This window comes from Sinohyriopsis cumingii, chromosome 2 (genome assembly GCF_028554795.1).
Source record: "Sinohyriopsis cumingii isolate HCF-2022 chromosome 2, ASM2855479v2, whole genome shotgun sequence".
Lineage (NCBI taxonomy): Eukaryota > Metazoa > Mollusca > Bivalvia > Unionida > Unionidae > Sinohyriopsis > Sinohyriopsis cumingii.
This window is the reverse complement of record NC_142962.1, coordinates 34,903,301-35,025,192: the sequence shown is the minus strand read 5'-3', so window position 1 is coordinate 35,025,192 and position 121,892 is coordinate 34,903,301. Positions and strand designations below refer to the sequence as shown.

At 40.0% G+C, this 121,892-nt stretch overlaps 1 protein-coding gene across 1 annotated transcript; it reads right to left on the bottom strand.

Annotated features, from left to right (window-relative positions):
• Positions 1–50,879: 50,879 nt before the first annotated feature.
• LOC149804608 (protein-glucosylgalactosylhydroxylysine glucosidase-like) lies at positions 50,880–119,676 on the bottom strand. Its single transcript, XM_089942385.1, has 11 exons — positions 119,342–119,676; positions 96,259–96,467; positions 92,545–92,758; positions 84,204–84,388; positions 82,927–83,147; positions 79,724–79,907; positions 77,894–78,103; positions 76,511–76,720; positions 75,182–75,282; positions 53,145–53,270; positions 50,880–52,807 (listed from the first exon to the last, which is right to left on the bottom strand). Exons 1-11 carry the CDS (start codon positions 119,524–119,526, stop codon positions 52,451–52,453), a joined length of 2,202 nt encoding a protein of 733 aa, XP_089798511.1. The 5' UTR covers positions 119,527–119,676; the 3' UTR covers positions 50,880–52,450.
• Positions 119,677–121,892: the final 2,216 nt, after the last annotated feature.

Sequence of the window (121,892 nt, the reverse complement as noted above, 5' to 3'; positions counted from 1 at the left end):
GCACCTGTCTGCGGTTGATGCTATTTAAGCCGACAGTTTAAGAAACCAGAACGTCCTGCCTTAACAGACATAAAACAATAATTTAGTGCTGCAACCGAATATTAGTGTCTCACTTCGGTCAGTGCCGGATTACCAAAATAGGCAGAACTGGCTCCGACCTAGGGACCCCGCGACAACAGATCCACACACACAAAAATTACCGATTAAACGTATTAGATTTAGACTGCTTAAGGGTCTCCACATGGTTTAATCCGGCACTGACTTCGGTTAATTAGTTGTCCTCTCTTAAATGAACTTCGAGTGCACAAATGAATATATTCCGAGCCTTGACGCCGAACAATAAGGCTGTACCTACAAACAGGCTTTAAACTTCTTTATGTGCAATTAATTTTATGAGCCAACATCATTCAAATTATGCGAAAAGGGGAGTTTCATAAAAAGATCAAGAAAATAAATTAACAGTACCTTAATAAAAACAATATCATGGCAAATGCAGGATTCGAATCGCTGCCCTTTCACCTCACACACGGCAGTCAAGAGTTACAAAATGCAGTCCTTCGAGCAACTTTTGTATCAATTTTATAATGAAGTTTTGAGCAAAGTTTAGAACGGATATGGAAGTAGTTAGATATCCTAATTTGAGCTGATATAATGTGTTAATTTCACAATAACGCTTGGCATTATTGTAATGGCAATGCTGCATATATCGTTCAGCTTGCTCCAGACCTAAATATATCATCAATAAGCAAGCAAATGTCTTCTAAATTTGACAGTTAACTGAAACACACGAAATTCAAATCGACGGAAACTAATATAGTATTTGGGTTATAGCTAAATAATTGAATAAGATCCTTCTCCGTTGCTCCTGGTCTAATTATGCGCATGAATACCAATCACCGCTTTTGTTTCTCGGTTTTAATACTCCTAACTGATATGATGTGGGTGGGGTGAGTGTGGACATTTTTGTTTTGCAATCAGTTGATGATGTCACGAACAGCTTGGAAGCAGTCTTGGACTTTTGGGGACCGGAAACCCAAGATAAAACAAGTAACTGGTAAATTACCCCTTCAAAGAGACCAGACTGTATCCAATCGAAACTGAGAGATCAAACTTGAGAGGAGTCTCAATAAACAATTTGTTCCGACTAAGTCCATTTTCCGGTCAGTACATCAGTACATGTGTGAACGTCGCCAGATGCTGAACATAGAGAATCTGGGAGGCATTAGACTGTATACCGAGTTTGCGCTCGTTAAACGGCGGGACGGAATTTTAGGGAAATTATGTCTGGATTTGTGGACAAAGTCGTCTGGAGGAAGCTTTCCGGGTTGGTGTGAGAGGCGACACCCGAGGATCAGAGAATACACGTTGAGAGTACGGAGGTGGGGGCGGGGTCTATTGTGACGTCAGCAGTTGTGTGGAGGCGCAGTACAGGAAGGAAACGTGGAAGAGAGTACGGGAAGTGTCAAAAGGACGAATCGGCAAGCGCCTCCTTGACAGGACATAGAACACAATTAATTTTACTATATATTCTCTACATTTGTTTCTCAGTACTGACCTTTCCACTGTGTGACAATCAATACAAATCATATGTTAATCTAAAATACCTTCAAAGATGACTTCACGGTGAAGTTCTCGTCAAAGGTTGACCTGCTCTTTTTTGAGATGCTGGACTGTCAACATAGCAGCATGTAAACAGAACACATATTTCACTTCCGGATCATCACCAAGGCCTTATTACTCACTGTGCATTGTCGCCGAAATACACACAGACAACAACGCCCTGAGCTCATATTCTCAACAATAAACAATTACCTTTAACTCCCTACCAAAAAAGCATAAATAAAACTCTTCTATCACCACCAAAATGAGAGAGGGAAAAATGTTCTAAAAATAGACTAGAACTACATTCGTGGGTACTGAACTGGAAGTATTAATTGTGACCCGATTCCAGGAGAGCATGTAGTCATCGGTACCGGAAGTACCAAAAGAGAGGAACAAGAGGCGGACAGGTGAGTAACAGACTTCACATTGAATGGAAACACTCTCATTTAAGACCTTAAATTCATATGATGAAATAGTAATTGGCAACTGTGCATAGGACATTGTTTATATTTGTTCGAAAGAAATTGTGGTGGAGAAATTTGTCGATGAAATAGTTAAATACATTTGATATATTTTTTTATAGTTATACCTTTCACATTGAGTTATTTATATACCTAGACAGTCGGCAGTGCTTACACTGGGCTCGGAGCTCTTTAAATTTAATTGTCCATCTTCTCTGGTATAAGACATAATACCGTAGGAGGGACATGACACTGAGTCAGAATATAACATTTGGACGGTGTGTTTGTGGGTGTGTGTGTGTTACGTAACTTCGTAAGTAATACTATTTGCATGTTGGGCACGGCATGTATGAAATAATTAGAATTTAGTGTGTGAGAAGGGCTCCTTAAAGCGTTAGCCATTTGTCTGATGAGTAGTCCGTGAGAGAATGGTGGATTACGGAACTCCCACGTGAGGGAAGGAGAAAGTACAAGTCCTAATACTTTAGAGGTGATGTCACACACACACACACACACACACACACACACACACACACACACATATATATATATATATATATATATATATATATATATATATATATATATATATATACGTACGTTTCCAGGCCTCTCTTGAATGGAATTAAATTATTCTCGGCTATATTTTCACCCGTGATGATGGATTTCGTGCTTATTTGACCCACTATTTCAGACTACATAAGTAGTTACAATTGACTTTATGTGTCCCAGTGAGAAATACAACAGAAAAAGGGTAGATGTGGAAATTTCGTTGTTTTGATGGATTTTAGGTCATTATTCAGCGCCTGAATGCTATACATGGTGGAGGAAGAATCCTGGGAAACCCTGGAAAGCACCACTGACCCATTGAAAGCTACTGGCAAGCTTTCTCACATACCCACATTGACTAAACCCGAGACTCGAACTCACGCGGACTGTGGTGAGATGACAGTGATCGGTATAAGGCGAGCGTTTTCTGTCCACTGGGCCAGATATGTTGATGTAATATTACGGATGTTACTCTTGGGGCCAATAGAAACTGTGAGATGACAGATGTCACTATGGAGTCGGTGACAATTAAGCACTGCATATGGCACTACAGACTAATTGAATTTAACTAGTTTTTCGTACTATGTACATGTATCACGGTTTATTCCTGCGCTGCAGGATATTTAATTGCTTCTGGGGGAAGGAATTAGTGCCTCATCCCCCAGGCATTTATGTGTTCACAGAACACTGTTTAATTCAGCCGTCAGGTCGTAGGACTATTTTAAGTCCCTAACGACCTGAAGATAAGGCTATACACGAGTGGGAATAGACACAAATTCAGTCTCCCATCAACTGTGCAGGATGTCAACCAAAGCAGTATGTGACAAAAGTAGCGATTGGTCGCCACTATGACGTCAGATCGGGACACCCAGGTTTAGACGGGTGGAAATGGTTCCACATCTCGACTGTGGTACAGTAGTCTGGGAGAGGCAAGGGAGGAGAGGTACCCGGAAACAGGCACAAACGACACAGAGCCCTCAAATGCCAGCCCGTACTTAACCAAATCTAGTCCAGTTATTTAAGTGGACAATACAAATATCAGTTGTGTGAACGCCACCTGTGCAATTAATCAAATAACTGAGTCAAAAAAATGTTGAAAATGAAGTTGGAATTTGGTGTACAATGTGTACATGTAATAACTAATTAAAAAACCCACAATCATTAAAGTCAGAATGACTTTATGTTGTTGTTGTTGTGGGGTTTAACGCCATTTTTCAGCACACGATAGGCTATGCATGGCGGCCAGTATTAATGGTGGAGGAAGAACCCGGGAAAACCCTGGAAAGAACCACCGACCCACGAGAAGCTACTGGCAAGCTTTCTCACATACCCACATTGGCTGAATCCGAGACTCGAACCGGCGCAGACAGAGGTGAGATGGCAGTGATCCGTAACGGAGAGCGCTTTAGACCACTCGGCCACTCGGGGCCCCTGAATGACTTTATGCATAATTTGTATCAAGCATAATTAAAATAGGAGGATAAAAATTGTGATGGCGGTAACGAAACAGATCAAATTAGGATATTAAAATAAAGATATTATCAAGCAAGGTTTTCTGTTGCCAAAAATGAAAACCTTATAGGCAATATTGATCATCACTCTTCTAGCCCATACAAAGGCTGTTATGATACATCAGATCTACTTCTGGTTGAAAGTAGTCTGGAAATGTCCATTCTCGTCTAATATGGATTATGTAAGCTCCAGGGTCAATCATGTCCCCAACACACCAATCATTGTATTATTTTGAGTAATGCAATGACCAAGTTTCTGCGTCCGGTATCTCATGGTGGAGTGCCAGGTCCTGTGCGAGAATGTAGGCTAGTTTGATTTGACCTAAGGGCGCTTGGTACTTTTTTCAGTTTAGCACTAGAGGGTTGAGGTGTAACGTGGTCAGTCTCATGGTTCCAGACTACTTTGTAATCTTCCAGGTGTTTATTGCTGCAGCTTTATCATAATAGAGATGTGCTAGTCCCATTGCAGTGGCTTCTTCTTGTATGATTTCACGGAATTTGTAGCAACGTATTTCTTCTGCAGTGAGTTTCTCAACATCTTCGTCCGTTGCTTCTGCTTGGTCTTTTATAACAGCTTCAGCTTGCTTCGGCCGGGCTAGTACTTGGCTAGGGGCCGGTGTTTCCTGGACAGAAGTAGGTGGTGGCGATGGTTGAGGTGGGGGAGGTGGCGTAGGGTGGCATCTTTCCCTCACCTCGATTTTCTTCTTTTGTGACTTCAGAGATTATTATTTTCTTGTATCGTGTGATGTTGATGAAGCATACGTGTGCAAGCTAAACGTACGACGTTATTGCTCATATGGGAGAAAGAAACAACAAATGGAGATGATTATAGAAATAATATAGGGCGACAAGATTATGACGGCAACAGATACCGTAAACGATCCCGTCAGAGGTCAACAAAAAGGTCATACCCCAATAGGCAGTCTCAACTTAGACGTAACTTAATCAGGAGACCTGCGCCCACTCAGCCTTCACAGCCGGCAAAATCATCAACAAATGATACAAGAAAAGATACAGAAGAATTTAACCTAACATTTGTCTCGGTATGGCGTCTATGTGAATGTAACTTTCGCGTTTTGATCTGTATGGTATCTAGGAGGATTTAACATTACGTTTGGTACATCAACATATAGAAATTTTAAGATAATGGATGCCTGCTGGGCCCTGTGTATATACGGCATATCGACCTAATTACAGACAAGAACTACATTTAACTTTGCTCATACTGTGTCGTCTGCTCATTCAGTTTTGATAAATGGATATCAGATATCAATTTGCTTCTCTTTTTTTGGTGTGATCCACTGTTACTGTTACCAACGTCCACTGACAGAGAGTTTAAAAAATGAAACGGGAAAAAAACACTGGAGTTTTGGCAGGTTGAAGGTGTTGCTGATGTTTGTTCTTTATTGTCTTTCTTCTAAAGCATCCCTTGAATCAGCCCCCTCAATAAACCAAGTATCCTGGAACACGAACATACACTGCAAGAGGCAATGTCGTGAACGATGCCTTCGGCTCTGAGTGTATGTGGTTCAAGACGGTCATAGCATTCCGTACACTATGGTAAATTAATATGTCACTTATATTATCCCCGCAGTGGCGGCTCGAGGGTTCGATGTGTCTGGGGGCAATCTTCTTGAATGGCGGCCCTACATTGCTACAGGAAACATTATCTCGGTTGCCAATCTCCACCCCAACCCCTCCTAAACATAAATTTTATGACGAATTGTCCCATTAACACTGAGATGACGTTGAAATATTATGAAAATTTCATCTGCAACAAGAAATTAAATAAACCAAGAAAAGAGCTCCAGATGGTACGTTCTTCGCCTGGTGCACGGGGCATACCATCCCTCGTGCCGCCACTTTATCAAACCCAACATCGTTGATGATATGCATCACATACAACAAGAGAAGGCGTTGTCAATAGTTTTCATCTTTCTGCTGGCATTAAGAGTGTCTACACTATGTATGGATATATGTCTATTTATACCATAATGAATGTAACCGCCAACCTTAGTCGAATTGATCTTGAAAACGGCACAGAGCTTGTTGGCACTGCAGTACTAAGCCTCTGGAAGGTACTAATTTAAGTATGTCATCATTGTAGATAATATAATTAATTAAATCTACACAATGACTGGCATTGATAAGATGGTTGCAGGGACAATTGTCAACGCCTTAGTATTATCTGGCTCAAACTAGCTTTCTTAATATGTTATACTTAAAAGAAGTTAACATTACGTGATCGATATGACAAGGCGACAGAATGCATCTAGGCTGCTCAGGATGAGTACTCCTTCAAGCTCACAGAGAGTTTCCGTTACCTCAGTCAGTGGTTTTGCACCGAACAACATGCCAAAAATTCCTAAAATAATGTAAATGCTGCGATGCGCGAGTACTATTTGGTAACTGGTGGAAAAACAGAACGTCACAGACACTGGCCTGATCCAAAAATCTCTTTTACACGCCCTCGTCCGAACATCAAAGAGACCAAATAATATGTGTCCTCGGTGGAATCGCCACCGTCGATAGTAGTGAATGGGGTCACTTTAGCGACAATGGGAATTAGCATTAAAAACCACCCTGGGTCACTTTGGTGACAATGGAAATTTAACATTAACCACCCTGGGTCACTTTGGCGACAATGGAAATTTAACATGGGCAAAAAACCCTGGGTAAGATTAGCGACAATGGGAATTTAACATGGGGAATAGAGTTTGGGTCTGTCTAGGGACAAGGGGAATTGAACATGGGGAATAGAGTTTGGGTCTGTCTAGGGACAAGGGGAATTGAACATGGGAATAGAGTTTGGGCTTGTCTAGGGACAATGGGAATTGAACATGGGAATAGAGTTTGGGTTTGTCTAGGGACAAGGGGAATTGAACATGTTAAAAAAAAACTACTTTAGGGACAAGGGGAATTGAACATGGGATTTTTTTTTTTAAATTTAAAAAAGGGTAAGCAATGGAAAGTCAGTCTCTTTTCGAGAAATGTGGGTGGCCCTAAAAAGGGCCTTTGGTTTTATGTTAATATTAACATAGACGGCATCTGTCACATCTTCTTCTTCTTAAACTCCTTCTAACTGCAGGTCCATACACAAGTACCCTCTTGAGGCATCCTTGTCTTTCTATGTAAACTCTTCTCATCCATAGACTAGTATCTGTCCTATCGACAACAGTCCACTTGGACCGGACATACATGGGTATGTCCGTCCTGAACATCATTGTTGACACAAGGGTGGAAGATTGAACGTCGGTCCACATCTTGAGGCTCCGAAAACAGGTGAGTGATTGCGCTGAACTGCGCTTATTTATAGGGAGAGGAAGGATTGAAACGGATTGAGTTCATTCACCAATCCAAACACGCGTGACAAAATTCAGTCAGCCCGCATCCAATCCGAAGAGAGCAGTCTGTGACGTCACGTGGTCTATATAGATTCGCTAGCGCCTGTGTGCAGTCAATCTATGCGACAGTGATTCAACATGACGGAAACTCAGAAAACGATTCACTGGGGTACACCAGCAGTGGAGACCGCACAAGGGTACCCGGACTTACTTTCAGAAGAGGTACATTGGGATTTTGTGGATTTTCTCTCCTCGCAAGAATTTGTTCCGGAACCTTCGTCTCATTCTTCATTACCGCAAGTGGAGAATTTTAGACAGAGACAGAAAGAAGAATTGGAGAAATTTATGCAACGACAAAAGGAAGCGGAACAAGCTTTTCTCCTACAGCAACAGCAACAGCAAGAAGAAGAGGTAAGAAAAAAAACAAGAAGAAGAAGAAGTAGCAGCAAAGAAACAAGAGGGTGAAAATCAAACGGTCACGGTACTGTTGGACATTTTAGCAGAGTTAAGAAGTCTGAAACAAACGTATCAGACTTCTTTATCACGACCGAAGAGAATACGACCTTCTCGAGCTAAACACGCCAACCCTGTGACTAAGCCTACCGTACCACCCTTAGTGATTTCAACCCAAACATCATCATCAGAAGTAGGCCTCGGCCGTGGCAAAGGCTTAAGGCAGTTAAAGTTGATTGCTTAAACTCACCCCTACACCAAAAAATGGCCCTTTCAGGGCCACCCACTTCTCTCGAAAAGAGATAGCCTTTCAATTTGCCAATAACTCAAAAATCAACAAAAAAAAAACATTTTACCCTTATAGTACGTGTCTGTGTATGAGTGCGTGAGTTTAGCTTCTTATTTAAAATCAAAACTCAAAGACACTTACCTTATATAATTAATGTATTCTTTTCTCCATAGTTACAATCCAATTCACAATTTACAACAGAACACTTTATAAAGTTCATACACTTCTTCTGTTTCTTTTTTTTTACTCTCTCTGTTTTTTCAATTTCTTCACCGTCACAGTCTTTTCCTCCTCTTCCTCCTCACTTTCTTCCCTTCTTCTTTTCTTCTCCTGTTTCTTTTTCTTCACCCGGCTGCTTTCTTCCTCTGAAGAATCTCTCTCTTCTTCTGAAGAATCCCTCTTTTCTTCTGACTTCTCTTGTTTTTTTTTTGGGCAATCTGGAGACCAATGTCCTTTTTCTTGACAATAATAATAGGTATCTTGACTTTTGTCTTTTCTAGTCCCTGTTTGTTTTCTTTTTTGACGGTCTGGACACTCTGAAGACCAATGCCCTTTCTTCTGACAGATATAGCAAGTATCTTGACTTTTATCTCGAAAGGAAGGAGAGTAGTCCGTCGGCTGGTCTGAAGAGAATTTTCTAATGACCCTTCGCAAAGCTCTGATGAAACGTTCGATTTGGTTAGTCTCTTCCATCGTTGTGCTCGGTTTGAGAGTGAAATGAATAGTGAAAGGACAAGACACACACCCTTTTATATACGCTGGTTTGCCATGACTATAAATTAGTCTATGGTGTTTAAACTTGAGTCATTTGACGTTTTGCACTCAAGATGAAACGATCCTATTCATTCGAGAAGAAAGAAGAAGAAGAAAGTAAGAGGCAGAAACGTGATCTATCGCCTCGTACCAGAGCTGAAGTCTTGGCACAAATTCATGCCAGTGATTTTGAAGAGGACATGAGTGAACCAGAATCCGAACCCTCTAAACAAAGTTCACCACCCTTAGTCAACCCTGAAAAGTACTATTCCATTCGAGAGACGGAAAAGCGCTCCTCTAGAAAATTTAGAACCACGGCTTACACCTACACAGTGAAGTTTAAAGATTTCAAGTCCGACGTACCATTGGAGAAAGCAGAAGGGTTTATCACCGAGATGTGGGATTCTTTGCTCACCGCACTCAAGCGACAATGTCAACCCAAAGAAGACGATCGCTTGACACTATCCATAGATCACGACAGCTTGAAATCCCCTGTTTGGATCGAGTTTAGCAGACCCGCAGAACTAACCCCTTCCAAAGTCATGGACAAGATTCAACACGTACAACAATCTAATGACCAGTTTGACATCACCGATGGTAAAGCCACACTGAAAATGGCCCACGTCTCTCTTCCTCAAGGGACAGGACGCAAAAGGGTCTTATTGGTGAACGACCTTCGCAGCACCAAAAAGAGTCTCGTCCAAATTAACAACCCTCAAGACCAGATGTGTTTAGCCCGAGCCATCGTGGTGGGACGAACCTATGCCAATAAGAACGACACGAGAGAATGGAAAAGAGCCTGGAAAACTATTCAACGATCCGACCGAGCCAAACAACGAAACGAAGCAGAACTCCTGTTGCAACAAGCCGACCTGTCCAAAGACACACCCTGTGGCATTCCTGAAATGCAAAAATTGCAAGATGTCCTAGCTCCAGGCTACACCTTGAAAGTGCACCCTAAAGAAGTGCGTGGGCCTCTGTTGTTTCGAGGGAAAGACTTTAAGGATGGAAAATACATTCATGTCTATTATCACGATGACCATTTCGATACCATTACCACTATCACTGGATTCGTGGGATATGTTTATTATTGTGAGAAATGTGACTATGGCTATAAAAATCGAGAACAACACAAACATTGTGGATGGAAATGCTCAGGATGTTTGGCCTCTCAACCCTGTCTGAGCGAAGAACAAGAATGAGTACATTGTCCTGCTTGTCTGCGTACGTTTGTCAGCGCTGCCTGTTACCAACAACATCTGAAGACGCAAGGTTCACAGCAGAAATGTGCTTGTCAACTCCTGAGATTGTGCCCTACGTGTGGACAAGGCATACGTACCAACAGTACCAAGACACACGTATGTTCAGGAAAAAAAAATGTCACATTTGTCATCACATCGTGGACTTGGAACACCAGTGCTACGTGCAAAAATACCAACCCCCACCAGAGAAAGAGGATGGACACAAGAAGAAAGGCAATTTCATCTTTTTCGATTTCGAATGCATGCAAGAGACTGGCATTCACGTTCCTAATTTCTGCGTGGCTCATCGAACGTACGAGAAGTGCATTCAAGAACCTATCTTCAGTCATTGCCCTCAATGCAGCAAGATTCCCGGAGGGCGTGAAAAAATCTTTCGAGGACCGAACACGTTAGCCGATTTTGCCCAATGGGTCTTAGACCCCATCGACAAGACGTGGAGCCAAGAGGACATCGAACGTTACGGAGATTGTCATCGTGATGATACGGTGATGGCTCACAATTTCTCCGGATACGATGGACAGTTTCTTTTGAGGTATTATACGGAACAAGGCATCGAACGTCCTAAAGTGACTTTGAACGGAGCCAAAATCATTTTCATGCAAGTGGGACAAGTGCAGTTTAAAGATTCGATGAGCTGCTTGGCCATGCCTTTGAGTCGAATGCCTAAAACGTTTGGAATGACAGAAATGGCTAAAGGGTACTTTCCACACTTTTTCAATACGGAAGCCAATCAACACACCGTTCTACCCCATTTGCCTGAGGCTCACTATTACGACCCTGACAACATGCGTACCGAACAACGAGAAGCTTTCTACGCTTGGTACCAGGCTCACGCCTCCGACCCTTTCGACTTTCAGGAAGAAATGTTAAAGTATTGTCGTTCCGACGTGGACATTTTACGACGTTGCTGTGGAAAATTTCGAGAACTGTTCATGGAACACGGAGGGGTCGATCCTTTGAAAGAAGCTTGCACCATTGCCAAAGCGTGTTCCTTAGTGTATCGACAACGATTCATGCCTGAAAACACCGTGGCTGTCATCAGCCCTCAAACGACCCACTATGTCAAACGTCAGTACTCGGTCAAAGCCCTACGTTGGTTACATTACTTGTGCGACAAGGAAGACAAATGGATTCAGCATGCCCGCAACGGAGGGGGTGAAAAGACCATCGGAACGTATTCGGTCGATGGCTGGGACTTAGAAAACCCCAAGATCGTGTACGAGTTTAACGGTTGCTTATTTCACGGATGTCCCGTCTGTTACCCTGACCGTGGCACTAAAAACCAGATTTTACAACGAACCATGGAAGACTTGTACCAGGACACTTGTCAGCGACGCCTGAAGTTAGAACAGCAAGGATACCAAGTGGTGGAAATGTGGGAACACGAGTACGATCACCGTATGAAAACCGATCCCGAGTTTAAACGTGTCGTGGAAAGTTACAAGCTGATGGACGCCCTGAACCCGAGGGATAGTTTGTACGGAGGAAGGACCAATGCCACCTGTTTGCTGTACCAAGCCGACGAAGAGAAAGGAGAAGAAATCAAATACTTGGACGTGTGTTCGCTGTATCCTTACGTGTGCAAATATTGTCGCTTTCCTGCAGGGCACCCACAATTGTTCACGGAACACATCGACCTGGCCAACATTCGACAATACGAAGGCTTGATCAACTGTAAAGTTTTGCCTCCCACGAACCTTTACCATCCCGTCTTACCTCACCATTGCCAAGGCAAACTGATGTTTCCTTTGTGCCGTACTTGTGCCGAAACGTGCAACCAAGACCAACCTTGTCAGCACACCCAGGAAGAACGGGCCTTGACGGGAACCTGGGTCAGCGTAGAATTGTTCAAAGCTCTGGACATAGGATACCAACTGTTAGAAGTGTACGAAATTTGCCACTTTCCCAAGACACAACAATACCACAAGGGTGACCCCAGTCAGAAAGGCATTTTCGCCGACTACGTGGATGCCTTTTTGAAAATGAAGCAAGAAGCCAGCGGCTATCCGTCCTGGTGTCACACTCCCGAAGACCAAATACAATTCAAAGAGAAATACTATGAACAAGAAGGCATCTCTTTAGACCACATCGAGAAAAACGAAGGCAGGCGATCGTTTGCCAAAGAGATGTTAAATTGCTTGTGGGGTAAAATGGCACAACGGCCGTGTTTACCCAAGACGGAATATTTGACAGAACCTTTCCGCTACTTCCAGATGATTCACGACAAAACCAAATACATGAAACACGTGGACGTCGTTCGCGAGGATTTGATCTTGGTCAATTACGAAAAAGATTTGGACTTTGTACAAGACGACCCTTTTGGAAATGTCATCATTGCGGCTTACGTGACAGCTCATGCTCGCTTAAAATTGTACGAAGCTTTAGAACTGTTAGGGGAACGTGTCCTTTACTTTGACACGGACAGTTGCATTTACATCGATCACCCGAGTCAACAGCACCCTGACATCGAAGGAGACCGTTTAGGAGCCTGGACAGACGAACATCCCGACGACAAGATTCTAAGTTTCGTCAGTGGCGGTCCCAAAAATTACGGCTACGAATACCGGGACCCACAAGGCGAAGTGCACACGACGTGCAAAGTGAAAGGATTGACTCTGAATTATCGTACCAGTCGTGTGGTCAACTTTGGGGTATTGAAAGAAGCCTTGCAATCCGGAGAGGATGAACACTTTAAAGTGACCACCTATCAACCGAACAAGATTGTACGTTTACCCACTCACCACATCGTCAGTCGACCCTTGGAAAAAGTCTATCAAATCGTGTACCAGAAGCGAGTGCGACTTCCCAATCATTTCACCTTATCGTATGGACACGTCGGTATTGGTCTGTACATAAAAAGGAACCCTAGGCAAGATCGATAGTTCATTGTGACTACCAAGCGAACAAGATGAATACTTTCAGAGAAACACAAAACAAGTTTAGAAAGGCACAATTCAAGTGTGGGGCTTCTGAAGTGGTATACGATTGTGAGCCTTGCGACTTTTTCAACCTGTGTTAGTGACAGTACCAGAAGAACCCGTCACCCAGGACAGGACTGTCGTGGACAGGCCTGAAAGACCCTTTCGGGAGGACACTTGTGTGACCTTACCCCCTATAGAACTGGTCAGAACTTTACCCAAAACATGTTGTACAGACACTTGTTTCTATTCCACGTTAATGGTTATCATGTGCCTTTTATCCTTGTACTTAAGCCTTTGGCTTTTATGTATTTTTGTCTTTCGTATTCATGTTTAAAACATTCAGTAAACGTGTTCTGAAATAAAGTATATAAACTCTCGTCTTGTTTGTTTTTGTGTCACAAATGACATTCCTAACACTATGGCTACCTCTGCTGTCTCTGCTCCCTCTTCCTCTACTGTCAAAGTCATCGACGAACACTTAGATCGTGCCAGTTGGGAGGCTTTGTATCTTCGCCATCCCTTTAACATGCTCATTGCTGGACCTAGCGGTTCAGGCAAAACCGAATTCGTCAAACGTTTGATCGAACATAAACATCATTTGATCGATCGACCACCTCAGCGGATCGTGTGGTGTTACAAAGAGTGGCAATCGGCGTACAGCCTCTTGCGAGAAAGTCAAGGCGATTCCGTCGTGTTTGTGGAAGGCATTCCTAAAGAAGACGACAGCATCGTCTCTGACTCCCGTCAAACCCATTTGGTCATTTTCGACGACATGTTAGGAGAAGACGAAGAAGAAATTAAACTGTGGTTCACGCGCAAAGGGCATCACCGTAATGCCAGTGTCATTTACATCACCCAAAATTTGTTTCAGTAAAGCCCATCGCACCATCAGTCTCAATGCGCATTACGTGGTCTTGTTTAAAAGCCCTCGAGATAAATCGCAAGTGCAAGTCTTTGCCAAACAGTTAGGGACACCTTGGCTGACTCAGGCGTACGACGATGCCACTCAAACGCCACACGCCTATTTACTCGTCGATTTGAAACCTACGACACCCGAGGATTTGCGATTTCGTACCCACTTGTTTCACCACTGGAGCCAAGACGGAGGGCCTGTCCTGTACACGTCTCCGTCCTCGACTTAATTTCACTCCACAAAAAAATCTATAAAAACCTCAGACACTTTTCGTCTGTCTCACACACATTTTGAACATGACGTCCCTTCAGTCGCATCTTCCCGTCAAATTGATTCGTGCCTTGTATGGCATCAGTCGAGAAAAAATCCACAAACACGAGCTCGTGTCTTAGAAGCTAGTCTCAAAGAAGTCTTACGATGGTTCACTGTGACGGCACGTCAATTACTCCAAGGAATCATTCAGATTCCTCATCAAACCAAACGCTTTTTTAATCGAAACAAAGTCGCTTTGACCCAACTGGCCGATCCCCGCATCGACACTCAAACCAAAAAACAAATCATTTTGAAACCTGGAGGGAGCGGTACTCTAGGAGGGGTCATCATTCGCTCTCTCTTAAGATGGGATCCTAATGCCCCCAAACTTCTCCCCAAGAAAAAAGTCAAACGAAGCTCCAAGAAGAAGAAAAAGACCAGGTCCCCAAGGAGAACTTCTCCAGTGGCGGGACTCTCCTCTTACCAGACACCACCCCGGAAAAAGAAAAGAAGCCCCCAGAAAAAGAAAAGTCCACAGAAGAAAACTAGTCGCAAGAGAGGCACTTCGGCCAGGACGCAACTTTACACTCGCAAACCACGACCTGCCACGGCGGTGACCGTGTCTCCAGCAGCCTCAAGTTCATCCGCTTCTCCGTTGATGACACCAAGAACTGAAGAGTACTTGGAGACGTTGATCACACCAAGAACTTCTCCGTTGATGACCCCAAGAAGAACTTCCCCAGTGGCAGGACCCTCCAATTTAGTGGCAGTGGCTGCTGCTCCCAAAGTACCTTCTCCCAAAATCAATGTCCAAGAAAGATCGGGCATGTTACAAAGTTTACTGGATTTGTCCAAGCAAGAACTGTCTCGATTTAGTCCGTTGCGTACCCCTGCACGACGTGTCATGCCTGTCATCAAACTGATACGACGTAAAGACAATCAGTGGCGACGTGTTCCAGTATAAAAAAGGTGTGTGACCATGTCGGGGTATCAGTGTTTTTGGTGCTGAAGACTCAAAGATGTCACCCCCCAGAAAACATCCCTCTTCTAAACAGCCCCAAGGAAAGAAAAGAAAAGGACTGCCTCCACGTTTAGTCAAACATGGGGACATGTTATCTGTCCTGTCCAAAGCTTCTCCACCCCTACGAAAAAAACTCATTCAATCAGCCTCCAAAGAGGTCATCGATACCGTGTGCGAATGCTGTTTGAACGTCTTGAAAGGCACGATCCCTTTGTCCAAACACCAGAAACAATGCTTAGGCAAACATCGTCACGTTCTTCGCCAAATGGTTCAAAAGAAAATTCCCATTCGTCAAAAGAAGAAGATGTTGGTCCAACGTGGAGGCATTTTACCCCTCTTGTTATGTCCCTTACTGAAAGGAGTCTTGGGAACCATGTTGGGAGGACTGGTGGGAGCAAGATAAAAAGGCCCTCGGAAGTCCCAAGATCTCAGAATCGACCCCTGACAACCCCAAGGAAGGACGAAAACTAGCTTTAGTGCCTTACAAACGATGGATGGAATACCATCGTTGGCAAGAACAACGCACCCCGCATTTACCTCCCAATCCCAATTTGAGCGAGATGTCCCAGTTACAACACGAATTGCAGTCCTTGATGGATCGCCAAGATTTGTCCGAAACAGAAAAATCGCAAAAGTACGGTCAACTCTTGCAACGACTGCAACTCTTTCACCAGAAAGCTTTAGACGAAACAGCTCTACCCACTCTGAAAGATTTTAAGACCTTGATGAAAAGTCCAGCACCATCATCACTACCACCACCACCACCACCACTACCACCATCCCCAGGGGTCACCAGAGATGCTTCCCCACGAAGACCTGAGGAAGAAGAGATGCGAGAAGTGTTTCAAACACCGTCAGCAGCACCCATTTCAAGTAAGATTGCAGCATCCTTGTTGACCCCGTCCCCCACACCCCAACGAGAAGAAATGAAACCTTGGGTTAAAAAGATGATGTCCACTCCTCCTCCGACAGAAGTGAAAAAGAAAGAAGGGAAACCAGAAGTGAAAAAAGAAAAGAAGACCAAAGCCATTCCATTGCCACCTCCACCACCCACCACTACCTTCGACTTCTACTCCCGTAGCCCATCGGACACGTAAATCCGTTTCCAAACCACCCTTTCGCCCCACCCAAAGTAGCATCACCGAAGAGTGGGTGACTTATTAACACACCAAAAAAATGGAGAAGGTGTTAGCCAGCATTTAGTACGATCCCTCCCATCCTGCAGGTTACGCAGGAGTTCAAAAATTGTATCGTGCTGTCAAAATTCGACTGAAAAGTCTCCGTTTACCTCAAGTGCAACGATGGTTACAAGAACAAGCCACCTACACTTTACACAAACCCATTCGACGCAAGTTTTCCAGAAGTCGCACCCGAGTGGAAGGCATCGATCATCAATGGCAAGCCGATTTAGCCGATGTCTCTCATTTGGCCAGCTACAATCGTGGCTACAAATATTTGTTTTGTGTCATCAACGTCTTTTCCAAATTTGCCTGGGTCGTGCCCTTGATTTCCAAATCGAGCAGGAGTTACTGCGAGCCCTGCAACGGGTGTTGAAACAAAGTGGTCGTCACCCTCTTCGATGGCAAACGGACAAAGGTACTGAATTTCTGAACCAAGCTTTCCAAAAAGAATTAAAGAAACGTGACATTCATTTTTTTACCACCGAGAATCCCGAAACCAAAGCCAGCATCGTGGAACGTTTACAACGCACTTTGAAAGAACGCATGTGGAAATATTTTACGCATAACCACACTCTGAAGTACATCGACATCTTACCGCACCTGGTGCAAGCGTACAACCAATCTTACCATCGAAGCATTGGACGTGCCCCGCAAGACGTGACTCCCGACAACGAAGTGCTGGTGTTTGAGCGCCTGTTTGGTACGTCCCCGACAAGGGCTGTCCCCAAGAAAAGTGGAGAGTTGGCCGTAGGAGATTGGGTACGCATTGGCAAAACCAAACGCACTTTCGACAAAGGTTACTTACCTAACTGGACGACCGAATTGTTTCATGTCACTGGACGAGTGCATGGTCGTCATCCTGCCGTCTATAAATTGGAAGACATGAACGGAGAAGTGCTCAAAGGAACGTTTTATATACCCGAGTTACAACGTGTCACCAAAAAAGAAGACGACGTGTACGACATCGAAAGCATTCTCGAACGCAGAACCCGTAAAGTAGGCAAACGACGTGTCAAAGAAGTCAAAGTACGTTGGAAAGGATATCCACCCAGTTTTGATTCTTGGATCGACGCTTCGCAAGTCATCGACTATAAAAAGAAGTGACCATCATGCCCTTTCACAGAGACGCAGCTACGTCGACCACTTCTTCACCTAGTTGTTCTCTGCAAGATTTACAAAAACAACCCTTGTGGGTGTGGTGTGGAGAACGTGTGCCTAAAACGCAAATCGTCTTTTTCTGCCAAATCTTCGTGGTGTATTGTGTCATCGGGGCAGCCATTGCCAATTTGAGTTTGCAACAAGGAGACAAACAATTGTGGACCATTTTATTGAGCAGTTGCATCAGTTACCTGCTTCCCAATCCCTCCCTGAAATTCTCCTCGAACGGGAACCACGGAAAACTTGTGTCCAGTGCCAGTGCCAGTCACCACTCCAACAACAACCAGAACCCCATTTTGGGCGGAGACACGCCTCTGACGTCCAGTAACCCCTCGGACAGCCACAGAACTCTGGAATTATGAGTCACCAAAACCAATTTTACTTAACCTTACCTAGTGACAGTTCCATGGAGGTGTTTCCCCACAACACGTTGTGCTGTTACACGGCCAGATTACCTCAGGGCATCCCATTAGATCACGAAGCACATTGGGAAGTGGCTTTAGTGGAAATGATTCACCCTACACAAATCCAAAACATCACCGAAAAGCAAAACTTTTTTGAGGTCGAAATCCTGAACCAACACTTGCATGAAGCCATGATTGACATCGGGTTTTCAGGGATCACAAGACCATCCAGCAATCCACCCTTCAATATCTACACCTTGAAAATTCCGTCAGGGTTTTATTTTAGTGGCCAACATTTGGTGGATACCATTGCTTCCAGGTTCGAGTTAGCCTTTGGCAAAGCCCCGAACAGAATAAAAAAAAGTGTCACCCTGGAGTACCATAAAGTGGCTCGTCGCTTAATGATGAAATTTCAGGATACCCAAACGTTGTCCCTCAGGTTCAATGGTAGTTTGTTTGAAATTTTGGGTGGACATGCAGGAATGGTCGCAAACAATTGGAGCCCCAAGATCAATAGTAATATGGATTTTTACAAAGCTTTTGGAAACCCGGTAGAACTGAACCAAGGACTGAATTTGATCTTTGTGTATTCCGATGTGGTGGAGTGCAACGTGGTGGGACACACCTCCGTGCCGTTACTGCGTGTCATTCCTTTCAAAGTGGATAGTACCACGACCAGTGACCAGGAAGGTGGGAACACTTATCACGTCCACCGCGAATTTGTACATCCTCATTATTTGCCTGTCAGTAAGTCATATTTGGACACGGTCAACATTGCTATAAAAGGAGATCTGGGACAAAATATTCCATTCACCAAAGGAAAAGTCACGGTGAAACTCCATTTTCGAAAACGGTTCTCTCACGACTCGTAAGTCATGTATCCAGTGTACCGAGGGGTTGCTCGACAGCGAGGACACGGTTTAGGAGATATGTTAAAATCGGCCTTTTGTTCGGTGGCCCCAGTCTTGAAATCCATGGCGACACGCGGATTGCACGCCTTGAAAGATGCGGCACTGACGCAAGGCAAAGAATTTCTCCAAAATGTCATCATCGACAAACAAAACCCTAAAGAAGCTTTCATGAGGGCAGGCAAAAATGTCTTGCTGCAAACGGGTAAAGACCTTTTGGACCGACGCGAAACACCTATAAATGCCCTGCACGCTACCGAGCCAGGCATTCAGCAAGGACAAGGCAGAAAGAGACGACGAAGAAAACACCCTTTCACCAGACTTCACACTTCTAAAGCGAGAAAGACAAAGAAAAGAAGAACCGTTCGAGACTTAGACGTTTTCGATTATGAGAAAGAACAAAAAAAAAATGATGCACCGAGAGTCTTGCGCTTGTTCCAAGTCGGAACTGGATCTGTTTGCCATGCCCCCCACCATGATGACAATGCAAGAATCCCAATGGGTGGAATTTCACCCCGTCTCCTCATTGACAGATTCCGCTCCCATCGAGTTTGAAATCAAAGGACAGCCCGAAGATTACATCGATCTGAATAGCAGTTACTTATACTTGAAAGTCAAAGTTCTAGATAAGGGAGGAGATTCTATAAGCGGCGAAGAGAAAGTAGCTCCCGTCAACAATTTCATGCATTCCTTGTTCAGCTCAGTGGATCTGTACTTGAACAACAAACTAGTCAGTAGCAGCATGGATACTTATCCTTACCGTGTCTACCTGGAAAATCTTTTGACGTACGGAATAGATGCCAAGAACACCCATCTCAATGCTTGCGTGCTATGGAAACCTGACGAAGCGGGCGATTTTGATGATGAAGGTCTTGGTGATGACCCCACCCCCCACCCCAAAAAAAAGCAGACACCAATGAGGGATTTGTAGAACGAAGAAACAAAATCAAAGATGGAAAGAGTTTAGAACTGATGGATCGTTTGCATTTGGACATGTGGTTGCAAGAGAAATATTTGCTGAACGGTGTAAATGTTCGCGTGAGACTGAATCCTAGCAGTGCTGCTTTCCATTTGTTGACTGATGCTGATGCTACTACTAGTGGCAATCCTAAAAGCAAACTCGAGGAGGCCAAACTCTACGTACGACGCGTGGAAGTGTTACCTAAAGTGGGAAACGACATCAGTCAGACGTTGAGCAGAACGACCGCCAAGTATCCCATCAGACGCGTGGAAGTGAAAACGTTCACTATTTCCCGTAACCATCAATCTGTGATCGAAGATCATCTGTTTCAAGGACAGTTACCCAAGCGTTTAATCCTTGGTATGGTCAACAATGAAGCCTTCAACGGAGCCTTCGAAAAAAATCCTTTCAACTTTCATCACTTCAAGGTGAAGAAAATAGAAGTCAGTCGCGATGGCAAGACCTTGTGTACCCGTCCTTTCGAACCTGACTTTGACAAGATGAATTACTTGAGATCGTACTTGTCCCTGTACGAAGCCACCGGTCAGATAGGAACCAACACCAGTCACGGCATTACGTACGACGATTACGCAGGAGGCTATGCTTTGTGGGCTTTCAATTTCACTCCAGACCAAGGCAGCGACGAGGGACATTTCGACCCTACAAAATCTGGCCAGATTCGTGTGGAACTTCAGTTTACAGAACCACTGGAGGAGACAGTGAACGTCATCCTGTATGCAGAATTCGATAACACCATAGAAATCAACAGTTTGAGAGAAGTCATTCTAGACTATTAGAAGCCATGGAAGACTGTTATCCCTCTTTACCTAGTGGAGAAACTTTAGACATGAAATGTGAGGAGACTGTGGAAGAAGAAGTTATCATGATGAAGTCGAGATGGCCAGAACAAGAAGCCCATTTAGTCTCCTGTTTTCCCAAACACTTGGTCGAAAAAATGACGAAATTGATCAAGAAAAATTGCTATGGATGTCAAAACGATCATCCCAGTCAAATTCAACACGATAAATGCCTAATGCTGAGTCAAGAAGAAAAATTGAACGAGTATCTGGACGAAGCTTGGAGTCTCATTTCGGACGAAGTCGTGTTGCATCAGTGGTATAAAGACTTGCGTGAACATTCTTGTCCACCATTAACCATTCAAGAGATCCATCGTATCGAAGCTCTCCTGAATCAGAGTGAGGAGACGAAACGAAGAAACGGTTATTTGTCAGACATTTTCAAGCAAAAAGTCAGGATCGAATTGACGACTTATCATTACCTGTGAAGAAGAAAAAAACACACAAAACATGGATACCTGGGAGCTTTATTACCTTTTGAACCACAGTTCGTACACGGCTTCTTGGAATCCTGTCGTCTGTGCTAAAGATGAACTCCCTCATTGCAAACCTCAAGACCATCAAGCTTATGTCATCAACACGGACGACAGTCATCTCCCAGGAACCCACTGGGTAGCCGTCTACGTTCCTCAAGAAGGATGTGTGGAATATTTCGATTCGTACGGATTGCCCCCTTTGGAAGACGATATCATTGACTTTATGAGAAGAAATGCTCAGACTACCCGATTCAATAATGTGAAATTACAAGGCACAGATTCCTTGGTGTGCGGACAGTACTGTGTGTATTTTCTGCATCATCGCAGCCTGGGCTATTCCTTAGAACATTTAGTGACTCATTTTGATCCTCGTTCTTCTTCTAGAAACGATGTGAAAGTAGATCGATGGTTTTGTGACCATTATGCTTATCTTTTGTCTCAAGCTAGGAAACGTAGTGTCCATCAATGGCCTAATGACTTCCAACAGTGGAAATCACAATTTCATTCACAACGTTGTCAGCCCTGTTTAAAGTAGAGTATGAATTTAAAAAAAATGTTTGTCATTTGAAAAAATGTTTGATGTTATATGGTTGGATTATTGTTAAAAAATGTTAGAGTTGTTGGTTAGTGTTAAGTGATTTTGAATAAAAAATGTTGTGTTTTGAAAAAAAATGCCTTTGTGGTTTGTTTGGCTATAAGAATGTTGATTTATGCTCTTTGACTTCTTACTATCCCTCTCATGACACTCATTGAACGTTGCGGCTCGAAAAAACCGTGGAGGGATGTTTTCCTTCACGTCCGCGCTTTGACTTTAAGAACCGGGGCAGTTTCCAGTCTAACCATCCATTGTCGACTCATCCTCCTACGAAAATGTGCTCCAAACTAGCTAAGCTAAACGAAGCCTACGTGAATTTGCATAGGGTCAGACACAGTCTGATACCGAAGCCAGAAGAGATAGAGAATGTGAGAATGCTAAAAGTCACTGAAGACCTGACAGAAGAGCTCTTCAGAGAAGAAGTGAACAGGGAGAAAGAAGAATGGACAGAGAAGTACAGACTTCAGAGACAGCAGCAACAGCAACAACAACAACAACAGCAGCAGCAGCAGCAGGAACCTGAACCTGAGAGAGGCTTTGTCGATTGCCGTATCGACACCAAAGAGTTCTTCTTCTCTTTCCGAAGAAGCAGACCTATCGTCAGAAAGTCTATCCTCAGAGGACGTCGCATTCTTAGAAACTAAAAGATTGCCATAGCAAACAAAAAAAAGCCAAAAAAAAAAAAATACAGCCCTTTTCAGGGCTACCCCAATACTCTAGAAAAGAAATAACAATCGATTTGCCAATGTGTGTAGGTAGAGTAGTGTGAATATAAACACTGACTCTTTTTTTATAGTGAGAGGGTATGTGTTTGTGTATAGGATTGTGTGTTTGTAAGTGCTCACGTACGTTGGTGTGGATAGTAGATTAAGATCATGTTTTTGGCTGTTTGAGGTGTGGGGAGAGTAGATTTGGGGGTTTGATTGGATTGCTTTGCGTATGTGGATAGTATATTGAAGTGATTAATGAAATTTTTTTAGAATAGTAATGGGTAGTATAAAAAAAGTGAGTGAGTGTTTCTTTTAGGTCCGCGCGTTGTTTTGGTCATGATTTAGGTAAGATCAATTTTATGTTTTAGGGGGATGTTTTCCTTCACGTCGGCGCTTTCAGTATAATTGAAACTCGCTGGGCAGTCTAGCTACCCTTGTTGATTGATGAAGAGAATGAATGCCAGAATTGTAAAGCTTCTAGAACTCCAGATGCACCTGGAATATGCCAGGCGCCTGTTGAATGAACTGGCCGCGGAGGCCATTGTCGAAGAGGGAAGGATGAGAGAGGAGGAGGAAAGAAGAAAAAAAGAAGAGGAGGAAAAGGAGAGAAGAAATTTCAGAATCCCAGAGACAGAAAATTGGGATTCTGAAGCCACATATCCCGCCTCTGCTCTCCCCCAAAAAAGAGTGAAAAGAGGCTGGGGAAGAAGATGTGTTTGTGGCGCCAGGCCAGGAAGGTGCCAGCATTAGATAGGTGCATCTGGAGTTAAAAACCAACAGCCCTTTTCAGGGCTACCCAATACTCTAGAAAAGAAATAACAATCGATTTGCCAATGTGTGTAGGTAGAGTAGTGTGAATATAAACACTGACTCTTTTTTCATAGTGTGAGTGTATGTGTTTGTGTTTGTGTTTGTGTGTTTGTGTTTGTAAGCGCTCACGTAAGTTTGTGTGAATAGTAGATTATGGGTTTGTTTATTATTTCTTAGCGTATGTGGAAAGTATAGTTTGGGTTTTGTAACCGTTCACGTACGATTGTGTGGATAGTAGATTATGGATTTGTTTATTGTTTCTTAGCGTATGTGGAGAGTATAGTTTGGGTTTTGTAACCGCTCACGTACGATTGTGTGGATAGTAGATTATGGGTTTGTTAAATGTTGCTTCACTTATGTGGATAGTATATTATATGAAATGAGAAAGTAGGGGGATGTTTTCCATCACGTCCGCGCTTTTCCTATAAGAACCCACAATGTTTGATGTTCAAACCATTCTAAAGAATAAAAAAAGAAGATGGAAGTGTCCCAACTGTTCAATGATTTAAGGCATGTTTATTTTTGGATGGTGGATGGTGAATATGGAGTTGAAAGGATTGAAAGAGATTGGAGGTTAAGAACCAGTATGCACTATGTGAACGAACTAAAATTAGCCAGGGAGATGATAGAAGGATTAATTGAAGAAGAAGTGAAGAGACTGAGAGGGCTAATAAATCCCCCTTATGTCAGAGTGGGAACATTAAAAGAGGCCCTGGAGAAGGTAGAAGAAGTAAGAAGGTTTTTGGAAGAGATAGAAAAAAGGTCAGAGTGGCCCTTTGTCAAAAGGAGTGTTGAAAGATTGAAAAAAGGGGAAGAAAAGATGAGAAAGGTGATAGATGAAGAAGTGAAGAAAATAAAGGACAGGTGGGAAAAAGATAGAAAAGAAGAAGAAAATAGAAAGAAAAAGGAAGAACTAGAGAAACTGAACGCTAACTGGATAAAAATCCAACAGAAGTTCCGAGCCATGGGTCACCCGGACTGGATACCAGAAACAGAAAAGAAGAAGAAGAAAGGAATGATGGAAAAAATAAGAGGATGGATAAAGAAGTTAAGGAGTTAGAAGAAGAAGAAGAAGAAACCCAAAGGCCCTTTTCAGGGCCACCCACATTTCTCGAAAAGAGACTGACTTTCCATTGCCTACCCTTTTTAAAAAAAAATTTTTAAAAAAAAATCCCATGTTCAATTCCCCTTGTCCCTAAAGTAGTTTTTTTTCTAACATGTTCAATTCCCCTTGTCCCTAGACAAACCCAAACTCTATTCCCATGTTCAATTCCCATTGTCCCTAGACAAGCCCAAACTCTATTCCCATGTTCAATTCCCCTTGTCCCTAGACAGACCCAAACTCTATTCCCCATGTTCAATTCCCCTTGTCCCTCTACAGACCCAAACTCTATTCTCCATGTTAAATTCCCATTGTCGCTAATCTTACCCAGGGTTTTTTGCCCATGTTAAATTTCCATTGTCGCCAAAGTGACCCAAGGTGGTTAATGTTAAATTTCCATTGTCGCCAAAGTGACCCAGGGTGGTTTTTAATGCTAATTCCCATTGTCGCTAAAGTGACCCCATTCACTACTGTCGATTATATTGCCTATAAATATCTTTAGCCTAACATGTGAGAACAGAATTTTGTGCTGCCGAGTTAGAGCTAAGGAAGTACCAACAACGACAAAGCAAAGCAAAATGCTAAACTTGTTAAAACCAGAGACCACAATGGATATTAGTTTGTGGCGATATATACATCCCGCGACATCACTGAAGGGGCGTGGCAGCGGTCACAATGCTGGCTGATGCCACTAGTCTCAAAGATTGTTGCCAGAGCGTTGCTAACAAAAAAGGCTATGTGTATGAGGCGCCGTAGCGGATAAATGATGGTCCAATGAGAACGTTACCGTTGAAATTTTAATGTCATCTGTCGATAATTCCAGTTTCACGTGTTGAATCAAACTGCGTATCGTTGAAGTTCCATTGTTCTATGTGGCAAATTCCCCAACAGCGGTTTGGTGTTTTAACTGATCACAAGGTTTCATCAGGCCGACATTTTGTTTCTGACGCACGACAATGTCGGGTGAAAAAAGTACAAGTACGCGGTGGCTGCGTTTGATGTCGTCAGTTGTCACAAGGATGCCGAAAAAGAGCCCATAGACAAAAATCTATATACCATTACAAAATGTGTTCCAGCCAGTCTGTCCCTGAAGGGAACAACGCATCTGAAATATGCAAAAGCTGACTGACATGAAATCCTTCGCAAGCAAATGGTCTGTAACCAGTGGCATCACTAGGGAGAGGGGGTGCGGTGGGTGCAGACCGCACCGGGTGACACCATCAGAGGGGGTGACAGCAAAACGACTGTCTATGAAATTTTTAATTTTTGTGCAGGAAGGAGGTCCATGGGGTGTCACCATGAGTTGCCGCACATTACTGTCTATACATTTTTGTACAGGAAGGAGGTCCATGGGGGTAACACCATGAGTTACCGCACTGGGTGACATCAACCCTAGTGACGCCACTGTCTGTAACGCTGATACAACCTTCTGATGCTACACACCAGAAAATAAAGTTCACCCGATTTTGCCAAATCCACATGAGTATGCAATCCAGCATGTCGTTTGTATTCGCATACATAGAACATGAAAGTGTATACTCAACGGTTATGTTTATAAACTTGGCTTGGAACGAAGCGGTCTCCCTACCAAACACCGTTGAGCTGATGATCAAGTTCTTGCATTTGTGCTCTATTCTCATCAGTGTTGTCAAAGACACTACTAGCGCCATGTTTCGCATTACTGTTAACGTAAAAGGACTGCAGTGGCACCTTTCTCGTACGAATGCAAAACAATTAATGTTGTATTTACCAATTCTCTGATTGGATCGGTGGTTCTAGGACAGGTGATAAATACTTGTCCTGGTATCGGTTTAGCGCTCTGATAGACTGCATTTAGATTATAATGGTTCAACGTTTCAGCTAACCTTAGTACTACATATTTATTATTAAACCGACCCCAACCAGTAATCCGTTAGACGCTGAATTTCCTGGAGAGTATTACAATGTGGACAAGTTCGAACAATACAGGTTGCATTTCCAAAAACGACCATCCAGCTCACAGGCCCAAACTATCAGCTCTAACTGGACACACTCGCCCCCATATTTGGATTCAAACTACCAGCGTGTTAAGAAGCTGGCATGCACACGACAGTCAATGCATCAGCTTTTATCAACGTCCCCCGGCTTTAGGCTCACCACTATCAAATAAACGCAACTGGTAATATTGTTAATGGCAAAAAGACCTTACTACAAGTAATTCTTCTTGATGATGAGTCCTACGGACAGACACATGCTGTATCATGTTGAAAACCACATTGGTGCAGACTACACGAAGGTGCCATCCAGAAGCTGTCAATACGTAACTGATGATAAAATAATTGTGGATTAATATGTTGACCTGCGCTCTCAGCCTAGAAATTAAAACTCCGCATTAGTGCGTGCCCACGGAAACCACTAAAGACAAGCACACTATGAGTTTACGTAGTCCTGCCTTCTTTACTAGCCGTGCTGAATGCGTTTTCGGATCATAGCCCCCGTTTAATGTCGCCCCAGATGCTACAACTTTTCCACCATTCAGCAGGCAGTGCTATCACAACTATCGCAAGCACAGGCACTGATGCATCCGTATAAAGGCCGCGTATTTAACTGCTAACATCATCTGCAGAATTACCGCAATAAATTCCGCTATCGCTGGTATTCAATGCAAAGCTTTCAAACTGTTGATGATTTTTCCCTCAGCAACAACAACGAGTGTGTGTGTATGTGTGTGTGATTTGAATTTTTTACGTAGCTTTAACAATTTTTCAGGCATATCGCTACGATGTCTGCAGTGTGACAGTTTATAGTGATGTTTAGCGTTGTAATTTCTTTGTTCATGTGTACAAAGGGATATCACTTTAAACTCTCAACATTATGGCAATTTACGGAATTACCCGGCTTTTACGAAATAGGATGAACTACAACACTCTTGTTGTTTGAGGACAACAGAAGCACCCCTAGTGTACGCAATATGGCGCCGTGTTTGTATGGAAAGTCCGTTAAGCATGAAAGACGCAGATGCCACTGTTTGGGCGAATTTGGTCACAGGTTGGAAATTATTAATCAGTGAATGAATTGACTAAGTTCTGTGCACATTTTATCATCATTAAAGATTTCCGTTTTTGAAATATGTAGAGGGGTACAAACGAACCGGGAAGTATATTCAGACTATAGTAGTAGTGAAGTGGGACAATTTAGGGACAATGGGACTTACCATTAAAAACCACCCTGGGACGATATAGGGACTATGTAAATTTAACATGGGGAAAACCAGCAAGGCATTATAGGGACAATGGGAATTTAACATGGTGGGATGGGACTGTCTAGGGACAATGGGAATTTAACATGGGAATATAGTGTGGGCCTGTCTAGGGACAAGGGGGATTTAACATGGGAATATAGTTTGGGCCTGTCTAGGGACAAGGGGAATTTAACATGGGAATACGGTGTGGGCTTGTTTAGCGTCAAGGGAAATTGAAAAGGGTGGGTCTATATTTTTAAAAACAAAATGGGGTAGGCAATGAAAGTCACGGTGTTTTCGAGACCTATGAAGGGGCCCTGAAAAGGGCCTTTGGTTTTATGTTAATATACCCTTAATATTAACATAGAGGGCATCTGTGAGATCTTCTTTTTCTCAAGCTTCGCCTGACTGCAGGGCCATATACTAAGACTCTCTTTAGGCATCCTTGCCTCTCCACATATATCCTTCTTATCCACAAGCTGGTGTCTGTCCTGTGGACAACTGACCACTTGGATCGGACATACATTGGTATATCCGTCCGGAACATCATAGAAGAAACAAGAGTTGATGATTCGACTGTGGTCCACATGTTGGGGTGCCGAGAACAGGTGAAGGAATGCAGTGAAGTGCGCTTATTTATAGGGAGAGGAAGGATTGAAACGGATTGAGTTGGTTAACCAATCCAAACACGCGTTACAAAATTCAGTCAGCCCACATCCAATCCGAAGAGAGCAGTCTGTGACGTCACGTGGTCTATATAGATTCGCTAGCGCCTGTGCGCAGTCAATTCATGCGTAAGTTTTTTCAACATGACGGAAACTCAGAAAACGATAAATTGGGGTGCACCAGCCGTGGAGACTACCCAAGGGAACCCGGACTTACTTTCAGAAGAGGTGAATTGGGATTTTGTGGATTTTCTAAACTCGCAAGAATTTGTTCCGGAACCTTCGTCACCTTCTCCTTCATTACCGCACGTGGAGAATTTTAGACAGAGACAGAAAGAAGAATTGGAGAAATTTATACAACAGCAAAAGGAAGCGGAACAAGCTTTTCTCCTACAGCAACAGCAGCAGCAAGAAGAAGAGGTAAGAAAAGAAAACAACAAGAAGAAGCAGCAAAGAAACAAGGGTGTGAAAGTCAAACGGTCACGGTACTGTTAGACATTTTAGCAGAGTCAAGAAGTCTGAAACAAATGTATCAGACTTCTTTATTACGACCGAAGAGAATACGACCTTCCCGAGCTAAACACTCCAACCCTGTGACTAAGCCTACCTTACCACCCTTAGTGATTTCAACCAAATCATCATCATCATCATCATCAACAGTACGCAGTCCAGAAGTAGGCCTTGGCCGTGGCAAAGGCTTAAGACAGTTAAAATTGATTGCTTAAACTCACCCCCTACCCCCAAAGGCCCTTTTCAGGGCCACCCATTTCTCTCGAAAAGAGATAGACTTTCAATTGACAATAACTAAAAAAAAACATTTTTACCCCTATAGTACATGTCTGTGTATGAGTGCGTGAATTTAGCTTCTTATTTTTAAAATCAAAACTCAAAGACACTTACCTTTATACCTAATTTATTCTTTTATAAATATTTACAATCCAATTCACAATTCACAACATAATATCACTTTAAAAAAGTTCATAGACTTCTTCTGTCTCTTTGTTCACTCTTTCTGTTTTTTTAATTTCTTCACCTTCACAGTCTTTTCCTCTTCTTCCTCCTCACTTTCTTCCCTTCTTCTTTTCTTCTCCTGTTTCTTTTTCTTCACTTGTCTGCTTTTTTCCTCTTAATCACTTCCCTCTTCTTCTTGCTCCTGTTGTTTCTTAGGGCAGTCTGGAGACCAATGTACTTTTTCTTGACAGTAATAACAGGTATCTTGACTTTTGTCTCTTTTAACCCCTGTTTTGCTTTTTGACGGTCTGGACACTCTGAAGACCAATGCCCTTTCTTCTGACAGATATAGCAAGTATCTTGACTTTTATTTCGAAAGGAAGGAGAGTAGTCCCTCGGCTGGTCTGAAGAAAATTTTCGGATGACCCCTCGCAAAGCTCTGATGAAACGTTCGATCTGTGTAGTCTCTTCCATCGTTGTGCTCGGTGTCAGAGTGAAATGGATAGTGAAAGGACAAGACACATACCCTTTATATACGTTGGTCTGCCATGACTATAAAGTAGCCGATGGTGTTTAAACTTTAGTCATTTGACTCTTTGCTATCAAGATGAAACGATCCAATTCATTTGAGAAGAAAGAAGAAAGTAAGAGACAGAAACGTGATCTATCGCCTCGTACAAGAGCTGAAGTCTTGGCACAAATTCATGCCAGTGATTTTGAAGAGGACATGAATGAACCAGAATCCAAACCCTCTAAACAAAGTTCACCATCCCTAGTCAACCCTGAAAAGTACTATTCCATTCAAGAGACGGAAAAGCGTCCCTCTAGAAAATTTAGAACCACCGCTTACAAATACACAATGAAGTTTAAAGATTTCAAGTTCGAAGTACTGTCAGAGAAAGCAGAAGGGTTCATCACCGAGATGTGGGATTCTTTGCTCACCACACTCAAGCGACAATGTCAACCCAAAGAAGACGATCGCTTGAGACTTTCCATACAACACGACGGTTTGAAATCCCCCTGTTTGGATCGAATTTAGCAGCCCTGCAGAATTGACCGCTTCCAAAGTCATGGACAAGATTCAACACGTACAACAATCTAATGACCAGTTTGACATCACCGATGGAAAAGCCACACTGGACATGACCGAAGTCTTTCCTCCTCAAGGGACCGGACAACGCAAAAAGGTGTTATTGGTGAACGATCTTCGCAGCATTAAGCGTAGCCTCGTCCAAATTCAGAATTCTCAAGACCAGATGTGTTTAGCCAGGGCTATCGTGGTGGGAGGAACCTACGTCGACAAAAACGACACGGCAGAATGGAAAAGGACCTGGGAGAACATTCGAAAATCGAACCGAGCCAAACAACGAAATGAAGCAGAACTCCTGTTACAAAAGCCGGTCTGTACAAGGACACACCCTGGCGCGGGCTTCTGTTGTTTCGAGGGCAAGACTTTAAGGATGGAAAATACATTCACTCTATCATCACGATGAACATTTCGATACCATTACCAGTATCACCGCATTCCTGGGATACCGTTATTACTGTGAGAAATGTGACTATGGCTATAACAATCCAGAGCAACACAAACATTGCGGATCGAAATGCTCAGGATGTTTGGCCTCTCAACCCTGTCTGAACGAAGGGCAAGAACGAGTGCATTGTTCTGCTTGTCTGAGCACGTTTGTCAGCCCTGCCTGTTACCAACAACATCTGAAGACGCAAGGTTCACAGCAGAAATGTGCTTGTCAACTCCTGAGATTGTGCCGTACCTGTGGACAAGGTCTATGTACCAATAATGTCAAGGCACACGTATGTCGAGGAAAGAAAAAATATCACATTTGTCACCACATCGTGGACTTGGAACACGAATGATACGTGCAAAAATACCAACCCCAACAAGAGAAAGAGGACGGTCACAAGAAGCGAAAATGCAATTTCATCTTTTTCGATTTTGAATGCATGCAAGAGACCGGCATTCACATTCCTAATTTCTGCGTGGCTCATCAAGCGTGTGAGAAGTGCATTCAAGAACCTATCTTCAGTCATTGCCCTCACTGCAGCAAGATTCCTGGAGGACGTGAAAAAATCTTTCGAGGGACGAACACGCTAACCGATTTTGCACAATGGGTCTTAGACCCCATCGACAAGACGTGGAGCCAAGAGGACATCGAACGTTACGGAGATTGTCATCGCCATGCCACGGTGATGGCTCACAATTTCTCCGGATACGATGGACAGTTTCTTTTGAGATACTATACGGAACATGGTATCGAGCGTCCTAAAGTCACTTTGAACAGAGCCAAAATCATTTTCATGCAAGTGGGACAAGTACAGTTTAAAGATTCTATGAGCTATTTGGCCATGCATTTGAGTCGAATGCCTAAAACGTTTGGAATGACAGAAATGGCTAAAGGGTACTTTCCATACTTCTTCAATACCGAAGCCAATCAACATGCCGTTCTACCCCATTTGCCTGAGGCTCACTATTACGACCCCGACAACATGCGTACCGAACAACGGAAAGCTTTCTACGCTTGGTACCAGGCTAACGCCTCAGACCCTTTCGACTTTCAGGAAGAAATGTTAAAGTATTGTCGTTCCGACGTGGACATTTTATGGCGATGCTGTGGAAAACTTCGAGAACTGTTCATGGAACACAGAGGGGTCGATCCTTTGAAAGAAGCTTGCACCATTGCCAAAGCGTGTTCCTTAGTGTACCGGCAACGATTCATGCCTGAAAACACTGTGGCTGTCATCAGTCCTCAAACGACCAACTATGTCAAACGTCAATACTCGGTCAAAGCCCTACGCTGGTTACATTACTTGTGCGACAAGGAAGACAAATGGATTCAGCATGACCGCAACGGAGGGGGCGAAAAGACCATTGGAACGCATTCGGTCGATGGCTCGGACTTAGAAAACCCCAAGATCGTGTACGAGTTTAACGGTTGCTTATTTCACGGATGCCCCGTCTGTTACCCTGATCGTGGCCCTAAAAATCAGTTTTTACATCGAACCATGGAAGACTTGTACCAGGACACTTGTCAGCGACGCCTAAAGTTAGAACAGGAAGGATACCAAGTGGTGGAAATGTGGGAACACGAGTACGATCACCGTTTGAAAACCGATTCCGAGTTTAAACGCATCGTGGAAAGTTACCAGTTCATGGACCCCCTGAACCCGAGGGATAGTTTGTACGGTGGAAGGACCAATGCCACCTGTTTGCTGTACCAAGCCGACGAAGAGAAAGGAGAAGAAATCAAATACTTGGACGTGTGTTCGCTGTATCCTTACGTGTGCAAATATTGTCACTTTCCTGCAGGGCACCCACAATTGTTCACGGAACACGTCGACCTGGCCAACATTCGACAATACGAAGGCTTGATCAACTGTAAAGTTTTGCCTCCCACGAACCTTTACCATCCCGTCTTACCTCACCATTGCCAAGGCAAACTGATGTTTCCTTTGTGCCGTACTTGTGCCGAAACGTGCAACCAAGACGAACCTTATCAGCACACCCAGGAAGAATGTGCCTTGACAGGGACGTGGGTCAGCGTGGAATTGTTCAAAGCTCTGGACATGGGATACCAATTGTTAGAAGTGTACGAAATTTGCCACTTTCCCAAGACACAACAATACTACAAGGAGACCCCAGTCAGAAAGGCATTTTCGCAGACTACATGGATGCCTTTTTGAAACTAAAGCAAGAAGCCAGTGGTTATCCTTCCCGGTGTCACACTCCCGAAGACCAAAATGCATTCAAAGAGAAATACTGGGCACAAGAAGGCATCACTTTAGATCACATCGAGAAAAACGAAGGCAGGCGATCGTTTGCCAAAGTGATGTTAAATTGCTTGTGGGGTAAAATGGCACAACGACCGTGTTTACCCAAGACGGAATATTTGACAGAACCTTCCCGCTACTTCCAGATGATTCACGACAAAGCTAAATTCATGAAACACGTGGACGTCGTTCGCGAGGATTTGATCTTAGTGAATTACAAAGAAGATCTGAACTTTGTAGAAGCCGACCCCTTTGGAAATGTCATCATTGCGTCTTAGGTGACAGCTCGTGCTCGCTTAAAATTGTACGAAGCTTTAGAACTGTTAGAGTAACGTGTCCTGTACTTTGACACGGACAGTTGCATTTACATCGATCACCCGAGTCAACAGCACCCTGACATCGAAGGAGACCGTTTAGGAGCCTGGACAGACGAGCACCCCGACGACAAGATTCTAAGTTTCGCCAGTGGCGGTCCTAAAAATTACGGCTACGAATACCGGGACAAACAAGGAGAAGTGCACACGAAGTGTAACGTGAAAGGATTGACTCTGAATTATCGTACCAGTCGAGTGGTGAACTTTGGCGTATTGAAAGAAGCCTTGCAGTCTAGAGAAGATGAACACTTTAAAGTGACCACCTATCAGCCCAACAAGACTGTACGTTTACCCACTCACCACATCGTCAGTCGACCCTTGGAAAAAATCTGTCAAATCGTGTACCAGAAGCGAGTTCGACTTCCCAATCATTTCACCTTACCGTATGGACATGTTGGTATTGGTCTGTATATAAAAATAAACCCTAGGCAAGATCGATAGTTCACTGTGACTACCAAGACCAAGCGAACAAGATGAATACTTTCAGAGAAACACAAAACAAGTTCAGACAGGCACAATTCACGTTTGGGGACTCTGAAGTAGAATGCGATTGTGAGCCTTGCGATAGGAATGATGCTGTACGCTGTGACCTTAGCGATGCCGTAAAGCATCATGGGAACTTTAGTCTCACTGCCCCTATCATGGAAAGTGATGCTGTGCGTGTCAAACCTGAGGGATGCGAAAGCGATGCCGCTCGTCCTCTTGGACACTTTACTGGGTTTCGTTTTAAATGTGGATGTCAACGTTCACGTCTACCCCCCTACACATGTCATCCAGCCCTGAGCAAACTCCTGTCCATGTCACCCAACCCTCATCGAAACGAACCTGTGAAAGACGAATATTCGTTTCCTGTGCGTTTGTCGAATACTGCGACTTTGAAAATCGTCTTCAATCGCTCAAAGGAAAATGGCCTAAGTATCTGGGAGGACCAACCCCCGAAGAATTAGCCAGAGCCGGATTTTTCTACTTGGGCGAAGGGGATAAAGTCAAGTGTTTCGGTTGCGGTGTGTCACTTCACCACTGGGAACCACAAGATTCGGCCTACCTAGAACATGCTCGTTGGTCACCGAATTGTCATTACTTACCATTAGTGGGACCGAGACATTGAAGTAACTTACCATGTCGTTGAAGAAGAAACCAGATTGGTTAGGAGTCAAATGTTGGACATCACCGAGACCAGTATTTAAACTTCATTTCAAAAACGATATTGAATCATTACCTAAAGAACTGCAAGAGAAGATTTACAAGGATGTTTGGCAGGGACTTGCCAGAGTGAAATCTCAATGGGTAACTGTAGAACTTTAGTACCGAGAAATTCACAAGAGAAAAGTGAAAAAAGTCAACCAGTGTGTTAGATTTCTCTGGGTCAAGTGTGCATTCATCCTATTATATCACTCTACACCGTTTACATCAAAAGAGTTCAATGAGATTCTTGGACGTTACCCTGAATGGCAGTGGTCAGAAATTACTTACTATGTGGATTACTTTTGCTCTAGGAGAAGATTGTGAATTGTACTGACTGACCTATTCATGGATACTTTACAAGAGAACATTCGTGCTTTGCCTGTGGAGTTAAGAAAGCCCATTTACCGAGAGCTGGTCAAAATACAAGTCAAACGTAAAGAACAATTGCATCCGTTACGTCACCAGATGTTTAACCACTGGTATCTGAATGGTATAAAAGAACTGATTTGTCAAAAATTGTTTCAGTGGTCAGACCTTGTTCAACACTTTGAGTTAGTGAATGAACGAAATGTTCATGATTTTGGTTACTTCGAGATTCACCTAGAGCAACGCATTGAGGAAGACGAGTTAAAGGATTACCAACATATTTTACGTGGAATCTGCTTAGCGGAAGAGGAAACTTCTAAACGAACTCTGAAGTGTAGGTTACAGTATGCAAGATTTAGATTCCCAACTGGAGAACGAAGATCTCTAGTTAGAAAGTACCTTTATTGCTTCCGAAATAAAGAGAGTATAAAAACAGGAATCCATCCCACGGCTTATGTCGCAAGTGATTGAACAGATTCCGTGGAAGGAACTCAATGACCATATTCAAACCGTGGATCATTACCATCAATTATTACAAGAACTGTATCGAATCAATTTGGGACGATGCATAGTGTGTGTCTTAGTGACTTGTTTTCTGGGATTTCGTTTACCAGCCGATTCCTTGTGGACTCTTTACGAACAGTATTTACCACCCCATTCAACATGAAAGTGGTGCCTTTAAATGGTCACGAAAGACTCCTTTTGCTCAAAGCCTTGCGTTTTCATCTGGATACTTCTCGACCTCTACGGGAAAAAAAGATTCGTCAACTTTTAGCTACCGAAGACGTGTATGACGATGTGTGTGTAGCTTGTGACTTACACCCCCATTGGACAGATGTACGTGCCTGGAAAAAAACAGGTTTTGAGGCTTGGACCCAAGAAGGGGCCCAGTATGCTCGAGAGTTGTGATCCTTCCTTTCAACGTCCAAAGAAAAAAGTCACTTTTCAACCTGTGTTAGTGACGGTGCCAGAAGAACCCGTCACCCAGTATAGGACTGTCGTGGACATGCCTGAAGGACCCTTTCGGGAGGACACTTGTGTGACCTTACCCCCTATAGAACTGGTCAGAACATTACACAAAACATGTTGTACAGAAACTTGTTTCTATTCCACATTGATGGTGTTCATGTGCCTTTTATCGTTGTACTTAAGCCTTTGGCTTTTATGTATTTTTGTCTTTCATGTTAATGTTTAAAACATTCGATAAACGTCTCCTGAAAAAAGTATATAAACTCTTGTCTTGTTTGTTTTCGTGTCATAAGTGACATTCCTAACACTATGGCTACCTCTGCTGTCTCTGCTCCCTCTTCCTCCACTGTCAAAGTCATCGACGAACACTTAGATCGTGCGAGTTGGGAGGCTTTGTATCTTCGCCATCCCTTTAACATGCTCACTGCTGGACCTAGCGGTTCAGGCAAAACCGAATTCGTCAAACGTTTGATCGAACATAAACATCATTTGATCGATCGACCACCTCAACGCATCGTGTGGTGTTACAAAGAGTGGCAATCGGCGTTCAGTCTCTTGCGAGAAAGTCAAGGCGATTCCATTGTGTTTGTGGAAGGCATTCCTAAAGAAGACGATGACATGGTCTCTGATTCCCTTCAAACCCATTTGGTCATTTTCGACGACATGTTAGGAGAAGACGAAGAAGAAATTGAACTGCTTCATGCGCAAAGGGCATCACGGTAATGCCAGTGTCATTTACATCACTCAAAATTTGTTTCAACAAAGTAAAGCCCATCGCACCATCAGTCTCAATGCGCATTACGTGGTCTTGTTTAAAAGCCCTCGAGATAAATCGCAAGTGCAAGTCTTAGCCAAACAGTTAGGAACGCCTTGGCTGACTCAGGCGTACGACGATGCCACTCAAACGCCACACGCTTATTTACTCGTCGATTTGAAACCTACTACCCCCGATGATTTGCGATTTCGTACCCAATTGTTTCACCCTGGTGTCAAGACGGAGGGCCTGTCCTGTACACGTCTCCGTCCTCGACTTAATTTCGCTCAAAAAAAATCTATAAAAACCTCAGACACTTTTCGTCTGTGTCACACACAGTTTGAACATGACGTCCCTTCAGTCGCATCTTCCCGTCAAATTCATTCGTGCCTTGTATGGCATCAGTCGAGAAAAATATCCACAAACACGAGCTCATGTCTTAAAAGCTAGTCTCAGAGAAGTCTTACGATGGTTCACGGTGACAGCACGTCAATTACTACAAGGGATCATTCAGATTCCTCATCAAACCAAACGCTTTTTTTTATCGAAACAAAGTCGCTTTGACCCAACTGGCCGATCCTCGCATCGACACTCAAACCAAAAAACAAATCATTTTGAAACCTGGAGGGAACGCTACTCTAGGACGGGTCATCATTCGCTCTCTCTTAAGATGGGATGCTAATGCTCCCAAAGTTCTCCCCAAGAAGAAAGTCAAACGAAGCTCCAAAGAAAAAGAAAAAGAGCCACGGTGGCAAGACCAGGTCCCCAAGGAGAGCCGTGTCTCCAAGAACTTCTCCAGTGGCGGGACCCTCCTCTTACCAGTCACCACCCCGGAAAAAGAAAAGCCCCCAGAAAAAGAAGCAGAGAAAAAGTCCCCAGAAAAAGAAAAGCCCACAGAAAACTAGTGTTAAGAGAGGCACTTCGGCCAGGATGCAACCTTACACTCGCAAATCACGACCTGCAACGGCAGTGACCGCGTCTCCGGTAGCCTCAGGTTCATTCACTTCTCCGTTGATGACACCAAGAACTGAAAAGTACTTGGAGACGTTGATTACACCAAGAACTTCTCCGTTGATGACCCCAAGAACTTCCCCAGTGGCAGGACCCTCCAATTTAGCGGCATTGGCCGCTGCACACAAAATACCTTCTCCCAAAATCAAAGTTCAAGAAAGATCGGGCATGTTACAAAGTTTACTGGATTTGTCCAAGCGAGAACTGGCTCGATTTAGTCCGTTGCGTACCCCTGCACGACGTGTCATGCCTGTCCTCAAGTTGATACGCCGTAAAGACAATCAGTGGCGACGCGTTCCAGTATAAAAAAGGCCTGCGACCAAGTAGGGGTATCAGTGAACTTCCAAAAGATGTCACCTCAAAGAAGTCAAAAAAGAAAGAGACAAAGGCAGACTCGTCATCCGACAAAGCGCTTAGCCAAGCATCGACGTTACCCTAAGAAAAGATACAGTCGTTCAAAGAAAAAGAGGCGTCAACAAAGGGGAGGATTCCTTGGCGATTTTGGAAAAAACATTGTCACCTTTATGACAAAGCGATAGTCCCAAAAAAAAGATAAAAGGGCGTGTGTTAAGTCATCGACGTTAGTGTATGTTTGGTGAATGTCCCGGAACCCACAAGCAAAGATGTCACCCCCCAGAAAACATTCCTCTTCTAAACCCCATGGAAAGAAAAGGAAAGGACTGCCTCCACGTTTAGTCAAACATGGGTACATGTTATCTGTCCTGTCCAAAGCTTTTCCACCCCTACGAAAAAAACTCATTTAATCAGCCTCCAAAGAGGTCATCGATACCGTGTGCGAATGTTGTTTGAACGTCTTGAAAGGCACGATCCCTTTGTCTAAACACCAGAAACAATGCTTAGGCAAACATCGTCACGTTCTTCGCCAAATGGTTCAAAAAGAAAATTCCCATTCGTCAAAAGAAGAAGATGTTGGTCCAACGTGGAGGAATTTTACCTCTCTTGCTAGGCCCATTACTGAAAGGAGTCTTAGGAACCGTGTTGGGAGGACTGGTGGGAGCAAGGCAAAAAGGCCCTCGGAAGTCCCAAGATCTCATAATTGACCCTTGACAGCCCATGGAAGGACGAAAACTAGCTTTAGTGCCTTACAAACGATGGATGGAATACCATCGTTGGCAAGAACAACGCACCCCGCATTTACCTCCCAATCCCAATTTGAGCGAGATGTCCCAGTTACAACACGAATTGCAGTCCTTGATGGATCGCCAAGATTTGTCCGAAACAGAACAATCGCAAAAGTACGGTCAACTCTTGCAACGACTGCAACTCTTTCACCAGAAAGCCTCAGATGAAACAGCTCCTCCCACTCTGAAAGATCTTAAGACCTTGATGAAAAGTCCAGCACCATCACTACTACCACCACTACTGCCAGTGACCAAAGCAGAAAAAGGAGAAGACGATGAAGAAGGGTTTCAAACTCGACCAGAAAAAGTACGCAAGTTAACAACACCACCTACCTCCAGAATTGGATTGATTAAAAAGATGATGACCACCCCTTCTACATCAGAAGAGAAAAAGAAGGTGAAGACAGAAGTGAAACAAGAACCGATATCCCCTGTACAGACATCCTGCTCTGCGACATCTATTGCTGGTCGGACACGCAAAGCATTGCAATCCAAGAAAAAAACCAAGAGAAAAAGAGTAGCATCCTCCAAGAGTGGGTGCCTTATTAACACACAAAAAAAATAGAAAAAGTGTTAGCCAGCATTTATTACAATCTCTCCCATCCTGCAGATTACGCAGGAGTTCAAAAATTGTATTGTGCTGCCAAAACGCGACTGAAAAGTCTCCGTTTACCTCAAGTGCAACGATGGTTACAAGAACAAGCTACTTACACTTTACACAAACCCATTCGACGCAAGTTTTCCAGAAGTCGCACCCGAGTGGAAGGCATCGATCATCAATGGCAAGCCGATTTAGCCGATGTCTCTCATTTGGCCAGCTACAATCTTGGCTACAAATATTTGTTTTGTGTCATCGACGTCTTTTCCAAATTTGCCTGGGTCGTGCCCTTGACTTCCAAATCGAGCAGCGAGTTAGTGCGAGCCCTGCAACGAGTGTTGAAACAAAGCGGTCGTCACCCTCTTCGATGGCAAACGGACAAAGGTACTGAATTTCTGAACCAAGCTTTCCAAAAAGAATTAAAGAAACGTGACATTCATTTTTTTACCACCGAGAATCCTGAAAACAAAGCCAGCATCGTGGAACGTTTTCAACGCACTTTGAAAGAACGCATGTGAAAATATTTTACGCATCACCACACTCTGAAGTACATCGACATCTTACCACACCTGGTGCAAGCGTACAACCAATCTTACCATCGAAGCACTGGACGTGACCCGCAAGAGGTGACTCCCGACAACGAAGTGCTGGTGTCTGATCGCCTGTTTGGTACGTCCCCGACGAGAGCTGTCCCCAGGAAAAGTGGAGTGTTGGTCGTAGGAGATTGGGTACGCATTGGCAAAACCAAACGCACTTTCGACAAAGGTTACTTACCTAACTGGACCACCGAATTGTTTCGTGTCACTGAACGAGTGCATGGCCGTGATCCTGCCTATTATAAATTGGAAGAAATGAACGGAGAAGTGCTCAAAGGAACGTTTTATTTGCCCGAGTTACAACGTGTCACGAAAAAAGAAGACGACGTGTACGACATCGAAAGCATTCTCGAACGCAGAACCCGTAAAGTAGGCAAACGACGTGTCAAAGAAGTCAAAGTACGTTGGAAAGGATATCCACCCAGTTTTGATTCTTGGATCGACGCTTCGCAAGTCATCGACTATAAAAAGAAATGACCATCATGCCCTTTGACACAGGCGCAGCTACGACAACCACTCCTTCACCCAGTTCTTCTCTGCAAGATTTACAAAAACAACCCTTGTGGGTGTGGTGTGGAGAACGTGTTCCTAAAACGCAAATCGTCTTTTTCTGCCAAATCTTTGTGGTGTATTGTGTCATCGGGGAGCCATCGCCAATTTGAGTTTGCAACAAGGAGACAAACAATTGTGGACCATTTTATTGAGCAGTTGCATCGGTTACCTGCTTCCCAATCCCTCCCTGAAATTCTCTTCGAACGAGAACAACGAGCGGAGACACTCCTTTGACGTCCAGTAACCCCTCGGACAGTCACAGAAGTCTGGAATTATGAGCCATAACAACGAATTTTACTTAACCTTACCTAGTGACATTTCCATGGAGGTGTTTCCCAAGAACACGTTGTGCTGTTACACGATCAAATTACCTCAGACCATCCAATTAGATCACGAAACCCATTGGGAAGTGGCTTTATTGGAAATCATTCACCCGACCCAAGTCCTCAATGTCCTTCCCAATCAAAATTATTTTACAGTGGAAGTTCATGACGAGCAAATGCAAAAGTACTTGAATACCCATGTTAAATGTGATCACAAAACCTATGATGACAAAACTCAAAAGTGGACCTACCACTTGTTCGTTCCCTCAGGCTATTAATTTAGTGGTCAACATTTGGTTAGCACCATTACCTCCAGATTTAATGTCGTGTTTCTGAAAGCTTTGGAAAGTGTCAATAAAAGTGTCACCATGGAATACCACAAAGCAGCTCGTCGCTTCTTGATGAAATCTGACGGGGGTAAAAGCATGTCTATTTTATTTTGTCCTGAATTGTTTGACATGTTGGGCGGGGACATGGACATGAGGATGGCCATGATAAACAAAAACGAATTACCAATAATTTCCGACAACGATTCTTTTAGCAAGTTATTTCGTGCCCCGGTAGAACTGAACCAAGGACTGAATTTGATCTATGTGTACTCCGATGTGGTGGAGTATAACGTGGTGGGACACACCTCCGTACCGTTACTGCGTGTCATTCCTTTCAAAGTGGATTCTGCCACGGCCGCTGACGAGGAAGGTGGAAACACTTATCACGTTCGCCGTGAATTTGTACATCCTCATTACTTGCCTGTCAGTAAGTCGTATTTGGACACGGTCAACATTGCTATAAAAGGAGATCTGGGACAAAATATTCCATTCACCAAAGGAAAAGTCACGGTGAAACTCCATTTTCGAAAACGGTTCTCTCACGAGCTGTAAGTCATGTATCCAGTGTACCGAGGGGTTGCTCGACAGCGAGGACACGGTTTAGGAGATATGTTAAAATCGGCCTTTCGTTAGGTGGCTCCGGTGTTGAAACCGATGGTGACACGCGGATTGCACGCCTTGAAAGATGCCGCACTGACGCAAGGCAAAGAATTTCTCCAAAATGTCATCATCGACAAACAAAATCCCAAAGAAGCCTTCATGAGGGCAGGCAAAAATGTTTTCCTGTAAATGGGCAAAGACCTTTTGGGTCGACGAGAAACACCTATAAATGCCCTGCACGCTACCGAGTCAAGCATTCCTACTTCCTTGAAGCCACAGGAAGGACAAGGCAGAAAGAGACGACGAAGAAAACACCCTTTCACCAGACTTCACACGTCTAAAGCTAGAAAGACAAAGAAAAGAAAAACCGTTCGAGACTTAGACGTTTTCGATTATTAAAGTATTGAGAAACAGAAAAAATGATGCACCGAGAGTCTTGCGCCTGCTCCAAGTCGGAACTGGATCTGTTTGCCATGCCACCTACCATGATGACGATGCAAGAATCCCAATGGGTCGAATTTCATCCCGTCTCCTCTTTGACGGATTCAGCTCCCATCGAGTTTGATATCAAAGGTCAGCCCGAAGATTACATCGATCTGAATAGGAGTTACCTGTACTTGAAAGTCAAAGTGATCAAAACGGACACCTCCAATCCCGCAGACACTGCTAGAGTAGCTCCTGTCAACAATTTCATGCATTCCTTGTTCAGCGAAGTGGACTTGTACTTGAATAACAAACTGGTCATCAGCAGCATGGATACTTACCCCTATCGTGCCTACCTGGAAAATCTCTTGACGTACGGAAAAGAAGCCAAGAATACTCATCTGGATGCTTGCATGGTATGGAAACCTGACACAGCGGGTGATAACACGTTTAACGTTACAGCCCTGACAGCAGATGACGATCCTCACAATGTGGGGTTTAATACACGTAGAAATAAAATTCTGCATGGACGTAGTTTAGAACTGATGGATCGTTTGTATTTGGACATGTGGCTGCAAGAAAAGTATTTACTGAACGGAGTGGATATTCACCTGAGACTGAATCGTAGCAGTACCATGCGAACGAGTACAAAACCATCATCCAAGAAGCCAGGCTCTACGTGCGACGCGTGGAAGTGTTACCCAAAGTGGGAAACGACATCAGTCAAACGTTGAGCAGAACGACCGCCAAGTATCCGATACGACGCGTGGAAGTGAAAACGTTCACTATTCCTGCTGGACAGCGATCCATGATCCAAGATCATCTGTTCCAAGGCCAGTTACCCAAGCGTTTGACCATTGGTATCGTCAAGAATTCAGCCTTCAACGGAGTCCACAACGAAAATCCTTTCCTGTTTCATCATTACAACGTAGCCAAGATCGAAGTCAGTCGCGATGGGAAGACACTGTGTACCCGACCCTTTGAGCCTAAGTTTGGTGACAGGAATTACTTGAGGTCCTACTTGTCCCTGTACGAAGCCACCGGACAGTTAGGAACCAACACCAGTCACGGCATATCGTACGAGGATTATGCAGGAGGCTACGGCTTGTGGGCGTTTGATTTCACTCCAGACCAAGGCAGCGACGAGGGACATTTCCACCCTATAAAATCCGGTCAGATTCGAGTGGAACTTCAGTTTACTAATCCTCTACCTGACACAGTGAACGTCCTCCTGTATGCAGAATTCGGTAATACCATAGAAATCAACAGTTTGAGAGAAGTCATTCTAGATTATTAGAAGTCATGGAAGACTGTTATCCCTCTTTACCTAGTGGAGAAACTTTGGACATGGAATGTGAGGAGACCGTGGAAGGAGAATCCCAAGACAAAGACGAAGAAGTTATCATGATGAAATCGAGATGGCCAGAACAAGAAGAGCATTTAGTCTCCTGTTTTGCTACAGTCCTGGCAGAAAAAATGAAAGAATTAATCAAGGAAGAGTGTTATGGATGTCAAAACGATCATCCCAGTCAAATTCAACACGATAAATGTCTGATGTTGAGTCAAGAAGAAACATTGGACGAGTATCTGGACGAAGCTTGGGGTCTCATCTCGAAAGAAGTCGTGTTGCATCAGTGGTATAAAGGCTTGCGTGAACATTCTTGTCCTCCATTAACGCCTCTGGAGATCCGTCGCATCGAAACTCTCGTGAACCAGGGTCCGAAGTCAGAGCTAAACGCCTTTTACTTGTCAGACATTTTCCAAGAGAAAATCAGGATCGAATTGATCACTTATCATTACCTGTGAAGAAAAAAAAAAACACACAAAACATGGATACCTGGGAACTTTGTTACCTTTTGAACCACAGTTCGTACACTGCTTCTTGGAATCCTGTCGTCTGTGCTAAAGATGAACTCCCTCATTGCAAACCTTAAGACCATCAAGCTTATGTGATCAACACGGACGACAGTCATCTCCCAGGAACCCACTGGGTAGCCGTCTACTTTCCTCAAGAAGGATGTGTGGAATATTTCGATTCGTATGGATTCCCTCCTTTGGAAGACGATATCATTGACTTTATGAGAAGAAGAAATGCTCAGACCACACGATTCAATAATGTGAAATTACAAGGCACATATTCCTTGGTGTGTGGACAATATTGTGTGTACTTTCTGCATCATCGCAGCCTGGGCTATTCCTTAGAACATTTAGTGACTCATATTGATCCTCGTTCTTCTTCTAGAAACGATGTGAAAGTAGATAAATGGTTTTGTGACCATTATGCTTATATTTTGTCTCAAGCTAGGAAACGTAGTGTCCATCAATGGCCTAATGACTTCCAACAGTGGAAATCACAATTTCATTCACAACGTTGTCAGTCATGTCCAAAATAATGTGTTAGTTGAAAAAATGTTTGTGATTTGGAAAAAAAATGTTTGATGTTATATTGTTTGATTATTGTTAAAAATGTTATAGTTGTTTGTTAGTGTTAAGTGATTTTGAATAAAAAATGTTTTGAAGAAAAAAAATGCCTTTGTCTTTTGTTTTGCTATAGGAATGTTGATTCATGCTCTTTGACTTCTTACTATCCCTCTCATGACACTCATTGAACGTTCCGACTCAAAAACCGTGTAGGGATGTTTTCCTTCACGTCCGCGCTTTGACTTTAAAACCGGCGTAGTGTCCAGTCTAACCATCCATTGTCGACTCATCCTCCTACGAAGATGTGCTCCAAACTAGCTAAGCTAAACGAAGCCTACGTGAATTTGCATAGTGTCAGACACAGTCTGATACCGAGCCAGAAGAGATAGAGAATGTGAGAATGTTAAAAGTCACTGAAAACCTGATAGAAGAGCTCTTCAGAGAAGAAATTAACAGGGAGAAAGAAGAATGGACAGAGAAGTACAGACTTCAGAAACAGCAGAGAGAGCAGCAACAACAACAGCAGCAAAAGCAACCTGAACCTGACAGAGGCTTTGTCGACTGTCGCATCGATACCAAAGAGTTCTTCTTCTCTTTCCGAAGAAGCAGACCTTTTATTGGGAGAAAGCCTATCGTCAAAGGAGGCCGCAATCTTAGAACCTAAAAAAGATGGCCATAGCAAACAAAAAACAGCCCTTTTCAGGGCTACCCCAACCTCTAGAAAAGAAATAACAATCGATTGCCTATAATAAGTTAAAAAATAGAAGTGCGTGTATAAGCACATGAATTATTTATCTTGCTTAGAAAGTGTGTGATTGTAAGCGCTCACCTACATTTGTGTGGATAGTAGATTATGATAATGCTTTTTGTTGTTTGAAGTGTGGGAATCGTAGATTTGGATTTGATTTGACTGCTTTACATATATGGATAGTATATTATTTCTTTAATGAAAATTTTTAAATTAGTAATGGGTAGTAAAAAAGTGAGTGAGTGTTTCTTTAGTTCCGCGCGTTGTTTGGTCATGATCTAGGTAATATAAGTTTTGTCTTAGAGGATGTTTTCCTTCACGTCCGCGCTTTTCGTATAAATTGAAAATGGCTCGGCAGTCTAGCTACCCTTGTTGATTAATCAACACTAGAGAATGAACACCAGACTAGCTAAACTGTTAGAACTCCAAATGCACCTGGAATATGCCAGGCGCTTACTTAATGAACTGGCCGCGGAGGCCATCGTCGAAGAGGGAAGTATGAAAGAGGAGGAGGAAGAGAGAAGAAAGAAAGAAGAGGAAGAAAAAAAGAGAGAGAGATCAGGTGTCACCCTATGATGAACCCTGTTTGCAAGGTGACACCTGAGGCAATGACATCTCCCCAGCCTGTAGCTGCACCACAGTCACAACCACAACAGGAGGTAAGGATGCCAATTCATCCTAGAATTAGAAATAGAAGAAGAGAAAGGGAAGTCTTCACTATTCCAGAGACAGAAGATTGGAATAGTGAAGCCACTCAACCCGCCTCTGCGCTTCCAGCGACAAGGGTGAATTGGCAAGGAGGCTGGAGTCCGAGATGTGTGTGCGGTGCCAGACCAGGAAGGTGCCAGCATTAGATAGGTGCATCTGGAGTTCAAACAAACAGCCCTTTTCAGGGCTATCCAATACTCTAGAAAAGAAATAGCAATCCATTTGCCAATGTGTGAATGTGGAGTAGTGTGAAAATAAACACTCACTCCTTTCATGGTGTGGTTGTATGTTTTTAAGTGTGTGTGTGTGTGTGTGTGTGTGTGTGTGTGTGTGTGTGTGATTGTATTAGCTCACGTACGTATGTGGGGATAGTAGATTATTGGATTTTGTAAGTGGTATCGTAAGTTTGTGTGGATAATAGATTATGGTTATGTTTATGCTACTTGGCGAGTGTGTGGATAGTATAATTTGGGTTTGATTTGGCTGCTTTGCGTGTGTGTGGATAGTAGATTATGGTTATGTTATTTGTCTAGTCATTACTGTGTGAATAGTAGGTAATATGAGAAGAGAAAAGTAGGGGATGTTTTCCCTCACGTCCGCGCGTTTTAAGTGATCATCTAGGTAATATAAGTTTTGGGTCTTAGGGGGATGTTTTCCTTCACGTCCGCGCTTTTTATATAAGCACCCGCAACGTTCGTCATTCACACCATTCTACGGAATAACGGAAAGAAGAACATGGCAACAGTGACAAGTTTATTTAACGATTTGAGACATAGCTATTTTTGGATCATGGATGGGACTTATGTAGTAGAAAGATTGAATAAGGAAGGAAGATTTGAAGGTAGCCTGAACAATGTGAAGAGTCTTGGAGTAGCAAAAGATCTAATAGGGGGAATGATTGAGGAGGAAGTAGAAAGAATCAGAGGATTCATTGACCCACCTTACGTGAGAGTAGGTAGTTTAAAGGAAGCCCTGGATCATGTCATAGAAGTCAGGAGCTTCCTAGAAAATAGCTTTTATTGGACTGACTGGTGGTACGTAAAATGGGGTTTTAACCAGTTGATAAAAGCAGAAGAACTAATTAAAGAGGTAATGAAAGTACAAGCGATGAAGATAAAAGAAAAATGGAGCAAAGAGAGAAAGGAAGAAGAGAATAAGAAGAAGAAATTAGAGTTTGAAAGATTGAATAACAACTGGATAAAGATCCAACAGAAATTCAGAGCGATGGGTCATCCTGACTGGATGACAGAGACTGAAAAGAGGAAGAAGAAATGAATAATCGAAAAAGTGAGAACTTGGTGGAAGAAGTGGAGGAAATAGAAGCAGGAGAAGAAGAAACCCAAAGGCTCTTTTCAGGGCCCCTTCATAGGTATCGAAAAGACCTTGACTTTCATTGCCTACCCCATTTAAAAAAAAAAACAGACCCACCCTGTTCAATTTCCCTTGACGCTAAACAAGCCCACTCTATTTTCCAATTTTAAATTCCCCTTGTCCCTAGACAGGCCCAAACTATATTCCCATGTTAAATTCCCCTTGTCCCTAGACAGGCCCAAACTATATTCCCATGTTAAATTCCCCTTGTCCCTAGACAGCCCCACACTATATTCCCATGTTAAATTCCCATTGTCCCTAGACAATCCCATCCCACCATGTTAAATTCCCATTGTCCCTATAATGCCTTGCTGGTTTTCCCCATGTTAAATTTACATAGTCCCTATATCGTCCCAGGGTGGTTTTTAATGGTAAGTCCCATTGTCCCTAAATCGTCCCACTTCACTACTTATAGTTGATTTATAAAAATTCGAAAAATCGACTGTTTAATCTGTAGTTCATCGAGTGAAAAGAAAGTTCACGTTTACGTTTGTGAGAAATGAAAGGGACATTTTGGAATTGAACAAAGGACAAATTCTTGTGAAAATACCTGGCACGATGAAAAGAAACAGCCTGACCCAGTATTTAAAAAATGACAATAAAAGCCTGCCTCGCTGCCAACCTCAAATGGCTGGGCTCGATGGGAGGGAGATGGGCGTTACTCAAGAAAGACGGACACTTGCTGCTCATGGCACAATCTTTTGCAGTTTTGTTGTGCACAATTCTATTTCACTAATTAGTTGGTTACGACTTTGTTCCAGCCTTTCACTAAAAGGTCATACTTATTATTGTTTTATTGATCTCACATGAACGTATCTCATCAACAAATAGGAATGTTACGATGCATATAACCCTTAATAAATTGAACTAAACACAAGAAGACCAGATCCTACATGTTGAGACCACAATCAACATAGTGATGTAAAACCATCGACCTTGACTCTAGTCAACAAAGGCGGAGCAAACATGTTGCAGTCTCAAATGTCTTACCCTCAAAATAATTCATTCATTGTATATAGGAAATGAAAGCAAATTAAAAATATCTTTAACAAAAACCTTAGTGCAAATTTTCTATATGACCGTGACCCAAAGACAAAATAGCCGAGAGTTCGGTCGCAGAACGGCCTTAGCTTCGTAATGATTCGCCCCAAGTATGACGTAAATGCATTCATTGGTTCAGGAAATATAAACAGACCCCCCCCCCTCCAACCCCCCCCCCCCAAAACAGCTTTTACAAAAATCTTACCGCAAATTTTCTTATGGCTATGACCATAACCATAAGGTCAAAGAGCAAGTGCACATGTGAACTCCTGAATTCTTAGCTACGCTATGGTTCATTCCAATCATGACCAAATCCATCAGAGAGTTGAAGAAATAAAAGAAACTGAAAACACTTTAACCCAAACCTTATTGTAAACTTTATTCGGCTGTGACCTGGTCTCCAAGGTCACCGGAGTGAGCAAGAATGTCTAAGAATTAATTGTCTTAATTTCATAATGACCAATGCCAAGTTTGATGAGAATATATGGTCTTAAACTAAGCAATATAAAAGAGCGAAAACCAACAAGTTTTGTAAAATTCAACAAATAATTTATTTTCTTAGGATACAAAGTGAAAATTTAAAAAGAACTTACAATATTACGAATTAAATCACAGACAGTCCAAAAAGTACTATCCCCAGTCCTATTGAATAAAGTTCAAATTAAATTCCAGTGGAGTTCGAATTAAGATCCAGCGATGAAGGCGTTGATGTGCATGTAGTCTTGAATGTACTGATGTACCAGTAGCCTGAAGTGTGATGATGTACTAAGAGTCTTTCAATTAATCATAATAATATAGTCCAAGATGTCCTTGTCAGAATTCACTATAATTAAAAATTAATGTTTCTGTCCAAGAATATTATTTAAGAGAATTTTATATTTCCAGTATCCTTGACCAAGACCCAAATAAATATGTTTACCACTATTAATAATGATTTGGATATTTAATCCACACTCCTAAGGAAATATTAACTATGCATTATTTGTTTACAAAATAAAAAACATCAGCGTCTCTAGTCAGGGACGCAAAGAAGTTGATTTTGGACAAGGTCAAATCCACAATACAATTATATGTAACTTATAATGATCGATAAAAAAACTTATAAATACAAATTAAATATACATAACACTATTAAGGAGTTATGGAAATATTAGCAAATGAAAAACCAAGCAAAACTTGAACGCAAATATTCTGTGAAGTTGAACTCAGGGTAAAGAGTCTAGTGAGTATGTTATAGACTGAACAGTTATAAGGTAATTTATGCCATGTACGATGAGAATCTACATTGGGGTTTAGGAAATTTTTACGCAGATTACAAATTTTAACAAAAAACTTTAACTGATGAAAACACAGGTGCCGGCATTGGAAAAATGACTGCTATGTCTCGCTTTCCACTAGCATGGGTTCGATAAGAAACTTTGAGTGAAGTACTGAAGGGTAAAAATAAGATAAACTCGTCATATGCTATTTAACTTTCGACACAAAATATTTAATTCAACTTGCGAAATGGGAATTCTTGATATGCAACATTGAAATTTCAACCACCCCTGTGTAATTCGTAGCCTTAAAATTTAAAAGCTCGACATACAGAATTAAATTTTCAACCACCACTGCGTAATTCAACAAACAATTACAATCTAAAAGCCCGACATATGAAATGGAACTTTCAACGCAAACACTTTGACTCAAACACTTTGACTCATCGTGGGGAACTGGAATTCTCGGCATACAACCTTTAAATTTAAACCACATCTGTGTAATCCAACAGATAAAATCTTAGATCTTGACGCAGAGAATGGATATATCAACCACATTTATGTAATTCAAGAGACGAAGTTGCAAAACTCGAAATAGGAAATGCAACTTTCAACTCCAACAATTTGACTCAACATGTGAAATTAGTATTCTCGACATATGACATTGAATAAACTTCAACTGCAACGTTCTCTGCCAGATTAGGAACCACATGACCACAAACTTTATAATCAATTATGGGTGTGGGAAGTTTTACATCCCAAAGTGAAAGTTGTTGCGTTGGCAGCAAGGAAGATACTGCGTGCATCAAAGATGCTAATGCTTATAACCGTTGTCGCGGAGCAACATTTATTGTTTATATATATATATATATATATATATATATATATATATATATATATATATATATATATATATATATATATATATATATATATATATATATATATATATATATATATATATATATATATATATATATGTATGTATGTATGTATGTATCTGTACAAGCATATCTGTGAAACTGGCACGGGTACTGGCGTCGCAACACTCGCGCGTGCCTGCCTTCCAGTGCCAATCTAGCCAATCGTTCTTTTATCGATGAAAATGTCATCCCCGCTTGATTACCGTCTGAGCAAAGGACAGTGTCTTTGTCCTAGGCCAACGCATCGTATTTGACAAGATCATTGGCTTTTATCCCAGTTTGTTTTATGAAGGGTTTCAACGTCGATACATGTTGGTGCTGAAGTTCTAAACTGACAAGCAACTATGCCGCCAGGTTCATATGAACAGTTTACAGCTAGTCGCGAAATGTATTAGTTGTACGGGTACCACTTAACGCGCGCGTGCTTTGAAGAAAGATATGACAGTCATGCCATTTTGTTTTTATTTCTAATCAAGATAACCATTAATTGAAACATCATGTGCATACAATCCTATCTAGAAAATTTCTCTTCTCAAATCAAACAGAAGTCCATCATGATCTGTATAAAAAAAAAAGTCTCAGACGAGCAATTTGTTTATTATTGCAAGGCAGAAAGACCAGATCTGTTGGAGCGATCGAAGTAAGGCATTCGCCTCGCCAGGGTTGGTGGAATACATCGTAAACATTACAAGTATCGACCGCACCGGTGTCCTAGTGGTTGGAGCATCCGTCTCGGAAACGGGAGGTCGTGGGTTAGAACCCCGGCCGAGTCATACCAAAGCTGCCTCGCTTGGCGCTCAGCATTAAGAGGTTATAGTTAGGACTGGTCGGCCTGGTGTCAGGATAATGTGACTTGGTGCGACATCATGCTACATGTCTGCGGCATGATGCCCCAGTGCTAGACATCACTATAAACTGCCACACTGCAGACATCGTAGCAATATTACTGAAAAATTTTTAAAGCTACGTTAATAATCCCATTCACACACACACACACACACACACACATTACAAGTATCTGATAAAACAAATATCGATGTATTTAAGTATTACAAAATGTACTGTAGCTGTAAATAGCATAATTATCAGCAAAAAACATATACTAGACTACAAGGGATTGATTTAGTCCAAAAGGAAACAGGTTGGTATTTTAAAACCTGACACAGAGAAAGTACTTGATACTGTTTCATGCGAATTGCTAAAATTCAAAACTGCACAAATATGGTGCTTCAAAACAAGTAATAAATTAGATTGATTTCTTTCTCTCAGATCAAAAGCAAATAGTCGTAGTTAATAGAGTGAAATGAAATGTCGCTGCAGTGCTTTGCGGAATATGACAAGGCATCATGTTGGATCACATTCTGTTAATTGTACAAATGTCTTATCATCTGAAAAAATACTCCCGTAATTTTATCACAAATTAAACAGTTTAAATTATATCTGCACTTCTTCTGAAAATACAATTTTCCAGACTGCTGGCTAGAGTCTGAGCAAGCGAGTGCGCGCGCTTGTTTGTTTGTGTGTGTGTGTGTGTGTATGTGTGAGAGAGAGAGAGAGAGAGAGAGAGAGAGAGAGAGAGTGCTGAAATTATTTGTTATTTCCACAGTTTCATTATTTATGAAAATTCATTGTTTAATAACACCAATTAATTATTCATGGTCACAATGCTGGCTTTCTGTCTACGTACAGTGACAGGCTGCAACAATCTCAGTTGTACTACAAGGGGCTCTAAATATGTCGCCAAAGCTAATTTGACCTTGGGCGCAGATGTCAATGTCACGGTCATTATGTCGTTTTGGAAGCTGAAGTCCAGGGACCCTTGTAAGTAATCAAAGCCTGTGATGTTAAACTGTGTGATACCACCAGGCATAATGGGGTTCAAGTCCAGCCTTTCGGAGTAGAGTCGAAAACCTCCGTATCCGTAAATAATGGACTGAAGGTACCCACCCATCCCCGTGATGAAATTTACGGCCCCGTCACCGGAAGCAGATTCGGTCCAAACCTGCAACGACAATAAACGAGGATTAACAATTTTTCTGTTTCCACAAAGCTTTTTTTAATTTTAATTCTTAATAGTTAAATGGTGTATCTAGTTCAAGATAGAAACTAATACGTTGGTACAAAGTTTGACAAATATCGGAATCTAATGCTTTCGTATGTTTACATGTATGTTCGTTGGAGATGACCTAGAAGAATACCTAATTTGGCAATCGTTTTGGCTAAATGCAGGTTCTGGCGGTTCATTTATTTCATATATTGACTGCTAAGGAAACATTCTAATGCAGATGGAAAAAACATCCAACGTTCATAATAATGTCATATTAATCAAATAATCTCACATTAAATGGAGCCTGAGCATTCAGGAGCTGTCGTCTGAATAGATCGTCTGCTCTTTTCGAGTCCCCGAGCTCCAACCATCCGATTGCAAACATTCCCCAAGTCATTGCAGGACCACCCGGAGTTACCTGTTGCAGAGAAAAATAAAAACATTTCATAAAAAAATATTTTAATGCAAACCTAAGCATATGTTCCTCATCTCAACCCTATTCCAGCCACACACACACAAAATCACTTAGCATCAATAGTGATAAATATAGGAGCATGATCAAGCTGTAAGAATTCCACTACCAACTTCTGGTCTTGAAAGGTTTTGCAGATTTTCTTAATATTGGCTCTATAGAAGTAAAAGAAAAAAGCTTTTTGTATTTCTATTAGTTCTTTCGCGACTCTAAAACCAATAACATTATATAAAGTACTTCATTAAATTCCAAAATGTAGAGACTGGTAAGGTATTCATTAATTACATGCCGGTTTTTTTTTTTTTAATGATTTGATGCTCTCTCTCTCTCTCTCTCACACACACACACACACACACACATCAGAAAACCACTTGTTTATGGCATCTTCTGGTTAAGTTCAAGGTAAAAAGATTTGTAGATGTTGCAAATGAATAACTGCAACTTTCCTATATGCAAACACTTCATTAAGCCGATTTAAGTGCGATGATTCAGTGGTTAGAACGTTGGACTCGAGAACAGAAGAGTACGGATTCGAATCCTGCCATTTCATATATTGTACGGCGAAACACCAATCAAACAAATCTATTAAACCGAAATTCTTTCTAGCATTGCTAGTAAGAATGCATTGAACACGCTCCTGACACTATAGTTTATTTCTTATTTCGTCAGTTCATAGACACTGTAGATTGATTCTTGTGTACGATGCAACAATGGAAACACGCCGTTCTGCTTATTTACTTGAATGTCGCCCCAGAATGAACGTACTGATTCACTAACAACCAGAATTAAATTATTTCGTGTGCATGCATCATACATGAAATAATTATAATATTGTAAAAAACGTTAACTTAACCCTTTAAAGTAGTGAAGGGGGTCACCCTACGGACAATGGGAATTAGCATTACAGGGACCCGTGGGTCACTCTACGGACAATGGAAATTTAACATGGCGAAAAATCGTGGGTCACTCTACGGACAAGGGGAATTTAACATGGGAATAAATCGTGGGTCACTCTACGGACAAGGGGAATTTAACATGGCAATAAATCGTGGGTCACTCTACGGACAAGGGGAATTTAACATGGCAATAAATCGTGGGTCACTCTACGGACAAGGGGAATTTAACATGGGAATAAATCGTGGGTCACTCTACGGACAAGGGGAATTTAACATGGCAATAAATCGTGGGTCACTCTACGGACAAGGGGAATTTAACATGGGATTTTTTTTAAAAATTTTTTTAAAAAAGGGGTAGGCAATTCAAAGACTATCTCTTTTCGAGAAATATGGCTGGCCCTGAAAAGGGCCTTTGGGTTTTATGTTAATGTATTCATTAACATAAATGGCACCGCATTGGTCTTCTTCTTGTCCTTAGGCTGCGTCTTACTGTTGGTCCGTACATCAGCACTCTTTTCAGGCATCCTTGTCTTTCGACGTAGATCCTACGTATCCACAGGCTGGTGTTGGTCCTGTGGACAACGGTCCACTTGGATCGGACATACATGAGCATGTCCGTCCTGAACATCATGGAAGACACAAGGGTGGATGACTCAACTGTAGTCCACATCTTGAAGCGACGAGAACAGGTGAATCAATGCAGTCAACGGCGCTTATTTATAGGCGGAGGAAGGATTGAAACGGATTGAGTTCATTTACCAATCCGAACACGCGTTACAGAATTCAGTCAGCTCGCATCCAATCCGAAGAGAGCAGTCTGTGACGTCACGTAGTCTATTTAGATTCGCTAGCGCTTGTGTGCAGTCAATCTATGCGACAGTGATTCAACATGACGGAAACTCAGAAAACGATCCAGTGGGGTGCACCAGCAGGGGAGACTGCCCAAGGGAACTCCGACTTACTTTCAGAAGAGGTGAATTGGGATTTTGTGGATTTTCTCTCCTCGCAAGAATTTGTTCCGGAACCTTCGTTACCTTCTTCATTACCGCAAGTGGAAAATTTTAGACAGAGACAGAAAGAAGAATTGGAGAAATTTATACAACGACAAAAGGAAGCGGAACAGGCTTTTCTCCTACAGCAACAGCAACAAGAAGAAGAGGTAAGAAAAAAACAACAGCAGCAACAGCAAGAAGAAGTAGCAGCAAAGAAACAAGAGGGTGAAAATCAAACGGTTACGGTACTGTTGGACATTTTAGCGGAGTTAAGAAGTCTGAAACAAATGTATCAGACTTCTTTATCACGACCGAAGAGAATACGACCTTCCCGAGCTAAACACGTCAACCCTGTGACTAAGCCTACCGTACCACCCTTAGTGATTTCAACCCAATCATTATCATCATCATCAACATTACGCAGTCCAGAAGTAGGCCTTGGCCGTGGCAAAGGCATAAGGCAGTTAAAGTTGATTGCTTAAACTCACCCCTTCACCATGAAGAAAAAGGCCCTTTTCAGGGCCACCTACATTTCTCGAAAAGAAATACAATTTCAATTTGCCACTAACTCAAAAAACTCACCCATTTTACCCTTATGATACGTGTCTGTGTATGAGTGTGTGAGTGTAGCTTCTTATTTTAAAATCACAACTCAAAGACACTTACCTTATATCATTCATTTATTCTTTTCTCCATTTTTTACAATCCAATTCACAATTCACAACACAACACTTTAATGAAAAGTTAATTGATTTCTTCTTTTCTCCTTGTTTAGTCCCTCCGTTTTTTGAATTTCTTCACCGTCACACTCTTTTCCTCTTCTTCCTCCTCGCTTTCTTCCCTTCTTCTTTTTTTCTCCTGTTTCTTTTTCTTCACCTGTCTTCTTTCTTCGTCAGAAGAATCCCTCTCTTCCTCTGAACAATCCCTCTCTTCTTCTGAAGAATTCCTCTTTTCTTCTGACTCCTCTTGTTTCTTTTTTGGGCAATCTGGAGACCAATGTCCTTTTTCTTTACAATAATAACAGGTATCTTGACTTTTGTCTCTGTTATCCCCTGTTTTTTTTCTTTTTTGACGGTCTGGACACTCTGAAGACCAATGCCCTTTCTTTTGACAGATATAGCAAGTATCTTGACTTTTATCTCTAAAGGAAGGAGAGTAGTCCGTAGGCTGGTCTGAAGAGAATTTTCTAATGACCCCTCGCAAAGCTCTGACGAAACGTTCCATCTGGTCAGTCTCTTCCATCGTTGTGCTTGGTTTGAGAGTGAAATGAATAGTGAAAGGACAAGACACACACCCTTTTATATACGCTGGTTTGCTATGACTATAAAGTAGTTTATGGTGTTTGAACTTGAGTCATTTGACTTTTTGCTTTCAAGATGAAACGATCCCATTCATTCGAGAAGAAAGAAGAAGAAAGTAAGAGGCAGAAACGTGATCTATCGCCTCGTACCAGGGCTGAAATCTTGGCACAAATTCATGCCAGTGATTTTGAAGAGGACATGAGTGAACCAGAATTTGAAACCTCTAAACCAAGTTCACCACCCTTTGTCAACCCTGAAAAGTACTATTCCATTCGAGAGACGGAAAAGCGCTCCTCTAGAAAATTTAGAACCACGGCTTACAAATACACGGTGAAGTTTAAAGATTTCAAGGCTGAAGTGCCGTTAGAGAAAGCAGAAGTGTTCATCACCGAGGTGTGGGATTCTTTGCTCACTTCACTCAAGCAGCAATGTCAACCCAAAGAAGACGATCGCTTGAGACTTTCCATACAACACGACGGTTTGAAATCCCCTGTTTGGATCGAGTTTAGCACCCCTGCAGAATTGACTGCTTCCAAAGTCATGGACAAGATTCAACACGTACAACAATCTAATGATCAGTTTGACATCACCGATGGTAAAGCCACACTGGACATGACCCACGTCTCTCCTCCTCAAGGGACAGGACGCAAAAAGATGTTATTGGTGGACGACCTTCGCAACACCAAAACGAGTCTCGTCCGAATTAACAACCCTCATGACCAGATGTGTTTAGCCCGTGCCATCGTGGTGGGACGAACCTATGCCAACAAGAATGACACGGTAGAATGGAAAAGAACCTGGGACACTATTCAACGTTCCGACCGAGCCAAACAACGAAATGAAGCAGAACTCCTGTTACAACAAGCCGGATTGCCCAAAGACACACCCTGTGGCATTCCAGAGATGCAAAAATTGCAAGATGCCCTAGCTCCACGATACACCTTGAAAGTGCACCCTCAAGAAGTGCGCGGACCTCTGTTGTTTCGAGGCCAAGACTTTAAGGACGGAAAATACATTCACCTTTATCATCACGATGACCATTTCGATACCATTACCAGTATCACTGGATTCCTGAGATATGTTTATTATTGTGAGAAATGTGACCATGGTTGTAATAATCGAGAGCAACACAAACATTGTGGATGGAAATGCTCAGGATGTTTGGCCTCTCCACCCTGTCTGAGCGAAGAACCAGTGCCTTGTTCCACTTGTCTGCGCACGTTTGTCAGCCCTAAATGTTACCAACAACATTTGAAGACGCAAGGTTCACAGCATAAATGTGCTTGTCAACTGCTGAGATTGTGCCCTACGTGTGAACAAGTCATACGTACCAATAATACCAAGGCACACGTATGTTCAGGAAAGAAAAAATGTCACATTTGTCACCACATCGTGGACTTGGAACACCAATGTTACGTGCAAAAATACCAACCCCCACCAGAGAAAGAGGACGGTCACAAGAAGAAAGGCAATTTCATCTTTTTCGATTTCGAATGCATGCAAGAGACTGGCATTCACATCCCTAATTTCTGCGTGGCTCATCGAGCGTGCGAGAAGTGCATTCAAGAACCTATCTTCAGTCATTGCCCTCACTGCAGCAAGATTCCTGGAGGGCGTGAAAAAATCTTTCGGGGACCAAACACGTTAGCCGATTTTGCCCAATGGGTCTTAGACCCCGTCGACAAGACGTGGAGCCAAGAAGACATCGAACGTTACGGAGATTGTCATCGTCATGCCACGGTGATGGCTCACAATTTCTCCGGATACGATGGACAGTTTCTTTTGAGATACTATACGGAACAAGGCACCGAGCGTCCTAAAGTGACTTTGAACGGAGCCAAAATCATTTTCATGCAAGTGGGACAAGTACAGTTTAAAGATTCGATGAGTTACTTGGCCATGCCTTTGAGTCGAATGCCTAAAACGTTTGGAATGACAGAAATGGCTAAAGGGTACTTTCCACACTTTTTCAATACGGAAGCCAATCAACACGCCGTTCTACCCCATTTACCCGAGGCTCACTATTACGACCCCGACAACATGCGTACCGAACAACGAGAAGCTTTCTACGCTTGGTACCAGGCTCACGCCTCGGACCCTTTCGACTTTCAGGAAGAAATGCTAAAGTATTGTCGTTCCGACGTGGACATTTTACGACGTTGCTGTGGAAAATTTCGAGAACTGTTCATGGAACACGGAGGGGTCGATCCTTTGAAAGAAGCTTGCACCATTGCCAAAGCGTGTTCCTTAGTGTACCGCCAACGATTCATGCCTGAAAACACCGTGGCTGTCATCAGTCCTCAAACGACCCACTATGTCAAGCGTCAATACTCGGTCAAAGCCCTACGTTGGTTACATTACTTGTGCGACAAGGAAGACAAGTGGATTCAGCATGCCCGCAACGGAGGGGGCGAAAAGACCATCGGAACGTATTCGGTCGATGGCTGGGACTTAGAAAACCCCAAGATCGTGTACGAGTTTAACGGTTGCTTATTTCACGGATGTCCCGTCTGTTACCCTGACCGTGGTACTAAAAATCAGTTTTTGCAACGAACCATGGAAGACTTGTACCAGGACACTTGTCAGCGACGCCTAAAGTTAGAACAGGAAGGATACCAAGTGGTGGAAATGTGGGAACACGAGTACGATCACCGTATGAAAACCGATCCCGAGTTTAAACGCCTCGTGGAAAGTTACCAGTTCGTGGACCCGCTGAACCCGAGGGATAGTTTGTACGGAGGAAGGACCAATGCCACCTGTTTGCTGTACCAAGCCGACGAAGAGAAAGGAGAAGAAATCAAATACTTGGACGTGTGTTCGCTGTATCCCTACGTGTGCAAATATTGTCGTTTTCCCGTAGGGCACCCACAATTGCTGACGGAACACATCGACCTGAAAAACATTCGACAATACGAAGGCTTGATCAAGTGCAAAGTTTTGCCTCCCACCAACCTCTACCATCCCGTCTTACCTCACCATTGTCAAGGCAAACTGATGTTTCCCTTGTGCCGTACTTGTGCCGAAACGTGCAACCAAGACCAACCTTGTCAGCACACCCAGGAAGAACGTGCCTTGACGGGAACCTGGGTCAGCGTAGAATTGTTCAAAGCTCTGGACATGGGATACCAACTGTTAGAAGTGTACGAAATTTGCCACTTTCCCAAGACACAACAGTATCGCAAGGGTGATCCCAGTCAGAAAGGCATTTTCGCAGACTACGTGGATGCCTTTTTGAAACTGAAGCAAGAAGCCAGTGGCTATCCTTCCTGGTGTCACACTCCCGAAGACCAAATACAATTCAAAGAGAAATACTACGAACAAGAAGGCATCACTTTAGACCACATCGAGAAAAACGAAGGCAGGCGATCGTTTGCCAAAGTGATGTTAAATTGCTTGTGGGGTAAAATGGCACAACGACCGTGTTTACCCAAGACGGAATATTTGACAGAACCTTCCCGCTACTTCCAGATGATTCACGACAAAACCAAATACATGAAACACGTGGACGTCGTTCGAGAGAATTTGATCTTGGTCAATTACGAAGAAGATCTGGACTTTGTACAAGACGACCCTTTTGGAAATGTCATCATTGCGGCTTACGTGACAGCCCATGCTCGCTTGAAATTGTACGAAGCTTTAGAACTGTTAGAAGAACGCGTCCTGTACTTTGACACGGACAGTTGCATTTACATCCATCACCCGATTCAACATCACCCTAACATCGAAGGAGACCGTTTAGGAGCCTGGACAGACGAGCATCCCGACGACAAGATTCTAAGTTTCGTCAGTGGTGGTCCCAAAAATTACGGTTACGAATACCGGGACAAACAAGGAGAAGTGCACACGACGTGCAAAGTGAAAGGACTGACTCTGAATTATCGTACCAGTCGAGTGGTCAACTTTGGGGTATTGAAAGAAGCCTTGCAATCGGGAGAGGATGGAAACTTTAAAGTGACCACCTACCAACCGAACAAAATTGTACGTTTACCCACTCACCACATCGTCAGTCGACCCTTGGAAAAAGTCTATCAAATTGTATACCAGAAGCGAGTTCGACTTCCCAATCATTTCACCTTACCGTATGGACATGTTGCTATAAAACATTGGTTGTAAGAGGATAGCCACCCACCAGAAAGATGACTTCGCCACAGCAAGAATCGAGTGAGAAACACGATGAGAACTCCAAGTTCAAACCCTATCATTTTCCAGTCTTCTTACCTGACTATTGTGATTGTGCCCGTCGATTGAACACGTTTCAGAAATGGCCTACGGATAGGGAAGGATTACCTTCTTCGCATGTTTTAGCTAGAACAGGATTTGTCTACTTGGGACCTGAGTCAGGATTGGGATACGAGGTACAGTGTTTCGCTTGCGGACTGAAGTTACGAATGGATCTATGTATCTATAAAGATTCAGCTATTCTGGAGCATACTCAATGGTCTCCGCATTGCCCTTACCTTTCTATGGCCTTTCCACCCATCACACTACGGTACAATGTTGACGGTACCTTAGAGACGGTACCTTCCGAAACAAGACATAAAAAACGTAATAAAGGAAAGATGTACAAGCTGGAGACTGCATTGCGACTAGTATAAAAAGGGGGCTATGGTCAAGATCGATAGTTCATTGTGACTACCAAGACCGAGCGAACAAGATGAATACTTTGAAAAAGACATCGTTCCAGTTTGGGGATTGTAAAAAAGTTGTATCTTCCTCTAGTGTGACTAATACTGGATGGATAAGACCCATGCATTGCGACGGAAAATGTCCGGAAGGAAACTGCGATTGTCCATGTGGTTACCATTGTAATTGCGTAACGGAGTTTGCAGACGAGTGCGATTGTGAGCCTTGCGATGGGACCGATGCTGCACGTTGTGACCTGAGCGATGCCGTAAAGCATCATGGGAACTTTGTTTTCACTGCCCCTGTCATGGAAAGTGATGCTGTGCGTGTCAAACCTGAGGGATGCGAAAGCGATGCCGCTCGTCCTCTTAGACATTTTACCGGGTTTAAAGGGGAATGTTCACCTTCACGTCTACCCCCCTACGGATGTCATCCAGCCCTGAGCAAACTCCTGTTCATGTCACCCAACCCTTATCGAAACGAACCTGTGAAAGACGAATATTCGTTTCCTGTGCGTTTGTCGGAATACTGCGACTTTGAAAATCGTCTTCAATCGTTCAAAGGAAAATGGCCAAAGTATCTGGGAGGACCGACCCCCGAAGAATTAGCCAGAGCCGGATTTTTCTACTTGGGCGAAGGAGATAAAGTCAAGTGCTTCAGTTGCGGTGTGTCACTTCACCACTGGGAACCGCAAGATTCGGCCTACGTAGAACATGCTCGATGGTCACCGAATTGTCATTACTTACCTTTAGTGGGACCGAGACATTGAAGAAACTTTTTACCATAATCATCTGTTCATGGATACTTTACAAGAGAACATTCGTGCTTTGCCTGTGGAGTTGAGAGAACGCATTTACCGAGAGCTGGTCAAAATACAAGTGAAACGTAAAGAACAATTGCATCCGATACGTCACCAGATCTTTAACCACTGGTACTTGAATGGTATAAGAGAACTGATTCGTCAGAAATTCTTTCAATGGTCAGACATTGTTCAAAACTTTGAGGTCGCTAATGATCGACATGTTCATGATTATGGTTACTTCGAGATTCACTTAGTGCAATGCATTGAGGAAGACAAGTTAAAGGATTACCAACATATTTTACGTGGAATCTACTTAGAGGAAGAGGAAACACCTAAACGAACTCTGACGTTTCGGTTACAGTATGCAAGATTCAGATTCCCTACTGGAGAACGAAGATCTCTGGCTAGAAAGTACGTCTATTGCATCCGAAAAAAAGAGAATATAAAAAGAGGCTGCCATGCCACGGTTTATGTCACATGTCATCCAGCAGATTCCGTGGAAGGAACTCAATGACCTATTCATGGATACTTTACAAGAGAACATTCGTGCTTTGCCTGTGGAGTTGAGAGAAAGGATTTACCGAGAGCTGGTGAAAATACAAGTCAAACGTAAAGAACAATTGCATCCGTTACGTCACCAGATCTTTAACCACTGGTACCTGAAGGGTATAAGAGGACTGATTCGTCAGAAATTTTTTCACTGGTCAGACCTTGTTGAATACTTTCAGTATATGAATGATGATGGGCTAGACGTTCGTAATTTTGGTTACTTGGAGATTCACTTACTGCAACGTATTGAGGAAGACGAGTTAAAGGATTACCAACATTTGTTACATGGAATCTGCTTAGAAAAAGACGAAACATCTAGACAAACTCTGACGTTTCAGTTACAGTATGTAACATTTAAATTCCCTACTGGAGAACGAACGTGTTTGCTTAGAAATTACCTTTATTGCTTCCGAAACAAAGACACTATAAAATCAAGTTGCCATGCCACGGATTATGTCACATATCATTCAACAGATTCCGTGGAAGGAACTCAATGACCATATTCAAACCGTGGATCATTACCATCAATTATTACAAGAACTCTATCCATTCAATTTGGGACGACAAGTGGTGTGTGTCTTAGTGACTTGTTTTCTGGGATTTCGTTTACCAGCCGATTCTTTGTGGACTCTTTACGATCAGTACTTACCACCTCCATGGCCTTAAATGGTCACGAAAAACTCCTTTTGTTCAAAGCCTTGCGTTTTCATCTGGATACTTCTCGACCTCAACAGGAAAAAAAGATTCGTCAACTTTTAGCGACCCAAGACGTGTATGACGATGTGTGTGTAGCTTGTGACTTACACCCTCATTGGACAGATGTTCGTGATTGGAAAAAGGGGGGTTTTGAGGCTTGGACCCAAGAAGTGGCCCAGTATGCACAAGAGTTGTTCAAGGAAAAAAGTTACTTTTCAACCTGTGTTAGTGACGGTGCCAGAAGAACCCGTCACCGAGAACAACCACTCGCTTCAGGACAGGACTGTCATGGACAGGCCTGAAAGGTCATTCCGGGAGGACACTTGTGTGACAATACCTCATGTAGAGACTGTAAGAACATTACACACTGTCCCTAGGACATCTTCGTTACCCAAAACATGTTGTACAGACACTTGTTTATATTCCACTTTGATCGCTTTGCTGTGTTTTATATTCCTGTACATCACTATTTGGGTTGTATGTATTTTTGTCTTTCGTGTTCATATTTGAAACATTCAATAAACGTGTTCTGAAAAAAGTATATAAACTCTTGTCTTGTTTGTTTTTCGTGTCACAAGTGACATTTCTCACACCATGGCTACCTCTACTGTCTCTGCTCCCTCTTCCTCTACTGTCAAAGTCATCGACGAACACTTAGATCGTGCCAGTTGGGAGGCTTTGTATCTTCGCCATCCCTTTAACATGCTCATTGCTGGACCTAGCGGTTCAGGCAAAACCGAATTCGTCAAACGTTTGATCGAACATAAACATCATTTGATCGATCGGCCCCCTCAACGGATCGTGTGGTGTTACAAAGAGTGGCAATCGGCGTACAGCCTCTTGCGAGAAAGTCAAGGCGATTCCATCGTGTTTGTGGAAGGCATTCCTAAAGAAGACGATGGCATCGTCTCTAACTCCCGTCTAACCCATTTGGTCATTTTCGACGACATGTTAGGAGAAGACGAGGAAGAAATTAAACTGTGGTTTACGCGCAAAGGGCATCACCGTAATGCCAGTGTCGTTTACATCACTCAAAATTTGTTTCAACAAAGTAAAGCCCATCGCACCATCAGTCTCAATGCGCATTACGTGGTCTTGTTTAAAAGCCCTCGAGATAAATCGCAAGTGCAAGTCTTAGCCAAACAGTTAGGAACGCCTTGGCTGACTCAGGCGTACGACGATGCCACTCAAACGCCACACGCCTATTTACTCGTCGATTTGAAACCTACGACCCCCGAGGATTTGCGATTTCGTACCCACTTGTTTCACCACTGGTGCCAAGACGGAGGACCTGTCCTGTACACGTCTCCGTCCTCGACTTCATTTCACTCCCCATGAAAAATCTATATAAACCTCAGACCCTTTATTCGTCTGTCTCACACAGTGTGAACATGACGTCCCTTCAGTCGCATCTTCCCGTCAAATTGATTCGTGCCTTGTATGGCATCAGCCGAGAAAAAGATCCACAAACACGAGCCCGTGTCTTAGAAGCTAGTCTCAAAGAAGTCTTACGATGGTTCACGGTGACGGCACGTCAATTACTCCAAGGAATCATTCAGATTCCTCATCAAACCCAACGCTTTTTCGATCGAAACAAAGTCGCTTTGGTCCAACTGGCCGATCCCCGCATCGACACTCAAACCAAAAAACAAATCATTTTGAAACCTGGAGGGAGCGGTACTCTAGGAGGGGTCATCATTCGCTCACTCTTAAGATGGGATCCTAATGCCCCCAAAGTTATCCCTAAGACAAAAGTTCAACGAAGCCCCAAGAAGAAAAAGAAAAAGACCAAGTCCCCAAGAAGAATAACTTCTCCAGTGGCAGGACCCTCCTCTTACCAGACACCACCATCACCCCGGAAAAAGAAAAGAAGCCCCAAAAAAAAGAAACAGAGAAAAAGTCCCCAGAAAAAGAAAAGTCCACAGAAGAAAACTAGTCGCAAGAGAGGCACTTCGGCCAGGACGCAACCTTACACTCGCAAGCCACGACCTGCCACAACGTCTCCGGCAGCCTCACGTTTGTCCACTTCTCCGTTGATGTCACCAGGAACTGAAGAGTACTTGGAGACGTTGATTACACCAAGAACTTCTCCGTTGATGACCCCCAAAAGAACTTCCCCAGTGGCAGGACCTTCCCATTTAGCGGCAGTGGCTGCTGCTCACAAAGTACCTTCTCCCAAAATCAAAGTTCAAGAAAGATCGGGCATGTTACAAAGTTTACTGGATTTGTCCAAGCAAGAACTGGCTCGATTTAGTCCGTTACGTACCCCTGCACGACGTGTCATGCCTGTCCTCAAACTGATACGCCGTAAAGACAATCAGTGGCGACGCGTTCCAGTATAAAAAGACCTGTGACCAAGTCGGGGGTATCAGTGAACTTGTAAAAGATGTCACCTCCAAGAAGCCACAAAAGAAAGAGACAAAGGCAGACGCGTCATCCGACAAAGCGCTTAGCCAAGCATCAACGTTACCCTAAAAAAAGACACAGTCGTTCCAAGAAAAAGAGGCGTCAACAAAGGGGAGGATTCCTTGGCGATTTTCGGAAAAACATTGTCACCTTTATGACAAAGCGATAGTCCCAGAAAAAAGATAAAAGGGTGTGCGTTAAGTCATCGACGTTAGTGTCTGTTCGGTGAATGTCCCGGAACCCACAAGCAAAAATGTCACCCTCCAGAAAACCCCAAGGAAAAAAAAGGAAAGGACTGCCACCACGTTTAGCCAAACATGGGGACCTGTTATCTGTCCTGTCCAAAGCTTCTCCACCCCTACGAAAAAAACTCATTCAAACGGCCTCCAAAGAGGTCATCGATACCGTGTGCGAATGTTGTTTGAACGTTTTGAAAGGCACGATCCCTTTGTCCAAACACCAGAAACAATGCTTAGGCAAACATCGTCACGTTCTTCGGAAAATGGTTCAAAAGAAAATTCCCATTCGTCAAAAAAAGAAGATGTTGGTCCAACGTGGAGGCATTTTACCTCTCTTGTTAGGCCCCATACTAAAAGGAGTCTTGGGAACCATGTTGGGAGGACTGATGGGAGCAAGATAAAAAGGCCTTCGGAAGTCCCAAGATCTCAGAATTCATCCCTGACAACCCCATGGAAGGACGAAAACTAGCTTTAGTGCCTTACAAACGATGGATGGAATACCATCGGTGGCAAGAACAACGCACCCCGCATTTACCTCCCAATCCCAATTTGAGCGAGATGTCCCAGTTACAACACGAATTGCAATCCTTGATGGATCGCCAAGATTTGTCCGAAACAGAAAAATCGCAAAAGTACGGTCAACTCTTGCAACGACTGCAACTCTTTCACCAGAAAGCTTTAGACGAAACAGCTTTACCCACTCTAAAAGATTTTAAGACCTTGATGAAAAGTCCAGCACCATCATTACCACCACCACTGCCACTACCATCCCCAAGGGTTACCAGAGATGCTACCCCACAAAGACCTGAGGAAGAAGAGATGCGCGAAGTGTTTCAAACACCGTCAGCAGCTCCCATTTCGAGTAAGATTGCAGGATCCTTGTTGACCCCGTCCCCCACACCCCAACGAGAAGAAATGAAAGCTTGGGTTAAAAAGATGATGTCCACGCCTTCTTCGACAAAAGTGAAAAAGAAAGAAGGGAAACCAGAAGTGAAAAAAGAAAAGAAAACCAAAGTCATTCCATTGCCACCTCCACCTCCACCACTACCTTCGACTTCTACTCCCGTAGCCCATCGGACACGTAAATCCGTTTCCAAGCCACCCTTTCGTCCCACTCAAAGTAGCATCACCGAAGAGTGGGTGACTTATTAACACACAAAATAAAAAAATGGAAAAAGTCTTAGCCAGCATTTACTACGATCCCTCGCATCCTGCAGGTTACGCAGGAGTTCAAAAATTGTATCGTGCTGCCAAAACGCGGCTGAAAAGTCTCCGTTTACCTCAAGTGCAACGATGGTTACAAGAACAAGCTACCTACACTTTACACAAACCCATTCGACGCAAGTTTGCCAGAAGTCGCACCCGAGTGGAAGGCATCGATCATCAATGGCAAGCCGATTTAGCCGATGTCTCTCACTTGGCCAGCTACAATCGTGGTTACAAATATTTGTTTTGTGTCATCGACGTCTTTTCCAAATTTGCCTGGGTCGTACCCTTGACATCCAAATCGAGCAGCGAGTTAGTGCGAGCCCTGCAACGAGTGCTGAAACAAAGCGGTCGTCACCCTCTTCGATGGCAAACGGACAAAGGCACCGAATTTCTGAACCAAGCTTTCCAAAAAGAATTAAAGAAACGTGACATTCATTTTTTTACCACCGAGAATCCCGAAACCAAAGCCAGCATCGTGGAACGTTTTCAACGCACTTTGAAAGAACGCATGTGGAAATATTTTACGCATCACCACACTCTGAAGTACATCGACATCTTACCGCACCTGGTGCAAGCGTACAACCAATCTTACCATCGAAGCATCGGACGTGCCCCGCAAGACGTGACTCCCGAGAACGAAGTGCTGGTGTTCGAGCGCCTGTTCGGTACGTCCCCGACGAGGGCTGTCCCCAAGAAAAGTGGAGAGTTGGCCGTAGGAGATTGGGTGCGCATTGGCAAAACCAAACGCACTTTCGACAAAGGTTACTTACCTAACTGGACGACCGAATTGTTTCGCGTCACTGGACGAGTGCATGGCCGTCATCCTACCGTCTATAAATTGGAAGACATGAACGGAGAAGTACTCAAAGGAACGTTTTATTTGCCCGAGTTACAACGTGTCACCAAAAAAGAAGACGACGTGTACGACATCGAAAGCATTCTCGAACGCAGAACGCGTAAAGTGGGCAAACGACGTGTCAAAGAAGTCAAAGTACGTTGGAAAGGATATCCACCCAGTTTCGATTCTTGGATCGACGCTTCGCAAGTCATCGACTATAAAAAGAAGAAGTGACCATCATGCCCTTTCACACAGCAACAGACGCAGCTACGTCGACCACTCCTTCTTCCCCTAGTTCTTCTGTGCAAGATTTACAAAAACAACCCTTGTGGGTGTGGTGTGGAGAACGTGTGCCTAAAACGCAAATCGTCTTTTTCTGCCAAATCTTCGTGGTGTATTGTGTCATCGGGGCAGCCATCGCCAATTTGAGTTTGCAACAAGGAGACAAACAATTGTGGACCATTTTATTGAGCAGTTGCATCGGTTACCTGCTTCCCAATCCCTCCCTGAAATTCTCCTCGAACGGGAACGTTGTGTCCAGTGCCAGTGCCAGTCACCACTCCAACATCCACAACCAAAACCCCATTTTGGGCGGAGACACACCTCTGACATCCACTAACCCCTCGGACAGCCACAGAACTCTGGAATTATGAGTCACCAAAACCAATTTTACTTAACCTTACCCAGTGACAGTTCCATGGAGGTGTTTCCCCACAACACGTTGTGCTGTTACACGGCCAAATTACCTCAAGCCATCCCCTTAGATCACGAAGCCCATTGGGAAGTGGCTTTAGTGGAAATCATTCACCCGACCCAAGTCCTCAATGTCGTTGCCAATCAAAATTTTTTTCATGTGGAAGTTCATGACGAGTCATTGCAACAGGAGTTGAATAAGAAAGTCATATATGACAATAAAACCTATAATGAGAAAACTCAAAAGTGGACCTACCACTTTTTCATTCCCCCAGGTTATTATTTCAGTGGTCAACATTTGGTCAACATCATAGCTGCCAAGTTTAATGGCGTGTTTGGGAAAGCTTTGGAGCATGCCAAAATAAGTGTCACCATGGAGTACCACAAAGTAGCTCGTCGCTTCTCGATGAGATTTGAGCGGAGTAAAATCATGTCCATTTTATTTTGTCCTGAATTGTTTGACATGTTGGGCGGAGACATGAACCTGAGAATGAGCATACTCAAGAACAACGAATTACCCATCGTTTACGACAACGAGTCTTTTAGCAAATTATTTCGTACCCCAGTAGAACTGAACCAAGGACTGAATTTGATGTTCGTGTACTCCGATGTGGTGGAATACAACGTCGTGGGACACACCTCCGTACCGTTACTGCGTGTCATTCCTTTCAAAGTGGATTCTGCCGCAAACGCTGACGAGGAAGGTGGAAACACTTACCACGTCCACCGCGAATTTGTCCATCCTCACTATTTACCGGTCAGCAAGTCGTATTTGGACACGGTCAACATTACTATAAAAGGAGATCTGGGACAAGATATTCCATTCACCAAAGGAAAAGTCACGGTGAAACTCCATTTTCGAAAACGGTTCTCTCACGACTCGTAAGTAAGTCATGTATCCAGTGTACCGAGGGGTGGCTCGACAGCGAGGACACGGTTTAGGAGACATGTTAAAATCGGCCTTTCGTTCGGTGGCCCCGGTGTTGAAACCGATGGTGACACGCGGATTGCACGCCTTGAAAGATGCGGCACTGACGCAAGGCAAAGAATTTCTCCAAAATGTCATCATCGACAAACAAAACCCTAAAGAAGCCTTCATGAGGGCAGGCAAAAATGTCTTGCTGCAAACGGGTAAAGACATTTTGGGCCGACGAGACACACCTATAAATGCCCTGCACGCTACCGAGTCAGGCATTCAGCAAGGACAAGGCAGAAAGAGACGAAGAAGAAAACACCCTTTCACCAGACTTCAAGCTAGAAAAGCCAAGAAAAGAAGAACCGTTCGAGACTTAGACGTTTTCGATTATTGAGACACAGAAAAAATGATGCACCGAGAGTCATGTGCTTGTTCCAAGACGGAACTGGATATGTTTGCCATGCCTCCCACCATGATGACGATGCAAGAATCCCAGTGGGTGGAATTTCATCCCGTCTCCTCTTTGACGGATTCCGCTCCCATCGAGTTCGAAATCAAAGGACAACCCGAAGATTACATCGATCTGAATAGCAGTTACCTGTATTTGAAAGTCAAAGTGATCAAAACTGACAACACCAATCCTGGAGCCAATGATAGGGTAGCGCCTGTCAACAATTTCATGCATTCCTTGTTCAGCGAAGTGGACTTGTACTTGAATAACAAACTGGTCAGCAGCAGCATGGATACTTACCCATATCGTGCCTACTTGGAAAATCTCTTGACGTACGGAAAAGAAGCCAAGAACACTCATCTGGATGCTTGCGTGGTATGGAAACCTGACACGAGAGGTGAGAACACGTTTAGCGACACAGCCCTGACAGAAGATGGCAATCTTCACAATGTGGGGTTTAACACACGTAGAACTAAAATTCTGCAAGGGCGAAGTTTAGAACTGATGGATCGTTTGCATTTGGACATGTGGTTACAAGAAAAGTATTTGCTGAACGGAGTGGATATCCGTCTGAGACTGAATCGTAGCAGTGCCGCTTTCCATTTGATAGCCCATAACAATGAATACAAAACTGTTATCCAAGAAGCCAAGCTCTACGTGCGTCGCGTAGAAGTGTTACCTAAAGTGGGAAACGATATCAGTCAAACGTTAAGCAGAACAACCGCCAAGTATCCCATACGACGCGTAGAAGTAAAAACCTTCACCATTCCTGCTGGACAGCGATCCATGATCGAAGATCATCTGTTCCAAGGACAGTTACCCAAGCGTTTGATTGTTGGTATCGTCAAGAATACAGCCTTCAACGGAGTCCACAACGAAAATCCTTTTGAGTTTAAGCATTACAATGTGTCCAAGATCGAAGTCAGTCGCGATGGCAAGACCTTGTGTACCCGACCTTTCGAGCCTAACTTTGCCCAGAAGAATTACTTGAGATCGTACTTGTCCCTGTACGAAGCCACCGGTCAGTTAGGAACCAACACCAGTCACGGTATTACGTACGAGGATTATGACGGAGGCTATGCTTTGTGGGCTTTCGATTTCACTCCAGACCAAGGCAGCGACGAGGGACATTTCCACCCTATAAAATCTGGCCAGATTCGTGTGGAAATTCAGTTTGCGAGTCCACTGGAAGCAGGGCACACAGTGAACGTCATCCTGTATGCAGAATTTGACAATACGATAGAAATCAACAGTTTGAGAGAAGTCATTCTAGATTACTAGAAGCCATGGAAGACTGTTATCCCTCTTTACAAAGTGAAGAAACTTTGGACATGAAATGTGAGGAGACCGTGGAAGGAGAATCCCAAGACGAAGAAATTGTCATGATGAAGTCGAGATGGCCAGAACAAGAAGCCCATTTAGTCTCCTGTTTTGCCAAACACTTGGTCGACAAAATGACGGAATTGATCAAGAAAAATTGTTATGGATGTCAAAACGATCATCCCAGTCAAATTCAACACGATAAATGCCTGATGTTGAGTCAAGAAGAAAAATTGGACGAGTATCTGGACGAAGCTTGGAGTCTCATCTCAAACAAAGACGTGTTGCACCAGTGGTATAAAGACTTGCGTGAACATTCTTGTCCACCATTAACCACTCAAGAGATCCATCGTATCGAAGCTCTCCTGAATCAGAGTGAGGAAACAGAACGAATAACCGTTTATTCGTCAGACATTTTCAAGCAAAAAGTCAGGATCGAATTGACGACTTATTATTACCTGTGAAGAAGAAAAAAACATGGATACCTGGGAACTTCATTACCTTTTGAACCACAGTTCGTATACGGCTTCTTGGAATCCTGTCGTCTGTGCTAAAGATGAACTCCCTCATCGCAAACCTAAAGGCCATCAAGCTTACGTGATCAACACGGACGAGAGTCATCTCCCAGGAACCCACTGGGTAGCCGTCTACTTTCCTCAAGAAGGATGTGTGGAATATTTCGATTCGTATGGATTACCCCCTTTGGAAGACGATATCATCGACTTTATGAAAAGAAATGCTCAAACCACCCGATTCAATAACGTGAAATTACAAGGCACAGATTCCTTGGTGTGTGGACAGTACTGTGTGTATTTTCTGCATCATCGCAGCCTGGGCTATTCCTTAGAACATTTAGTGACTCATTTCGATCCTCGTTCTTCTGCTAGAAACGATGTGAAAGTAGATCGATGGTTTTGTGACCATTATGCTTATCTTTTGTCTCAAGCTAGGAAACGTAGTGTCCATCAATGGCCTAATGATTTCCAACAGTGGAAATCACGATTTCATTCACAACGTTGTCAGCCTTGCTTAAAGTAGACTGTCAATTGAGAAAAAAAGTTGTGTTTTGAAAAAATTGTTTGATGTTATAGTGTTGGGTTATTGTTAAAAATGTTAGAGTTGTTGTTTAGTGTTAAGTGATTTTTGAATAAAAAATGTTGTGTTTTGAAAAAATGTCTTTGTCTTTTGTTTAGCTAGAAGAATGTTGGATTGATGCTCTTTCATTTCTTACTATCCCTCTCATGAACGTTGCGGCTCGAAAACCGTGTGGGGATGTTTTCCTTCACGTCCGCGCTTTCACTTTAAGAACCGGGGTTGTTTCCAGTCTAGCCATCCATTGTCGACTCATCCTCCTAAGAAGATGTGCTCCAAACTAGCTAAGCTCAACGAAGCCTACGTGAATTTGCATAGGGTCAGACACAGTCTGATACCGAAACCAGAAGAAATAGAGAATGTGAGAATGTTAAAAATCACTGAAGACCTGATAGAAGAGCTCTTCAGAGAAGAAATGAACAGGGAGAAAGAAGAATGGACAGAGAAGTACAGACTTCAGAGACAGCAGCAACAGCAGCAACAACAGCAACAGCAGCAGCAACCTGAAGCTGACAGAGGCTTTGTCGATTGTCGTATCGACACCAAAGAATTCTTCTTCTCTTTCCGAAGAAGCAGACCTATTGCCAGAAAGTCTATCCTCAGAGGACATCGCATTCTTAGAAACTGAAAAAAGAATGCCATAGCAAAACAAAAAACAGCCCTTTTCAGGGCTACCCAATACTCTAGAAAAGAAATAACTATTAATTTGCCAATGTGTAGGTAGAGTAGTGTGAAAATAAACACTAAATCTCTCTCTTAAAAATGTGAGGGTATGAGTTTGTGTGATTGTGTTTGTAAGTGATAAAGTAGGTTGGTGAGGATAGTAGATTAAAATGATGTTTGTTTTTTGAGCTGTTTGAGATGTATATTTTGGGTTAGATTGGATTGCTTTGTGTATGTGGATAGTCTATTGAAGTGATGGGTAGCATAAAAAAGTGAGCGAGTGTTTCTTTTAGGTCCGCGCGTTGTTGTTGTTTTTTGGTCATGATCTAGGTAAGATCAATTTTATGTTATTAGGGGATGTTTTCCATCACGTCCGCGCTTTCACTATAAATTGAAACTCGTTCGGCAGTCCAGCTACCCTTGTTGATTGATCAACAGTAAAAATGAGCAACAGACTGACTAAATTGATGGAACTTCAGATGCATCTGGAGTATGCCAGATACCTATTGAACAAGCTGACTGCGGAGGCCCTTGTGGAAGAAGTGAGAATAGAACAAGAGGAGAAGGAGAGAAAAATGAAAGAAGAGAATGAAAGAAAGAGAGCTGAACCACAATCACAACAAAGACAAAGACAAAGAAGACAGAGGGAAGAAGTGTTCACTATTCCGCAAACGGAGGAGTGGGATAGTGAAGCCAATCACCCACCGTCTGCTCTTCAAACAAGTCATGTGAATTGGACTAATGATTGGAGTAGACGTTGTGTCTGTGGTGCCAGACCCGGAAGGTGCCACCATTAACCAGGGTCTCTGAAGTTTTAAAAAAACAGCCCTTTTCAGGGCTACCCAATACTCAAGAAAAGAAATAACCATCAATTTGCCAATGTGTAGGTAGAGTAGTGTGAATATAAACACTAACTCTTTTATAAAAATGTGAGAGTATGTGTTTGTGTGTTTGTGTTAGTAAGAGTAAAGGTATGTTAGTGAGAATAGTAGATTATGGGTTTCTTTATTGTTTCTAAGCAAATGTGTTGGGTTATATTATATGAAATGAAAAAGTAGGGGGATGTTTTCCTTCACGTAGGCGCGTTGTTTGGTCATGATCTAGGTAAGATCCATTGTATGTTTTTAGGGGGGTGTTTTCCTTCACGTACGCGCTTTAAGTATAAGAACCCACGGTATTCGTCGTTCAAACCATTCTACATAGAAGATGGCTTCAAACCACCTGGATAAGTTTCAATCATTGCAAGACGTCCTTGACAATTTGGGCATGATAGAACAAATGCTCGTAGGACTAGTTGAAGACCACTATTCTTATAGTCCGCATAGAGTAAAAATGGAAATTAACAACTTAAGAAAAGCAAAGGAGAAGATTAGTGGTGTGATGAAGGAAATAAAGGAGGAGAAGGAGGATGAAGAGGAAAAGATAAGAATAAGAACATGGAACGAAAAAATTGAAAAAGAAGAAGAAAATGAGAAGAGGAAGAAAGAAGAGGAGGAAGAGAAGAAAGAAGAAGAGGAGGAGAAAAAAAAGAAAGAAAAGAAGAGAAAGAGTGTTGGAGATAAAATAAGAAGTTGGTGGAGGAAAAGAAGAAATTAGAAGCAGAAGAAGAAAACCCAAAGGCCCTTTTCAGGGCCAGCCATATTTCTCGAAAAGAGATAGTCTTTGAATTGCCTACCCCTTTTTTAAAAAAATTTTTAAAAAAAATCCCATGTTAAATTCCCCTTGTCCGTAGAGTGACCCACGATTTATTGCCATGTTAAATTCCCCTTGTCCGTAGAGTGACCCACGATTTATTCCCATGTTAAATTCCCCTTGTCCGTAGAGTGACCCACGATTTATTGCCATGTTAAATTCCCCTTGTCCGTAGAGTGACCCACGATTTATTGCCATGTTAAATTCCCCTTGTCCGTAGAGTGACCCACGATTTATTCCCATGTTAAATTCCCCTTGTCCGTAGAGTGACCCACGATTTTTCGCCATGTTAAATTTCCATTGTCCGTAGAGTGACCCACGGGTCCCTGTAATGCTAATTCCCATTGTCCGTAGGGTGACCCCCTTCACTACTCTTTAATTATACTTTTGCTACTTTTATCAAACTGCAAAAGGAAAGATTCTCGTTACCTCTGGGAAAATGTCTTCCATATTTCAGTTTAAAAAATAAGAAAATGTACCTTTTCGTAAAATTGAAGGTCATTCTTCCTGGCGGTCGGAGTCATGTTGACCATTAATGGATAGCCAAGTAGCACGACATCAGCTTGTTTAACTGTCACATCTAATTTCGGGGGAAAATATAATGAATATCACGGATCTCACAGATAACACATGTATCTGAACTCAGCATGCAAAGAAGGGACCAGGTTCAGTAAAGTCCTTTAAGATGGATAATTTTGTTCTCCAAGTATTTTTAAAAAAATAAAATAAAAAACTTTTAAACATAATTCACACCGAATGCACAACAAAGGAATGTCTACAAACTAATATCACGCACTTTCTACGGCTCAGATATTGGCATGGGAAAACAGAAAAGTACACTTTCAGTAAAATTTATAAGCATAGAATCCATGGGAGTAACGAACGCAGTGAATGGAATAGGTGGACATCACTGGGAGTTTATTACTACTATTACTCACTAAGGGTTTCGTCCCCAAGAGACTCCTTGTTTATCCCCTCCCAGCCCAAAGGATATTTCTGAACCCGCCGCTGTTTCCCAATCCCAGTCCTTCCATTAAAAATTAAAAAATTATTTGAATATTAACTGTGCTACTTCTTTTTTGCAAGTATTCGTAAGTTTTTGCCGCCACATGGTAACCAAAATGTTAAAGAAGAAAGTATCTGCAAAGAAAACGAACGAAACAATCCACCACTAATAATTCGTCTACTAATGATTCTTAATCTATCTAGATTATATTTTCTTCTTCATTGTTCCTAATAATAGAGAAGGACCAATTTCTAAAATATTTGCCCGTCATCAGACATTGTCTTTAAAGCTACCCATATGATGATTACCAAAGATCTATAATGATGGAGTGTTTTTTTTTTCTTCTTCTCTTTAAATTAGAAATTAGAGACCGTCAGGTCATCGATTTATGAGAATGACATTGGATACGTGGATGTTGCACTTGCCACATTACAGCGACCCAACCCCTCCCATGTCCCAAAAATTACAAACGTCTAAACTTTGCAACACACTCAAGGACGTATCTTGCTTATTTGCTTATTTGACTTATTAGTTTAAGACCTTATTATATTTCAAAATATAAAGTATTTATAAATATATACAAAAATTATATTAATACAAAGACACGTACTTTCAATTATTCTTCTAAATCGTTTGAGAATTATTACACATAAAATAATTTATCGATTTGTAAAAACAAAATCGTTCAAATTATAGAAATTATTTTAGTGCATTTTATTTCATCATCGGTTCAAAATTTGTGCTATATTACTGTTTAATTATTACACCTTCGATTGTAACAGTCGCGTTAATTTGTTCTTACTAGGAGTGTAACCGTCATATTCTGGATGGTACTGAAGCTGGTTATCAAATGGGATGTACAGCTTATTGGCGATTTCTTCGTATACCGCTGGAGCTTTCTGATGCAACAGACCCTTAGCATATTTCGGCAGAAGCAGCGCAATCTGGGCTATACAGTTGGTATACACAGAGTTATTGACTGGCCAGTGGTACTCGTCTGGCGGCATCACATCTGTTGAAGGATTGAAAAGAGTAAAAGAAGTTGAGGACATATTTGTCATTATTTTAACATTTAATATCAATTTTTGAATTTTTTTTCATATCCAGTCGTATACCTAACTACTACGTAACACATATTATAAACAAAATAAATTTAATTTGTTATCAATACTTTCCATGTCATGTTGAATAAGCATTCAGTCGAATTTGTAAAATGATTCTGTATTCCATGGACTATAATTTTTATGTCCCACAGACCTAACGAGCACGTTATCTTTGTCAAATGGCAAAAGTGGGTTTGTCAGTCCACGTGACATCTTTCTCAACCTAGTTGATGAAAAGTAACCAAATCATGATACCATATACTTTTTTAAAACGATTCCACTTGAGAGAAAAAAACATGTCTGTTTCAATTTAATTTTTTTAAACTATAGGAGATATTTTGCAAAAACAGTATAACGCACCAATGACACTAAATTATCAGCTATTTTCCCCTCTGCTTCGATGTCAGAATGATTGTCATCTTCAGATATTTCTACTGATTGTTACAAACGGCGGAGGTAAATAGTTGCATAGCCCAAAATGTTCCTGATACACGCGATGTAGATTGTGGACCCGCTCGTGTGGATATCAGTGATCGTAAAAAAAAGTTCTCAAAACTATAAAACAGCAATACAAAACACCCGAAGTGTCACATTAGTAAGGAGAATGCACTTTCCAAATCAAATGGCATACAATGATACAAAAGTTTACTGAACTATGCTGCAAACAACATGATGTTGTTATTGTTGTGGGTTTAAGGTCATTTTCGCGCATAATAGAATGCTATACATGGCGGCCAGTTTAACAGGTGGATGAAGAACCCGGAAATCCGTTAGGAACCACCGACCCACGAGAGACTACTGGGAAACGTCATCGCATACCCGCCGCACTGACCGAGCTTGAGTCTAAAACCCACGCAGACAGTGATATGTAACGGCAAGCGCTTAAGAGCATTCCGCCACCCGGGACACCTGGACACACTATATTGACCAATGGAGAAAGGACGGATGTACTCGTATTTAGATGCAGGGTCTTAAACAGAGCATTCCGCCACCCGGGACACCTGGACACACTATATTGACCAATGGAGAAAGGACGGATGTACTCGTATTTAGATGCAGGGCCTTAAACAATAAAGAATTACCCAGGATTTCGTATCTATTCTTTGGTCCGTTGTGTATGACTCGAGATGCCCAGAATTCAGAGATATTCATCACCGCCTCCAGAAGCCCTCCATTGGTTAAAGTGTCTGTGTCACGAGTCATCATCAGATACTGGCGAAAAGCCAAGGCAATGTCCCCTGTGATGTGCTGCTCATAGGTTAAGGTCTCTGGTGACGGACTCGATGGAAATCCTGCATCAGAAGAAGCAATTAAAATTGGTCATATTAACAATACCAAAAACTGATGTAACAGTACTGAACGAGAAAACTGATACATAAAATATTATCTTACGACTGTAAAAAAGAAGTACTTACGAATTTCTACGGATATGTGACATGCATATTGAAGGAGATGCAAGTATAACTCGGGAGACATGGTGCACACATGTACATGTACATCAATTGCCTGCATCTAAATATCCGATGCAACAATAATACAGTATGCCCTACAATGAGAGACGATGTTAGAGACGTAGTGTAAAGTTTTGGGACGAGTTGTCTTTTTTTCAGAAAGTGTGACAATTCACGTGATACCATATACACCTCAGTTTGATGTTCTGGTAAGACTCCTCTGATGGAGTGCACCACGTATGTTACAAGAGCAAAAGCTGAGACTGCTCCGATTGTGACTTTGTCCTCTTCTGCTGCCATATTGATGGGATAATTTACTCTTTAAATGTGCCACTTAATTTAATTCTTAACAATGCAGGGCGCAGTTAATTGAGTAGATGAATCTGTATACTTGTACGTATGATATATATGTTCTTGTATGTTTACATTGTTTTTACTTTATATCTATATTTTAATTTAGATGTATGGACTGTTTAGTCTAAAATAAAGAATTCTTATCTTATCTTGCTCAACGTGGACGAAAGTAGTTCTCAAAGGAGACGAATTACATCCGACGTTTAATAACGAGCTGATGCAAATGGTCGATCGAAATTCGGATCGTCACTGATTGATAATAGATCACTTCTGTGGATGTACAAGATATTATTTGATTGATCCGTCGATTTCATACTTTTGTTTATGCATATTTATGGACAGCTAAGAAATTTTATTGCAGGTAGCCACAGGTGAAAATACAGGGTAGCGGATATTTGTCCGTGGCTTGCGACAATCCACTAAAATCTATCCATGAAGATCAGCCCTAAAAGAATTTTCATGCAAGCAGGTACAGCCTGAGAAAAGGCAAACTAGACATCTTTTTGAATGACTCAACAACAAAAAAGTGTCCGACAATACAGGTTACAACATTAATATCGTAATAATAATTAAAAGAACAAGCATTATTACTGCAAACTAAATGTGGCGGCAGTAGAAATTTTAAAAAAGGATAGCTTGGGAGTAATCCGATTTTGTAAAGCTTTTGGGGGATTTAATGGCGCAAAAATTAGGCATGTCGCGACAAATTTCTTCGTACATTTATATTCTTAACCTCCTCTAATCTAAAACTGGTCTCAGTCATAGACTTAAAATGACTTGAAACGCCTTTAAAATATTAGACCATTTCTTAAATGTATCATAAGAAACTGTATCACAAACCACGTCGCGTTAGTTCTTGAGTCAAATCTGTGATACGGTCATGCATCAAAGCGATACTGAGCGTTCTGGCGGGGAACTAATCGTAATTTTTTGGTATTTTCCTAATTGAAAAATACACAGATTACCGGAATAGACTATCAGTTCAGAGTAGAGTTACATTCATCTGGCATTTATCTACTTTGGAGAGCAAATATTGATTGCTGGACCTGTTGATCCATGACTCTGCAATCAAAATTTTCTTCTAAACGGCTAAAGAGTTGACCTGACCTGTGAAGGCACTTTCCCAGGGATACTGGGCGCCACGGTAACCGCGATGTGCTGCAATCTGTATTGCGCTACCAAGTGTTCTGAGTCTCGTTCCCACAATCGTCTTTGCCATGTCTGCGTGAAGAGCCAAAATCGGGGGATACATCCAGGTCTCCTGATCCCAAAACACGTGACCCTGATAGTCCTGCAAAGAGGATCATTATTATTATTAGTAGTAGTAGTAGTTGTAATAATAATAGTAATAATAATAATAATAATAAGTAGTAGTAGTAGTAGTAGCAGTAGTAGTAGAAGAAGAAGATCAGTAGTAGTAGTACAAACATTTTATCACGTTCTTTTGAAAGAATCAATTATATGTGCACAGATCAGACAACATTAGTCTAAATCAATATTGGGAATTGTTTATGCCTACGCATTACTTTAGGGTAGTTTGCTTCGTTTTGTTTTATTGTCGTTGCTTTGGAATAAGTAAATTGAAACATAATCTCTGCTGAATCTGAGGACATATTTCTCACTGGTGACGACGACGACGATGATGATGATGATGATGACTATTATTATTATTATTTGTATTTTTATTATTATTGGAAGAACTATTTAAATCTCAGTTATATTAGGTGAGGAAATGGAATCATTGTTTGGTGGTCTGTTCTGCAGAAAAAATATTACGAAATTTGGAGAGAACAAAATTCTTCGCGGAATATTGACAAAGTTGCGAAACCTAAGGGACACTCTTCTGACTGAAAAAGTATGTTAAATTTTAATGCACACACACGTATATATATATATATATATATATATATATATATATATATATATATATATATATATATATATATATATATATATATATATATATATATATATATATAATTTTACTAAATATTCTATATTCTTCCCGTCCTAAGATCTGTCTTTTTCAAATTGATTGAAGAGATCTTAAGATCGCATTTGTGAGTTACCTGGAAACACTACATTAATCATGCCAGTATGCAATTGCAATGCAATCAGAATTTTGACACTGTCTGCTAGTGTATATGAAACAGCGCCACATGCAGGAGGAAACTAACAGGAACTTTCAAATACCGATACAGGGGGATGTACTACACTGCTTTAATAGGGGTGGAGTTACATAAGAAATCTACATGCTAATGGCGATGGAATCAATTAGATAAAAGATTACTTTAATTTCTAAAGGTTGACCATAAAATAAAATGAATACAATCCATAATTAAATCTCTATACAAGATCTGTATATTTATAAGATACTTATCAAACAATGGATACCATGAGAGAGTATAGTTTTGCTTCCATAGTAACCAAGTTGAAATCTTTCAAATAATACTCATATTACAGTAAGTCTGATAATTGCTTCTAATATATAAAACGACTCTGTTCCATATATGATCTAAGCATGTTAGACCAGATGTGACAGATATATTTCTAGCATGATCATCATTTACATTCATACACTAGATACCAGTATGCTATCTAGTCCAGCTAAAGTTACTCAAAGTGGAAACACGGGTAACCAACATGTAAAATACCACTAGTTTCCAACAAGTAGCTACAATCATTATGACATGGGTGTCGTTCAACTTAAGTCACCAACCCTTTAATACTATTACATTTGAAATGAACAGGTGAATGACATTAGGCCCACTTGGGATTCTCGACCGTCGTTCTTAATGCCAACTGAACGACCGTAGGACCCAGTGAAATTTTTCGCATACTAATCGTGCAGGCAATGAACAATGGCTTATATGACTTAAGGGTAAAAACATCGTTACGGAAAAGGTATCATCTGAAGAAGTATTAGCTGCAATAGACACGTGGTTTCTCACGATTTACTTCGTATACTTACTTAAGCAGAAAATGCAAAATTCTGAAAAATGAAGTCGATAAAGGAATGTAGGCCAATAGGTCACAATACAAATACATGACTTTAATTATATTTTCTATATTATTTCAGTAAATATCCTTCGCAATGCAATATGGCGTCTATACGATTGCTGCTTTCATATTTTAATCACGTAATTAATTAATTCCAAGTTGATGCAGTCGGAACACGCTTGCGCCTTTCCGCAAGTTAATGGAAAAATAGGTTGGAAATACTACGACAAATGACATCATTAACACAGCATACACCATCATAGAGCTCGTTACAGGCGACTCGACTGATATGACTTATTCTTGCCGAAACAATCGCAAGCTCTTTTTCATATTCAAGAATGGACCCACCAAGGCAGTTTCTTTTACTGAACTTGTGCAAATAACTCCATAAAGGTATCCTAACATCTTTGACATGGTACCATTTTAACTGGCGTACTTTAAGTATTTTCCAGCAATTCCATCCATTTTATTTCGTACCACTCATTTTAAGAATTTCTTAGATGGAAATACGAGATGTTCCAAATGTACATTTGACGGTATTTCAATTAGGGCATTTTTCCATTTCCGCGAAGAAGCTTCGGCTGTGTCACAGAACAGCCATTTTGAATTTCATTCATGCAAACAAACCAATCACGTGAAGGAACACGTTACGAAATACAACTCTAATGTATATATGAAAACTAAAGTACTGATTCATTAAAAATATTTAAAGGATATTAATACTATTTAAGAGACCGGATCAGCAGGCTAGTGAAACATCTCGATTCTTTCTCCATATTGTGTTGTTCAAAATGCCACCTACAGAGACGCAAAATCGACAGTCACCTGTGTAGTACATTTCCCAAACTGTAATTATTTCAGTGCTCAGAGAAAAGAACGGCGAAATATTCTTGATTACAACAGAAACCATTGACAAATTGGGGTTTTTATATTTAACAATCAAACAATTCTGCGGTTAAATGGTTTCAAAGCTTTCTCGCATGTATATATATATATATATATATATATATATATATATATATATATATATATATATATATATATATATATATATATATATATATATATATATATTCTTGTTACTTAAGTGCCAACTTATATTGCTGTGGATGCAAATTGTAAAAACGTGCATTTTCAAGGATCATTTTTTTAAAAGTTAAAGTATATTCTGAAGAAAATATTAAATAAAAAATTATACAAATTTTACGGGTCCTCCAAAATAAGTGGAGGGACCTGTACATTATGCCGTTTCTACAATCGACAGTGATTGCAAGACCATTTATTCAGCACGCGCAGTCAGTTTCTTCAACCTGTTCTTTCGCCCCATGTGCGAGGTCGCCAGGCGATAAACCAACAAATGGCCACGTCATTTCCTCGGTCGGAAGTGAGCTGAGAATGTAGTACAGACATGCGTAGTTCATGGTCGCCATCTTTTTGTCTCCCACCATATCCAGTCGTCCCTTAATCCATATATCTGACCAGGCCATTGTATGGTTGTACTCAAAGACCTTGCCAAAGAACAGCTGCAATCCTTCATAAATAAATGTGCGCAGAATTAATAGTGGAACTTTATATTTTGCAGGATTCGTGATGGCATGAAGATTACAAATCGATTGCATACTGCATGAAACGGCCGCAGCGAAACTAAGACCGTTCATGGATAGTGTATAATCGAGTTTCATGCTCCAGGGCTTTATCAGTTCTGTAAAATGTGATGTCCTTATTGCTATAAATAGTTTTAAATATAATAACGAACCTCAATAAATAAATTACAACTTAAGTTTTACCATTGTTTATAAATATTGGGGGAAAAAGAGTTCCTTCCTGGGGTTATGAATTAATAGTTTATAATTTGTTGTGCTATATGACGTGATTGTAACCAATATAAATGCTTGTTATAAAGACTTTTTAAAAATGTACCAGTTTTAGGCAATGACAAATAGACTGATATAAAAGGAAACTCTTATAGTGGACGGTTTATAGCGGACTGTTCCTTTACTGCTTTCCCAATTTTCTTCTGAGAATTAGATCTGACTGGCTTCCTCTCACATACAAGTAAATGTTCATATAGTTTTGACAATACATCAAATAAGCATTCACTTTTTTAATTAGAAACATCTCATCATTAGGATTTCATCCCATCTGCATGTATTTCTGTGTAGTTTAATTTACTTGGTGTAACTTCAAGTTGCCTAAAACGAATGACTGGGTACTTGCTTTGATTCGTTTAGGTTTAATGGGTTTATTTTTGTATAAAATGAACATTTGGAACGAACTTCTTTCGATTTAAAGAGAAGAGTGTTCGGCAAACTATGTAAAATATAATGAAATTATAGATATAAAATGGTCCGGGAACAAGAAACAATTTTGTTTCAAAGAAATAAAGAAATTTTGATTTACTGAGAAATCGGTCTCGAATATATATATATATATATATATATATATATATATATATATATATATATATATATATATATATATATATATATATATATATATATATATATATATATATATATATATATATATACGTATGTACGTACGTACATATGTATGTATAATTATCAGACATTATGTAATTCTGTACCTTCTTCTACGTAGAACCGTGATTCGTTTTTGAAAGGGCTCGCAGACATTAGAAACAGCTGTATCCTGGTAGCTGCTTGGTCTGCCTGCAGGGTCACGGAATCGGGAACTGAGCTGTAGTATATATGTACCGGAACTCTCTCTGACGTGGCTGTTTCAGTTTCTTTAATTGTTCCATACATGTAACTGTTTAATAATAATAATAATAATGATAATAATAATAATAATAATAATAATAATAATAATAATAATAATAATAATAATAATAATAATGATAATAATAGGCATTACTTTATAATTGCCTCGTTAGAAAAATTGTGCACATAAAAGATTATCACTTAAAAAATAGTATATTTTAAAACAGATTGTGTACTCGAATCCGTGGTGCGCATATGTGACACATTGCGAAGATTCTAATAAAACAATACAACATAACTGTTCATGTAGAAAAAATAACACTACTATAAAAACATTTTCTTTATGTCTTTTAAAAAATGTGTGGGGTGTGTGTGTTGTTTTTTCTCCTTAGAAATTTAATACTGAAAACAACATAATGGAATCCTTAATCTGAATCACTCCGCACAAGAGTAGGTCAAGGTAAGACCAATTCAAGAAAAATGCTAAAGTAACGATACAATTAATACAATATATGCAACCAGGTAACAGGAAAAGTGACCGGTGTTGTCTACTGTTTAATACTCTGTCACAGAGAGGTGTGATGGCTGCTTTAGTTGTGTTTTATTTTTTTTTTAACGTTTAATATAACTATTTCAACAAGTTTCCATCCCAGACAAGAATACACACGACAATGGTTCTCTGCTTCTTATATCGCTTGCTAATTAATAAGGAGTAGGTACCTTATATGAAACCGATATGTATCGCTAATGCGAAGCACCCGATTGCCCCACAGATGCACCACGGTTCCATATTGGGTAACAAACGTGTACACGGCTAGAGTATTCCTGGATACACCTAGATTCGATAACTGACTTGCAGCGCGACTCCAACTATATGGGTGCACTTGAGCGTGCTCTGTGTGTTCATGTGTCGGGCATGTGCACTAGCAGTATGTGAATGTAATAATCTGTTATAATTATAATGAATAAACATAGTATTTATCATGTCCCCTCTGGATCCTCCCGTTTTGTGGGCAACAAGCAGTACAAAAAAGCGGAAATAGACGCGCGTGCTCATGTTGCATCACCGATACAGAGAAATGGTTCATTTGGTTTCAGAAACTGTTGGAAGAAGGTCTGAGAAATTTAAGTTTTGGTTTAATTAGCGTCGAGGCAACTGGAGTAAAGTGAATTGCCCAAGGAATCACCACAGTAACTATCCAAATTGATCCGATGGTACGATTCAAGCCGGCGCCATTTCAGTTACGATTCCGAGTAGACTAGTCACTGACCACTGAGAAATTGCAGTCACTGTCTCAATTAGTAAACTCCTGCGACATGCAGGAGGGTGCATCTCGGACCTAATCTACATCACCAAACTAGCGAGAGTGGGTGGAAGAAGAATGGAGACAGATAGTGAAGTAGCTAATAAGTTTTAATATTACGTAGTATCGATGAATTTTACAAAAGATCTAATATAAACTCGGATATGGATGGGGATTACGTATTTTGTTGATTTCGAAAATGAGCGCAGTCAATGTAATCCTTGTCCGTTTGCGTTTGGAACTGTACTAATTATTCAATTGTAAGCTTCATCAGTTCATTTGCAAAACTCCTGTTTCATCCTTTCCGCACATCAACCAAAATTTAATCTACAGTTATATTAGCCTCCATTCTGTTACCGACCTGCCACCAGCAAATTCATGGAAATATTTGTCCAAAATAGCGAAACAACAGAGCACGCGAGCGTGTTTACCCGGGTTTTTTCCGTTGGCTGCTGCACACAAAACGGGTAAAAAGAAGTTACATGACAAAATTATATTATTCTTGATATACATCATAATGATACTATTAATGAGAACACAATCGAACACCCATTTTTTTTTTAATTTGAAGAAAAACCGTGGTACAAATTATTTACCTTTCTTGTGTAAATTTAACTTATATCATGTGCTAAACTTGTGTCCCTGGCTGTAAGTTGCAAACAACATGTTACGTAACAAGCGTAAAAGAGACCTGTATTGTTTACAGTTAGACTAGGCTTTCCACTGGAAATCTTCACATTCTTTTGCGATGTGGGTCAAGTGAAAATCTGTATAAACATGGATCTGATAAGCAAACAATTCATTCCTGTTTTAGATCAGTCTGTCAGATATAATTCGAGAGGAATTATTTATATAAAACATTCATTGGAATTTTAAAATGGTGTTCATTGACTTTTGGATTAATTTCACTTTACTTCAGATTTTTGTGAACTCATTTAAAGACATTTCTGGATTGCATCATTGTATTTCATCAGGGCATTAAATAATATTGGAATGCATTCTGAGCATTCGATATATTTTTGAACTTGTGATAGGACATTTAGGATTATTTGGTAATTTAATTAAGAATACTGTAAGTTTTGCATGAACTTTTACTTTGTAATGCAAAGACATAAAAGAGAATTTCCTTAAATTATTTTTTTCACTTCTTTCTGTTACTTATGTTAAGACCTAGAGTCGCAACACCTTATTTAAAAGGGCGGTGTATAGCCGAACAGTAAATTGATCACAAAAGTGATTCCAACTTGCTGCCTGACGGTACACTGCGGTTTTGTGCAAGGTAACTGTTTTACGGATTAAAGACGTTATCTTATTAGTGTGACTGAGTGAAAACACCAGTCGAATAGTGTTGATACTCAGTAACTTTATAATCACCCCAGAATCCACAAGAACCATGGAAATGAATTACTATATCTCAGTATGCCGATAATACAAAATTGTTTTTGGCTGGATTTAAAAAAGGCTCTTAATGTAAACATAGAAAAAACAAAATTAATATGGATAGAAAGCATGAAAAACAGCAACTACCATTTGTATATAGAGTATAATTTATGCCGGATAGATGTTAGTTTCACAACATTAGACATTATCTTCTATACAGATTCGAGTCACATGATCAATCTTTATTATGATAGTAAATTAGGCAAAATTAAAATACTGTTGACTTAGTGGTCGAAGAGAATTATTACCCCATGGGAAAATTATTGTAATAAAATAACTTGCTTTATCAAAATTAAATCACACATTATTAAGTTTACCAATCCTCCAGAATGGTTCATTAAAAATTAACAGTTTAATCTACAAGTACTAGTGGAAAGGGTCATTTGACAAGATAAAAGAAAAGTGATCAATAACAATATGAAGAACAGGGCTTTGCAATGACTGAATTAAAAAATAATTTGTTCTCTCAAACTATTCTGGTCAGAACAATACTTACCAGAAATACAAAATGGAGTAAATTAACGTTTCGTTGTTTTAATTTTTTAAGAAATTTAACAAGTTTGTTATCAATTATATATAAAGGAACATGAAGCTGTCGCTTATATATTTTGGAAATAATATTTTCTTTCTTATAGCATATAATCTGAAATGTTTATTCCAAAGATTTTGTCAGATGTTTGTACTGAATCCTTAATGTATAACGAAAATATAAAGGTCGGAGGGTCTGTATATTTAGCAAAAAGTATTTTGAAAAAGGTATACTATTTATATTTATTGTCTAGCGTAATGGACAATATCTTCCATGGCAAATATTGAATGAATAAATAATGCTGGCACTAACTTTCTTCAAAATGCAGCATCTTTAATTCCATGAAATCATATATGAATATATTATTTATCGAATCCCAACTAGAAATTTAGATATAATTATGAAAATCAATTGATGCATCTTCAATCTTTAAATTATCTATTGGTTATTTTTTGTATCTATATATCTATTATATACGTATACTCTTACGATACTATTTTTTCTTAGTCTCTTCTGCTCCACACTTCTTTCTCTTTTCTTTCTTACATTTTATAATGTTTTCTTTCTTCAAGCTATGCTCCTTTCTTCTTGTACAGTTTCCCCATTTTCATTGCTCAAAATCTTGCCATTTGAATATGTAGAAAATAGGTAATGTAAGGTAGTCGCTGGAATGGCTTCCCTACCTATGGATACTTATGTGCGGGGAATATTTTTAAAAAATGTTTTTTGATGTTATATGCCAGTAAAAAATGATTGCGGTCAGTTCAAAAAAGGATTATGATAAATACAAAGTACCAATTTATTGCTATATATAGGGGAGAAAAGGTGAAAAACAAATAAGACGGATAAGAATCACGCAAAGATCTTCAGCTTTGACTTATCATGAGTTGCAGTTTAAGGATCTAAGATGTTACGTATATCTGATTTAATTCATATTTATTTTAATTTTTTTTTGTTTGTTTGTCAGCTATAAAAATGTATTTTTGTTGTACATGCTATTATAATATAATCTTGTTTACTTAATTTGGAAAATTTTTCAAAAAATAGTTTGACCTTGACTGATTCAATTGTAAACACATAAAGCTGATCTGGTTCCCGACCTTAATTTAAAATTAGTAACAGTCACGTGAACAAGCTATGTTTTCATATTAATTTTTATTTTGGGAATAATAAGAATGAGATCAATGATGTATTGAATACGTGACCCTAGGCTTGTAAATAGTTCTTAGTGAAGTAAACAACTTTTTTATTTTATTCTTAGAATAAAATGATTGGTTTTCGTCAGGGCCATGTTTTGAATACATCACGTAAACATGATCATGTGACCCTCATACGGGCACTCATTCTACGCCTAAAAAATTACTCTATAACCATTTGTTTAGAGAAAAAATCTCAGTTCGGCTTCTAAACTCTGAAACGTAAAGGTGCTGCTTTTATTGTGTCATTTTAGGGATTACATTTTAATCTTTATTCGAATTCTTTGGATTCTAAAGGATTAATTCTTTCTCTTCCTGGAAATATATGTGTGCTCATTCAGAATTCTTGGACGACGAAATTTCATTAATTCTAATACCGGATAATTTCTTGTCTTTCTACAAGGAACTGTAGACAACATTGAACAGGATACAGCATATGTCATTGCCTTCCATCTTGGATTCTTCGTCGGGACTCGAACTTAAAATCATTAGAACATTTCATTATTAGAACTTCTAAAATTGTATTCGTGGATTATTTTTGGATTATCTTTGGATTATTTTTGGATTTGATTCTTATTTTTACAGTATTTTTCCAGGGAAATAAATAATTTGTTAATTTTTTCAAAGCTTATTGCTTTCACTCTTTTTGTGTTTCTGTTTATTCGAGCCTAAACACGTAAAATAAGAAAGTAAATAGCAAAATCTTAATGTTATATATATATATATATATATATATATATATATATATATATATATATATATATATATATATATATATATATATATAAAATTTACATTTTTTTGTGTTATATTTGTATCATTACAACCTATTGTAATGTAACATTGTATGTTGGACTTGACCCTGTCGAAAAATGAGTTCATTTCCGCTTGACTTGAATTGACTTTTTGATTTTATTCTGTGTAAACAACTAATACATAGCTAAATTATTATATATGTCTTTGGGTCTAAAATCAGAATTATTATAAATAAAAGCGAATATGTTTATTTGGGTCTTGGTCTAGGTTATTTTTTCTTAGTTTTTTTTAATACATAATCTAGGTTAAGGTTTTTATTTTGTAAACATGAGGATCATTCTATAAGGTTATTTTCCATTCGGTGATGTGACCTGAGGTCAAATAGAGAACTGTATAATCTTGCAACTGAGATGATTTGTTCAGTCGTGCTTTAAGATCGAGCAATTTGTTATGTAAATTATTTCATTTTTCGGCTGCAAATTTTATTTCCTCCAATTGTTGAATTCAAGTGATTATTTTCTCTTGAAATACAAAAGTGCTCTTTTAAAATTCATGGACATAGACATTCACTGGAATTATATTACTGTGATTCAACAAAAAGACTGTTGACGCATCAACACTCTATAAGCTACAACAGACACATCTTCGCCTTCAGTTTTTGGATTTATTATGGACTTGTACTGAATTTTATTCAGAACTTTAAATTATTAGGACTTGTGACTATAATTCATAACATTTTATCATTTCCTGTCCTTGGCTATGTAATTTGTAGAAAGATGTATCAAAAGTAGTTTTAATAGTAAACCGCCTTAATTAATTAATTTCCATTAGTTAAAATTATCATTATTAAACCTCCAAACTAATAATGATAGTTACTATCGATGGCTGCCACACTTAATGATACAGTGCCTACATTCCAAGAATGAAAGTAAATGAAAAAAAGAAAATGAAAATTAATAACTAATAACCAAAAATTTAACAAAATTTGAAAAAAGAAAAGGCATGGAATGAAAATGAGCAAAAATGAGGAACGAATTTTGAAGGGAAAGAAATTGTAATAATAATTTAAAGACACTGTTAAAAGTAGAAAATTACTAATAATTAATTTCCATGTGCATTATAAATAAGGGAGTTTAAAACTTCTTATACCTCATTTCATAATTAATTTTTTCCTTCCTTCTTTTCATTCATTCATTCATTCATTCATTCATTCATTCATTCATTCATTCATTCATTCATTCATTCTTTCTTTCTTTCTTTCTTTGACTCCTCCGATTTACAGTCATGAAAGTATGGGTAAAGCGATTAAGCGAGGGATTTGTACCTTTGACCCCTGTAGGTTACTGGCTGCATGCAAACGTGATTAAGCCAAAGGATTAGGGAGGTTGTCGATTTTAAAAGTAAAATAATTTGCTATTTAAATTACCTTGCTAGTTTACTCAATTTGATATTCACAATACTTGCTAAGAACACTCACATTAAGTATTCACAAAATAATCATAGTTATACTTAAATTAATATTTTCAGTAGTAACAACTCATTTATGTCGCTTTGATTTCATGTACGATTTCTTTAATTTCGTTTTTGTTTGTTTTTAGTCAGTCTATTTGGGATTCTAATTAAGTTCAGCTTCATTTCGTACACTTCTTTTATTCATTTTCGATGAGTAAGCAAGTCAAACTTCAGCCTTGCATCGCACCACCTGCAACCTTATAATCTTGGTGAGAAAAATCGATAGTATTTAAAGATTTTAAAAAACCCCACTAACATACATGTAACTTTACAATTCCAAAAAAGGCTATTTTTGACTGACGTCGTTTTAATGTGTGTGAGAAGTTATACAACGTGATCAAATCTGTCACGGAGTGAATGAGTTTGTTTCGTGCTTTTTTGTTTTTAACGTAGGTGTAATAATTTATCATGCCGCAGACATATAGCATGATGTCCCACCCAGGCACATTATCCTGACACGAGGCTGACCAGTCCTAACTCTAACTTCTTAATGCCGAGTGTCTAGCGAGGCAGCTGCTAGTACCATTTTTGTGTCTTTGGTATGACTAGGCCAGGGTTCGAACCCACAACCTCACGCATTTGAGGCACACGCTCTAATCACTTAGGCCACCGGAGTGGTAAGTAGTGAAATAGTAATTCATGGGCAAACCAACGATGAACACTCCTAATTAATTGGGAGTGTGTCATCGTTGGTTTCACCACTAATCAATTGCTTGTGCTACCAATCCAGAAAAACGTCGGTTGTATCACCCGATATTATAAGGTAACATAACACGATTGGGTGGATGTACACGGCGAAAACTGATTTTCCCCATTGTTGGGAAAAGCAGAAATGAAACAGCCAGAAATTCTTGAGCAATAAAGTAGTACGTTTCCGACGATCTGCTGCCTTTGCATATATGGACTAAATAACAGGCTATTTAAACATAGACCTATTCAAGCTAAGACATCTATTATTACCTATAACAGTATTTTTAAACTTTTTAAAAACAATGTAATAATTTTTTTGTGTTCATTTACAAAGTAGCACAGCATTGCGTCACGTGATATATATATATATATATATATATATATATATATATATATATATATATATATATATATATATATATATATATATATATATATATAGTAGAAGCAAGTTTAATCAGTAACACATATATAGAATTATATAGAATTTCGTTCCAATTTATATGATAGGTGGATTTATATGAATGTATTTATATATTGTTTGTTTAATAATGTCAATAAACCGACCCGACGAGTCCATTTTGAATGCAAATAAGTACACTATGTGCCTTCAGATGTGCAAAGCAACAGCCTTTGAAACGATCGATGCATGCTACACATGAAACTACCCAAGGTCCCGACTTGTGGGTAGTGGTATGGACTGTTATATTTAGTATTTGCCTACCTCATCTTATCCTTTTGGAACTATAACAAGTTACAATGAAAAATGTTTCCTTACTTCAAATCAGGAACATCGCTAGGGCTATCTTTGAAATCAATATCGTCGCTCTCTGGTCCACGGTTGACGGACAAGTAGGCTGTTAAGTTCTGATGGAGGTCAGAATTCGCCTGAAGCGTCACTTCGCTGACTATAAGTCTGGACAACCCACGATGAGCATAAATGTCCAACGTTACACTGAAGTCAGCACCCTGGTAACGCTCTGTGAAGACCCCTGTATATAAATATGGACAAAATTAAACGAGTTAAAAAAAAAAACCTCTGATGTTATTGAATTAATTTTTTATCATTTATAACAAGAGATGAAATTGGGCATGAGAATGCTCCGTGGGCAAACTTGTGTCTTGACTCATATGTTTAATGTGGAACTGTGTGTGTGTGTGTGTGTGTGTGATATTTAGATTCTTAACGTAGCTTAAACAATTTTCAGTCACATCGTTACGATGTCTGCAGTGTGGCAGTTTATAGTGATGTTTAGCACTGGGGCATCATGCCGCAGACATGTATCGTGCTGTCCCACCCAGTCACATTATCCTGACACCAAGCCGACCAGTCCTAACACTAACCATTAAATGCTGAGTGCATAGCAAGGCAGATGTTAGCACCATTTTCATAAGTCTTTAGTATGACCCGGCCGAGGTATAAACCCACGACCTCTCGCATCCGATGCGGACGCTCTAACCAATAGGGCACCGGAGCGGTTTAACGTGGAACTAACCAATCAAACCCGTGTCTTGATTTGAGTATAAGTGTGGTGTTTGGCAATCTTGACTGTGTGAGTTTCAAGTCTGACTTAAGTTTTACTAACCAAGTATATTAGGACTAGACGTAAGATTTGAGATGCTTTGTGAAACTGGATGCATGTTTCTCTCACTCCAAGGTGGACTGTTGAAGTCTCATGGTTTTACCATAAACGATTCTGCCCAGTTCTTCTTCCTGCTGCTGCTATTATTTGTTATTTGCCTGTGGCATGGTCGATGCAAAACCAGTTATCTGTTGCGTTTTTATAGCTTCATTCTAATTACAAAATAACTTGAAAGATTAAACTTTGGAAAGTGAATGCAGGCAATGCTTCTTATTTTCAGACTGCACTCATTTTATCTACACCCACCATATTAAACTTTCAAAAACTGAAAATAATGTTAAATGTGTGAAATTCATTTTGATTTCTGTTGAAGAACTATTTTACCGCGTTCCAACATATATTGTTAGACGACGAGTGTGTATGTGTGTAAAGAGGTTTATATTTGTATACTCAACATTCTTTCATTATTTCACTCTATCACCACACAGACGAGTCGAAATCACGAAGTGCCTACGCAAGTTATTCACCAGTGTCGGCAGACAATGAATTTATGTGATGCAACATTTGTCTTCTTTATAAGTTCTTGCTTAGAAAATGTGTTCATAATTGATACAGTTACGGCCTTTTTAATAATAAGTATCTTTACATCAGATTTTAAAACATGCCTTGTTCGTTATTATTCATTATATTAAAACTGATCCAAAATGCATAAGGAGTAAACAACTGATGATGGTGATCCTTGTTCTTGTTCTTTTTCTTGTTCTTGTTCTTTTTCTTGTTATTGTTATTATTATTATTATTAAATGAAATCGCTGGTCTCCATTAAAGCACAGGATAGATAGATGCACAACAAATGTTAACGTACCAGAACACTGTTATTGTCAAGGATGAATTTTTGCCATTCTATACATTTGAGTCCTTGCAACCATTCAGTATATGCAAGTATGGTTCATGCCCCAAGTGGCCGAGTGGTCTAAAGCGCTCTCCGTTCCGGATCACTGCCATGTCACCTCTGTCTGCGTGGGTTCGAGTCTCGGATTCGATGTGGTATTTGAGAAAGCTTGCCAGTAGCTTCTCGAGGGTCGGTGGTTCTTTCCGGGGTTTTCCCGGGTTCTTCCTCCACCAATAATACTGGCCGCCATGTATAGCCTATCGTGTTCTGAAAAATGGCGTTAAACCCTACAACAACAAATACATTCTGTGTTAGTCCATGTATCTTTTCCATATGACATAGTGTACGTCCTTGTATCCATTCCTTATTTTTGACTTCGTGAGTGCATTCTCTGTTTTAGTGTACGTCAATGTATACATTTTATACAGTATGCATAAGTGTAAGTCAACATGAGCAGTCTGTTTGTACATGTCCCTGTATCCATTTTATATGTACGAGTAAGTCTTTTATTCATTCTGTATGTCTGTATGTGTAACTGTTTCCATTCTATACAGTATGTTAAAGTGTCAAGACAGACTTTGTATCAGTTCAAGTATATAAAGCCATATATCCATTATGTGTATTTCAGTGTGAATATTTTGTTTATATTCGAAACATCTAAGCGCAACTCCTTGTATCCATTTTATACTGTAAATCTATGAGTTAAGTAGTTCTATCCATTCTACATGATAATCACTGTATCTTCTCAACACGTCTAAGTGTGAATCATGCCATCCCTGTCAAAGGCACTTAGCTCCCATTTTCTTGGTATGATATATCCAAACAATGTGCTGACAGGGCTGAAAGGGGCGTTTAAAACCAACTAACCCATTTATATCTGTCCTTTTATCCAATATGTATGTTTAAGTACTTGTATCCATTACACATGTCTAGTGTAAGTACTTATATTAATTATTTTAAGTACTTGTATCCATTATATATTTCTAGGTGTGAGTACGTGTATCCATTACACATGTCTAGTTAAGTACTTATATTAATTATGTTTAAGTATTTGTATCCATTATATATTTCTAGGTGTGAGTACTTGTATCCATTACACATGTTTAGTGTTAGTACTTATATTATTTATTTTAAGTACTTGTATCCATTATATATTTCTAGGTGTAAGTACTTTATCCATTACACATGTCTAGTGTAAGTACTTATATTAATTATGTTTAAGTACTTGTATCCATTATATATTTCTAGGTGTAAGTACTTTATCCTTTACACATGTATAGTGTAAGTACTTATATTAATTATGTTTAAGTACTTGCATCCATTATATATTTCTAGGTGTAAGTACTTGTATCCATTACACATGTCTAGTGTAAGTACTTATATTAATTATTTTAAGTACTTGTATCCATTATATATTTCTAGGTGTAAGTACTTGTATCCATTACACATGTCTAAGTACTTCAATCCATTATATACTTCTAAGCGTAAGTACTTGCATTAATTATATATGACTAAGTGTAAGTATTTGTGTACATTATATCTACGTGTAAGTACTTGTATCCATTATATTTAAGTGTAAGTACTTGTGTCCATTATATCTAAGTGTAAGTACTTGTATCCATTATATTTAAGTGTAAGTACTTGTATCCATTATATCTAAGTGTAACTACTTGTATACATTGTATCTAAGTGTAAATACTTGTAGCCATTATATCTGAGTGTATTTACTTGTATCCATTATATCTAAGTGTAAGTACTTGTATCCATTATATCTAAGTGTAAGTACTTGTATTAATTATATGTGTCTAAGTGTAAGTACTTGTATCCATTATATCTGAGTGTAAGTACTTGTATCCATTATATTTCAGTGTAAGTACTTGTATCCATTATATCTATGTCCAAGTGTAAGTGCTGTATCCATTGACTATGTTTAAGTACTGTATCCATTATATATGCCTTAGAGTAAATAGGTTTATCATGTTATCATTCCTTAAAAATTAATAATTTAATTCGTTACCTCTGTTTGTATCCAGTGTGTAGCTATGATTGATGTAAGGCAGGTTAATCCCCGTTATATTAACAGACACAACTGCTGGAATGCGGGCACGGTGACTTCCAGTTCCGTTACCGTTAAATAGTCCATTCATGAAGATGGTGTTGCTGTATACCACTGTTGCTAGGTGGCCATTTCCGACTGTCGGCAACAATTTGGGGTTATGGGGCAAACTGTCAAAATTGAAAGAAATAAAAAAAAAATGTATGAATTGGAAAATACATTAAGAAGTATTAGCTTATGAAACTAGTCCAAATCGTATTTCCGTTTTCTAAGGATGTCATCATAGACTTCACTGCTACATACTGTTTCTGGCATATATACTGGTCTTTGTTCACGGAACAAAACATGGTGAGAATATATAAAGTAAATTGATCATTTTGGGGATTTTAAAGCTTTCTTAAAATAATTGTTTTCTCCTAACATTTCATTATGTCTTAATAAAAATTTAAACCGTAAAACATATCTAAAGCACAGTAAAAACTTAAATAGATGAATTAAAGACATAAAAGCTAGATTATCTGCTGGAGAGCAGCATTTAGGATCTGTGTAAGAAACCTTTTTATTGTGATACAAAGCATTTTCTTAATCAATCACTTATCCTCTTATATATGTTAATATGCATGGAATCTATCAGCCATCATGAATGTCAGAATTCATGTATCTTTATATTAACACTTTGTTTTCTTAGTTTGTGTTTCGAAGGCTCCATGGTTTTTCATGTATTTTAATATTACAGAGGTAAACGGTCTGTAATTGAAGGTAACGCGTTTATCATCACAATGCCTATGTACTCTGTCAACATGTCTGTAATTAACTAGACCTCATATACTAGTATATATATATATATATATATATATATATATATATATATATATATATATATATATATATATATATATATACAAACTACAGTATAGCTGGCTGCAAGAAACATCTGTAAGAATTAGAGGATTACACCAACATTTTTTCAGACTTTGAAATATGCTATAATACAGACTGAAATTAAACAGTGCGTAAACTGCGATACGAACAAATGAGAAGAAAATAACCATATGAATTTTACTAGCAATTTCCGTGTATTTGTTTTTGCATCGGTAATCATAATTAAAAGATTTGTCGAATCCTCTCTGGTTAAACTCTACGAATGTCGTACATACATACATACATACATATATGTATGTATGTGTGTACGTATGTATGCATGTATGTATCGTGCCTCTACCGAACTTGACTGCATCAGCCTCGGAAATCTCAATTGTTGTATTCATACAAGTAATAAAACATTTCCCCTCATTCAACCTTGCTTCCTACTATTTGATATTTTCTGCAAAGAAGGCATTCCCGTACTTGCCCATACGTTAACCCCTATTGGAAACTATTAAACGTAAACAAGTTTCACAAGGAAATGCGGCTGAAACGCAGGGTATGGATTTCTAATGGTAGGCCAGGAGGCTGGGAATATATATCATATGCGATCTATAAGAAAGCGAAGAAATTGTTTGCAAAAGAATTATTGAAAGCTAAAGTAATATACGATAGAGAACAATTTAGTGAGCTTGAAAAGGCTGCAGAGCTCGATATTTCTACTTTCTATAAGTTTATACGGAATAAAAGAAATAAACGCGATTACATTCACGAAATCGAATCAAACGGAAAAATTGTACGCGATCACGACTCTATTAGAGAGTTATGGACAAATCATTTTTCCAGTTTATCACTGCCTGACAATACTTATCTGTACGATGAAAATCATTACCAGATGGTCTTAGCAGAGGTCAGAAAACAAACTAAAGAAACCTATTCACACTTTGATGAACTTGTTGATAAAATCCCCACTAGAGACGAAATCAGTAGTGCAATTAGCTCTCTCAATAAAGATAAGGCATGTGGCCACGACGGTATTGTTGCTGAGCATTTACTGTTTGCGGACCCTCCAAGCAGTGTACAATTACTTGAAATTATAGTCACAAAAGTGTACGAGGCCTAGAAGTACCCGTGATACTTTAAACAAGGTTTGGTTATACCAATATTCAAAGGAGGGGGAAAGAACAAATTAGATATGAATAATTACCGCGATATAACTATAATTCCAGTGCTTCAGAAAGTTCTAGAACAAATTATATATAGTAGACTACTTATATTTTCTAAGCAGATTTCTTTTCCAAATCCATTGCAACAGGGTTTTAGAAATAATTGCGGTAGTATCACTGCAGCGTTCTGTATCAAAGAATCTATATGCTACTATTTGGATAAAAATACTCCTGTCTATGCTACATTTCTTGATAATGCTAAAGCCTTCAACACAGTTTGGCATAACGAGTTATTCTACAAGTTGTACAGACTTGGCATCAAAGGGAAGACATGGCGCATCATGAAAGATTCGTTTGAGAGAGTAACAAGCTCCGTTTTATATGCGGGCAAGCTGTCCACACGCTTCGATATTAGGCATGGTGTAGGACAGGGCCGTATCTTGTCTGCCTGGTTCTTTCTTGTAATGATAGATGATTTGATCACGGAATTAGATCACACTTTGCGAGGTCTAAATCTTGTCGATCTCCACCTGCCTTGTGTCTTATTAGCAGATGACACAACTGTAATGTCTAACTCGCATCATTCAATGCAACAGCTCTTGATACAATTTCCGACTATGCGAAAAGGTGGAGATTAAGATATAATGCAGATAAAAGTTGCACCATCTTGTTTACTAACAAAAGAACGACTGGTATACCTTCTTTTATGCTGGACAAATCTCCAATTCCGGCAGTCAAAAGTAAGAAGTATACCTCTAAAATACAACTTAAAACCAAACGACGCGATAAAAGAAGCATGTGATAAAGGCAAACACTTGTTAAACTCTTTATATTTTATTGGTATCAGAGATGGAGGAATGAACCCTCTAACAAGTCTGAAGATTTGGAAAAGAATTATTCTACCCTCGGTCCTGTATGGATGTGAACTATGGTCAGGTATCACAAACTCGAATATAGAAGAACTTGTGTTATGCCAGAGATATGCAGCGCGATGTATGCAAGCTTTCGATAAATATTCGCCTACGGAGGCAACGAGTAGTACCTTAGGACTCTGGTCAATGGAAGCATACATAGATAGGATGAAATTGCTCTTTTTCAACCGATTGTGTAAGGGCGATTGGACTTTCATCTGGAAAAAGATTTTCATTATGCGCCTATGTCAGTATCTGAACAACCCGCTAAAACAGACGGGATTTATACCTGATATTGACAAAATAACTAAGAAATATGGTATGGGAAGTGTTCTTTTAGACTATGCAGAAAGAGTACAAACTGAAGAAAAACTTGTCTGGAATCGACATATTATTGATATTATTCAAAACCATGAAGAAACTACCTGGAGAGCAAATATGGAACTAAGGGGTGATTTAATTCACTTCAGAAACATTCATTTGGACTTAAAACCAAGTAATATATGGTTTCTTGGGCGTAAATTTCCATCCATGTTATGGCCTCTCTCTGAAGTAATGAAACTATATATCATGCCTGTTGGTAAAGTTATGGTATGCAAACTCTGTGGAAAAGAGACTGACGACAGAGCGAAACATCTTATTTTAGGCTGCGAAATGCTGCTTGAGGAACGAAACGTTTTCTTTGAGAGAGTGATTGACTCTTTAGAAGTGAGAGACGGGGTTAACTTATTCAATCAAGAAGACGATATATTGTTGGAGACACTTCTTGGAAGCAGGGTTGACTGCACGTCGTCTATTGACGATGACGTATCAAATAGGCTCATGTTGGTGACCGCAAACAGCATAGCTTCATTCTACAATTAAATGTGTGCCCTACTATCAACTAACATGCCCTAACATGATATTAAAAGTAAGTAGTAAATTAACATTAAATATAAACAATTAAAGGCCAAAGTCTTCTTGTCAAATCCGCAAATTTTGTTGTATGACAGCTGTTTGTGTGTGTGTTTATGCATTTGTTTATGTATTTGTTTATGTTTATTTCCAAGATATTTCTATATGGTTTTCTGTATTTATATATCTCATTTTGTAAATGCATTAGTTGACGATGTATACATCATGCTTGCGTTCTCGTCTATGACGTGTCTCATAATCCTATGATATGTATAATATGTATCTTAGCAACCTGATATACACTTTGTTGAAGAGGTAACTAAGTCATTTAGACAGCCAGTCATAGATAAATGCATGCACGCACGTATACGCGCAAACAAGTATATATATGCATAAATACATGCGTCATATGAAGAAAAAAAAGCTACATATAGAATTACACTGTTATAAGTTTTTCATTTCATTTTCGTTACTATCTCGAACTTAATGTTAAGCACATAATACTATAGACGTATTAACTTTTCGAAATATTATCATCATCAAGCAACTATTAAAAGATTAGTGCCTTGCTCCGCCAAATGACTGCAGATTTGCATAATTGCAGGCATTGAGATATTTCGTTTTGTCAATACGGTAGCTGACACAGTATTACTATTGTATTTTTGTCAATTTTCTGTTTTATTTCATGATCTTGTATTATCATGAATTTGTTTATTTTGATGTAATCTCTTTTTTAAGAGGAAATAAAGTCATTCAGTCAGTCAGTCAGTCATATATGTATGTATGTGTGTGTATGTATGTATGTATGTAATGTATGTATGTATGTATCGTGCCTCTACCGAACTTGACTGCATCAGCCTCGGAAATCTCAATTGTTGTATTCATACAAGTAATAAAACATTTCCCCTCATTCAACCTTGCTTCCTACTAGTTAATATGACGAGTGAGAGCAATCAACGCTAGTACTTTCTTGTATGTGGTGCATTGGTAAAGCCCAATATTTACTTACCAAACTTCAAAGAATTGTGTCACTATTTGATGGCGTGTGTTTCTTATCCAAGATTCTCTCTACAATGGCAATTGTTACCATATTCTCATTCAGACGAATCCGTTTAGAAAGAAATCGGTTCATATGCGAACATCTTAAAGCTTTACTTGACTCCCTGCATATAATTGATATATAAGAATGATTTATATGAACTAGTTTTAGTTACATTTATAAATCAATTGCTGTATTCAGGGCATGCTGACTTTGATGTATGACAATTTACTAAAATATAGCTTTAAATTAGATTATATAGTATCAGTCGAGTGATAATATAGCAATAAAATTTTAAAATAAAGTTTAAGTAATCTATGAAGAACCTTGTTGTCGGAATTACTTTTTTCGACTTACTAGAGGAAAAAAAAAGTTTGATTCTAAGACACCATTTTCCCAAATAAAACTCAGAACAACGACTATCGTGTCAATACTGTCCTGATTTTTTGTTTGCTGCTTTAACATAAATTATTGGCTGACAATGAATTCAAGAAATGAATTAATACAAAATGACTCTATTGGAATAAGGTGCAACCAGATCCTTCAATTTTCAAAATCTCGGTCTTTTTGTACAATCTATTGGCGGAAACGACTGAGTGTTGGAACTGAGCCTGTACATGTAAAAGAAATCAAAGAAATCTAAGCATTGTAACCAAGGTAACGGATACACATAAACTTGCTTAAGAGGTATAATTATGGATTAAATAATATGGAAATGTGTAATTTTGTTTATAGGAGACTGCATGTTTCACTACAATTAGTAAACAATGATCACGGACGGGATTTTATACTGAGTTGCCAACAGTAAGGGTTTTATCTTTGTTGTGTATATTTAATTTGCATTGTTTGTTAGTTTTTTTTATCCAGATTATATGTCATGTATAATTGTATTTTGGACTTGACCTTGTCAAAATCAAGTTCATTTGTACTTGACCAGTAACTTTTATTTTGGGAAACAAATAATACATAGCTAATATTTCATTAGAAGTGTGGGTTAAATATTACGATCATTATCAATAAAGGCAAATGTACTTTTTTGAGTCTGGGTCTAGGATAATGGTATTCGCCATAGAATTGTACATGATGTTTACCACACTATTATAAGTTTAGCAACATCAATGAAGTTTAGACCTACATCTTCTTCTGTGTCTTAGTTTTTCTTTTATAATCCTGTTTACTTGAGAAATTACTCATGCTTGCTTTTACATATTGTGGCTGAAGCAATCTTATTGTTGTGTTCAGTATTTCATTTTGGCGGAGTTATGTAATCAAATTATTATTCACTGGAAATATAAAGTGCTCATCTATAATATTCTTGGACATAAACATTAATTTTGAATTATAGTGAATTCAGACATGGACAGCCTTGATTATATTAGTTTGATACATCAAAAGACTGTTGGCACATCTCCACATCACAGGCCACTAAAATCACATCAACACATTCAGTACTGGATCTTATTTCGAGCACCACTGGAATTTAATTAGAACTTTATTCATTAGGACTGGTGGTAAACTTGTTGGACTATTTGGGATTTAATTCGCAATACTGTGTGCTCTTTTAAAAGTTTCACTTTGTATTCTAGGGAAATAATTTATATGTTGAATTTTACAAAACTTGTTAGTTTTTACTCTGTTTTATTACTTAGCTTAAGACCATATAGTCGCAATATCTTGTATAGCTTACTTCTTCCGTTAATCTAAGGTTACCCTTGTTACAAGGCGCATCAAAAATAAAACAGACAAACAAAATAGCCGTAGGTAGAAAGGGCAACTGCTAGATATAGCTTTTGATAAGCTTTGTTTTATACTGCCAATATGCTTTCTTGTTCAATTGGTGAGTAAATAAAATTCAGATACAAATATTCAGCAGTTCCTTTCAAAATTTGCTGCTGCGGTGAAATCGTATAGAAAAGGGTACACTACAATTCGCTGCTGAAGTGAAATCGTAAACAAATGGGTACATTGCAATTTGCTGCTGAAGTGAAATCGTATAGCAATGGGTTAACTGCAATTTGCTGATAAGTGAAATCGTATAGCTATGGGTTCACTGCAATTTGCTGTTGAAGTGAAATCATATAGAAATGTTTCAAAAAACGTTTATATATTATACACTGCATACTAATTGTTCCTAATTCGGTTTATAAGAAAGCTTTTTGAGTAGTCTTAGATATACGAAGAATATATTTACAAAATGACAAAGGAGCTTTTTCAATATCATTGGCATAGTAAAACCCAAACCTATTTGAATGTATTATAGAGTTGAAAGAAAACAACGTTACACCAAACGGAATTGGCTACTTTACTTCGTATTTACCAGTATAGTTGGAATTATTAATTTCAGTCCTGAGTGCTAGCTTGATAACAAACAAAAAAAACAACACTTTAAATAATAATTACAAGAAGAAGAAGAAAAACCACACACATTGATGAAATTAAAGATACTGACATGACTGAAAACTTTTTCAAGCCATGTTACAAAAATCCAAAATAATCCAAATCCAAATTATAGGGTGATATATTAATAACAACAAGGCAACTAAATAATATTTATCATCATATGGGGAAAAATTGTGCATGATTTGGATTTGGATTTTTATCGTAGCTTTAACAATGTTTCAGTCATATTGCTACGATGTCTGCTGTGTGGCAGTTTGTAGTGATATCTAGCACAGGGGCATCATGCCGCAGACATGTAGCATGATGTCCTACCCAGTCACATCATCCTGACACCAGGCCGACCAGTCCTAACACTAACCTCTTAATGCTGAGCGCCAAGCGAGGCAGCTGCTGGCACCATTTTTATCATATGGTGAAAGAGAAATCTTATTTAATGATGAGGCGGTTTAATTAGATTAATCTCTTTGTCACTTATAATTTGATTAAATAGTAAATCTTTGTATACTATAACTTTTAGATTATTTCTAATTGTTGATTTTAGTATACTCTTGCATACTTTATCTATTAGTCAGTTCCAAAAGCATATAGCTTACTTCTAAGTCAATACATTTCTTGTACTGAATGCAAAGACGGCCCCATGGCAGATTGAATCGATTTGGCTCAAAAGGGCCCCGCTCTAACAGGGGCCCCGCGCGCTAGTAATTTTTAAAAATATATCTTTAGAGAAAGTAATTTTAAAGCGATGGGAGAAAATTTTAAGTTCAATATCATATAAAACTTGTCTAAAAGTTTATTTCCAAATGCCGTACTCACAGGGAACCCAGCGCGTAAGTCCAGTGGGCCCCTCCAAAATGATCCAGATCAGTGCCCCACGTTTGCTAAGGCCGTTACTGACTGAATGCCATTCAATTTATCCGTAAGATATCCGGTTACTTTCCTTCATATAAGAAACACCAAAAATGTTATCTTTTCTTGTCGTCACTTCTGTTAAAAAGTAATATTTTTCACATAATGGTAAAAAAATGCATAACCAATCTGTGGCGGGCACTAAAGTTTCGTTTCATCACCCTATTGCTTTTTTTATTATAGATTTTTGTAGCGAAGTCGTAAATAAGCAACTTAATTTTAATACTATAAAATCAACATAAATTGGTTTGATTAATTTTATTTGGTTGTTTTCTATCTGCCTAATATCATATTTTTTCTATTAGTTTTCTTCTTTAAATAACGTATTCATTAGAATTTTGAAATATGTTTTCGTCTGCACATAATTTTGCATTCATTCTCTTAATTTTTATTTATCCGCTTAAAGAGAAGTTTATTGAAATAATGTGTTTTCCGGTCTCAAAAGCGTATTGGGTTCTACTTCTAACTGGTAGCCAAGACTCTAATGGAATAAAAGTGCTCTCGGCATCTATTTTAGTTTTAATCCGAAGTATACATACAACTTTTAATTGCTACGGTGAATACCATTTCCACATTTGATTCTTGACGTGCACAGCAATTTATGTACTTAAGGTTTTACACTCTTTCTATCGTCTATCGATTTCTTTTGTAACAGAGATAAATCAGAAGATGTAGAAATACATTTTTTCATGTGCTAAAGGATGATATTTACAATGGTCGTGCAGATGTGTTTGTGATTTTAAATCTACTTCTAGAATTACACAAAAGCCTTCACCGTCTTTTATTTCTTTTTGTTTACCCATTTAAGATTTGGTGGTCAGCACTTAGCACATGACCCAAACATATCAGTTGTGGGTTCGTGTATCTAGGTTCATAATTAGTGGCCTTGACCGTGACCTATCTTGGTCTCCATTAGTGCTACGTCTACTACTACTATTGTTAAAACACTCGTGATTTCTTTTTGCATTCTTGGCATCCGTCCGTCTACGGGAGACGATGGCATAGCTCCAAAGTATGCTTTTGCTTATCCTTCTTTTTAGCTCTCTTTTCAGCTTGCTTTATTCTTCTCTTTTCCTCTGCGTTTTGAACTCCCTGCCTGTCAACTAGACGCCAGCTGGAACGGTTGTTTGCACAGCTCTCCCAGTCGTTGACATTGATGTTTGCTGTCTTCATATCCTTCTTGCAAACATCTTTGTAGCGCAGATGTGGTCGTCCAGTTGGTCGTGTACCTTCTGCTAACTCACCATATAACAGGTCCTTGGGAATGCGACCTGGGTCCATTCTCTTGACATGGCCGAGCCAGCGAAGGCGCCTCTCGCTGAGTATTGAGAACATGCTGTTCATGTTGGCGCGTTCTAGAACCTCTGTGTTGGGTACTTTGTCCTGCCACTGGATGTGCAGAATGCGCCGCAGACATCTCAGGTGGAAGCTGTTGAGTTTCCTCTCGTGTCTTGCATAGGTGGTCCATGTTTCGCTGCTGCAGAGAAGTGAGCTGAGCACGCACGCTTGGTAGACACGCAGTTTGGTCTTCTCTGTGAGGTTGGGGTTGTTCCAGACCCTCTGGTTAAGTCTGGCCATCACTGCTGCTGCCTTGGCAATCCTGCCGCCCACCTCAGAATCAATGGAGAGTGAGCTGGAGATGTTAGAACCGAGGTATGTGAAGTTCTCGACAACTTCCAAATTGTACCCATCGATGGAGACAAAGGGAGGGGAGTCTGTGTCCTGTGCCATGACATTCGTTTTCTTCAAACTGATGGTCAGTCCAAATTCCTTACATGCACGGGAGAGGCAGCATACCAGCTGCTGAAGTCCATCTTCCGTGTGTGATGTCAAGGCTGCATCGTCGGCAAAGAGCAATTCACGGATGAGTACCTCTGTGACTTTAGTCTTAGCACGGAGACGGGCGATGTTGAACAGCTTGCCGTCAGCCCTGGTATGGATGTACACTCCCTCGCTGCAGTCCTTGAATGCGTACTGGAGAAACATGGAGAAGAAGATGGCAAAGAGCGTCGGTGCAAGGACACAGCCTTGTTTGACTCCGCTAATGACTGGGAATGCTTCAGATGTTGCGCCATTGAAGCACACTGTGCTGTGAATGTTCTCGTGGAACGACATAATGACAGCAAGCAGACGTGGGGGGCAGCCGATCTTCTGCAGGAGTCTGAAGAGTCCACTCCGACTAACCAGGTCAAACGCCTTCGTCAGGTCTATGAAGGCAATGTAGAGGGGCATCCGCTGCTCGCGACACTTCTCCTGCAGCTGACGTAGTGAGAAGATCATGTCTACAGTTGACCAGCCGGCTCGAAATCCACAATGGGACTCTGGGTAGACGCGGGAGGCTAGGATCTGCAAGGGCGCCAAGGCAACACGGGCGAAGGCCTTTCCGACGATGCTGAGGAGGGAGATGCCCCGATAGTTGTTGCAGTCGCTGCGGTCTCCTTTGTTTTTGTACAAAGTGACGATGTTGGCGTCACGCATGTCCTGTGGGATGTATCCCTGTTCCCAGCAAAGGCAGAGGAGTGTGTGTAGGGGCTGGAGCAGTGCTGGTTTTCCGCTCTTGAGGATTTCAGGCGGAATGCCGTCGCTTCCAGGAGCCTTCCCACAGGCAAGGCAATCGATGGCTTTTTTGAGCTCTTCCAGGGTGGGCTGTGTGTCTAACTCCTCCATGACAGGCAGGTCTGGAATGTCGTCCAGGACAGTTCCGGAGACATTGTTTTGGGTTGCATATAGCTCGAGATAAGGCTCAACCCATCGCTGCAGTTGTTTCCCCTGGTCTGTGATGACTTCGCCCGTCTTGGACTTGAGGGGGGCGGTCTTGTAGCTGGGGGGGGGGGGCCTGTCGTCTTTTTGATACCCTCATACATTCCTCTTGTATCCCCGGTGTCAGCAGCTGTCTGTATACTGTTGCAAACGTTCAGCCAGTAGGTGTTGGCACAGCGGCGGGCGGTCTTCTGGGCGTTATTCCTTGCAATCCTGAGGGCTTGTAGTGTTCTGGGGCTAGGTGCAGCCTTGTATGCCAGGAGGGCTTTCCTCTTTGCCTCATTCACGGGCTCCATCTCCTCCCAGTTTGCCTCATACCAGTCGACATTCTTTCGCTCCCTCTTCCCGTAAGCTGTGATGGCTGAATTGTACACAGAGTCACGGATATGGGACCACTTGGAATCAATGGTGTTATCAGGTGTTACTTTGGTGAGGGCTTCCTTCAGTTTGCTGATGAACTGCTGTGTTTTCTCTGGGTTGCTTGCACAGCAGGTGTTGCTACGTGGGTGACCCCTCTTCTTGGCGTGGTGCAGCTTCTTGGGTAATACTCGCACCTTGCTGGCCACGAGGGAATGGTCCGTGTCACAATCGGCACTGTGGTAGCTGCGGGTAAGGAGGACACTGGCCAGTTCTGCACGCCTGGTGATGACGAGGTCTAACTGATGCCAGTGGCGTGAACGTGGGTGTCTCCACGACACCTGGTGGATCTCCTTGCATTTGAAGAAAGTGTTGGTCACACATAGGCTGTGGGAGCAGCACATCTTCAGCAGTCGCTGACCATTCTCGTTGATCTTGCCCCTTCCGTAAAAGCCGAGACAGCTGGACCAGGCCTCATGGTCAGCTCCCACTCTAGCATTGAAGTCTCCTAGTAAGTAAAGGCTTTTATTGTTGGGGATACTGGATATTGCCTGATCCAGAGCCTCATAAAACTTGTCTTTCTCCTCGTAGGTGGAGTAGAGGGTTGGGGTGTACACACTGAAGATGTTGACCAGGCCTAAGGATGTTGACAGCCGGAGGGCAAGGATTCTCTCAGTACCTGATGATGGAGGTTCAATGAAGGCGATTAGCGTGTTCTTGACGGCAAAGCCTACACCATGCTGCTTAGGTTCATCCAAGGGCTTCCCCTGCCAAAAGAATGTGTAATTGGCTTCCCTGATGGTGCCACTGTCAGCCAGTCGGGTCTCCTGGAGGCAGGCAATGTCGATGTTCAGTCAGGAGAGTTCTCTGTCAATGACAGCAGTCTTCCGTGCATCGTCGATCTGCTGTAGGTCAGTGGTCAATCCAGGACACATGGTCCTGATGTTCCAGGTTGCAAAACGAAGAGTTGGAGTCTTTTTATTTCTTCTTTTAGTCTTTCCTGGTGCAGAGTTTTGTGGCCTACTTGTCGAGATGGTTCTCTAAGCTCCACGCACCCAGTGAAGCAGGCAGGCCATGGCGGGCAGCACCTTACTGACTAGGGGCTGCCCAGCTTGAGGCAGTGAGACCTGATGATCTCTCCCACCGTCAGAAGTAACCCCTGGCGCCAAGCTCTATGCCAATCGATCTTTTTGACTTAGAACCGGTAAACTGCTACTTCTCGTGTTGTGCCGACGCCGTACAACGACGCTGGAGTGTCCTCTCCAGTGGAGCTATGAAGCCTGGGCAGGGTGGTATGGAGAATCAGCTGTTGCCCATGCAGCAGATCCCCCCTCTCCACGCAGCTGGTGTGCCCAAGGGAACGACGAATGCCGATACAGCTTGGCACCAACGGCGTCGCAGGAGTTGCCGGAATGACGTTGAAGTCAATGTCATACCGCCTTAGGGACTCCATCTCCGGATTTTCTGTCGGGGTTTACTCCCTTAGCCTTTCCCATGAGTGGGTATAGCCACAAGGCAGCAGAGGTTTGGAATCGGAGTTTTCCTTCTCCTAGATGAGCTACCATCCAAGGTTTACGAGTCCCATCTACCCGAAGCAACTGGTTTTAAGGCGCCAGTGGGCCGCCTTCACCCCTTCTCCTGTTACTAGAAAACATGGTCTGCCGGGCTTCAAATCTAAGCCACTCGCGAAGGCCAGGAGCTGGATTTTAGTTGACAGAGGCAGTAAGAGACGCAGGCCGTATGGGGCATTTTGGAGGATTGGAGCGCTTGTCTCCCACTCCCACCCCGGGCAATGTCAACCTTAGACCACATCTTTTTGCATATCTCTTTGGCATCATCGTGATTCCACCTTTAATTCCATATTGTATTATCAGGGACATATCATAATCTGTGAGCAATTCTAAATTTACCGTACTTATTTTCAAACTAACGTCATGAGCAAGCATCAGTGTACTAAACTAATGTGATGGGCCTAGTTGTATAAGTGTACATGCAAACATTTCTAAATTCTTTTTAAAAAAATGTCAGATAGCAACAGAATTGTGACAACATGAGAATTCAATCTGCAATATTGCTCTGGTAATTCCGGAACCACTGAGGTTTTGAATACAATTTATTATGGCGGCAATTTGGTCTCATTATACATTTCAAAGCCATCAATGTACTCAGAATGATAAATATTATTTTCCCAAATAATTTGGGTCCATGTTAATATAAATGTTTAATTGTTTCTGTAAATTTAGTATTTATCTGACCTTTGAACAAGTTGTACGAGATTGACCCGTAACGCTTTTGACAAAATCTTATTTGCCTTCGTTTACAATCTATCGGCAATAAAACCCTTACTAAACGAAATATATTTTTCGTCGTTGCTTTTTAATACTACATTTTCTGGATGTCTTCTTAACAAAGGTGTGATAATTAGAGAGGGATCATATTCAGACAAATTTTGAAATAAATAGCGGGATAGATTGTGTATATTTATAACTCATATTTTGCTCATTATCTGCACGGCCTCTACGGTTTTCACTTAAGTGATCATTTTTTATTGCTTTGATTCTATTCAACCATCTCCTTTTCACAAAAATGACAAATGTTGAAGGAATTATAAGGCTTGTTATCTTTACTAGATATCACTACAGAAGTGTTTCTTGGCCTTATCATTTCATAAACAGTTTCTGCAATTGATTTCACATATTTGCAAATCTATTTATCTGTTCCGTGGTAAACTATATGATAATAGTATTGCGATCGATATAACTCGAGACTTTAGAAGTAGTCAGCGATTTAAGACCTGCCGTAAATTGGTCGCGGAGGCTTTCTCATGCGCAAAACCGATGTGAGTGTTGTTTTGTTGTTGTTTTAGTTTAACGCCATTTATCAGTGTGTGATAGACTATACATGGCAGCCAGTATAACTGGTGGAGGAAGAATCCTGGAAAACCCCTCTCAGAACACACTCTCCCATCCGAAGCTAGTGGTAAGCTTTCTAACATACACACAATGGCCGAACCCGAGATTCGAACCCGCGCTGACAGAAGTTTAATGGTAGTGATTGGTAAAGGCGAGCGCTCTAGATCACTCGGCCACCAGCGACCACCTATGATATTACATCAAACTAAATAGAAGAAAAAAATATTTAATCACCAACATGCCCTTTATTATGACTCTTTGATCTTAAACAAGGAAATAGAAAGAAGCGAAAGCAACAAGTTTTGTAACATTCAACAAACAATTTATTTCCCATGAATAAAAAATGAAAATTCAGAAGATACTTTCAGTATGGAGAATTAAATCCCAAATAATCCCAAATGTTCCATCACAAGTCCATAAGTATAGAATGTTCAGAATAAATTTCAGTTTTGAGTGTGCTGATGTGTAAATAGCCTGAAGTCTTCTGATGTACCAATAGTCTTTATGTATCACAATTGTATAATCCAGACTGTCTTTGAATTAATTAAAACTAACCCCAAAGTAGTGTTTTAGTCTTAAAAGTCAATGAGCACTTTGTAATTCCAATATATACTTTAAATGAATGATTCCTCTCAAATCACGTCTGGACACATCAGTAAATGATTTCACAGACTGAACTTAAAATATAAACGAATAATTGTATTGTCTCCTTTATATACAGGCTGTCACGTGACATTTATGACACAATAGTATTTTCTGGAAAGCTAATGATTTCTAATGGAATTGTCACTATTTCGTAAACTTTAACCTAAAATTTATCAAACATCTTGTTTAGCACTTATACCCATGACAAAATCAGTTAGACAATACATGAGAATAGCCAGGTAGGCAAAAGAATCTACCCTCAATACACAGACGAAGGTAAAGCACACAATATAAATTAAATAATTGAGAAAGAGAGTATATCAGCTTCAACATGTGCATCTCATTCAGACATTTATTGGTTTAATTTGTGGGGGTGGTGGTGGTGTAGGTCATGTGATATGTGGCTGGGGGAGGATGGCAATAAGTGACAATGTGCTTTTTCTCTATGATTACATAGTTAACTGGTTTGGATTGTTTGAACCTTTAGCCTAGAAAAAGGAGTCACTTATGAAAAGAAAAAGGAAACTTCTTTCACATGATCCATTGAATGCGCACGTGACGTCCTGCCATCAAATATTCATGATGTGGCAATGTCAGTCAGTGCTTTGTACACAGTGCATGTCAGTCAGTGCTTTGTACACAGTGCAGGTCAGCTGTGCTTTGTAGGTTTTTTGCCATTGGGTTTCTGTCCAAGTAAGGAAGGAAGTTTTAGTTAAATCTGTATGTGGAAGTTTTATGTCATATTTCGAAAAGAAAAAGAAAAAAAAAGACCCTACTTGCTAATATGTCATTAATTCTCAGCTGCCATTACAAAAGTCAACTTGGAATTTATTGATATGTATATTAAAGAGCACAATTGTATTCACGCAGGTTTGCTGCGCGTTTGTTTTGCGAAAAGTCAAGTGTTCAAAATTTAGGCGGCTGTATTTGGTTGTCTTTGTGATCAATTCGTTTATCTCGGTAACAAACTTGTTGTCCTTAAACTAAACGAAATATAAACGCAGACACTCACTGTGTCAGGATGATAATAGTTGTAAATTCTTCATCTTCTACTAATGCATCAATCAAACGTGTACATTTTGATGAAAGCTGTAAGTATTCAAATACCAGAACACCTATGCACAACAAATGTAACATGCGCACGAAAACAACAAGTCTATTTTGCGATATTAAAGCAATCCTAATTAAAACTAAAAGTGGAGATACATTCAAATGAACAAGCTGTTCGGTTTCACCTGGCTGCTGTCGAGTGATGGTTACAGCCTTTGTAGAGAATCAAGTAGAGTTTGATACATTCACGCGACGTCGATTTGTGTTGAATGTTTCAGCCGATTTTGAATAATCTCCGTCATACTCTCTTTCTTTCTTTCTTTTTTATTCCAGATGTATGTTCACTGTGTACATGTAGTAAACTTGAATAATTCATAAATTTTAAGGGTCACTTAAATTTTTAACACGGCTATAGGGGATTTCAGGTTAGTATCTCCCCTTGAAAACACCAGAGGGCATATCGGTGCAATTCACTTCCGGATAGTTCAATAAATTAAGATGGCAGATGTAGATCAAGAAAATGTGACAGACCGCTCGATATCTCACTATCTTAAAAATAAATTCTATCAATATTTGATCAATTATTTTTGCATCTTTTAATTTTTTCACTAACTTGCGCTGCTCCCAGCTTTCAAATAAATATTATCTGCCCATTTCAGAACTTCATTATCTTTCCATTACTTCCTTATGCTCTAGTTTGTATTATTTGATTGTGCGAAAGTGTATCGCTGTGTAAAAAGTTCTTGCAATTTATCTCGCTTGAAGAATAATGAAAATATGTTTATTTTGTACAGCTTCAATCATAGCAGTTAATGGAGGTTGAAAAACAACGAGAAAAAAGTTCTAACTTCTTAATTTTTTTTTTATTATTGATTTAGACTGTTGCTTTAATATTAATGTTCATTATATTTTTCATGAAATAACTTGAGTTTTTTTTCAAAATGCACAAATGTCAACCAAACTTGAACATACAGTCGCACGTATGAGTTTTGTTAAGTTCCTCTGAATACATTAAAATAGTGTTCCTCTTTTTTCTTTTTTTTTTCTCGTTGAAAATATTCAGCATTACAAATCAGCTGACTTATCGAATTAGTGTTATAATTTTCTTATCGAACTTGTGTTATAACTTTCTTAACTCGTATTATAAACGAACTATTAGCCTTGCGAAAATAACTGAGGAAGAAGGATATATCAACATATGAAAAATGCAAATTGTTGAGAATGTTTTCGTTAAGGTTATATAACCAAAAATGTGCAATAAATGTTTAAAATCGGAGAGCAGAGTAAAATGTTCCTACAAATGTATCTGAAATTATGGATAATTAATTTATATTAGCAGGTATGGACAGTGTATTTAATTTAATTATTTGATATCATTTAAGTATGGAAAGTAAATATTATTTAATTATCTGATATAATGTAAGTATGAACACAATCTAATTATCTGATTTAATGTCTATATTTATTCTCCTACTATGAACAAAAGATGTTTGACATATATAATTGATTCATTGATTTAACCATAATGATATGTAGTACAGCTAAGATAACTTCCTTTGTTGACTTTATGTTTCGCTAGAACGGTGAACTATCCGGAACTGGAAATTTTATGTGGGCAGGCGCATTGGAGCTAAAGGAGGTAATTTTAGGCGCTACGATCAGTAACTCCGTTGTAACCGTGAAACCCCATATTGGTTTAGTGTAGCTCATAATTTATTCAACGTTCTAATGCTATTTCCTCCTGTAGCTTTGTTAATTCTTCTCCTCTTTCATTTATCTCTCTGCTCAAAAACCATAGTCACTACAAAGTCTTAATATTTCCTTTAAATTAACACGAAAACAGTACACTGAATGAATGCCATGGAGATATATCGCTTTCAAGTCTTCATCTCTTACATTGATATCTAATCTTTTTTTTTGTACCTGTTTGTCTCCGTCAACATCGTATGAAATTAAAGTCAGAGCGAAAAAAATTGACATTTAAAGACTTTACGAGAACAGAGTAATGGAACTGATGAGAGTTTCTGTTAAAATTTGTTCTAATAAATTTAGTATAAGAAAATGTGTACAAAAGACATTAGATTAAATAAATGTCTGCATACATATATGATTATTAGATCCTAGTAATTTAGAATCATGGTGTGTTATTTACTTTGTGTAATTGTTTCTCGTAACTATTAAAACCTTTGTCGTGATACATTCCCATTTTTACTTTCTTCAGATATATTTCAGATTGATATAAGAAATCAGGAAATTAAAAAATTGTTTCATTCTTACAACTAATGTAATATATTCGTGGGGAGTATTTTAAATAGTATAATCTCTGTGAACTGTAACTAAAATTCTTTATATATGGTATTATGGGTACAACACGCTGACTAAAGCTAACAGGTCCGATTTGCTCGAGAAATGAACCGGAACTAGTCCAAAGCACACTAACTGTAGCAGTTATTAAAATAGGAAAACTGACTTTTACCAATGTAGACAATATTAACATTTGAATGAGCAATAAATGAATTGGATTTTTTTTTTATAAAAATGTTCTCTGTAGTTTTTATCAATTCCATCTCAAGTCCAGGATGTGAAAATGACCAAGCGAAGCACATCTGAATTAAGACCAAACTGTATACTCTATACCCAAATTGCACATATCAATCATGCATATAAAAAGACGGACGTTAAGTTATTTTAACAGTATCTAAGGTATACAATGTCTTTTCTTAAATAGCAAAAGATTGTTGTTGTTGTTGTTGTAGGGTTTAACGCCACTTTTCAGCACAAGATAGGCCATACATGGCGGCCAGTATTAATGGTGGAGGAAGAACCCGGAAAAACCCCGGAAAGAACCACCGACCCACGAGGAGCTACTGGCAAGCTTTCTCACATAACCACATTAGCCGAATCCGAGACTCGAACCGACGCGGACAGAGGTGAGATGGCAGTGATCCGTAACGGTGAGCGCTTTAGACCACTCGGACACTCGGGGCCCCAATAGCAAAAGATAACCAGCGAGTAAATCAGAAAATAATTTTATTCTTGAAATCAAAAACTTTGTGAGGCAGGAAATTGTTAAGCAGAACCAAAACGCGTTCACCTTTACCTTGTCACAAATTATAGGCTTAACTACTTGCTTGCTAGAACTGATTCGAAGTTGTTTTCTCATTTGATCTTTGTTTATAGAAATGTTTTGAAGTAAAATTCGATAAAGTATCCCAGTAATAACAGTTCATCTTTTGCAAAAGCAATTTTTATCTTCATGCTCTTTATATCATTTCCACATTTTTGTTTCAAATTTTGAGAACATCTTCCAACGTGTCTTCCAAGTTCAACTCTGGATCATTCTTCTTTTGTGGCGATACCTTTTCTCGTGATTTTACGTCTTCACTTCTCTCTCTAACCTTTGAATTTTCTTGACCTTGTGAAATTTTCTCACTAATTTTGCTTTCACCACCTTCCATTTAACTTGCAGCAAATTAGTAAGGTGGCGCTCTACTTTTTTGGTATTTTGCATAGGGTTGGAATTTTAAAGAAAAAGAATTTCCCTGGCTTTCCTCATATGTTATACTGGCTACTTAAAAAAGACATTGTATATCTTTGGTATAGTTCAAAGAACCTTTAATTCCCTTTATTTTGGTGTGTGATTGATGGGTGTAATTTGGGTTATAGAGTATACAGCTTGGCCTTACTCCAGATATGCACCTTTCAAAAAAGTGCTAGCTCCACTTGGTCATTTGCACTTCCTTTTCTTAGAGGTAAATTGCATAAAAGAAAGAGCCGATAACTTTTTTTTATACATTTTATATATTTGGTAATTCATTCATTGCATTTTCAGAAGCTGGTATTGTCTAGTCTGGCAAAATTCATTTTCCCTATTTTAATAGCTGCTATGGATAGTGTACTTTAAACTAATCCAGGATGATTTTTTTAGCACAAGGGAGCAGTCATTTTAGTTTGCAGTGTGCTTAGATCAATTACAATTTCCACAACTACAATACCCTAAGAAATGTCAGCCACATTACATTAAATTAGCATAGAAGTATGCCAACATTCTCTATCCTGTGCATGTTTTAAATGCAAACAAATTCACCTTACATACGTTACTCTCTCAAAAGTATATAATAACTGGTGATCGCCCCCTAAATAAAATAAACGTATTTAAAGGTTGTTTAAAAATAAGCAAAGACTATTTGTAGCTATTAAACAGGAATTTGCACTAAAGTTTATTCATTTTGAACTCATCTTAAAAAATAGCCTTGTTCTTTTTCGCTAGCTCACGGAATAAAACTTTGCTTTCTTCCACTGATCGCTGGCCTACTGACTGGTTTGAAAACTTCTATTGTTAACTTTCTATCCAGGGAAAGTTGCTTGAATTTTTGTTTACATCCTTTTCTACATCCTGTTTGATTTCCTCCAACAGCTAGTATGAAAAAATATATTTATTGCAAAACATCCATAAATCTTTTTTGTTCAAGAATAATTAAAATATCCTGCTTTCTTGCTCTGTTTTGTTGCTCGCTGTTTTTTAAATTATTGTTTAAATGTTATTAAATCTGTACCTAATGCCAATAGAGGAAATCAAAGTCTAAATGATACAACCCAGTCAAATATCTTATACCATCAGCTGTCATAAAATCGTATGCATAATCCGCCTATAACTCGTTTAATTTGTCAATTATTGCAAATATACTGGTATTATTAGATCGTCTAATGATTTTGATATTTTTGCAGGTCTAGCATTTTCCCAAATTTCATACAATTGATTTTCCTGTATTGCATCCGTTTTGTCTAAATCTTTTCTGCTAAATAGTTACCCTCTATCTCTTTGTATCCTTCTTTACTATATTATTTTTTTTTTATTCCTGTCTGTTATATGCTTGTTTTTACTGCTATTTTGTTTTCAAAACAACAATAACAAAGCAACTACAAACAAATGAAGAAAAAAACTTCTTTTTAAATTGTTTTGATCTGTTTAAATAGTAAGAAAATGGCAAAGCTGGTGGGGTGAGATCAGATGTTTATAATGAAGATTATTTTTGATGCAGATACTGTAGCTAGTAAGCCTTAAACTGTTCATTTAACTGATGAGGGATTTTAAAATATTACATGATCATCAATTCAGACAGATTTTGTTGAGTTGTGCAGAGGGGATAGTATGTGAGAGGACAGTATGCATGGATTAGACATAGATGAAGATCGGTATACATGGCTAGTAACTAAAAGATTAAAACTAGATTAAATCACAAAATTTGCAAGGATAATGATGGCAAGGGAAAACCAGTTTCAAAAAGAGCACTGTACAATAAAAGTTATGTCACTTTAAAACTATATTGCTGGTTTTATAATCATTTGGATAAATTATTTATGTGACACCTGACTATGTTGTTTATCTTTCTGCTATAATAACTGACTTTTTCTTTATAATTATATTTAAAACATAGAAACACCAGCAACCAAAGAAAATATAGAAGAAAAAAAAATGAGATAGAAAGTGAAGCAAGTTCATATATACTCCTACTTAAAAGAGTACATTGTAAAAAGATCAGCTCCTAAAGTCATAAAGATAATTATACATGCTCTTGTTTGTTTAATTCATGAGAAAAACTATAAAATGTGTTATCTGTGTCTTTAAAATTCATCAGTGGAAATAATACTTTGCTCTCATATATTCTTAATTACTTTAACCTCGTCATTAATCTTTTGTCTAATTGTTACATGCTAATTACCCGTTGATAGTATAACAGTCTTGACAGCGTGAGTCTTTACATTATTATTCATTCTTACAATAAACGTATCAGAGAACTTTGCAATGTATTAGTGCATCCTACTTTTCCTATTTTCATCATTATATCAGGTGCTATCAAAAGTATTCCATCAACACCAGTTGCCTAGTTTAACTTTTGAATATGAAATATATTTTTTTAAATTTCACTGCAATGTTCTCATCTGATTTAAAGCCCTGCTCAAATAGAACAAAAATTTCAATTATTTTTCTTTAGTTTTCTAATACAGTGGATACAGCCGGTATAATAAATGCTGTTTTGTACTAGATCACCAAATATACAAATCTCGTAAGACCTTGTATTTTGATTTACTCTAGATTTCCCTTCATATCATGTTTTGAAGGAGGAAAAATCCATGCTACTTGTTCATCACATAAAAATAACGAGTTTATTTCTTCAGGAGTCATTGCTTTTCCCTCTGCTCAACTGTTCAACCTACATATTTAGCATGTCTTTTATATGCGAATAGTACAACAGCTTGTGTCGCTTTATACCAATTACAAAACATTTTCGTTTTGCAAGTGAATTTCAGTGATTACTGCATTAATATGTGAAAAAGTTAAAGTAAAAATAATACAGTTAGGTAATTGTTTAAAAACATTTTGAAAAGGATGCTGATTGCGGAGACGGTGGTGGGAACTTGTTTGTTAGGTAGGAATTGATACAGATACACCTGGAAAATATTTCATGTAATGTTTGTGTTTTTTACCATCATGCATCTGGCTTGATTGAAAACGGTGAATCCGAGGCCTACAACCTAGATATGTTTTGGTTGCTGTTGATTATTCCACCCCCACACCAACCCCAAACAAAACAGAACAACAACGGTTCGTCCAGAACTGAACCAATCAAAAGCACGGACACATTCCACGAACGCCATCCTCCATATAAAAACAAAACAGAAACACATATAGGTAAATAAGAACAGGAAGCATAGAAGTCCAAGAGTCAAGAAAAACATTAATTTTTAATGTAGATTGCTGAAATTCTTTGGAATCCATCAGGTTTCGATATTTAGGTTGCGGTTCTTAATATTTTTGCAATTCAGTTTGACTCAGCATGTCAGTATTTCTATCGTAAGTATCGTTCTTGCTTGTTTTCTTATATGTAGACAAATCAATGTACACACCTACAAGAAATAAACATGCGTGTTTGTGTCTCTGCACCTTTGTTCCGACTGCTGCGCATGTGTCTACCTGCTGATATGCTTGATTGTAGGTTGGTAAGTATGTAGATATGCAGATTGGTAGCTACCTAGGCAAGGAATTAAGCAGGTACAAGCAGGTAGGAACTTTACCATAACTTACTAGTATACGTCTTTGCACCACAAGAGGACTTAATTCATATACATTCAACTCACCTGTCGGATGTCATAACAGCGGCATCGCAATGGAATTCCTGCAAACGCCCTATGTGTGGATCTCGAACGACCCGAGACTGTTTCCCGTGTAGAAACGTGGTGGAAGGCTGGCTGAAAGGTGGCCAGATGAAAGAGATCGCCACTGCAATGAGGGGAAGAAGACCCACATATGGAAGGTACATCATCGGCAAAATATCGTCTGTTACAGTTGTATCTACATACACCGCACAATCGGTTGAGACGTCTTTAAGGACTATAATCTTCCACGGTATATCAATATCAGTGTTGTCCTCATTTGGTATCACACCGATAAAAACTGCGTCATCAGAGAGGTCTGATCCTATGTGTGGATGCACTGTTATTTATCCGTAGTTTACCAATGGCCGGGATAAACACGCATGCTCGATTGTTTTGCATTTTAGACACGATCTTGGAGTTTTTCTTCAGAAAATAAAATACACCTTATTTTGCAAAGAAACTTGCATGAAAAATTATATGAAAGACTGGAACACTAAAATAACACCTGAATCTTTACATGTTACAAGCTGACACCTATCCAATAGCAGATTAACATCGCCATGGCTCAGTGGCTGGCGCGCCACACAAGCGACCAGAATGGTGTGTTCGAATAATTTCCAGAACAAAGCTTTTAACTCCAATTGCTTTGGCATGACGTAACCTTTTATTTCTTTAAATATCGTTAAACAAAAGAAAACAAAACAAAACCAGTCAAACTTTATAATGTTAGCAGTGTATAAATTTCGAATATACGACGATTGATTGAGAGGTTGTTACAAGCAGCATGAGTTTGTCTCTTGGTCAATCGGAGAAAGAATGTTGACCACACGAATAACAAAAAACATTGCAATGTTAAACAAATTGAAAAGATCGTGACTTGCTTTGTAATTTCATGTCAAATTATTTACAGCTCACCAAGCTCTGCATATTGTTGACATTGCAGTGACCGTGCACAAAGTTTAAACTCCGACTCAACCTTGGATTTGTACAATCTTATTGACATTTTAAAGGTTGGTCGATAGAGACAAGGTTAGATAAACATTGCCACAATTATTGCATCATTTAAGATAGTATGTATGTATGTATGTATGTATGTATGTATGTATGTATGTATGTACGTATGTATATATGTATGTATGGTGTATGTACGTATGTATATATGTATATATGTATGTATGTACGTATGTTTGTGCGCGCATGCATGTATGCATGCGTGTATGTGTGCATGCTCGCTAACGTGCTTGCATGCGTGCGTTATATATATATATATATATATATATATATATATATATATATATATATATATATATATATATATATATATATATATATATATAATTATTATTATTATTATTTAAAGTGATTTTAAGTTAATGACAATTTCTATTCGATCTAACTCTTGAAGATTATCAAATTCTAGATTGCAAATTTTATACATGTACACCCAGCATAAATTGTAACCGGGAAAGCCAAAATCAAAAGTAATTCTAAAACGTTCGACTAAATGGTGATTAATTACGTACCTATTAAATATTTTATAATATAAGACTAAAAACACAATAATTCTTCCTGATATTTTTATTATCGAAGTTTTATAGGCATCAACCGTCATTTTTCGGCAAACGAAATGTTGTGGTTCCTCTCTTTTCTGTTCAGATAGAATGCATGTATGTTTTTCTCAAGTGACAAAACATCTCTGCTATCAATTTATCACCATTATTATACATTTTATTAGTTCATTTGTGTTTATGAAAGGTGTATACTTACTGATCGAATGGTGTACATCCAATGGGTTCCGACTGGTCTAAAATTATAACTCTACGCACGAGTTTCACCGAAACCGACTGGACGATAAAGTCATATAACAAACAAACCTTGAGTAGGCTATTTTTGTTCTGTTTTTCAACATTATTAGTATTATTTTTATTTCTTCGTCCATATTTCAAAGAGAACAGCAAACCTTTGGTAAATGACCGGTTTAGGATACCAGCCGCGTCGGGTGGGACGGGAGTGGGGGTAAGAGAAGGACTTCTTTTAAACGGCTTTTCCCTTCGTGGAACACATATAGCTCAAACATAATAAGTGCAAGTGTTAATACTTAACCGAACTAAATGGATGAAATATGACCACAAGCCATATTTTATTAACTATACAGTTTTATACAGTGTTTTGTAAACGGTTCTAAGCTCAGTCCGATTAATGACCAGCTCTTTGATATAACTGAGATTTGACAGGTGCAGATAAATGCTCGTGTCCTATTAACCTTTGGAATTAGTTGTCCAACTACTTTTAGTAGCCTATCAGATAAAGCCTTGCATTTCGTGTTAGGATGAGGTGTCGTTAACATCCATATGGAATCAGGTCACAAGTAATAGTTCCGGTTCAGGACCCATGAATGTAGTTCTAGTCTATTTTTAGAACATTTTTTTCCTCTCTCATTTTGGTGGTGATAGAAGAGTTAGATTTATGCATTTTTGGTAGGGATTTAAAGTTAATTGTTTATTCTTGAGAATTTGAGCTCTGTGTATGGTTG

Coding starts and splice junctions, on each gene's coding strand:
- LOC149804608 (XM_089942385.1), bottom strand. CDS start 119,526: ATGATGTACCTTCCATATGTGGGTCTTCTTCCCCTCATTGCAGTGGCG. Junction 83,148..84,203: donor ACGGTTCTACGTAGAAGAAG/GTACAGAATTAC, acceptor TTATTTATGAAG/GATTGCAGCTGTTCTTTGGC. Junction 79,908..82,926: donor CACATGGGGCGAAAGAACAG/GTTGAAGAAACT, acceptor TCCTCTTTGCAG/GACTATCAGGGTCACGTGTT.